At 41.2% G+C, this 137,331-nt stretch overlaps 14 protein-coding genes and 1 long non-coding RNA gene across 38 annotated transcripts in view; 9 read left to right on the forward strand and 6 right to left on the reverse strand.

Annotated features, from left to right (window-relative positions):
* Positions 1-4,291, reverse strand: part of unc79 (unc-79 homolog, NALCN channel complex subunit) — a 41,424-nt gene extending 37,133 nt beyond the window's left edge. For 2 of the 5 annotated variants that reach the window (XM_076977838.1, XM_076977835.1), the window contains exons 1-2: positions 3,573-4,290; positions 2,255-2,375 (exon numbers count right to left, since the gene is read on the reverse strand). In XM_076977838.1, coding sequence (XP_076833953.1) covers positions 2,255-2,375; positions 3,573-3,594 — 143 coding nt within the window. In that variant the 5' untranslated portion in view covers positions 3,595-4,290. Of the gene's footprint in view, positions 1-2,254; positions 2,376-3,572 lie in introns of all 5 variants that reach the window. The other 3 variants (XM_076977839.1, XM_076977837.1, XM_076977836.1) reach the window with 2 other exon arrangements.
* A 3,142-nt stretch (positions 4,292-7,433) lies between these two features.
* LOC143480255 (BTB/POZ domain-containing protein 7-like) lies at positions 7,434-30,253 on the forward strand. 2 transcript variants are annotated; one of them, XM_076977841.1, is made up of 12 exons: positions 7,434-7,766; positions 13,753-13,824; positions 15,716-15,965; positions 17,897-19,081; positions 23,442-23,650; positions 24,417-24,492; positions 24,700-24,860; positions 25,169-25,312; positions 25,456-25,645; positions 25,996-26,174; positions 26,354-26,725; positions 27,303-30,253. In XM_076977841.1, the coding sequence occupies exons 3-12, from the start codon at positions 15,884-15,886 to the stop codon at positions 28,041-28,043; spliced, it is 3,339 nt and encodes a 1,112-aa protein (XP_076833956.1). In that variant the 5' UTR covers positions 7,434-7,766; positions 13,753-13,824; positions 15,716-15,883; the 3' UTR covers positions 28,044-30,253. The 2 variants fall into 2 exon arrangements, with proteins under 2 accessions (XP_076833956.1, XP_076833955.1); XM_076977840.1 differs by lacking the exon at positions 13,753-13,824.
* Positions 30,254-30,505: 252 nt separating this feature from the next.
* Positions 30,506-34,299, reverse strand: LOC143480259 (putative E3 ubiquitin-protein ligase UBR7). 2 transcript variants are annotated; one of them, XM_076977848.1, is made up of 11 exons: positions 34,015-34,299; positions 33,613-33,746; positions 33,414-33,474; positions 32,797-32,892; positions 32,548-32,601; positions 32,353-32,458; positions 32,095-32,243; positions 31,637-31,837; positions 31,273-31,432; positions 31,051-31,112; positions 30,506-30,887 (listed from the first exon to the last, which is right to left on the reverse strand). In XM_076977848.1, the coding sequence occupies exons 1-11, from the start codon at positions 34,135-34,137 to the stop codon at positions 30,795-30,797; spliced, it is 1,239 nt and encodes a 412-aa protein (XP_076833963.1). In that variant the 5' UTR covers positions 34,138-34,299; the 3' UTR covers positions 30,506-30,794. The 2 variants fall into 2 exon arrangements, with proteins under 2 accessions (XP_076833963.1, XP_076833962.1); XM_076977847.1 differs by having other exon boundaries at positions 31,637-31,840; positions 34,015-34,297.
* A 565-nt stretch (positions 34,300-34,864) lies between these two features.
* On the forward strand, positions 34,865-40,747 carry ttc8 (tetratricopeptide repeat domain 8). 4 transcript variants are annotated; one of them, XM_076978499.1, is made up of 15 exons: positions 34,874-35,244; positions 35,638-35,667; positions 35,941-36,061; positions 36,179-36,242; positions 36,593-36,752; positions 36,934-37,023; positions 37,115-37,159; positions 37,250-37,335; positions 37,501-37,588; positions 37,681-37,791; positions 37,901-38,040; positions 38,139-38,313; positions 38,424-38,546; positions 38,969-39,052; positions 39,192-40,747. In XM_076978499.1, the coding sequence occupies exons 1-15, from the start codon at positions 35,125-35,127 to the stop codon at positions 39,306-39,308; spliced, it is 1,554 nt and encodes a 517-aa protein (XP_076834614.1). In that variant the 5' UTR covers positions 34,874-35,124; the 3' UTR covers positions 39,309-40,747. The 4 variants fall into 4 exon arrangements, with proteins under 4 accessions (XP_076834612.1, XP_076834613.1, XP_076834614.1 ...); XM_076978497.1 differs by lacking the exon at positions 35,638-35,667 and having other exon boundaries at positions 34,865-35,244; positions 37,901-38,095; positions 38,212-38,313; XM_076978498.1 differs by lacking the exon at positions 35,638-35,667 and having other exon boundaries at positions 34,865-35,244; positions 37,901-38,095; positions 38,215-38,313.
* LOC143480696 (uncharacterized) lies at positions 39,829-44,998 on the reverse strand. 3 transcript variants are annotated; one of them, XM_076978501.1, is made up of 7 exons: positions 44,642-44,998; positions 42,578-42,684; positions 41,734-41,850; positions 41,375-41,638; positions 41,012-41,175; positions 40,422-40,558; positions 39,829-40,243 (listed from the first exon to the last, which is right to left on the reverse strand). In XM_076978501.1, exons 2-7 carry the CDS (start codon positions 42,678-42,680, stop codon positions 40,078-40,080), a joined length of 951 nt encoding a protein of 316 aa, XP_076834616.1. In that variant the 5' UTR covers positions 42,681-42,684; positions 44,642-44,998; the 3' UTR covers positions 39,829-40,077. The 3 variants fall into 3 exon arrangements, with proteins under 3 accessions (XP_076834616.1, XP_076834615.1, XP_076834617.1); XM_076978500.1 differs by lacking the exon at positions 44,642-44,998 and adding an exon at positions 42,786-43,265; XM_076978502.1 differs by lacking the exons at positions 41,734-41,850; positions 44,642-44,998 and adding an exon at positions 42,786-43,265.
* ndc80 (NDC80 kinetochore complex component) lies at positions 41,532-51,548 on the forward strand. 3 transcript variants are annotated; one of them, XM_076978495.1, is made up of 17 exons: positions 41,532-41,653; positions 44,213-44,301; positions 44,456-44,536; positions 44,663-44,789; positions 45,001-45,173; positions 45,311-45,413; positions 45,630-45,719; positions 45,994-46,087; positions 46,352-46,452; positions 46,570-46,714; positions 46,880-47,085; positions 47,812-47,964; positions 48,071-48,160; positions 48,288-48,380; positions 49,890-50,020; positions 50,133-50,235; positions 51,249-51,548. In XM_076978495.1, the coding sequence occupies exons 2-17, from the start codon at positions 44,213-44,215 to the stop codon at positions 51,378-51,380; spliced, it is 1,911 nt and encodes a 636-aa protein (XP_076834610.1). In that variant the 5' UTR covers positions 41,532-41,653; the 3' UTR covers positions 51,381-51,548. The 3 variants fall into 3 exon arrangements, with proteins under 3 accessions (XP_076834610.1, XP_076834609.1, XP_076834608.1); XM_076978494.1 differs by lacking the exon at positions 41,532-41,653 and adding an exon at positions 43,295-43,435; XM_076978493.1 differs by lacking the exon at positions 41,532-41,653 and adding an exon at positions 43,464-43,654.
* Positions 51,549-51,882: 334 nt separating this feature from the next.
* On the forward strand, positions 51,883-62,515 carry nek9 (NIMA related kinase 9). 2 transcript variants are annotated; one of them, XM_076977761.1, is made up of 24 exons: positions 51,883-51,963; positions 53,084-53,273; positions 53,554-53,731; positions 53,825-53,880; positions 54,002-54,072; positions 54,205-54,310; positions 55,226-55,357; positions 55,665-55,775; positions 55,925-55,989; positions 56,197-56,247; positions 56,377-56,569; positions 56,690-56,834; positions 57,204-57,404; positions 57,514-57,560; positions 57,937-58,098; positions 58,193-58,301; positions 58,488-58,649; positions 58,761-58,928; positions 59,054-59,113; positions 59,916-60,100; positions 60,193-60,351; positions 60,546-60,668; positions 60,850-60,903; positions 61,809-62,515. In XM_076977761.1, exons 2-24 carry the CDS (start codon positions 53,094-53,096, stop codon positions 61,929-61,931), a joined length of 2,841 nt encoding a protein of 946 aa, XP_076833876.1. In that variant the 5' UTR covers positions 51,883-51,963; positions 53,084-53,093; the 3' UTR covers positions 61,932-62,515. The 2 variants fall into 2 exon arrangements, with proteins under 2 accessions (XP_076833876.1, XP_076833875.1); XM_076977760.1 differs by lacking the exon at positions 51,883-51,963 and adding an exon at positions 52,001-52,773.
* On the reverse strand, positions 62,123-67,696 carry zc2hc1c (zinc finger, C2HC-type containing 1C). 2 transcript variants are annotated; one of them, XM_076977762.1, is made up of 3 exons: positions 67,557-67,696; positions 65,689-67,298; positions 62,123-65,473 (listed from the first exon to the last, which is right to left on the reverse strand). In XM_076977762.1, exons 2-3 carry the CDS (start codon positions 67,240-67,242, stop codon positions 65,240-65,242), a joined length of 1,788 nt encoding a protein of 595 aa, XP_076833877.1. In that variant the 5' UTR covers positions 67,243-67,298; positions 67,557-67,696; the 3' UTR covers positions 62,123-65,239. The 2 variants fall into 2 exon arrangements, with proteins under 2 accessions (XP_076833877.1, XP_076833878.1); XM_076977763.1 differs by having other exon boundaries at positions 65,689-67,303; positions 67,557-67,685.
* Positions 67,697-68,117: 421 nt separating this feature from the next.
* Positions 68,118-68,711, forward strand: acyp1 (acylphosphatase 1, erythrocyte (common) type). The gene is made up of 2 exons (XM_076977764.1): positions 68,118-68,258; positions 68,357-68,711. Exons 1-2 carry the CDS (start codon positions 68,178-68,180, stop codon positions 68,570-68,572), a joined length of 297 nt encoding a protein of 98 aa, XP_076833879.1. The 5' UTR covers positions 68,118-68,177; the 3' UTR covers positions 68,573-68,711.
* A 3,276-nt stretch (positions 68,712-71,987) lies between these two features.
* Positions 71,988-75,098, forward strand: fosaa (v-fos FBJ murine osteosarcoma viral oncogene homolog Aa). Its single transcript, XM_076979023.1, has 4 exons — positions 71,988-72,272; positions 72,960-73,187; positions 73,576-73,683; positions 73,772-75,098. The coding sequence occupies exons 1-4, from the start codon at positions 72,105-72,107 to the stop codon at positions 74,441-74,443; spliced, it is 1,176 nt and encodes a 391-aa protein (XP_076835138.1). The 5' UTR covers positions 71,988-72,104; the 3' UTR covers positions 74,444-75,098.
* A 767-nt stretch (positions 75,099-75,865) lies between these two features.
* Positions 75,866-84,047, forward strand: jdp2a (Jun dimerization protein 2a). Of its 3 annotated transcripts, none has more exons than XM_076978024.1 (4): positions 75,866-76,055; positions 80,867-81,084; positions 81,833-81,937; positions 82,976-84,047. In XM_076978024.1, exons 1-4 carry the CDS (start codon positions 75,968-75,970, stop codon positions 83,159-83,161), a joined length of 597 nt encoding a protein of 198 aa, XP_076834139.1. In that variant the 5' UTR covers positions 75,866-75,967; the 3' UTR covers positions 83,162-84,047. The 3 variants fall into 3 exon arrangements, with proteins under 3 accessions (XP_076834139.1, XP_076834141.1, XP_076834140.1); XM_076978026.1 differs by lacking the exon at positions 75,866-76,055 and adding an exon at positions 76,080-76,442; XM_076978025.1 differs by lacking the exon at positions 75,866-76,055 and adding an exon at positions 76,485-77,762.
* Positions 84,048-84,572: 525 nt separating this feature from the next.
* flvcr2a (FLVCR choline and putative heme transporter 2a) lies at positions 84,573-101,947 on the forward strand. 4 transcript variants are annotated; one of them, XM_076978017.1, is made up of 10 exons: positions 84,575-85,856; positions 89,191-89,332; positions 91,794-91,934; positions 92,764-92,831; positions 93,555-93,658; positions 95,184-95,294; positions 96,001-96,106; positions 97,016-97,127; positions 98,133-98,197; positions 100,158-101,947. In XM_076978017.1, the coding sequence occupies exons 1-10, from the start codon at positions 85,275-85,277 to the stop codon at positions 100,215-100,217; spliced, it is 1,491 nt and encodes a 496-aa protein (XP_076834132.1). In that variant the 5' UTR covers positions 84,575-85,274; the 3' UTR covers positions 100,218-101,947. The 4 variants fall into 4 exon arrangements, with proteins under 4 accessions (XP_076834136.1, XP_076834132.1, XP_076834133.1 ...); XM_076978018.1 differs by having other exon boundaries at positions 84,577-85,856; positions 99,666-101,947; XM_076978019.1 differs by having other exon boundaries at positions 84,887-85,856; positions 99,632-101,947.
* Positions 85,802-90,659, reverse strand: LOC143480373 (uncharacterized). Of its 2 annotated transcripts, XR_013121822.1 has the most exons (4): positions 90,600-90,659; positions 88,930-89,402; positions 88,477-88,553; positions 85,802-85,988 (listed from the first exon to the last, which is right to left on the reverse strand). It is a non-coding gene; the product is annotated as an uncharacterized LOC143480373 (long non-coding RNA). The 2 variants fall into 2 exon arrangements; XR_013121821.1 differs by lacking the exon at positions 85,802-85,988 and having other exon boundaries at positions 87,183-88,553.
* Positions 101,948-103,665: 1,718 nt separating the features above from the next.
* Positions 103,666-125,759, reverse strand: erg28 (ergosterol biosynthesis 28 homolog). Of its 3 annotated transcripts, XM_076978028.1 has the most exons (6): positions 125,623-125,759; positions 115,866-115,996; positions 106,389-106,526; positions 106,177-106,267; positions 105,952-106,070; positions 103,666-104,496 (listed from the first exon to the last, which is right to left on the reverse strand). In XM_076978028.1, exons 3-6 carry the CDS (start codon positions 106,519-106,521, stop codon positions 104,408-104,410), a joined length of 432 nt encoding a protein of 143 aa, XP_076834143.1. In that variant the 5' UTR covers positions 106,522-106,526; positions 115,866-115,996; positions 125,623-125,759; the 3' UTR covers positions 103,666-104,407. The 3 variants fall into 3 exon arrangements, with proteins under 3 accessions (XP_076834143.1, XP_076834144.1, XP_076834142.1); XM_076978029.1 differs by lacking the exon at positions 125,623-125,759 and having other exon boundaries at positions 115,866-116,007; XM_076978027.1 differs by lacking the exons at positions 115,866-115,996; positions 125,623-125,759 and adding an exon at positions 106,792-106,972.
* ttll5 (tubulin tyrosine ligase-like family, member 5) overlaps positions 108,397-137,331 on the forward strand; it is a 61,740-nt gene continuing 32,805 nt past the window's right edge. Inside the window, exons 1-24 of the mRNA XM_076978030.1 lie at positions 108,397-108,588; positions 109,358-109,494; positions 109,742-109,848; positions 110,114-110,196; positions 111,064-111,170; positions 111,553-111,683; positions 111,825-111,907; positions 113,459-113,528; positions 113,614-113,698; positions 115,366-115,467; positions 115,986-116,077; positions 116,318-116,425; positions 125,122-125,203; positions 127,146-127,207; positions 129,110-129,201; positions 130,084-130,125; positions 132,963-133,058; positions 133,257-133,348; positions 133,609-133,671; positions 134,110-134,142; positions 134,425-134,570; positions 134,655-134,889; positions 136,751-136,868; positions 137,286-137,331. The exon at positions 137,286-137,331 is cut by the window's right edge and continues 101 nt beyond it. Coding sequence (XP_076834145.1) covers positions 108,499-108,588; positions 109,358-109,494; positions 109,742-109,848; positions 110,114-110,196; positions 111,064-111,170; positions 111,553-111,683; positions 111,825-111,907; positions 113,459-113,528; positions 113,614-113,698; positions 115,366-115,467; positions 115,986-116,077; positions 116,318-116,425; positions 125,122-125,203; positions 127,146-127,207; positions 129,110-129,201; positions 130,084-130,125; positions 132,963-133,058; positions 133,257-133,348; positions 133,609-133,671; positions 134,110-134,142; positions 134,425-134,570; positions 134,655-134,889; positions 136,751-136,868; positions 137,286-137,331 — 2,302 coding nt within the window. The 5' untranslated portion in view covers positions 108,397-108,498. The remainder of the gene's footprint in view (positions 108,589-109,357; positions 109,495-109,741; positions 109,849-110,113; positions 110,197-111,063; positions 111,171-111,552; positions 111,684-111,824; positions 111,908-113,458; positions 113,529-113,613; positions 113,699-115,365; positions 115,468-115,985; positions 116,078-116,317; positions 116,426-125,121; positions 125,204-127,145; positions 127,208-129,109; positions 129,202-130,083; positions 130,126-132,962; positions 133,059-133,256; positions 133,349-133,608; positions 133,672-134,109; positions 134,143-134,424; positions 134,571-134,654; positions 134,890-136,750; positions 136,869-137,285) is intronic.

Here is a 137,331-nt window from a genome sequence, read left to right on the forward strand (position 1 = left end):
TGACAAAAGGAAAAACTTGGTCCATTGATGTTCATTTGCATAAAACAGCGTGATCTCCCATTGGTCAATCTCTAAGATATAAACTAACTATAACTTACTATACATTTCTGCTACTTAATGAATCAACAGTGATGCTAGAATACATGCTACAGGGAAACATACAATTATACTCTAAGATTCAACCCTGGTGGACCACTGCTGTTTTAACACAAGTCTCTTTTTTAAACAAATATCTGATGACAGGACATATGTAAAATACAGTGGGCAATACTTGGCTAAATCTTAGAGCATAATTTCAAGTTACTTTGCTAACTTAGCTCATCCTCGTGTACATTATTAATCATAAGAGGCATATTTATTACACAAACACTAATACATAGATACACAAACTGGAATCACACACACACACAACTACATATCCCTTCCTCAATAGCCTAACACTATCCTACATTTCTAAACATTTGTAGTTTAACACTCTATGAATGAGTGAGCAATCTGGGCTCATTTTCATACACACAGTAAGTTATCTGGTGTATGCATGCTTGAATTGTGATGTTTTACCATAATGTTCATACTAAATATTGCCCATATACTGCAGATAAAATGGCAAATGTTACACATACTGCAGCAGGCTATCACAACTTCAAGGGTACAAGATTCCAATATATAACACACATATTTAACAGCACAGACTATACAATTACAAACATTTCACACATTGGATTGCTCTGAAAATAAGTACGTATTTGGCTCACTCATGCAGAGAGTTCAACAGCTGTTTACATTTGTCTCATCAAATGAGACACTGCACACTAATCTCTTTGCTCAAAGTACATAACTTTTACCACGACCCCTAACACTGATCCTGTATTCTTCCCATTGCTTGCACCATTAGCTTCTTTAGCAGTTTGTCTGAAACACTAGAGAACTGTGGCCGTGTATCAAATGTCCATTTGGCTGCTCCATCCTCTGTCTGGTCTTTCCTCTAAGATCCTGACATATGCTGTGTCCCTGTTGTCCTGCGTTCAAGCATCACTGCTCCCTCTCCCTACCCCGGGCTCTCTATAAAACAGGTGTCTCCACAAAGAACGCATGAGCAAAGAAGAGCGCTTTCAGTATTTGCAGGTTCAGAGCTGCACATTTCCAAAAATGTTTAAATGTGTTATCATGAGATCTTATCCTTTTTTAAGAAAAAGAGTGCATCTGAGATGTATGCCTGTTAGCACCATGTCAGATAAGTTGATATGTGATGTCTCCCTATAAACACCCTATTGGTTATCTTTAAGACTGTCCTTCTCATGTTTGGTCTGTGCTATTGCAGTGACTTGCTCTTACTGTCAAGGGAACATGAAAATCATCTGAAATACGCAATGCATTTTGGATATCAGAAATTAGCCAATCATCCAGACACGAATGCACACTATCTACAACTGTATGTATTCATTCTACATACATTTTAGTATACTAATAAATATGAATTATAACGGTTAAAAAGCTTTTGGTGGTTTACTGAGGTGCCAAAATGCTACTTTTATTCTGATTCTGCTACTCAAACCTTCAGTGTCATTTGATACCTACCTATACCAATTAAATATATTTTTCATTCATAACTACTAAATTATAATGAGATTTTTAATATATATTTAAGCACTTCACTTATGATTTCAATCTGTTACGTATTCTCAAGCTGCTCAAATAATGACATAACTTACAGAAAGCCTTTTTCTTTTTTATTAAAGAATTCAGAGAAAATTCTGGTTAGATGCGTTACAGAGTCATAATGGACTAACACTGCAATGACATTTGTCTTCAGGCACACCACCCACGCAGGGATTTTACTCCTTTACCCCTATGATATCTGAGTAAGCATTTTCAGTATTGGTACTGGATATCAATACTGGATATTGGATTAGAGCTATCTCTACTGATTTAGCTGCAGATTTATAAAAGTCTCACAATTCATGGATAAAACCTTTGCTCTTAAATAGCATTTGCAATATGTCCCAGTGTGGCTCACAGACAGAGTATGGAGCAGGTCAAATGTTGCAACAAACATGATTCAGATACAGTGCCACAGAATCCCAGGCATGAATCTTACATACTAACAACTTTAATATGCTGTAATCAATACTGCACTGCCTCTATTTCTCTACAAATAATATGATACTAAACTCTCCTTAAGAAAATGTAGGCCTATTACATATATCTGTGGTGCACTGTACTTCACCTGACTGTCCCAGTGTTGCACACTTACCTGAGGAGGGTTTGTGAAAAGTATTTCAGTGTATTTGCAATGTCTGTTCCGGATGGCACAGGGTAAATATTGTGTTGCACACGGTTGTGATACTCTTGCAAGTACCGAATCTTAGAGGCAACTAAACAAAGAGCAAAGCGATATATAATCAGCAGTGAGCGAGGCCTCGATGTTGTCACAAAAGACTACAAAACATACTTGGGCCTACAGGGCTAGTAGTTTGTAATGTGCTGTAGAAGAGTTTACAACATTTACCATGACTGGACTTTACATGTAAGTAAATTGTGTATGAATTCTACAACAGCACAGCTTTGGTTGAACCAACACAAACAACCATAACATTTCAATATTTCTGTGACATCCCGGGTTAGAAAACCTGTAGATGCTGCAAGCCTATAAAAAAGCTTGGTTATTCACTGAAAATATATATGCAGAAGTAGTGAATGTTGGATATTCATCAGGACAGGCTTTTGCAAGCAGGGCTACGCAGTCATGTACTGGAAGTGTTTCAGCTGCTCTCAGCATCCACCCTGTGATGTGTCACCTTTAGTATCAGGAAGGTCTGGTCAGCTGTGGCCCTGCAAACAGCCATAGCTTTCATCCCATGACTCATGTTGTTAGAAATATTAAGCCCCAACTTTCACTGTCTCTCTGTTCATAGTTCATGAATATACTAAACCCCCCAGAGTCAGTGAGTGAGAGAACGAATGAGAGAGAGAGAGAGAGAGAGAGAGAGAGAGAGAAAGAGAGAGAGAGACGTTGTGGTTATAGTAGTTGTATCGCTTACAATCGTTGCACCATACGCGCTGTTCGGCTGTGAAATGGGCGATTCTTTAGTTTTCATAGTACCCAGCAATGATACACCTGTTAATTGTAACATTTAAAAAAAGATAATATAGCCTACCCTACCATGAAACCCACATATTATTTACCTCAAGATTTAATAACTAGCCTATTAATTATCATAATCAGAGGTAATGACCATTGGCCAGCTCGACCTTGAGAAAAGCACATCTCGCCTGTTTTGCCACAGATCCTTCACGTTTTGGTCAAAGCGTGTCTGCGGGCTGATTGCTAACATCACCTGATCCTTAATGTCTATGGCAATTACATAGTTTTCACCTACGCAGAAAACCTCGCCGGCCCCCCATCGCGTCCCACGACTCATCTTTCGCAACACGGACGTGTTGCAAGCACCTTCGCCTTAGCAACGGCTCTCATCATCACCAAGGACAGCATCCCGCTCCCAACATTAGTGAGATCTCAGGATTCACCATCATAGCGTGAGGACACACACAACAGCAAACGTGCCACTTACATTGCTCTGCTTTCGTAGACATGATGAGAACTCCCCCACGAATAGCGGAGGAAAGACTGTAGAAAAAAAATGATGTTTAACCCTGCGGTTTCTACGGTGTTTCCCCTTCAGTCTTGGAAAAAGTGAGCAGAGCCCCTCGTACACCAGATCACTCAGGTTATACCACTGCTGTCACATCAGCCAAACGGCGCCTCAGCTCCATCCTCAAAGCCTGGAGCTCCATCCGTGTCTCGGTGCGGTTGGTCTTCTCACACGTCTCCCCGGTTCCGAGGTAACCTAAATCTTGATCACAGATTAGGCTACTTCCGCGGAAAAAACCCAAAAAAAGGTGGGCTTCTCACCTGTGGGGCGAATGGTCTCTTCCGCGTCGAACATTTGCGCTTCGCGTTATTAATTTCTAACATAACGTTATTGAAGTGGATGGATGTTGGAGGTATTCGGAGTCTTCACGGTAAATAAGTCAAAATGGTGCCGATTGCTTCTTTTAACGCAATAAAACCGTAGATCGTCCCCACTAAATGCGCAACAGTTGGTTTTAAATAAATTATTTTACCATGATTTTATGGTTCGAGGTGAATGTTGTTGTTCCATCTGCGTCTTCGGTTCATCCTTTGTGTGACACCTTGGGTAAAGGAGTCCAAGTAGCATGTCCAGTCACTTCATCTAGTATTGTTTAAAACTTTTGAAATCGAGTAATATAGGCTAATTCATAGTCATAATTGTGAAGAGTTTCATAGTGCCACCAAACAGGTATCACAGAAAAGCACGGATTATTTTAGCTTGGGTGGCTGTGATCCATTTTAATGATTGATATGAAAAATAACACATGAAACATGATCATTATAACAAAACGTTATTGTTTTTGGCAGATTAAACTTGTTATACTGACAGATCAGTAAAACATCGATTATATTCAAAATTATAGAAAAAATGGTTACATGAGGTCTGTATCGTTTCAAAGAAATAAAATTTCCCCATTTGACAACTAACAGCCTTGTCTTTATTTCAGCTCATAATAAATGTAGTTGTACTAAATGCTGAAGATCTGTCGGTCAGAGGGCCAGTTCCACAGGCCCTGGTGTCAGACTCGAGGAGGTGGTCTTTGCCGGTAAACCGAGATATGTTGCATGACCCAGCCAGCTGGGACCAGAAGACCTAATGCAAACAGGGACATGCTAAACACCGTTTGCTGTGGAGAAAATAATTGAGATGGGGGGGTAGGTTATTGTGTAATATATCATGCAGCATAGTACCTGTATAAAACCCTCTCTGCTCACTTAAATTAAAGATTCACTCATTCTCTTATTAACAGCAATATACATTTTCTGAGGTTAAAATTAAGATGTATACTTTGGAGATGCATTTTCTTACAATGACTATTCAATGTTTTGAACATCACAAAACTAGAAAGCCTTTACAGCTGAAAATGATGAGAGCCAATCAATTATCACTGACTTTAGAATAAAACTTGCAGAAAAGCCAATTATTGTGCTATTTTAGCATTGCCAAAAAGAAGCCAGCTGGCTAGCACATCTTCAGTTATATGTGCTTAGGGGAATTATCTTAAAATCCCAATTACTGCTGATCTCTGATAGTTTCTCCAGGATGGTAAGCCCAGAGATCTGTTACACTGGTCATTTGTAACTACCCAGAAAGATAACTATATGACTTCATAGAAGACATGTATACATGTATACGTTATATGAGAAATGAAACCAGAAGTTTAGCTGTTATGTATTTAATATCATTATGACAGGTAAAATCAGAAGCTTAAATGTTATGCATTTAATATTTTCATGAGAAGCATACATAGAAGTGTAGCCGTTACATGTTTATTATTTTTACACTGTTGTCAGCACTTGACTGGTCTTATAACATTTCCCATAAAATAAATGTTGCTAAGAGTTGTGGTGAATATCAGTCTTCAAAAGCATCATTTAGGTTGAGAGGCAAATAACGAGATATGTTCTTGCACCAAATGACTTACATATTAAGTAAATTAACCATATAAATCATGATAGGATTTATACTACTATATCCATACAGAAAGAGGAATATGGTAAAAGCATAGTTTAATATCATGAACACAAAGACATTCAGTGTAATCTATAAAAAGTTTGACAACAGTATTTATTTTCTGATGCCACATGTAACCTTAACAAAGAAAGATTTCCTAAAGTACAGGAAGTCATTTCCAGCTGCACTCTACAGCATATCTATGGTATCAACTACAGCTCTGTTTCCCATTATCTCCGTTTGTATTGTCATGGTGTAACACTGAATGTTAAAGATAACTGAAAAGAAATTTGGTTCCTTTAACCATACTGAAATTCCCAGAAGTAGATATCTGCTAGACTGTCATCATGTTACAGTTATATTAATATATATATGATAAATACGTACCACAGGTCCAACCTCGTCCTTAGGTGGTTTGGAGTGGATGTTTGACCCTTGAACCTTTTGGGCCAGCTTGGCTCGAACCAGAACCCTGACCTGTTTCTTTAGGCCTAGAAACATTTTAGATCAAAATTCTGTAGATTGTTCATCCAGTCAAAATTAAATTAAGAACCCTGTTTGTGTGTATGTGTGTATCCACCATGCACTTGAGATAGCATATCCTGTTGTTACTCAACAACAAAATGTATCCTTCTTGGACAGGGAGGAGTCTTCACCCCATGGACCATAGTAATGACCCAAAACTAGCCACTGTATTCTCAGTCTCTAGAAAAGTGCCTGGGGAAAAGCAATTAGATTATCTCACATTCACATGTTCTACATAGTTTTCCATGTTTAACTGTTTAACATAGGAAGTAATCTGGTTACCAACATGCCTGTTTCTAAAAAAAACAAAACTGAATTTAAAAAATATAATTTTAATATTATTGTTAGTTTAAGCTTAGTAGACTAGAAATACTTTTCAACTGTTTGCTGAGAATTTGAATTGATGGTGTAATTTTGATTGCAAAGCCTACATTAGATTTTGAGGCTGGAAAACTACCACAAATTAGTCCAGCTACTAGCACTGGACAGCTGTGTTTGTGTCCTTGAATAGAAAACCAGAGGTCAGGAGAGTCACCAAACAGATGTGTCCTTTTAAAGAGTATACACACTGACTATACACAGCAGACATCTAATAACAGCACAGTTAGTCACATTGTAGATCCGCTTTCGTGCAAGAATTAAACATAATATGGAATATACCTTGAGTTATGACCATATAGGCCTATTACAATTTAGAATTAATAAGAATTAAACCAACCTTATTCACGACACTTAGTCATCTAGAGATACTTCTTCATTTACTACAAGAGGATATTCTGGGTTAAGTAATAAAAGGTTCTGCTTATGTGTCTTTCGTCGTCTGATGATTCATGTTTCTGTATCCACTGTCTCATTCCAAGCATTCTGGATTTTAAACGAAGACGAATACAGCCTGAAGTCGCCCTCATCTGGACATTATTGTGAGTGAAAATCAAGGAATACTTTTTTTCTCTTCCTACATTTAAAGCGTCTTAATCTACAGACACAAAATGAAAATAAAAAATATTACAAATACATTTGATAAGTATAGTAATAATGAAAATACCTACAATTCGATTCATTGCACTTAATATATTGGTTCATCTTTGTTTAAAAGCGGTAGACTATTTAGTAGGAAAGATTTTTAGTAGGAAAAATATATCGAAGGATACAACATTTGGTGTCATCGGTCATTTTCAGGTAAAAACGAAAAATACGTCTGTGGAGTGTAGAATATTTTCTTACTTTTGTCAACGAGACGCGAAGTGTAATACATAAACCTACCGCTGGGTGGAGCCAAAGGACACATGAAGTCTAAATCCCGGCAGAGTCGCTCCTGAAACGGACCCAGCAACGTCATTCGCGATAGGCCACAACACCGACCAAAGCAGACTGTGGACGCTTTGCTCCATAAACCCCAACTTCGACAAAAAAACGTCTTTGCTTTTAAAGGCAAACAAGTAGAAAAAGTCAGCTCTTTAAGCGGTCGTAAGATTGTTTGATCGCTATCACGTTTGCCAAAGGTACCCGAACTGTTCGGCTAGATGCTTTGTGTTTCTTGACAGGATCTCTAAACTTCACAGCTGCAGGCAAGGAAGACTCGGGGTTGCAGCTCAGGACGATCAGTGCTGGATCAGCGCGAAGGGGGGAAAAATATGATTTCTAGTTGAAAAGGTAGGTTCTCATTTGAGTAATACTGAACTTTTGCAGCTTATTTAGCTATCTGATCCTTTGCTGAACCGTGGACTCTCGAACCGAACGAGCACATCAGGTTTTTTTTGTTTCCCGATGCTGCCTCTTTGTATCGCCGGGTTATGGGGGTTCGGCGTTTGTTGCTGGATCTTGTGATTCGTTTGCACGGTCTCCTCACTTCCATGTGACGATCAGCCAGCCAGCTAGGCGGAGAGAATAGGAATAGCAGATTGCCGGGCATGCAGCGGGGACGTGTCGGTGCAGAAGGACCGTGCCCGTGCAAACAAAGCGATCCTGTGTGTACAGTTCTCATGAGATCGGGCATGCTGTATCTGTGCTGATCCTGCAACGGGAAATATGGGAAGCATGTCGTCATTATATATTGCGGCGATGTAGCCCCCCCCCCCCCCTTTTTTTATAATATTTGACAGAAGTGTCCAGATTGCATGCCGAAAGCATTGCACCGTGGACAATTGCACCGTGCATCCTGTTTGCACTCGCATGCAAGCTGATCCAGTCATTGTGTGCAGATACTGGGACCTGTTGTTTTACGACAGTGGCCCCCGTGTCCTTATTTATTATCCGCTTTTCCCTCCACAGTCGTCTTAACGCAACGAAAATCACTCACACGGCACACGCTAGATTTCCGTGGGAATTTTTTTCCTTTTGGTTTTGCTTTGTATGACAGTGCACGCGCGCATGGATGGTGCACGCGAACTTCAGAAGATCCTGCCACGTAATTATCTTACTAATGATGGCATGCGACTAAAGGTGAACAAAGTTGTCATTATTATCATTTCTTTAGCATATCGTGCTTCATCGCGTAATGTAAAGTAATCTCACCACTGTCACATGTAGAGGTCAAGTGAGTAAAAAAAAGAGACAGAGACCTCCAATAATATGGTCCAACATGGGGCAAAATCCTCTAACATTTACACTAATAACTATTAATTTGTGCTGAAGGAGTGTGACCCCCCACCCTCACACACCATAGTGTTCTTTTATTTGGCCCAATGTCCCCTTCGAGCCCCCCTCTTGTCTTGTGATGCTCCGTTTGGGCTACCTCATGCCACATAGATGCTAGTTTTGAGAATGGGAGTGACCTTGAGGGAGGCTCCCCCACGCAGTCTCTGTGTCACACCGGCTGCACGGGGCTTTTTGCATCAGAATGAATTATCCTCTGTAGATAGGGAGTGTTTTTGCTGGTAAACTCACCATTCAGTTACAGTTTGTAGCACAGTGTTTCCCTTTAATGTCTCAGTAGGAAAGGACTGGTACTGAAAGGATGAAAGCTGTGTAAATTCCAGTCTAGCTGGTGAGGTGCTGAATTTCTGTCCCATTAACTAGCTTCTCTTTAAGCACCGTATCCCCGGAGGGCAATTTTTTTCTTCCTTAAGAGGTGGTTAGCGATTTTAAAAGTCCAGTGTGACCAATACATGAACAGTGCATGCCTGCAATCAAGAATCAGCATCTAAACGGCTGTATTCCTTTTCTTTTGTCAACAAAAACATTTATTAAGGCTAGGTGGTTTTAAAACGGCAAAAGAAAAGCTTCTTTGTTGCATGTTAAATTGCATGAGCATTTACACGTGTCCACTTATGTACCCAGAATGCAGTTGGGAGTGCATTTATACACCAGAGATACAAGTCCTCTAAAGTGTCTTACTTTGCTTCCCACCTCTGGCCCCTCCCGCTTATATGACATCATTCAGACTCTGCTCAGGCAGGAGCTCAGTGAAGTGGTAGTCAGTGTGCAGACATGCCCCTTGTGCCCCTTGTGCCACCCATGTGTTTGAGGCACATGCGTGGTTGTTTGTTTATCTGAAATTCCTCTGAATTCTAAGCAGATGGTCTTATTTGGCGATTGTGCATGTGATAAACTCGGAGCGGTTTGCTGTTTTGCATCAGATAGAGAGCTGTTGGTGCAGAACAACTCGTGACCAGAAACATCCTGGAGAAAGTTAAATGTCCAATCCAAGTTTAGCTATTCAAACAGCATGACGCAATATCACGACAGAAGGAGTATCACTTGTTAACAGCAGTAACTGTGGTTCATTCATTTAGCAGATTCTCTGTTTCTTGCCTGTTGAATACTGCATCTCATTTATTTGTGGCGTCTAATTCAACGCTTAGCCTAGTAATTTCTTCAAGGTTTTCTCATGCCACCTTGCAATCCATGTCTTTATCTCTGTGGTTTTTTGCACCGAACGAGGGTGACATTCCGCCCACCGCGATGTGTTTTTGCACTGGGTGTTCTCTGGAACTCTTGGTGTGGGTCACAGTGTGGACCGGACCCCCCTGAACCCCGTGCAGGCTTGTGTCTGCACGCAGAGGCTGGTATTTATTCTCACCTCAAGGAAACGTTTGGCTGTTTTCCATTTTCTGGCTTGTGGTGAAGTAACATGACGTCCCTGTTGAAAAAAAAACAGCACAGCGGCAACAATAGGCTGAATTGGACACGTTATATGGTGCCATTGTCATATTGTTTAATATCTAATAGTAGAAAGCGAAGGTGACTGAACTGGAAATATTATTTTGAAGACCTTTTGTGGCTATCAGTTTGAACAGAGTGACAAAAGGTCTTCAAGATTGCAATTTTACTATCGTATTAGAAAGTTCAGACACTATGATTTACTACTACAATAAATGTAATGACCTGGATGACTGAAACCTGAAAACGGCAGGTAATGAAAGCACAATCACTGCAGGGCTTAATTGCGTCCACTAGCTCATGTTTAATGCCATGGAGCGGCCTGCTTGTGCCCTCGTGTCATTTGTCAGAGGGCGAGACAACAGCACCGTCTGAGCACAAGGATAAGAACTCTCTATTCACCTCTGCACTAGGACTGGGTGTGGGTGTGGGACTGGGTGTGGGTGTGGGTGTGGGACTGGGTGTGGGTGTGGGACTGGGTGTGGGTGTGGGACTGGTACTGGGTGTGGGACTGGGTGTACTGGGACTGTGTGTGGGTGTGGGACTGGGACTGGGTGTGGGACTGGGTGTGGGTGTGGGTGTGGGACTGGGTGTGGGTGTGGGACTGGGTGTGGGACTGGGTGTGGGACTGGGTGTGGGTGTGGGACTGGGTGTGGGTGTGGGACTGGGACTGGGTGTGGGACTGGGTGTGGGACTGGGTGTGGGTGTGGGACTGGGTGTGGGTGTGGGTGCGGTACTGGGTGTGGGACTGGGACTGGGTGTGGGACTGGGTGTGGGACTGGGTGTGGGTGTGGGACTGGGTGTGGGTGCGGGACTGGTACTGGGTGTGGGACTGGGACTGGGTGTGGGACTGGGTGTGGGTGCGGGACTGGGACTGGGACTGGGTGCGGGACTGGGACTGGGTGTGGGTGCGGGACTGGTACTGGGTGTGGGTGCGGGACTGGGTGTGGGTGCGGGACTGGGTGTGGGTGCGGGACTGGGACTGGGTGTGGGTGCGGGACTGGGACTGGGTGTGGGTGCGGGACTGGTACTGGGTATGTGTGCGGGACTGGTACTGGGTGTGGGTGCGGGACTGGTACTGGGTATGTGTGCGGGACTGGTACTGGGTATGTGTGCGGGACTGGTACTGGGTATGTGTGCGGGACTGGTACTGGGTGTGTGCTGCAGAGCCCTCCCCAACTGCCCCGTCTCCGCCTGGCATGCCGATCACAGATGCTGGCGGCGTCCTGATCAGCAGCCAGCTGTTGGGGTGCGTGCCCCGCCGCTTACACGGCCACTCCCGGGGATTTGGCCCACGGCTCTGCGTCCTGGCCCGACCTTGGGCCTCTGGAGCACGCCGCCATGGCTGCAGTGTTCTGAAACGTACTCCCACAGCAGAGGTTACAGAGAGAGAATGAGAGAAACTCCAGCTCAACCTTTTCACACAGATCCATCTGCTGTGGCATACAGATTTATGTGTGAGCTAACTGGCATGGTGAACCTCCTCACTGTGTTCCTACTGGCTGTTAAACGCGCTCGGTGCCGTTATCTCTGAGATATACTGGTTTCTATTACTTTATTAGTCAAGCATATTGCAGGCCAATCAGAGTTGTGCAAAGTTAAGATTTTCCAGGTGCGTGCATAACTCGTCTGGTGCAGTGGGAGATTCCCTTTGAAAACCTCATCTTGTGTTTCACTGAAGTGTCTGGCCTCATATAACTGATCAATAGATAAGTGCAAGTCATCACTGCTCCTTTTCGTCATGTGTTGAAGAACCACAAAGCTGTGGGTACAGCATTGTTAAAGAATGTAAAGTGCACATATTCTTTATATGTTTATTTTTTTCATTCCATGCTTCTTTAAAATAATTGTCTGTCTTTACATGTTCTGCTGGGGTGTGAGTGACACACACAAGACCAGTTTTATTGATTTCATTTGTACAGAAAAATAGTTATAGCTGTATAGTTAACAGTATAGTGATGTTAAAGCCTGCTGTTGTTTGATACACAGTCTGGGTAAAGCTACAATACCTGAAGCATTCCCACCAGTATGGTGAGTGCACCGCCATTTTTATAGAGTTCAAAAAGGAGATTTATCAGGGTTTTGGGGGGCTTAGGTGATCGCACCATTGGACTGTGTTTAAGCCCATGAGAAGCTACTGAGGGAGGTTCTGAGTGCTGTCATCAGGGGTGCCGTGTACACAATTGTAAATTGGTGGGAAGCAAAAATGTAACACAAGGAATCAAGTCCTTTTAAAATATCAGTGCGACATTTGACTGTCATTAATGAGTCATTAGTTTGGAGTGCTGTTTGTGTCCCTATGTTCAGTTCGTTATGTTTTAGGAGGTGCTGAATACCGTAATACTCCCATAGTTGAGTCAGTGATGAGTCCCAGTCCTTGTATGTGCCCTGTGTAGATAAGGCAACCCTGTTTTGCATGTTTTGAATATGATATATAACTAAGTGTGGTGTGATTTTAAGCCTCATGTCATTCATGTAAATTATGCTTGCCAGTTACTCTACTGTCGCTAGTGTATGCGTCATGCTCTCTGTCAGACTAAGAAAAAAAATTAGCATTTGGGTTGTTTATTTTATTGAGAAAACATGTTCCAGTGACCTTCGCTCTTTGATGCTTAGCCATTTTCAAACGTCTGATGAGTTCATGCATGAAGGAAGCTGTGGATGCATGTGGAGAGTAGGGTGGGGGTGTGTGGGGGTGTGTGGGGGTGTGGCGGGCACGTGTCACACCCAGGCCAGGCTCAGACCTTCGGCTGTGGCCTCACCCTGTCTGTTCTCATCACTCAGCCGGTATCCAGCCTCCGCAGGCCCCTCCCCCTCACCCATTCGCCCTTCCTCTAACCTGACTGCCCCTCCCCCCACACCCACTCGCCCTTCCTCTAACCTGACTGCCCCTCCCCCCACACCCACTCGCCCTTCTGACTGCTGCCACCCAAAACCAGTTACAGTAGCTGCATTCACTGCGGTTCCCTCTTAACAATAACTGATCCTTTCAATTCTGCGCCCCTGCTTTGTTGAAGTATACAGGCCTTGGTGTGTGAGGGGAGAGTAGATGTGATTTAGACGTGATTAAGTGTGTGTGTGTGTGTGTGTGTGTGTGTGTGGGGAGGGGGTGTCTGAGCAGTTATGGAGAGCTGAAGAAAAGCCTTGAAGGGGTTGTGAGATTGAGCAGGACTGTCACGGCACCCCATACATACACACCCAGACACACTCGTGTACACATGAGAAGCAGGAACCAACGCGAATGCACGCCTGAACTAAACCAGACCTTCCTGTGTGTGTGTGTGTGTGTGTGTGTGTGTGTGTGTGTGTGTGTGTGTGTGTGTGATTTCACACCACCTGAAACAGACAAACCTTTGTGCTTGTAATAGACATAACAGGATAAGTTATGGAAGTAGCAGAAATCAATTTATGAATCTAGAAGTCAAAAATGTAAGTGATAAGTGATATAATTATTAATAGTTGACAAGTCAATGGAGCACTGGATGGTGACACTGAACCTCATGGCATTTATGTGCTCTGCTGGTTGTTTCTCCTACAGTGTGACCGAGGACGGAGTGTATTTGGACTTAATTACTATTTGCATGGCAGAGACATAAACATTTACACCCACGTAAGTGTTTTGACAAACACTAGCTGCGTTTGCATCGTTTGTGACGCAATATCTTATTTATAATTTCTCGACTAAATTTCCTTTCATTATACTCATATACTTCCTTTCATAATTTCTCAGTTTGTCCCACTTTGTAATGGTTTAATCTCACTGAACCAACTTGTCCACTGCCAAACAAACCACTCATCACTGGTTAAAAACTAAGAGTTGTTGAATGAAGTATTAGGCTATATGGAAGTTTATTAGGCTATATGGACTACAGACTTGTCACTATGTGGAAATCAATCTTTAAAATACACCTTTAGTCTTCCTAAACACATTTTAGTCCAAGTTAGTAATGGCCAACTTGTGGAGTTCTGATCTGACCCAGCGGAGGCAGGCTGGGAGTGGAGAGACCCACACCTGTGAAGCTTGGGAGGTCTGCCAGTGGGAGGAACCTGGCTGTCCTCCTCAGTGAGAACTCTCACACACACACACACACACACACACACACACACACACACACACACACACACACACACACACACACACACACCCCGCTGGGACCTGAGCCCAGAAATGGAGCTCGCCTCTGAACTGCAGACAGCACCATGGCTGGAAGCTCCAGGACCATTTGATTGAGTGCAGATTCAATTAGCAGCGTGCGAAGTGACCGTGGATCAGATCCGCTGGTCCTGTTTCAGGGACTCAGACAAACCGCCACAGAGGGAAGATGATGGGCTTCAGAAGCACCATCAGATGTTCAGTCAGCGGTGACAAACACTGTTAAGTGGTTAAGATATCAGAGAAGAAAGTGGCACAGACATTTTATTTTATAGGACCATCATTAATATCATTCAGGTTTTGAAGGTTATTAATTATTTATGAATATATAGTTTAAATTCATATTATATACGTTTGTCCTTCAGGAAAAGAAATTTCGTGTTCATGTGGTCAGACAGCAAATAGAGTTTAGAATTCGTCGTTGAATCGCATGTGTGACGGTGGCGCCGGAGAGACGGACGAGACACGAGTCCGGTGGTTCACTCACAGTCACTTTTATTCTGGACGCATATATTGCGCAATAGCGCACGAGCAACATAAAAGACGTTCAGCACACAACGTGCAGACATAGACAACGACGAGCACAAGACACTGCGCGAACGCACATTAAATAGACAGACCACATCAACCCCACGTGACGAGATGAGCCACAGGTGAGACGGATAATGACAAGACGCACCCACACCCACGGAGCTACACTGACGCAGACGAATAGACGCAGACAATGTTAACACACGCCCCAAAGGAAGGGTTCGGGGACCGTAACGTGACAGACGCCCCCACCAAGGGCACTACCCGTCCCGGGGTGCCAACAGGACAGAGTACCCTGAACCCACGTCGATGGGCGGATCCGAAGCGCCCAGTCCTGCGTCTGGGAGATGACCGCCCTCGGTGGAGAGTCCGCCACGAACAGCCTAGAACACCCTCCCTGGGAAGACCGGGGAAAACATGTTAGACACATTTAACGGGACGGACACAAACACACAAACAGGAACACTTACACACAGAGGAACAAACGGGAAAAAGGGGTTCGGTACACATACGGGCAGACTCACGAACACTGGGACAGACACACACGACACAGGCGCCAGGCCTTCATAATGATAACAGAATAGGGTTTTTCCCTGAAATATCATTTGGCCAATTACTTATTGATTCCTAGTAATTAAATCAGCTCCCATTAATTGAGACTCACAGTTCCATTGATGCCTGGCTGTTTTTCTCGGTAACCACCCTTTACCGTAATGTTTGTTATTGAACTAATCAAAAGCCTGATTTAGTTTCACACGGCAGCCTGTTAATATCTAATATCTATTAGTATCTAATAACACCTTCTCTCCTGCTGTAGGCATGGCTGTTTGGGCCTTGGCTTTCGGAGCGAGTCCCACTCGGACAAAAGTCGGCGGATTCGGCAGCTGAGGAAGGGGGGCGTGCCTCGCTGGGCCGTCATGACGACGGGACAAGGGCGGTCGTGCGGGCGGAAGTGAAGAAGTGAGGAGGAGGAAGGAGGAGGAAGATGGGAGCCAGCGCCTCCGGTTACCCCCACTCATGCTCCCCACGCTTTGGTGGAAATGTACCCACACAGCAGACCTTCATTGGTGAGAACTTGAACAATGCAGCTGCTACAACTGCCAACACGACGAAGGAAATCGGCTTTATCCGTTAAGGTGTCTTTTACAATCGGAGACGCTGCTTGTGAGCAGTGTGAGAATGTACTGGAAGTAAATTCCATATTTCTCCCTACGGTTTCTACATAGTTTCTCTGTCAGTGTATTCTGATGCTTAATAGGGGCAGAGTCATATGACTCTTCAGGATAACATTGAGTGAGTAAACATTGAAGATCTAGATGATTTGGTTCAAGGGTTTGCTACTGCAATCCAGAAAGCAGGAATGCACTAGTTAGAACTGAGGTATCTACATTCTAGAATATCCTCCTGCATCTGGACAAGCTCTGTGTCTTGTTATTGTGCAATGCAATATTACCATGTAAAAAATGCTGTGCAGCCACTAACGTACTGATCTGGAAAAACTACACTTTGAATTCCGTGGTTTAATTCATCAAGATATACTTTAAAACCCAGCTGGTCCTCAGCAGGTCTTAAAATGGATAATCCATGTGTGAAAAACTAAGTGCACATCAATGAGTCAACAGCTGTAGCAGTAATAACCCGAACTAATCGTTTGACCCTGTGCGACCCGCGTCGTTCTGGAGGGGTTTCGGCCCACTCTCGACAACACTGCTTCACTTCCGCTTCGTGGACACTCGTTCATCCACAGCGTTTCAATTGTGTGGAGACTTTGACTGGACCACCTCGGTCCATTTGTTTCGCAGCCATTCTGTTATAGATTTGCGGGTGTGCTTGGCTTCATGGTCCTGTCGCAGTACTCTTCTGATATTCTGTTCTTGGTTTGAGGCACTGTGAATTATGGCTCCACATCTCTACTGGTCTCATTTTTCCAGACGTCTTGTGGTTTTTTTCCGATGTTTTTTGGCAAATGTAATCCATGCACGATCTTTTTAGAAAGAAGAGGCTTTGTCCTGGCAACCCGTTCCAAACGAGATGTACTGGTCCAGTCTTTATAATTGTACAGTCATGAACGTGAACATTTAACATGCAAACCGAGGACTGTAGAGTGAACTGTTTTGAATGTTTGCCATTGTGTTGAACGCTCCATACCACTTCCTCCAGACCAGTTGCCAAAACCTCTCCTTTTATAGAGGTGGTCACACTTACTAACAAGTAATTAATCAAGGGTGTTTGATTAGCAGCCTCTGGCTGCTGCTGACCCTTTTAATCCCTCTAAATTAAGAGTGTACTTAATTTTCCCACACTGCTTTTGCATTTTGGCCTGGTTTTTTAAAATAAATAATGACACAGTGTAATTTGTCATGTGGTGGTATTCATCTGAGGGTGTATTTTCCTAATTTTAAGACCTGCTAAGACCATATGATTTGAAAATATGTCATGATGCAAAAATTTAAAAAGAAGGTATTAAAAGAAGGTTTTGTTTCTAAGATGTCTGTGGTATCATCAGTGGCCTCCACAAAACTCAAACCATCTTATCTGTGGATTGTTCTCAAAAGGAACACCCAAATCAAGGTGTCTGACTTCAGAACATGGAGCACTCAGATGATTAACCCTGGCCTGTGACATTCACTGGCACTTCTGTAATGCTTTTTAATTCCCCACTGTGGAAAACACAGTTCAATTACCAGTGAAATGAGGCCTGCAGACTGTGATTAACAGAGTGTCACTGGAGCCATTAGGAAAAGGAGCTGGCTAATGTAGCGCTGAAGCCTGCAGGAGCTGCTTGCTTTTTTTGGAAGCACCTCATTATCAGGTCTGCTCAGTCCAGGAGAATGTACTCCCGCTGCCTAAATGGCATGGCTGGAGATTTTTAGAGAACTTCTGACTTTCGAAGCAAAAATTCTTATAAACTCACAGAGAAGATAAAAAATAAAATAAAAATGCTAGCCTTGCAGGTTTCTCACTGAAGCTGTTGTTGTCCTTCATGTCTGTCTGTCAGGCACGTCGCTGTATTCCCAGCAGGGCTACGCCTGGGAGCCCAAGCTGCACAGCCTGGAGCGGCCGCCGGACCGTAAGAAGAGGACCTCGGGCCTGGCCACGCTGAAACGTCGCCTCATTCGCCGGAGGCGGGCGGGCCGCTCGGCCGACCACGCGCGCCACACGCGTGAGCTGCTGTCGGGCTGGGACGTGCGCGACGCCAACGCCCTCGTGGAGGAGTACGAGGGCACGGCTGCCCTCAAAGAGCTGAGCCTGGCGGCGGGCCTGGCCCGGCCCGAGGCGGCCACGCTGCGTGCCGACATGGCCGCCCTGTTCCGGCACAAGCACTGCACCGACGTGGACCTGGTGTTCCGCGGCGCTTGCTTCGCAGCCCACCGGGCCATCCTGGCCGCCCGCTGTCCCTTCTTCAAGAACCTGCTGTCGTCCTCGGTGGGCACGGCGCCGGGATACGGCGGGGCGGAGGTGCTGCTCGATGTGGGCACAGCGGGCATGGACGTGGCGCTGTTCTCCGCCCTGCTGCACTTCCTGTACACGGGTGAACTGGGAGGAGGGAGGGGCCTGGGCGACGGCGAGCCAGAAACGCGTCTGAGGAACATGGATGTCCTCCGGCAGCTGAGCGAGGAGTTTGGCACGCCCAACCCCCTGGAGGACGACATGCGCACCCTGTTCAACTACATGTGCTACTACGACTCCGTGCTCAGCTTCAGATCCGAGCCTGAAATGGCGGAAGTGTACGATGGGGCGGGGCTTATCAGCGGCGGGGGCGTGGCCGGGGGCACCATGGTGAACAGCACCGCCACGTGCTCGCCGTCCAACGAGGAGGACCTGAGGGCGCACAAAGCCGTCCTGTCGGCGCGCTCACCTTTCTTCCGGAACCTTCTCCAGCGGCGAATCCGGACCGGGGAGGAGATAACCGAGAGGGCCTTGCAGACACCCACTCGCATCGTGCTGGACGAGTCCATCATCCCGCGCAAGTACGCCCGCGTCATCCTGCATTGCATGTACACGGACGCCGTAGACCTGGCCCTGGTGCTGCACAACAGCGCCTCCGCTGGCAGCCTGAGTGAAGTGCAAGGCCCGCCGGCCGCCAGTAGCAACACGAAGCCCGCCGTGTCCGTGCGCACCGAAGAAGCCATGGAGCTCTACCATATCGCTCTCTTCCTGGAGTTCAGCATGTTGGCTCAAGGTAAAGTTGCTCCTCAATATTCACACACACACACACACACACACACACACACACACACACACACACACACAGACACACACACAATTATACTATAAAGGAAAGCCTGGCAAGGATTATGTCAGCACATAAATGTTGCTGATGATACACCAGCATTTTCTTTTCCATTTAGAACAGTCCTTCGGTTTTTCCTGTGTAGTCGGGGAGCTTAGAGAAGTTTTGTGTCTGGTTTTGAAGAGTTATATCCCGGGGGGGCGGGGGGGGGGGGGGGGATATATTTGTGCAGAACACAAACTCAGTGTCTCTTAAAGGAGAGTGAAGGACTACTCACTGGACCCTACCGGACCGTGTGCTGTTCCAGTGCTGTGTGTTCTGCGGTTCCATGCAGGGAATAGTTTTTGCAGACTGACGTGAGATAATGAGGATTTGAAAGCCTGTGGTTGGAGCCCTGTTGGGTCTTACAAAGTGGGAAAAGCTCCTTTTACTCCTTAATATTTACATAATTCCTTCTTTGATCTGTTATGACATTATAATGTTTTATTGGGCAGTATTTGTGATGGACATTTCCAAGGACTTGTTCATAACTAAAGGTGTTCTTGTCCTCTCTTGTCTTCACCTTGTCCTCCTTTCTTCCCACTGCTCAGTCATTTCCCTGTTCTGGTTTCTGTTGACTCTTGTCTCAAGCTCGACCCGTAGAAGCAGATATCATAGAGCACAATCAGTAACTTGGATCATTTGTTCTTGAGGAACAAGAAACAAATGCAACGACACGAAAGAACGTGTAGCTCTCTGAACCTGCGACAACAAAACCACAACAAGACCTGGACTGTACGCCCGATCTCTCTCTCTCTCTCTCTCTCTCTCTCTCTCTCTCTCTCTCTCTCTCTCTCTCTCTCTCTCACGACACGGCCGTTTCTTTTATCTCTGTGTGTAGTGTGAACACGCACATCCGATTTAAAGGCCAAATTTCTCTGCCGGTTATGTACGCTCTGAATTGGTTTCACGTTCCACCGGTGGCCGTTACGCGTGCGGATGGTGGATGTGTATTACGTTGTGCTGTGTGCTCCGGTACCGCGTCCTGCACCCACACTTCTTCGTGACGGACACGCCAGCTCTAGCTGCTAAAACTAACAGACCAAAACACGGGAGGCTCTACTTCTCCATTTTTTAAACATCTTGCCCTAATTCCCAACATCCTCCGCAGCGGATGGTTTTTGTAATTATCGGTTGGAGCGCTGCCTCATTTATTTTTGATCTGTTTTGATTGGCTGCCTGCAGTTTCCTTTGTGTCAAACTGATCGATACAAGAATTTATTGGTTCAGGGTGGAGGTGCTGCCCCATGTGGGTGCAGTCAATCACAGGCAATTAATTGCGTAAATAAGAACAGGAGATGCTTAGGGTGGGAAAGGCAACATGGGAATAAACTGGTTAAGATGTCTGTATTGATTGTGTGTGTGTGTGTGTGTGTGTGTGTGTGTGTGTGTGTGTGTGTGTGTGTGTGTGTGTGTGTGTGTGTGTGTGTGCGCGCGCGCTTGTCTGTAGCTGTGGAACTGTATGTTCAAGGCAGGTTCCTTATAGAAACAACAAAATTATGTAATCTTTTGTTGCTGTTCAAGCACGTGATGTTATTGTTTTTGTAAATACAGGCATGCAAGTTCTTTTTTAAGTCTCACAAAGCAGGATTGATTTCCAGCTAGCTTGCTTGATATAACCCTGGTTTTTCTGTCCCTATGGATACTGTGCTGGGTTTTTTTAATTCAATTTTTTTTTTAGCAAAGCTTCATTGCCATAGCAACATACCTTACAAACAGCTTTCAGAAGAGGGATTTAAAAGATCATCAGGATGTCTTGGTATTCCCTGTTATTACATAATGGAGAGATGGATTTCCTGAGGAGCGAGTGTTGTATCTCTCAGCTACCCATGTCTCACATTGCAACAGTGAACCGATGTTAAAGATGCACCCATTACATTTCAAGTATATAAATTTAAATTATAGATTGCTCAGCTAAATCCTTCCCCTGTTACACAGACGGTCAGTCATTTTGTGGCGGTCTAATTTAGTTTCCACCACTTGCTCCCAAAGGATGCAGCTGAAAGCCTGTGCCAGTAGGTATGTCTGCATCTTTTTGTTTTTTTCTTTTTACACCTGCCCTCTCTGCCCCTCCATTCCTTGCACACCTGTGAACTTTGATCTAGAAGATGATGAGCAGAAATGTGGCTTTGGGACACAGGCAGGGGTTTCCCCAGGAGATGCTATCTGTGGTTTGCTTTTTTTCAGTGATGGACAAAGACAAATGCACATGCAGCAGGTTAAATAAAACCCCAACCACCCCCCACAGGCAGGAGTCCATAAACCCCCGAGGTGCCACCATCACCCACATCGGTGCACAGTGGCCTTCTGGCACGCGCAAACGCGGCTGGTCGGTGTCTGTCGTCACTTCAGTCTGTGTGAAGAATCCTTCATTAATTCATTAATTGATTACTTATTTTAGTGTAATGTGTCTTCTGGTGTCCATTGTGCAACGGCAAACGGGTCAGTGAATTCTCAGATGTCTGTTGACCGCTAGCAAAGGTTTTGGAGCCGCAGTGCACTTCTCTTCAAGAAGCCTTACTTTGGTGTCCTTAGCGGAGAGGAGCAAAGCTGATAAATTAGCAGTTGGATGTGTGTGTGTGTGTGTGTGTGTGTGTGTGTGTGTGTGTGTGTGTGTGTGTGTGTGTGTGTGTGTGTGTGTGTGTGTGTGTGTGTGTGTGTGTGTGTGTGTGTGTGTGGAGAAGGGGGAGCTGATGGAGGAAGAGATGAGACACCACTTCCCCATCACATGTTCAGTTTCCATAATGCCAAGTCTTAATTTACCTTCCTCAGCTAGAGCACCCTCCGGAGAACACTGCAGCCCTGTCTGGTTAGCACTGCGCTGAAAAGCCTGTGTACAAACGGGAACTAAAAATGAGTCTTATTTGTTTTATTTGCAGAAGGTTGCTCATGAAAAGGCCGTTCTGTGGTACGCTGCCGCGCTTAAGACTTGATGCTGAAATGTGCGGCTCGCTTGGTTGTTTAGAAATGCATCGTGCGTTAGGCACCGTGGAATGTACGTTCGGTTGCACATCAGTCTCCTCACAGACATTGCCATCGAAATCACGTCTTCTGTTTCTTGGGGGGGGGGGGGTGTTTCCACTTTACTTTTTCTGTGAGGAGTGGGACGCTCTGTATCTTGCAGCAGAAACCTCTGCTATTAAAAGTGGAATCGGAGAAGAGGTGTGATGATTAACTGCGAGAAGTCTGTGGTGAAGCTGAAAATCCCCTGAAGGGCGGTGATACTGCCACTCTCTCCGGCCCATGCCGTGTTTCCAGGGGGGAACCGGGCAGCTTAAAGCAGAACTTCACTCCTAACGAACGTGTACCTCCCACATCACTTTTATCATACCAGAAAGTTTCCTCTTTGTGCTTCTGTGTATTAAGCAAGACTTTCTTGACTTGGTTCTTTTGTTCCTGCAGCTGCCTTTCGAACTTTTCTACATCCTCTGATGGTTTATGTTGTTCCCCAACCACCAGTATCTGTAGTAGATCTCAGCGCCAAACCGCGAGCTCTTCTCGCCGTCACCTCAGTGTCGGCGTAGGGGCGGGGGATGGGGCCCTGGCTTGGTAAAGGGAAGTGCAGTCCGAAGGTGTGAAGGTGATCACGGGCTCTGGGAGGAGACGGCCGCAGAGGAACTGAAGCAGAACGCGTTACTGTGTATGTTTGACCTGGAAGACGAGGTGTTGGGGCAGCGTCTCCTCTCCGAATCTGCACTTCTGGTGCTCCTGCTTGGGCTCGGCTCCGTTCCGCGTGTTTGGCGGGGTTCGGTGTAGCCACAGTTCAGATTTACACGTTCCCCGTTTGCGCGGCCGTCGACAGGACTGCCTTGCGGGTGGTGATTTTGGCGGGAGGGGCGGGGCGGGGTGTCGAGAGCTTCAGGCTTTTGAAAAAAAGACCCAGATTCCTCTGGAGTCGGCGGTGGCCGCATTCCACGCCCACAGCCTCTCGATGGGATTGGTCGGTGCCGAGCTGTGGGCGTGCACTGCTGAGCGTCTGCAGCTGAACAGGGCAGAGCTGTTCCTGCTGCCCCACCAGCCTCGTGCAGTTCATGTGTGCAGGAGGCGAACCTCAGAACACCGCAGACAGGGGAAATGCAGCCTTTTAAGAAGGGAGAAAAAAACACCACAGGCAGAGAGTATAGGCAGTACTTTCCATAGCTGCTGACACCAGTGCTTTTTGGAGTCTCATTCACTTGTGCTCTCTCTCTCTCTCTCTCTCTCTCTCTCTCTCTCTCTCTCTCTCTCTCTCTCTCTCTCTCTCTCTCTCTCTCTCTCTTGCTCTCTCTAGGCTGTGAAGACATAATTGTGGACAGCATCTCTCTAGAGTCCCTAGTCTCCATTCTGAAGTGGAGCTCCCAGCCATATGGCTCGAAGTGGGTCCACAGGCAGGCCATGCACTTCCTGTGTGAGGAGTTCAGCCAGGTCATGACCTCTGAAGTACTGTATGAGCTAACCAAGGATCAACTTGTCGCAGCCATCCAGTCTGACTACCTACAGGTGTGGTGGCTTAAATGCTGAAGTCTCTCCCCATAACAGTTTACACGCTGACCACTCTCCCCATAACCATTTACATGCTGACCACTCTTCCCATAACAGCTTAGACGCTGAACACACTTTCCTTAACAGCTTACTCACTGAACACTCTTCCTTAACAGCTTACTCACTGAACACTCCCCTTAGCAGTTTACAGGCTGAACACTATCCCCTTAACACCATCCCTGTGGGCACGTTGTACCTGCCTTCGTTAGTCACTCTTATTATCTTATTAGCTATTCATGGCATCTGTTGTCTATCTCTGTGTCTTGTGCGTAGCTGAATTTACTAGCACTAGCCGTTGTGCTCACGTTTCAGATTGACCCTATGATTCACTCTCCTCTGGGTTTTGTAATTAATCTGAGTTATACCAAGAGACGCTGATTATATCTGATTATATCACCTGTGGGCCTATGCAAAATGTTGTTGCACATTAAACTTGACCTCAAGAACGATGAGCGCAGGTGTGCGTATGCACCCGCTCGCACGCACTCGTGCAGGCGCGCGCACACACACACACACACACACACACACACGTGTCCAGCCACACCATTGAAAGGGGTTTAGGTACACGCTAACCCAGGAAAGGAGGCAGATTCTCCAAGCAGACGGACAGACAGCCTCCCCGCTGACCCGTGTTCCTCACACGTCTCTGTGCGTGATGTCACTGTGCGTGATGTCACTGTGCGTCTCGCTGGCTCCTCCCCTCATCCCAGCCTCTCTTTCACAGGCCAGCGAGCAGGACATCCTGAAGTATGTGATAAAGTGGGGCGAGCATCAGCTCATTAGGAGGATGGCCGACCGAGGTGAGTTTGCTGTTCCCAGCGACCCTGCGAGGTCTCCCTCCCCCACCTCTGTGCATATTTCTCCCTCAGATAAAAGGCGTCTTAGACTCTGTAACACAGCCCGATAGATTACAGAACATCATATCGGGCTAATGCTCTGTGTGTGTGTGTGTGTGTGTGTGTGTGTGTGTGTGTGTGTGTGTGTGTGTGTGTGTGTGTGTGTGTCAGAGCCCAACCTGCTGAGTGGCACAGCCCACAGTGTGAATAAGCGCGGGGTGAAGAGGAGAGATTTGGACCTGGAGGAGCTGAAGGAGATTCTGTCTCCTCTGCTGCTTTATGTGCGTATGGAGCACATTCTCCCGGCCAACAGCGACGTCCTGAATGACGCAGTGAGTGTCTGCACGAATGGGTTTGCATATACACTGAATTGCGATTTGTTATAAGATCTTCCTGCCTAAGCTTATCGCACTTGTGATACCAATCGTGGCCCTAAATGGCTTTAATCACTTCATCTCTCCCACTTGTCTCTCTCTCCGTGTCTGATACACACACACACACACACACACACACACACACACACACACACACACACACACACACACACACACACAGCCCGTGAGTGATGGCTGAAATAAGCATGCGTTCCTGAGTGAGGTGATGTTTGCTGGCTTGGCTGAGATGTCTGTGTCCGTCTCAGATGAAGCGTGGTCTGATCAGCACTCCCCCGTCCGACATGCTGCCCACGTCAGAGGGCGGGAAGGCCAACGCCTGGCTGAGACAGAAGAACACCGGCATCTACGTACGCCCGAGACTCTTCACGCCCTACGTAGAGGAAGCAAAGGTGTTTACCACCACCACCTAATACACGCCTGACATGCCTAATAACAGCCTGGGATGTATATTACCTGCACAGCGTGTTTGAAATGAATACGCTGCATCCGTGTCTGCAAGTATGATCTGCACTGTGTGTGTGTGTGTTTGTAGTCAGTGCTGGAGGAGATGATGGTGGAACAGACCGATCTGGTGCGACTGAGAATGGTGCGCATGTCAAACGTGCCTGACACCCTGTACATGGTTAATAATGCAGTCCCCCAGTGCTGCCATGTCATAAACCATCAGCAAATCACAGGCAGCCAGACTGCTGCCCCCTCTGTCGTGGCCAATGAGATACCAGGTGAGAGGCGGACCCAGGTCATCACACAAGCATTTGATTTGGACAGAGTGGTTTCTCCAGGGAATGTTTGCCAAAGACATTTCTGGGGCATAACTCAGGATCTGATGCTTTATCTGGGGCAGATAAGGGATAGTAGAGATATGAGAAGCATGGAGTCATTTAGCAGATGAGTGAGACACAGAGAATGTGAAGAGTCCTATTGACAGTTGTGAACGTTCTATCTTTACGAACTTCGGCAAGGATATGTTTTTGTACAGTAATGCAACAATTGAAGTCCCTTAATGTCCTTCCCTCTCACCGTGTGTGTGTGTGTGTGTGTGTGTGTGTGTGTGTGTGTGTGTGTGTGCCAGTGCCGCGGCTAGCGGTGGTGAAGGAGATGATTTGCCGTCTGCAGGAGCTGAGGCACACTGAGCAGGTTCAGAGGGCGTACGCCCTGAACTGCGGTGAAGGGGCCACGGTCAGCTACGTGCTGCAGTTACGTGTCCTCCGAGAGTTCGGCCTGCCCGACGGGGCCGCTGAGCTGTTGCAGGTCTGAGCCCCGGGACACTGACACAACCTCACTGTCACACTTCATTCAAAAAAAGCTAATCTAATGTGAATATCTCCAATCATTTAGGCAGCATGTGACAAATGACACTAAAGATGTCGAACAGGGTTATTCGTCTGCGTATGTAACCTGACGCCTCCTTACGCTACCTGTCCTGACAGAACCCGCACAAGTTCTTCCCGGAGGAGCGGTTCGGGGACGAGAGTCCACTCCTCGGTCTGAGAGCAGCCGGACGCTGCCGAGTGAATAGCTCCCCCGCCATGGACAGCATGTTCGCAGACCTGGAGACACTCGGAGGGTTTAACCCCCCTCTGCCTCCGCCACCCCCACCGTACCACCCGCCCGGTCAGGCCCAGGTCAGGGGCAGCTGGCGGCCCAGGGTACCCATGCCACCCCCCTCCCGCTCCTTCTCCTACCCCTGTAACCACGCTCCACTCCGGCCGGGCGCCTCCTCCGGGCCCCGGCCCGGTCAGGTCCAGGACTACGGCACCGCGCAGGGCATGGGCCAAGCCCTGGCTACAGAGTCATGTGGGGTGAGTACCACATGGGTGTGCGTCTGCAGCGGTATCGCTTCGCTTAGGACTTCACATATCCAGGCTTTTTCAGACCTACTGCTGAATTGTTTAATTAAACAGTGTCATCTAAAAAAGGCTAGTGTTTATTAAAGAAATCCTACTCTATATACATGCATACATACGAACTGCGAATATCTAAAATGAATATGCCAAAAAACACATTTAACTGCAGTAAAAAAAAGTCATTTATAATTTTTTTTAATTCATGTTTAAAATCTGACAAATTTAAGTGCTTCTTCTTTTTTTGGCATTGTATCAAATACATTTATAGGTGTGAAGTTTGGTACTAATGACCAAATTAGTCATTATGAATAAATATAAGAGAAGGTTATTTTAAAATAAATACTTGATTTTGAAAAGAGATCAAAAGTTCAACTACTTCGGAACTTCTTTGCCAACAGGACAAAGAGGCAGCCAAACATAAAACTTTGATGGAATTTTGTCTTCCGCTGATGTTTTGTGGACATACACAATTTATCTGTAGAAGTCATGACTGTTCATGACTGGGTGTAAATGTCTGGGTCTGTTTTTGCAGAGTTTGGAGCCTGTGATGAGTGATTACATGCCGGACATCGCCCTCGGGGTGTCGGCCATGACCCTGTCGGAGCACGGTGAAGCTCAGGACCTCCCTCTTCATCCTCGTCCTCTTCCCTGCATGGCCTCCTCGGTCCCCCACTACCCGAGCGGGCCCTGCCCCAGCGGGAGGCGCTCACATGCTCACCTGCCCTGTAAGAGACACGCTGCCAAGCCAAAAGCAGAAACTCAGTGTGAGTATCCAGACCTTTATGACTTCTCCAGTCATCCTGACATGCCTACAGTCAGCCATGCCCCACCGGCCCCCTACGCGGGCCCGGACTTGTACAACCACCGCAGAGGCACGTTCAACAGCTTGCCTGTCTCCTGCCTCCATGACACTCCCTTGTCAGGACACTCCCAGGACAGGCTGGGGCAGCCATCTGACTCCTTTCATCTGGACGTTTTGGGCCAAAGGCCGGATTTGGCCCAGACGTCCTCCGGCGGACCCTCGGTAGGGGGCACTCTTGTGCCCGTCGGGCGCTTGGTGGCAGACTCGGACCTGACGTGTGGTCTTGTGCCTTCGAGGGCAGGTGCTGACCCGTTTGAGGATTATAGTCCTGTCTCAGATGGGACAGGAGGCATGAGGGATCCCTCTGGCGGACTTGGGAACCACAGAAACAGTAGTGAAGAAACGGGGGTAAGCCGGGATCACAGATCGCCCAGCAAGCCAGAGTACCAGTATAAGAAATCTGCACTTTAAATGAGCTAATGAAAAGGGAATTACAACAAGGTCCAAGGTCATTACGCAGGTTGCCAAATCTCCCTTCAGTGATGGCTGGTTATGGACACTAGATATGAGGGTGTCCAAAAATGAACCTTGTCCTTTGAGAACGTTGTGAATTTGCAGCATGAACTAGTGAAAGATGAATGAGTTTTTATGCACATCAAATTAGCTCTTAGATTAACATATCAAACATGACATTCACTGTATATGTGTATTCTGTGATTTATCTGATATATAAAACCTAAAAAATAATACCCACAGCAATTTGAACAATGAAGAACATGGTATTGTTGCAGTCAGTACATCAGAAATGGATCAGATCTGCTTTGCTTGCTAGGGACTGTTTCCCATAGATGGTTGGCTAATTAATGTACCACAAAGTTAGGACCTGTTTTTTATTCAAGAGCTTTTTGGTCTTGGTCTTTTTCAATGTAAAATCGAGAAATTTGACACAGCTTGTGTAACATTTAGTTTTTTTTATTCAGCCGATTGCAACTTCAGTGTGATTGAACTCTAAACCCATACAAAAAGATCCTTACCTGTGAGATGTTTTACATGGTGAAACATTCCTATGATGGGCTTGACGACCATGTATTGAGGGCAGTCCAGGTAGTCCTAGTTTTCTTAAGTCTTTCTGTAATCATCATTTTTTCATTTCTTGTAAGCTTCCCATAGTAATTACATGTATGGAGGGGAAATGTCTGCTGTTTTACAGTACTTGATTGGGATTGAAAGGTTGTCACCCACACTTAGTGTATCATGTGAACTTGTAATTTTGAATGACTACATGAGGAATAACTTAATACGTTAAGACGTTAGGTGCACATTTACATTCTTGAAAGCAACTCATCGTATCTACAATCAGTCAGGACTGTTCGATATTTACATTAGCACCAGCCTTGAGAAGAATTATTGCAGTACTGTAAAGACCATGCTGCATGTTCGAATTCACCACCTCCTGATAGCCAGTGGCCTTACCTCTGGGGTTCAACTCAGAAACCATGGACTGATTGCAAGCCATTACTCATTTTCCGATGACTTAATGATGGTTGTTTGTTTGTTTTAATCCAGCATAATTGAACTCCTAGTTAGTAGAATGTATATGTGTAGAGGGCATGGACTGAACACTGCAGTGAGCCCAAGCTGCTAATGTCAGTCCTCACAGTGCCACCTAGTGTAGAACAAGTGTACAGCTCCTCTGTGGTTTTATTTCCCATATCCTTACAAGGACATCGTCATATTTTTAGGTCACTTGAAATCCAAATGGGGAGAGGGAAGCTTCCCCCATTCATGTTTCACCAGCATTGTAATTAAGTAAAACATTGTGTATTTTTCATTAGACTGCATGTTGATTACTGATGTTTGCAATATGAAAGTAGAGGTATAGGTGTTTTTGATGCTTGAACATGAAATGTGTGTGTGTGGTAAATTTAAATTGTGACAAGTTTTCATACACAAAGTTAAAATGATACATTCCCTAGCACATTATTGCTTTAGACGGATGACTTCAACAGAGTTTGGCTGTGGGACGATCACTGAACGCTAGCTTGAGTGAACCAGTGCGAATGGGTTACAATATGCCGTGCATTGAAAATGCCAGTACTTAATTGGAAACGTAATTACTAGCCTTTATTCATTTGTACTGTGGAAAAGCCCTTTAACCAGGCAAATGCTGCTCGTCAATGACTTACTTCAGTAGCACAAGAGCACAGGTGAATATACATGAATAACCAGTAAAAAAACACTTGTATCCACTTGATAACACATTGCAGTTGGCTGAACATTTGGGGAAAAAAAAACTCCTGAGATCTGAGCGCTTCAGGGATTATTCTTGCATCCATCCAAAGGTCTGTGCCTTACCTGGCAGAGGCTATGTCTTTCCTAAACTGATTTAGCCTATGCAAGCCTTCTTAGGAGCCTGTGTCCATCGGTCAGTTGCAAAACTGTCTACATTGCCTCATGTATGCAGGGGGAGGAGGGGGGGGGGGGGTGTAAAATACTTGGACATGTGGTTTGATACAGTTGATTGAGTATGTTGATTGTACTTGTACTTTAATATATTATTGCATTTCTTGTAATGAATTTTCCACTTGTTCTATTTTTCTACTGTTACCTCAGAGAGGGTAAAGAACAGTGACCAATGTTGCAGCTAGAGAGCAATTTCAAAATAAACCGCTTCAGTAGTACTGTTACTTTCTTTTTATTTCCCTCATAAATGTTGTATTTGTCATTTGGAACCCATTGAAAAGACATACCAAAATCTTACTTACACATTTTCTAATCATGTTTTAAACTGAACACAAAACAAAGCCGTTTCGTAGCCTGTATTTTAACCAGCGCATTTGGGGGAAACATGTCAGATGCCAAGTCATTTCAAACACACCGTCCCCATTAAAGCATGTAGAACCTTCAACACATTTAGTCAGATAAAGAGTGCATCCTCTCTCCTGGCTTAAATAGTCTCTCCTAGAAGAGCTCTAAAATAGACATCGACTAGTCAGCTCAACATCTGTGTCAAGTAAGATGAGAGGGCATGCAGTCAATAACACATGCAGCTTATTAGTTACAAAAGAGCAGTTCTGACTCTGGCAAAGGCCTCTTTGGAGCAGCAGGCTTTGAGAACGGGCTTTTATTTTTTTATTCAAGTGAGTGGCTGCTAGAATGCTTTGGAAGAGAGGAATTGTTGCTCGCCCATAACTGGAATGAGAGGGATTGATCCAGACCGTCTCAGCTGCAGTAGTACTGCCCCGTACTGGGGCGTCTCTTCCTACCAGTCCGCAACTCTTCAAAAAAGGTGCAGATGGCTTCTGCCGTCACCACCTACAGTCACATAGAAGGACAGGTTATTCTAAGTGGTTATATCAATACCTCAGCAACTCTATAAGGGGTACGAACATTGCAAATCCTCTCCAGATTAAGTTAATCATCATCATGGAATCAATTCAAAAATAAACTTAAGTGTAAAAGATCTCTGTGTGTGTACCTTCCCCTGATCAGCGTACTTCTGAAGAAACTCGTGCAGTTCAGCCTTCATGTCGTTAAACCCTGAGGAGGGGGGCAAATGAACACATTTTGTTCTGAACATGTACCAACCATGGTCCACATTTGATTCTGAAGATTTGGTTCGAAACTACAATATGGTTTTTTGAAACAGCAAAAAACTTCATTTAGGACATCCGTTATTTCACAATGTCTCTCTCCTTACGGTAAATAATCTCCAGCTGCTGGACACGGTCCAGGGAGCTGAGGCAGTTCAGGAGCAGGTCTTTCCCCATCAGCACCTGTGTCCTGCCTTTATTCTCGTACGCCAGAACGGTGTCCGACTCATCCAGCAGGAACTGAACATCTGCCTGCACATACACTCTCTGCACAAGAGGAACCATTTCAGATCACAGGGAGAGTATGACAAAACCACGCGTTTACTAGATTGAATCAAAAGATGCTTTTCATAACACTGAGCTGAAAGACTTAAAAAACTTCAATCTAAAAAGAGAGATTATTTTGTTTCCATGCCGAGAATGTCTGAAATGGTTTTCTGTATTCCATTTTAAACGGGTAAGAGAACCTACCTTGCAGCTTGTGCAATTGCAAAGCTCGGTCCGCCAAGTGTAGGGCCAGAACACCGCCCCCACCCTGGGTCTCCCCACACCTTTCTCCTTGAGCAGCTTTAATTTACACTGTACAGTTTCAGACGGGCACTTAGCAGGGTGCCTCTCCATCTCCTCGTGTGTCCTCTTATGACTTACACCCCCAACTCCATTAGTAACAGGCTGCTGAAACAGGAATACATTTTAATGTCAACTTATGACTAGGTCTCACATTAAAGATTATGGGGAGGTTTCAACATTTTCTACCCCCTCACCACATTCTATATATGTGCCCAAGCCTGTGTTTGTATAATAATTTCTGAATTAGAAAAAAAAATGTAATTTAAACATTTTGCGCCATCTGCTGGTGAAAGTTTAGAAATGCAGCAGACGCTGCTGCTCCATCGTCCCACACCCCTACACGCTGATACGCTTCTCACCCTCGCTTCCCTTTGGCAGCCTTGGCTCGTAGAAGCCTCGTCTAGCTCAGACCTGCATGGACGCAACGCCGCCATCTTTCCTTCTTCGTCCTTCACCACAGTCGTGTCCGCGTCCTCTTTACACAGGCTCACGTTGCTCACGGGGGGAACTACGAGAAACAAAACGTACACGTTCACAAAGCCTCCAAAAAACAAACAAAACCCCGCCACCCGGACTCAACGTGTGCACGAGTGCGTGCGAGCGCCCATGTTACGCACACGCAGAGGTAGCAGCGTAAGTCCACAGGAAGGGTGCTCTGTTCATACAGGTCTCGCACACCATTTCGAGTAACTCCTCCGACTCAACTACTGCACAGCCTAAGTGCTGAGAGAACCAGAAACACTCCGTTATATCACGTACGTTGAGAGTGAATTAATACAAGGGGAAATCACACTGGTTGTGCGGCTGCCTACCTTTGAGTGATACCAGTCTTCACACACAATGCACTGAATCATTTCTTCCCCGACCTTCCACCGCAAATAGAGACAACATTGGGAAGGAACAAAAACAGATCGATTCACTTACTGGACCACCTTCATTTAAACAACATTAAACAACTCTGTAAAAGTGACTGAGAAATATATACTAGTCATAAGACAGCAGGTCAGTAGTTCACCAAGCACTTAACTATGACTGTGGAGTGTTACTGTCATTTTCCTTACCTGATCATCATCATCTGGGTACGGTCTGTCACAGGAACAGTAGCGACCAAAGTAATTGTGATTATAAAGGTTCTTGATGTTCTGAGCATCTTTTTCCTATAAATATTTAATAAGAGACAGGCACAACACAACCAATATTAGATTTTGCCATTATTTTAGGTAAGACAAGTTCTATCAAGCACTTTTAAAACTAAAGTGCATGCTTTATATAAAGTGCATCTATACATATGAGAGAGAGAAAGCGAGAGAGAGCATAAGTAAGTGAAATGTGCCATATTTGTCAATTGTGATTTTTCACCCCAATCGAAATTTGTCCTCTGCATTTACCAATCTGTGTAATTAGAACGCAAACACACACTAGTGATTACTAGGGGGGGGATCACACGTGCCCAGATCAGTGGGCAGCCCTAGCCCTAGCCCGGTGCCCGGGGAGCAGTTGGGGGTAGGTGCCTTGCTCAAGGGCACCTCAGTCATGGCCTCAGGTCTGGGAATCAAACCCACGACCCTCCGGTCACAAGACCAGTTCCCTACCACAGGACCATGACTGCCCTTAGACAGTCCAATTAGACATTACACATATGCATTTTAAGAGACTGTAAAAGCCACAATAAACTTACAGGATTCAGTGTGCATTTAAATGAGCCAAATTTAGAATTTCCACAATCACATCGAAAGTTCCTGCAAAAAATAAAAAAGGCAATAATCATATTTTAATACTTGTAATAGTAACTAACATGCTTTAGGTGCACATACATGAAATATCATAGCTCATAAAGGTATTGATTAAGCTGTAGTTTACTACCAGTCTATCTATACCTTTTGGTATACAGTTCATAGACATCATGGTCATCGTGACAGTTGTTGGCGCAGGCGAGACAGACTCCTGCAGGCGGCATTCCTTCAGATGTGCAAGTGTTGCATGCAAAAACAGCCTGTCGTTTAACATAACCCTGCAATACAAGGCAAACACTGCAATACATAAACTGACCAAAATAAACGTGTCTCTAAATGACTAATGTAGCTGAGATTACATTTCAGATGTCATCCTGTAACGCTACAATTATGTCTGCATGTGCATCTCTCCTGGTTTATATGGGCCAAGAAATATAACCCATTATCAAGCACCCATTTCCTATAACATTTCAGCCGTTTAGTGATTAAAGGAATCACACTGACAGTAGGTAGAAATCTTCCTGCGGTTATTCATCCGTTTCTCACCTGGGGATATGAGCAGTTGTCGGGGTCGCTGCCGGCCAGCACTACCAGCGCCTCCCGTATCTCCTCTTCCCCTGCTCTCTCCACCGAGGACAAGGTCTCCTCCCGTCCCTCGTTAACAGCCATCCGTTTGAGCAGTCGAAACAAGCTAAATCACTGACGATTGTCGTGAGCGCTGGTGAGAAAACCGCATTAACGCAGCAGTGTTACCACGTTGCGTGATAACTGCAAGACCGCGGCACACGACGGGGATCTAAACAACTCGTACCACGTGACTTCCGGTTTGTGTCGACACAAACTTTTGGCGGGAAGCGCATTACTGTAGAATGCAGATTTGTTGGTGTCGTCTTAACCTTTTCTATTCAGGGTCGACAGCAAAATATAGTACAGTGTTTCCTAATCATAGTACAGTAGTGAGTTAAACCAGTAGAATTACATTAATTAGATACAAAAGAATGTATTGTTGTTGTTGTTGTTGTTTCCTCAGCTTCACGAAGACAGGCAAATACACGTTGTACCGTTGTTGTAATAAGCTCAAATCATTAAAACTTACTCGTTTCATATTGTGGATTAAAAAACGTAAAGACCACTAACAGTGACACAATAGCAACCAGTTACTATTAGGTCATTATGACATGACAGCAAAATACAAGGAATAACAAACTTCCTTTACATAGATTATACAACAAAGTAGATACGTTTTGTTTTCGATAGCCACACACCCCCTATGAATTAGTAAGAAAGTTGGATAATAAAGCGTCTATTGTTTCAGGTGCTTATGGCCCACATTCGGTCTCCATCACACGTAAACACTTTCACTACAGAATAAAAGCATGAGAGCTATGACTCTGTATTGTTCTAATACACAAGATCTGCAGTGAGCATATTTGCTTCGATAAATACGAACATTAACATTATGATTCTGTAGATGCGACAACAAAATCTGCTTTACTAGCATTTACTGACAGGCACACGCACAGGGGACCTATCTTCAGTCGCCAGGGGTAACGGGACGCCTGGGGCTTAGCTACCCTAGCTGTATTAGCTAACTAGCTAGCTAGCTAACGCTACCCGCCTATTTGTCCACAAGAAGCTGTCGCCAGGTAGTGAGGGATGGAGGTTACGTTAACCATGGACCCTCTTTTTCTCGCATGGAGCTATTTCAGAAGAAGGAAGTTCCAGAAATGCTCGGATATTTGTACAAAGGTGTTAGAAGACAATCCGTACGACCAGGTTGGTTTGATATGCAAACGAGTCAGCTAGCCATGTCCACTGTGTTTAGCTAGCTCAGCCCTTAAGCCGGATTACAGATGGCCTTCCCTCGCCATGTAAACTAACAATAATAGCTCATGTAGTTACTCATTTGGCTAGACACAGACAGAACAGTGGTGGTAGTTTCCAGTTAGGATAGCTAAGCTATATAGCCTGTAATTTGCTATGTTTCTATTCTGTTAATGCAACAATATTCTCACCTTCAACATAAATAACATTAAGCTTTTTATTTATGGCATGGGGTTGTCAACCACCCTGCAAACTTAAGTGTTACAGAGTAAATAAACTTTATTGAATCTGTTAGCTACCTATATTTCATTTATCACTCCTCTCCCCTTGACAATTTTTGCAAAGGAACCTGACACTTCACTTCATATGTCTGAGGTAACAACCTGTGCTTTGTCCAGATTTTTTTGTCTCATGTTTCTTTGCGCCTAGTTACCCCCAGTCCTTATGTATATAATTGACTTTTCATGAGGTGTATTAGAGGAAGCATAATATAAACATAACACTCACTTCCACAGTTCCCTAGTTTAGAGTTGAACAACATGTATTGTAAAATCTAAGAGCAGTTGAACGGTGACACTGATGATGTTGCTAGTCTAGATGAGCGATACATCGGTGTAGTATCAAACCAGTTCTTCTGATCATCTTAAGGCAGCGTGGAGCCTGAAGACAAGGGCTGTGACAGAGATGGTCTACATTGATGAAGTGGATGTAGATCAGGAGGGTATTGCAGAAATGATGTTGGATGAAAGCTCAATTGCACAAGTTGCCCGTAAGTGCTACCACAAATCTGCCTTCTTTTCAACAATTTATGCCACCAACATGCCTTAAAAGAATGTTATTATGGTATCCCATGCCAAAAATACCCAGATTTGTTGTTTTGTGTCAGGCCCTGGAACGTCACTGAGGCTCCCGGGAACAGCTCAGGCTGGAGGACCTTCACCAGCAGTCAGGTGATCACGTGTTAAAGACAAACTTGTTTTGTTTTAGTTTGGTTGCACCTTATAATCAGCATCACAAAATTATAAAAGTGTTTGTAATCATAGCTGCTATTCAATTGTTATTGATTATGAACCCTGCCAGTATTGTGCGAAGAACAAAAATGGTAACATCTGGCTAGTCACTGTTTATTTCCTATCACCTTATATGCATAAAAAAATTAGAAATAATTTGAATGTTAGAGGTTTTAGGCTAAAGCAGAGTAAAAACACATCTTTCAAGGAATCAAGTTAAATTGAAGCTGTAATATGTTTGGCTATGTAAGTGTTTTTATTGTGTTATGTGTATGTTTAATGTGTTTAAGGCCCATGACCCAGGCAGGGCGGCCCATCACAGGATTTGTAAGACCCAGCACCCAGTCTGGTAGACCAGGCACTATGGAACAAGCCATCAAGACACCTCGAACTGCACACACTGCCCGTCCAGTCACGAGTTCTTCTGGAAGATTTGTTAGATTAGGCACAGTAAGCCTTTACAAATTGTAGTTTGAACAATGTTCAGAAATGGTCATGTTTTGATGTACAGTATTGCAATATTTATTTGTGCAGTCTTCCTAAAGTCATACATGAACAGTTTTTGAACATAGTTGTAGCTCTTTTGTTATTTTATTCAAGGTTCAAATCCCCTTTTCTGTCATTCTTTCAGGCTTCTATGTTAACAAATCCAGATGGACCATTTATAAATTTATCCAGGTTAAATTTGGCAAAGTATGCTCAGAAGCCAAATTTATCTAAGGTATAATTTTTTTCCCAAAGCTGAGAAAATTTTATATTTACTACATTCAAAGTCTGTCAATTTCTTCATGATAATACCCTTCTTTCTCCAGACTTTATTTGAATATATTTTCCACCATGAAAATGATGTAAAAACTGTAAGTATTTTACTGCCACTCTTTTAGCTGTTAGCTCGTTCTTGCTTGCAGTCCAAGTGTGCTATCATTTCCTATTGTGAAATGTTTTAGGCATTGGACTTGGCTGCTCTTGCCACTGAGCATGCCCAGTTCAAGGACTGGTGGTGGAAAGTCCAACTTGGAAAATGTTATTACAGGTGACAGAGCATACTGTTGGAACAATTTAAAAGTTGACACATTCATGTACATACTGCCCACCATTATGAAGAATACAAAGTATTATCTACATCTTGAAGAACTCTGTAGTAGTATGAACTCTGTAGTTTGTTATAATATTTCTATGCTTCGTATTATTATTTCAGACTTGGTTTGCACCGTGAGGCTGAGAAACAGTTCAAATCAGCCATTAATCACCAAGAGTTTGTAGATACCTACCTCTACCTTGCAAAGGTACAAATCACCACTCTTTACTTTTATTGTGCTATAGCCCACAATGACCGGCCAAATAATAAAACTTTGTTGTCTCATTGTCTGGATTACAGGTATATCGACGATTAGATCAGCCCGTAACTGCATTGAACGTCTTTAAACAAGGCCTGGACCGTTTTCCAGCAGAGGTGACTTTGCTGACTGGAATTGCTCGTATTCATGAGGCATGTACAGTATTCTTGTCTATAAATGAATGCATAAAAAATCTGATTTGTACTGTAATATGCCTTTCTTTCCCAAGGATAAGTATCTCAACATTTTGGTCACTTACAGGAGATGAATAATATCACTTCAGCCACCGAATACTACAAAGACGTCTTAAAGCAGGACAATACACATGTAGAGGCTATTGCTTGCATTGGAAGCAACCACTTCTACACAGACCAGCCAGAGATCGCCTTGCGCTTCTTCAGGTTACCTTTTCCTTTTGATGTGAAAGGAAGAATGCTGATGTGGGGAAACTGTACTGTCAGTGTTCTTGCTTTAATCCCTCTCTCTCTCACACACACAGACGGTTGCTGCAGATGGGTGTATATAACTGCCAGCTTTATAATAACTTGGGCCTGTGCTGCTTTTATGCTCAGCAGTATGACATGACTCTGTCCTCCTTTGAGAGGGCATTAGCCCTCGTTTCAAGCGATGAGGAGCAGGCAGATGTCTGGTATAATCTCGGACACGTCGCAGTGGTGCGTAATATCTCGAGCCATGTCTGAGAAAATTGGTTTCCTAAAAGAAGAAAAACTCTTGCTAATATGAACAGTTTTGCTTCTAACTATCCATTCTCTCTTACCCACAGGGTATCGGTGACTTAACCCTAGCTTATCAGTGCTTTAAACTAGCTTTGGCTTTCAATAACGACCACGCTGAGGCGTACAACAATTTAGCTGTGCTGGAACTGCGCAAAGGCCGCGTTGAGCAGGTGAGACATAACTGTTATCCCCTTTACATCACATCTGCTCACATTAGCACTGGGATTGTACTAGGTAGTTTGATATTCAATGCAAGCTACTCCAAGAGAATCCTGTCATCCCGTTCATTTCATCCTGTACAACGGCACTCATTCACCAGCACCTTCCTAAGTTTTTTCTTAAATCTCTTTTAAACAAAGAACTGTTCACATCTTTGTGCTTATAATGATGAATCATATTGTACTTGAAAGCGCATACAAATTGCTCCTAATTAGCATAAGGAATCACCCTGCCAAATCCCAAAACTTGACATGAGACTACATGCGACATGCGACTGCGACATTCTTTATACCGACAGTGGTGATCATAATGCAGGTTTGATGTTGTTTAAATTATAGTTATGCTGCCCCAGTCATCATTTCTTTTCTTACAGGCAAAAGCTTTTCTGCAGACATCTGCTTCCCTGGCCCCACACATGTATGAACCACATTTTAACTTTGCTGTATTGTCAGATAAGGTATGGATTATTGAACTCCTTTTCCTCTTATTGCTAGGCTTTTTCCCCGTCAGAAACATGTAGCTCTTCAAATGTCTACTGGTTATGTTAGTTAATACATGTCCTCTACGCCTCCTCCTTTTCTGTGTGTTTATTAAAGGTGGGTGATCTTCAGAGTAGCTACATGGCTGCCCAGAATTCAGAGGATGCCTTCCCTGAGCACGTGGACACTCAGCACATCCTGAAGAACCTCAGGCAGCACTTTGCTGTGCTCTGAATTACACAGATTAATATTATCCACTCAAGTACATTAAAGGACAGATCATGTTAACAGGTGCTGTCATGTTTAGAGATATTAAGAATAAAACTTTAAACGCTTACACTTTTTTAGGATTTGTTTTTAAAGAGATTTTAATAATATATTACAAATTATGCATTGAAAGGTAATAATAATAGGACTGACTTGTCTATACAGTTATTTACTACAGTTACTCCACATAGACGTTCACATAGACGTTATTTCACATAGACATTTTTCAGTTCAAACACCTTAATATTTAGCCCAATTCCACATGCTATGTACAGAAACACGGTCATCAATACAATGCACCAAGGGCGCTGTGTAAGAGTGCAGCTTAGCAACAGTGATATTGTTTGTTCTAATTTCCTTGCTGAAATATTTTGCTTTGCAAAATATTTTACACCCTGCATTAACATTTCATATTTGGAATTACTTTGGGTAAATTTTGGGTTTTTTTTATTACTATTTTATTTTATTTTATTTTTAAGAAAAACCAGTGTTTTTGTTGTTGCTCCATAGGGGGGTTGTTGTTAGCCTACGTATACATGCATATCCTACATGTTTGTAGAGTGTAATTAACATGGTTAATTAACAAAAAGTAATCAGTAATTACATAACTAATGTTATGATCATTTTTGAATGTCCTGAATTATATATTTAATTTATTTTTTTCAAATTGTCTTAGATGACAATTACTTGCTGATGTTAACTTGCTGATGTTAACAGATGAATATATGGTGATGGTTTATTGTGGATTGTGAGGTGTTATATCTACTTCCTTTTCACAAATCCATTTTAGTGGATATGAACATGGTGCATCATTCCAGGCTCTCAGTGGATGTGCGGCAGGATACACAGCGGCACAGTCCTCTGCTGCATTGTCATCGTTTGGTTCTCCAGGCATCCAGTATCTACAAGAAAGGCATTGACTTTTACCCTCTGACCTCAATATAACAACATTTAAAATGAGCCGGAGATGTAAACCGTAAAGGCAATAAAGAAATTACAGTTTGTCGTAAAGGAGATTTAATTTATATAATTACTGTAATTCTGTATTTGCATTAGAGCGTCACAAAATAAATTGACTACCCAGCAGTCATATTGGTCCCATTGAGCCATTTCCAGGTCCCCTCTGTGTGGTCATCTTTCAGTCCCATCCAAAATCCATTTGTATAATGAAATCGTAAATTGTATCGAAGTGTCTTTAAGGTATCTACTATGAACTCCTATTTTTAAGAACAAGCATATTAAAATGTTCGCATGGTTAGTGGTCTGTAATGTACAACCTTATCTCTTATTACTAACAACTAGTCACAGATTTGTTGGTAGACTTCACACTTGTTTGGAGAAAAGACTAATTTTGCATCACACATAGGAACATATGAAAATTCATCAAAATAACTTATATACAAATATATATTTGCTTATACAAATATCTGTTGCAGGTGCATGTTCACAGGCACAGGAGTGTCATTTTTTCTTCCAAAAGTGAAATAGAAAATTAAACTGGCATTTGGCAGACAAAATTACTCTAAACAACTTTCATATTTATCACTATGACAGTACCTGTGTTCTTGGGTATTAAGCCCACTACCTTAGTGTTATGGGCACTGAGCACTACACAACAGGTGAGCAACAGGTTCACATTCAGAACCTGAAACAACAAAAGTCTATATTACCTGTTCCTCCTTTGTGTTTATGACAAGTAAGTCTGCTCCATTTTTTTTGCACTCCTGTCTGCCAGCAGCCCAGGATTTACGCAGAACAGCATCCGACACAGCAAAGTAGTAGCAGGTGTTGTTCATCAACACCCAATTGGGTAAGCACCGCCCACAGTTGTCTTCTGTTTATGTTAGTGATAGTACAGCTATACAACTTCATTCTATTTAAATATACTCATGTAAAATCTTTGCGTTTGTGTGTGTGGGTATGTCTAACTTTGGAAAATGACTAATTTAATAACAGTAGTGACTGAAGATCAACAAGTTGAAGACATCGCTACAAGTTCTTTGTTAAAATTAAAACATTAAAACAGAACTCACCAAGATTACTGATTTGAGACTGCAGTTTTCTTTTCTCTTGTTGTAAGTTCTGATTTTGTGAAGATAAATCATTCTTTAGCTTTGTCATGGTGTTCAGGTTCTGCTGCAGAGATGTTATCTTTTTTGTGTCTTCATCAAGCTTGTTCTGAAGTGTCTTTCTGGACTCGGTAAGGCTGCTGTGTTCTGATTGGAGATGGGCAAGTTGGGAACTGATTCTTGATGAGTTGAGAGTCAAGGTGTTGTGGGTCTCACTCACCCTGTCAACTGTGGGAATAACAGGTCAGTCCTCAGCCCTGCTGCATTATGTAGGCTACCTCTTGTGTGATGGACTTAATATTTAGCATGTTATATATACTCACTGTGAACACTCAATCCTGTTATAACAAGAATAAATACAACATTCAGGAGCCCCAGAATTATAGCTGCCAGTCGATTAGGTCTAGATCTAAGTTCCTCTCTGACAGTGAACCTGGACACTGGACAAAAGAGTGGCTAGTCAACAATCAGCATTTTGTCCAAAATAAAAATCTGCATTTGTCCATTTGCAGGTATAATGGGTACAACTGTTACACTTTTGATCATTACTGCTTTAACAACTGCCCTTTCCTTAACACTTAGTCAGTTGACCATATTAAGCAGAAACACAAGTTTTTTTGCAGTATATGCAAAAAATATTTCCTTGATAACCACTACTCACTATATACTGTTGCATCTGTTGTCTGCACATTGTTTAGATAACAATCTATAGGCTTCCAAATATGCCACCGTATGCATTTGGTTACTATCATTTAATATCTAATCTAGTATGAGGTTTTTTTATAATTAAATAAGTGAATACATTTAAATGCTTAATATAAGTATTATAGGATTAAGCACATTTTAATTTACAAAATTAGGGAGTACAATATAGCAGAACATGGTCTGATAAGTCAAGAAACTACACAATGAATAAAAAAAGAAGGTGAAACAGACGAATTACAAGAACTTTGTTGAGAACTGTGTTTGTGTTAAATGAATTTAGATTTGTAAGTGGTAGCATTATTATTCCTTGAGTTCTTCCTAGATGTCTTTTTTCCCTGAGACAAACCATTTCTTAACTTAAATGAGTTACATTGTTCAATCTTTTCTAAAAAAAATTTCTAAATAAGTAGTCACATTTATATGAACAGCTTGTAATCATTTGTTGGTCAAACATATACTTACTTCTTGAGTACAGAGGATGAATGTCTGTGGTGAAGTCTTCTTGAATTTCTAACTCATTGCATGTCTGTTTTGCTTTGTTTTCCGAGGTCTCTGAAGTTGCCATATTCCTAATGATTGCAGCCAAAGTAAATGATATGTTAGTACACTTTACTCAGGGCCAATGTGAAGAGCTTTCTTCTGGTTGTGCAAATAGTGTCGTTGAACTTACTGGATGTTGATTGTGGTTGGGCTTAGGACAGCTCAACCTCAGCTCAGGGCAGACAAGGCTCTCATAACACATGCATGTCATTCCAATAAATATAATTCACGGGTAATGGATATTAATGCAAACAATGTGAATGTTGTAAAAGAAGCACACAGAAATTTGGAGGCATGAGATGGCATTACACACTCTTGTAGGAAGCATTCTCCAATCATGTGCCTCACTGAGCAGACATGGACAGTCCAGAAAACACTTCTCAAGTCCACTAGTCATAGCTAGTTCTCTGAATTCCATTCAGAGACCGTTAGGCCTACTTACAATTTACATTAAATTCAATGTTCCCCAATTATCAGCCCTAATATTTAGTTTCTTATGCCGGCATACAGATATATAATATGAAAACATCGTTAAATACAAAACTACAAGGCTTATGTTGGAACACCTGAAGCCCCGGCACGACGAATTCATTACATTACATTAATTCGTCCGCACCTCTTTATGAACACCAACAGTAATCGGTAAAAACGCGGCATCTCCGCGCATGCGTAGACGGAGCCTATGACGTCACGGCTGCCGTCCGTTGACGCGGATTGGCGGAAATATTTGAAAACGGCAAGTTTAGTAACGACGGAACTGGATAACGTTACATATCTAAGGTATTATTGTGGGTCTTCTAAAAAAATTTAATACATATCTGCGTGCGTAAACGCTTTTCATTTCATGCTAACTTTTGTCCAGTTTTAGCAGTAATGTTAATCGACTAGCTAGCTCGTTAGCCTTTTCATTTTGTCAGGTTAGCCTAGCATGTTTAGCTAAAGGTAGTTCGTATGTTTCTGTTGAACGTTATAAGATTATATTGTACCTGCACATTTAAGGTGAGCTAGTTAGCTAATTATCTAGGTTATTTACTAGATAGTTAACATTTTTTATCTGTTTAAGTGACCATAACATATTAGTAAGCGAGGTGACTTAGTAAGAGGTTATATATCCTGATGACCGCAATGGGTAAGATGTGAGCTTCAAGATATTATGTCAATTTAAGCTAAAGTAGTGTGGAGACTTTTGGCCGCTAAGGAAAGGATTGTAAAGCCTGCCAGTATGTGTTGATGGCCTTTCACTCTCAGTAGAGCGAAATTAGGCTTCAGTCATACTATGTAAAGTTACATAATACAAGTAAATAAAAGTTCCAAGTAAAGATCAGAATTTGCCTAATATTAACATACAGCTTCTAACAGAATGTGTCAGTGAATACATTGTTTTCATGGGGCTAAAACTGAAATGGTTATTGATTCTTGACAGACGCTGTCAGTGTCCTCAGGTTCTAATTGTACTGGTCCATGGGTTTTGACATCAGCCAGATTAAGGTCCGACACAGTCTTGTTAACTTAAAAGATTTGATAACTTCTGTCACGAAACTTTCTCTTTCCCTAAAGATGAGCCGAAGACCTAGCAGCAGATACTCGGAGATGCCTCTGCGTGTCACTGACAGCAGAATGAGTTTGGTGAATGCGACACCACAGAGGTATTTGTTGTAATGTGTTGGGATTTCACTGTGTTGCATAATATTTATGGTTGCAAACATATGTGGAGTTTTTGTTTACAATGCTACAAACATCTACTAGATTCTAATTGTTTAATATATATTTTAAGCCTTATCTTGTACTCTTTGTACACAGCAAAGACAGTGTCTTTGGCAAGCTGAACATCCCAAAACCTCAATCAAGTACTTCAGAAAGAAGGACCAGCTTTTTTGGAAAGTGAGTCTGTCTCTGAATTGTGCAGAGTGTGCAGTAGGAGTGCAGATTTTTACTGTGTCTGCTTTAACTAATTTGTGAAAACACAAAAAGTTCCAGTGACAGTACCTTACTTTTGTTCATCCACAGAGGTGCTGGTACTGGTGGCCAAAGAAACAGCATGTTTGGTTCTTATGGAGGCCCAGAGAAGATGAAGGACCCCAGACCACTTCATGACAAAGCCTTTGTCCAGCAGTGTATCAAGCAGCTTTGTGAGGTGTGTTTAGTGTTAATTCAGAGGTTTCTTTGATGTATGAATGAAGAAACACTGGGCTATCTTATGAATTCAGGGTGTGCTCCCTATTTTATAAAACACTGTCTTGGCAGCATTTAAATGCTAGAATTCAGCCAGATGTATCTCATGGATCTTTTGAATGAAGCTATTCTGTTTTGCTGAAATGTCTTCTTTTTTTTTTTTTGCTTGCCAGTTCCTTGGAGATCATGGTTTCCCCGGAACCGTCTCCGTAAAAGCCCTCCAGTCACCTTCTACTAAAGAGTTCCTGAAGATCTTTGAGTTTATCTACAGCTTGTTAGACCCAACTTTTCAGATGCCTACTTCCAAAATTGAAGAGGAGATCCCTAGGATGTTAAAAGATTTAGGGTAAAGTGAGGTTCTGTAAATTCACAATGTGCAATGCAGTCCTCTTACAAAATGTTTCCAGCAGTGCCGGCATTATCATCACTGCTAGTTCATCTGCAGTTGATCTGTACATTTAAATAATCACCCTGTTATTTCAGGTACCTCTTTCCACTGTCCAAAAGCTCCATGTACTCCATTGGGGCTCCACACACCTGGCCCCAGGCTCTGGGAGCACTCGTCTGGCTCATTGACGCAGTTCGGGTATGTGCAGTGTATAGATGAAACATCTATTTGGGGTGAACAATTGGGGTGTAGAGAACACCAGAACATTTTCATAATATCAAAGCAATATTCTCACACACAACACAAAATTAACGGTAATCGTTTACTTTTAAGTTCTTCTTTTATATGAACTAGAGCGTGGCCATGTGCAGCAGTGCTGTAGCAAGCGGAAATTAACTTGAATGGGTCTTGCAGATCTTCAGCACTTTGAGGGGACAGGATCTGCTGTTTGCGGACTTTTCCGATGACTTCTCTGAGCTGGAGGAGGGAGTGGAGTACAATAAGGTACAGCAGATGTAATGCATTACATATGCAGTCCATGACTTCTTACATTATAGCAAACTGAGCAATTTAGCCAGCAATGAAGGAGTAACACACAATCATCCTACACAACCCCATGCAGCATTCATTCATATACATGCACACACATATCGGTCAAAAGAAGAATATTTAAGTGCTGTTCTATGAAGAACACAATATAGTCTGTTGGAGTACACATACATTTGTGCTTCTTAATAGCTAAAATGTATATTTTTTATACTCTGAACTGGGTCTACAGCTCTTTCTAGATTACTGTTCTAAGACGTACAACAAGTTCATGCAGGGAGCTGACACCTTTGAGGATGAAGATGCAAATTACCTTAGCCATCTGAGTGAGTCTGATTTGGCCAACTCATGAGGGCCAGTCATTTTGAACAATGACAATTCAGGGCGCTTGCCTAAATCTTTATTTATAATGAAGTAAGACATTTGGGATAAGATTGGGAGGCCTTTTAAATATTAATATTGGTCTAAATTTAAGCATCAGTAGCAGTATGTTTGAAGCGTAATATGGTAATATTGAGGCAAAATGTATGAAATAGAATATTATGTCTAAAGTATTATTGGTGCGATTTATTATATTTGATAATACACAGAGAGGCTGTACAATGTGGATGAAGCACTTCTGGAGTCTCAGAAAGAAAAACACAAAGTGCTGATGGACGAGCTTGAGAGACTGGAGAAGGAAAGCCACACTGTAAGCCTGTGCCTTACTTTAACTGGACACGTGAAGCTTGAGTAGTGCTGAGACCCTTTCACACCCACAAATGTGCCCTTCAGTAATACCAGTGTTGCCCTGTGTCTCTTTGTGTAGGATCGTTTAATGGGACAGAGAACTGAGAAGCTGAAGCTGCAGACTGACCTGCAGAAGCTCCAGAGCTACCGTACTCACATGGAGTCGTTTAAAGGCCACCTGGAGAAGAAGGCTGCAGGCCTGTCTGAGGAGCTGGAGGCCACTGGTACGAGCTTCTCGACTGTATCTAGTGTGCAGCAGACGGGCAAGACCGTTCTTCTGCAGTGTCAAACCTGTGCTCAGTGTTGGAGTGCTTGGAAAGGTCAAAACATACTGTAGTGTGTCCCTGAATAATGTGTGTGTGTGTGTGTGTGTGTGTGTGTGTGTGTAGACATTCAATTAGAGGGTCTGAAACAGGAACAGGCCAGACTACAGCACATACTGTTGAATCAGAAATTCACTCCCGCCGACATCGAGCGCATCAACAGGGAGAGGAACGAGTTGCGGCAAACCGTCAACAGTCTGAGCCACAGTCTGGAGGAGGCGCAGCAGCTGGTGTGGAATGAGGAGATAGACATGTTGAAGACCATAGAGAGGGTGAGTAGCCTCTTCTCCCTGCACTGCTGTAACCTAGCCTGATGTGTGCTGCCTTATAAAAATGCCCCGCGACTTTTGTCATGACCAGTTGAGGATGGGTTTACACGCGTCAGTCACTGCACCAGGAATCTGAATAACAATAACACCTGTGTGCTGGTACTTTTATCCCTGTAAATATTCTAAATGACAAATCTTTCTTCCCTTAAACTTTTTGCTGTTAATCATGGCTTCTGCACTCAGCCGTTATCTTCTGTTTAAGTACAGCTACTCTTGTTTAATGTGTTGTCAGTGAGTACCTGAAGTTAAAGGTTTTGCGCAAAATAGTTCTTGATAGGAGAGTTGGCAGGATACTAATTTCACACACACTCCCTCTCCACGCTACACATCCCACACACATTGGGCACTAAGTGAACAGAAAGTTCCTTCTGTTCTATGAGTCTTTCTTCATTCAATCTCTGCTTAAAACCAGTAGAAATGTGATCTGATAATACTGATATCAACCTGATTCTGATGTGTGGTATCTGATTGGAGCCATCTCCACTCTATAGCCCATTGCTTCAGAAAAGTAAACAGAATAAAGTAGTATTTCATTATCTTTCACTAATTGGATCAGAGGCTGCTCAGTTTAAATAGTTTAAACTGATTTAACATTAGGCTTTAATTTAGTTTTAGTTTAGGTTCTCTTTGTAAACCAATGAAATAATTCTCCCTGAATATTGTCCATAGGCCGAGGTGAAACTTGCAGAGTATCACAAGCTGGCACGCATGCTCAAACTCATCCCGCAGTCGGCTGAGAACGCCTGTGGTCATGACTTTGAGATCAGAACTGTAGGTGACTACGGCCTAACCACTGCCACTCAGATCCGAGCACAGATACAGGTATGACCGAGCTGGCCACCACAACAAACCCACATACAAAAAAATTCAGGTTGGCACTTTGCTCTTGGTATGAATTTGTTGTTTAAGATCCAGTGTTTGTCTGTAGAATCCTCTCAAGAACATGCTCTTGGATGTAGAGGAGGAGTTCAGCAGTCTGGCCAATATGAAGCTAAGCCTGGAGGAGACGGTAGAGCAGGTATAACAGATTTCTTACTCTCACTGATATTGTAGGTGTCATCTATTCATCCCCTGCTCCCCTACTAATAACTTGCTAATCACTCTGAGAAACGTGTAGAGATACAACCTCTTGTGACTTTCTGCAGGTTAAGTCCAACATTTCAGAGAAGGTGAATGACATAAAACAGCTGAAGGAGCAGATCCGCAGGCTAGACCTGCAGCTGGAACACGACATGCAGGTGTGTCACTCCGGTCTGGGCCTTTAATGAACCAGCTCTGTATACATATAACATAAACAAAACAAACGTCCATTAAATATTCTGATCTATACACTAGAGCTGGGCGATATGGCCCTCCAAAAAAATCTTCGATTAATTTTTTTTTTAATCCGATTTTCGATTTTAATAGATTTATTTTCCTCTACTAAAAAACTACAGATGATAAAGGAATGGTAAAAAAAAGTTTTAATTTATTTTTCACTTAAATTTCCCCTTTGGGGTTAAAGTGCAAGCAGAAACAAATTGTAAACAAGTGAGAACATTCAGTAACTTTTAGAAGGTTTTCTCCAACATACTTTAAGCATTGACACAATGCAACCTCAAACTTAAAATAAATAAATAAAACACACCCTCAAAAAATAAATAGATATAAATAATTTGGTGCCCTTTAATAAAATGGAAAACAAATACAATTGAACAATTCTTGCATGTTGTACTGACAGTCACGCTGTCTACATTCTGATTAAGAACAGGGCTCCCCTCACTTTAGCCTAAATTCCAGCACTTTTCAAACCTGAAACACAATGTAACATTAAAATTCGTCAGGTAAATGTTCCTTCCACTGTTTCTTTATACTACCACAGTTTATACTTTATACTACAATAGTTGCCAGGTTCGCGTTTTCACGCCAAATTGGGCTTGTTTGGAAAATCCAGCCGCGGGTAAAAATTATGGGGTCGCGGGGTGCGGTTTTTTGGTCTACTTTTGAGTTGGGCTACCGCAGGAGTTACAAGTCAACACTAATAATGGATCGCGATATAATACTTAATTTGTCTCCATTTTACACACTCGCGAGGTGCCCGGAGCCGCGCGCTACGGTCACTCGCGAAAGTATAATCCATTGAAGCGGGTTCGGTGACCGAGGCAGAAACTGCTTAATCCAAAATATCCCGCGGAGGGAAACTTTATTGACAGCGCAACTGAATAGCACTCTTCGCTCTCTCCCTCTATCGGTTTCAAACACCTTACAGCGAGGACTTGTTTGGTCTACATCTGACGCCGCAAAACCGAACCAACTCCAGATCACGGAGCTAGTTGCTCTTTTCTTGGACACAAGTTCCGCCGTCATGTTTGTGTGTGTGTGTTTTGAGGGTGGATGGGTGGGAGGTGCTAAACTCACTGAACTACGGGAGCCCACAGTGCAGCGTCGGTGGTGAAAATTAAATCTCAGAAAATCGATTTTCTTAAAAACACATCGTCCTTAACTGTAAATTCGAATTAATAGATAATATCGATTAATCGCCCAGCTCTACTATACACATTGGTCTGTATGCGCTTGCTGTTTAAGTTCAGCAGTTCCACTAACGTCTATGTTTGTGGTGACGGAGATCCAAGTAAAACCTCATAATATGGATATTATATACACACACATAATTATGTATTGCGCATGCATACACACACGCGCACACACACACACACACACACTCGTAAACATGAAGTAGTTTAAGCACTGAATTATGGTTTGAGTAGGAGATGGCACATGAGGAAGAAAAGTGGGCTGCAGATGTGGATGCTGCAGAGAGCCACAAGAAGCTCCTAGAGAAGAAGGTCATGGACGGTTATGAAGAGGCTGAAGAACAACTGAAAGCAGCCCAGCAAAAGTGAGAGCCCAGCAAACGCCCTCCTCCTACTGGCCTCTCAGCTACTGTAGTACCACTTTCTCACCAGTGAGAAAAACGGAGAAATTGAGTCATCCATGTTTCTCTCCGCCAGGTATCACCTTGTTCTTCAAGAAACGAAAGAGGAGAGTAGGATGGTGGCAAACAGCCTGACAAACATCTACAGCGCTGCAGCTAACCACCTTGTTATAGTTGAGGTAAGACAGAACTTTGCGTTCATGATCATCAGGTGTGTTTACCTCAGCCTGGCACTGAACCTTGTGTGAAGGTCAGGATAATCACAGCAAAGCCAAAAAAATCAATGTTGAGTTACCAACGGTGGTGGACGAGGTACACAAACCACGTATTTGAGTTAAAGTACAGATACCCAATGTAAAACATTACTCCAGTACAAGTCCTAATGTCAGGCTTATGTTAACATACACAAAGAAACTTTTTGCTGCAAGATACTGTTAGATTTTTCATCAAAGAGAATGACCAGTTGGCCTATAAAAACAAACCTCTACGTGTTTCCTTCGTTTGGATTGGGAATTCTTATAACAACACATCTTATGTGACTGAGGCAGACAGAGAAGGCACTTGGAAACGAAGGAGTCATCTTTCTTTTCGCCTAATTCAAATATTTCTCTCAGATAAGACCATGGGTTTTGTGACGACTTACAATTTCTTCAATTTTTATGTAGAGATATTTATGTATAGACATGTGTAGAGAGAAAATTACGTTGCTTTGTTTTCGTTGAACCAAACCCTGATTGGTGTGCACACTTCGTGCTTCTTTTGTTCTGGTGTTACATGTTTTTTTTTTTTTTTTTTTACCTAACACACACCAGAAGAATTGACAGATTTCGCATAATGTACTGGAGTAAAAAGTTAAATATTTGACTTTGAAATATAGTGGAGTTAAAGTAGAAAGTTTCAAACATGGAATTACTTGAATTATTTGTTGAACTTTTTACTCCAGTACATAATGCGAAATCTGTCAATTCTTCTGATGTGTGTTAGTTAAAAAAAACACACACAAACAATTTGCTTAAGTGCAGTAATGAATTACATTTACTTAGTTACTGTCCACCACTGGTTACCAAAATGTTGCATGAGTAAGTATTTGTAAGGCGCTGCTGGTTTGTGAATTTTCTACATTTCTACTTTTGTGTGTATATTTATTTCCAGGTTCACAAAATGTTTTACAAAATGTTTATGTAACTTTCAGAAACTTTGCAGCGACCAAGTTAAAAAGATGGACAAGATGAGTGAAATTATTCACGAAGACCAAACAGTTCTCCAACAACTGAAGGAAATGATAGACAACTTTGTTGCTAGAGCAAATAACATTTGTTTTTAAACCTTGAACGACCTAGTTGAGCCCCATTTTTTGTAAATAGTTTTGTATTGCATTACTAATTACCTGTGTCAGCCTTAGAAGTATTAAATAAGCAATGTACTTGTACTGTTTTTTTATATAAATATATGCCCTTTGTTTGATAGGAATAAAAAGCTTTGTTCTTTCTGATTTCTAACTTGTTACTGTTTTTATACGTTCATTCAAACACTGCTAACTGTCAGTTATGCATGCATTACTGAAAGGGATACATTTGACAGAAAATTACTTTCCAGAAACTGATAAATTAACACTAAAGGTGGAAATGTGTATGCCAACCATGCACAGTTATGTTCCAGTGTACCCAAATATGCCTTTAGAAACGGCAAAGCTTAACAAGCACAAGTTTATGGCTGAACATAAACGTAATATAGCAGCAACATTGCCCCATAGCAAGTTTTTTGGGCTACTTGTGAATTGCCTTTAATGAATTGCTATACCTCTTTTGGCCTCTGATGTGGACCAACTCCCCGCCTACATTGCATTTCAGTCCGTCTCTCCGCCCTAGCGGTTTCGCTCGGTCATGTAAGGACTATAGTTGGTTACAGTAAGTACTAAAGTACAAAATAAGGGTCATCATTACATTTCAATCTATTTTTATTGCCGCTTCGTTAGACGTGGATATCTATCAAATGAACAACGGGTGACTTGAATATCCATGAATTAGCAAATTTTGCATTTTTAACTACGTGTTAAAACGCCCATTATTTAAGTACTATTTTGAAGAATTCATTTCTGAATTCAGCGATTCGGTTCTTTTAGGCGTACTTTTCTTTGAAGGCAAATAAAATGATAATATTGCATGCAAAACAACGGAGTACGGTAGGATTCGTATACGAAGAGTAAACACATGTATTAAGAATTTGTAGTCCGGGCAAAAATCAGACGAGGCGTACACATTACAGTGGCGAATATAACACGGAGTTCGTGTGTTCAGTCAGAGTCGGTTCGGTCAATACGTTCATATACGAGTCGATTAAGAGTCACGACACGAACCGACTCCCAACGTCGGCTGCTCCGTGTAGGGAGATATCCTCTCGCTATTAGTTTTACTCGGAAACAGGACAAAATAACAGCGGTTATTTTAGTAGTGATGAACACATATCGCTTGCCATAAGTGATTTTTACACAGTAATATTAACGTCGCACACCGGTTCTAATGGGGGAGTAAGAGCGCACTCGAGCAGCTAGCTAGCGTTAGCCGAGTAAGTTAGCCAGGCAGCGTAGTCAAGTTCGCTAACGTGCGCGAGCTGGTTAGCTTAGCAACGCAAACTTTTGGCCGTTGACGTGAGGACGAGCGAGTCATGGAGTTGTGTGTATGGCAGCTAGACGGCTAAGTTCTTATGAAGCAGAACAGGCAAACAACTTTTATACTTTAGTGCTTATATGTAGTTTAACTTCATTTAATGACAAACGCGTGTATATACGTATATTTTTTGTGGCGAGAACAGAATGAACCCTTTAACCGTCTGATGCATAGCCTAGCTAGCTAGTTAGTTAACTAGCAAGAATCTATTACTGATCCCTAGCTGGCGCGTTGACAAGTGGATTGTTGTGTTAGATTGCGTTTTTACCTTTTAGCTAGATAGTATGCAATCATACTGTTATCTTCAGTAAGGACAGATTGCTAGCTAATTTTATCATTGCTCCTCGTTACTGATAACTAGACAACAGAAAATGTCATTGGAGGATTATGAGAGGCACTACGCCTCGCTGTCGGACTCGGGGTGCGAGTCTGTGGGTGTCCCATCATCGGGGGTGTCGTACGGAGGAGAAGAGGAGAAGCTACATTACATCCCCATTCGGGTCTTGGGTAAAGGAGCTTTTGGGGAAGCCACCTTGTACAGGCGCACCGAGGTAGGCTGTGTGTGGACCTGCCGTAACACGCCTCCGTCCTGGTTTGTTCAGTACACACAGACACGTCCGTTTCATTCGGGTTTAGTGTGGAATGGGGTGATATTTTGTGTAATATTACATGTTTCGGTGGAGTGGTATGAATGTTGAATACGTTATTTCACACCGTGGCTAATCTACGCGGAGGCCACGCCCCTCTCCTGCTTTCACACTTGAGTCTGAGATGCCAAAGTTTTGCTATAAGTCAAGCCAGGTGCGTTCTGAGGGTTTCTGTCGTTTTCAGGATAATTCTTTGGTGGTGTGGAAGGAGATCGATTTGAACTGTCTGTCGGATAAAAAGCGCAGAGATGTCATGAATGAAATCAGCATACTGTCCATTCTCCAGCATAACAACATCATAGCTTATTTCAATCATTTTATGGACAAGAACACCCTGCTGATTGAGCTGGAATACTGCAATGGTTAGAAATCTTATATATATTTGCATGTTGATGCTTAGTTAAAATACAACAATAAAGACATCATGCAAGAATATCTATTTATTTATTTTCTAGGTGGAAATCTTTATGACAAAATTAACCAACAGAAAGGACAGCTCTTCACACAGGAGGTACTTTTTAAAAACTTTTGGCAAAACAGTTTACTTAAATTGCAGTGTTTAATTCTCTATAACTTATGTTATATATGCAGGAAAATGTACAATACTCTCATCTCTCAATACCCTCCACCAGGTTGTTATATGGTATTTGTACCAGATTGCTTCAGCTGTGGCTCACATTCATAAAGCTGGTGTCCTCCACAGGTAAGAAGACACATTTCTGAAATTTGTTAATACTCCATAATAAGGCATGTTAACATACCCTTTCATCATAAGTCAAACTAATTTAAAAACAAAACCTGATACTTAAATCTCTTGTTTATTCTTGCTCTAAAGGGACATCAAAACATTGAATATCTTCCTTACTAAAACAAACTTGATAAAGTTAGGAGACTATGGTTTGGCCAAGAAACTGGGCTCTGAGTATTCGATGGCTGAAACGGTAGGTGAATTCTGCTGCTGTGTATTTCACAGTGAAATGCTTTATGAAAATTATGTTCTGTTTGAAACAGGTTGCCTAGATATGATATAGACTAGGATGTCTATACCTAAGTGTTAGCCTAATAAGCTTTTTTTCCCCCTTTTTCATGAGAATGGAACATTAGCACTCAAATCAATCTAAAGCATGCACGGCTTATCCTCACAATGTGACATAGTTTTCACCCAACCTATAAAATTATACTAATTATTATTGTAATTATTATTAGATCTGTTCTTTCTAATTGTTAAATTATTTTTGTCAATATGTTTATTTTTGATCAATGAAGAAAACATTGCTTGTACTGCTTTTTAAAACTGTATTACATTTAGTCATTGTTAGGGTTTCTATCAGTGGCCGTGTAAATTTTTTATGGTTTCAAACATGAGTCATGCGGCTGGATTAGTTCTAAATTGAAATTTCAGTGCACTCAGAGTGCATGATACAGTGTTGGCACAGAGTAGCTGCTGGCACTTCTAGTTGCCTGAAATCACAGAGTCGATTTACAACTGATTAAAGAAATGTTTCAGTGAAAAATCAAATGTACCACATGGCTGTAATATAGTCAAGATGCGATGATTGTAGCATGGAGTGTACAAGATGGCCCTAAACTTGGTGGGCATAATCTTTCTTTACATTCTTAGCTATGAATGAAACAGGCGTTGACTGAATACATTGGGGATAAGTGGCAAATTGTGTAGTTTTGTTAGTTTTCTTTCTTTTTTGTCTGGTTACTCCTTTAACCTTTTTTGAACTATTTAATATTAGTTTCTTGGTACACATGGTGTAGTTTGGTAGTTAGCTTAGTCTGGTTTCCTGGTATGTATGTATGTATGTATGCATGTATATATAATTCTTTTTTGTTTTGTTGCATTGCAGTGTGTAGGTACCCCATACTACATGTCCCCTGAGCTTTGTCAAGGGGAGAAGTACAACTTTAAATCAGACATCTGGGCCATGGGTTGTGTGTTGTTTGAGCTGCTGACCCTCACCAGAACGTTTGATGCAACGGTATTCATCTGAGATCTTCTTATGTTTACAATGCAAAAATCTCTATAAAGATTAATACATTGTCCTCTTCTTCTTTCTGGTCAGTTTAAGCGCTTTTTCTGCAGTAGGACGTTCTCAGAAACATTTTCTTTATGAAAAATTCCTGTTCTCAGAAAGTTGCTTCCTAGATTTTAATTCTCATTACTGTATAGTTAAGGCATTGTTCTTTCTTCCTTTAAACGTTTAGCCAACAGGTTATTAGTTCAAGACTTTTTGATATTGTTAATAATAAAAGAGGCATCCCTCATTGTACATTTGAACTCTCCAGAATCCTCTGAACTTGTGTGTGAAGATTGTCCAGGGCAACTGGACCATGGAGGTGAACTCAGATGTTTATTCACCTGAGCTCATCAAAATTGTCTATTCATGCTTATATCAAGTGAGTACACGCACACATCTAAGCAGGTCTTTTATTCACCTCATTTCTAATATTTGATTATTTTGTATTATTATCTTAATGCATCGTCCTAAATAAGCAAATAACCCAGTCGATATATCAGCTTTAGAACATGTGTGCTTCTGTTACAGGATCCAGAGAAGAGGCCTACTGCTGACCAGATTCTCGATCAGCCAATCATCTCTTGTGTTAGACAGTCAGTATTAAAAGGGAGGGGTTGCCAATGATGTACAGTCTTAAAAAGTGAACATAATAGTTGGTTAGATAAGAAATTAATTATGTTTGTGTTTCTCCATAAATTATGTATTTTTTAAACGATTGTGTGGGCTAATCTGATGTACTTGCAACAGTAATGTAAAATCACAATGCTTGCAGTAGCTGAAAAAACTTTCATGCTTTGCAGGGATTTGGAAGAACGTGTGGCTGCACTGAATTCATCCATCAAGAAACCAAAGTATGGGGACAGATTTACCTTTGATCAGCAACACCGTTGCTAGTGTCACGTGCCTTTAACAAATTTCATCTTACATCTTTAACTGGTTAATACTGGCTGGTTTTTCCTGTGTGCCTTGCTGCTCTTTAGGTTGAGTACAGTGTCGGAGAGTTCGGTTGCTGTAGTCACCACTCGCTCAAGGGAGGTGTATTTTTGGGGAGGAGGGAAGTTCACCCCTCAGAAGCTAGATATGTTTAAGTGTGGTACCAGCGCTCAGCAGGTGTATGCAGGGGAGAACCATTTCGCTGTGGTTACTGTGGAGAAGGAGCTCTACACATGGGCTGTAAGTGCTTTAAATTTTCCCTCAGTCTGAAAATCAAACGGTAATCACACAAACGTGTTTTTTTTGTCACTGCAAGAGAATTTGACTGAATCATGCTGTTTATGTGTGTTTCCACTCCAGAGTGTTCAAGGCGGTGCCAAGATGGTGGGTCAGCTGGGCCACGGTGATCAGGCCTCATACAGACAACCTCGCAAGGTGGAGCGTCTGCAGGGGAAAGCCATCCGGCAGGTGGCCTGCGGGGCGGACTTCACCGCTTGCGTGACTGGTAAGTGCTGATTGACTTGAGTTTGGTTTTAAAAGTGTCTGCTGCAGAGATTCTCAGTCAAGTCCCTGGGGACCCCATACACATGGTACAGATGTACTCTGTCTAGTTCCACAGATATTTTGGCCCAATAATCAAGTGTTCTGCAGCTTTTGATGATGAGATGGGGAAAAAAAAAAACAAAAGACATGTCAGTCATCTCCCCAAGGACTGGACTGTTATTGTATGCTTCATGTTTGGGGGCGGTAAAACCTGGCAAAAGTAAACATGCTTGTAAATGACCACAGTTCAGCTTCATTGTTAAACTATTAAAGATTCTGGGATGCTTATATGTATGTATGTGTAATGTGTACTTTTAATGTTTTCTCCCAGATGAAGACCAAATGTATATGTTTGGCTCAGACTATTACGGCTGTATTGGTGTGGAGAATGAGAAGGGCATGGAGGTTCTAGAGCCCGTTCTGCTGGAGTTCTTTGAGGAGCGGCCAGTGCAACAGGTGTCCTGCGGAGACAATCACGTTGTAGTGCTGACTCACAAAGGAGACATCTATTCCTGGGGCTGTGGAGAGCATGGTGGGCCCCACAGATCTTCACAGTACCACAAAGCCGGGGATCAGGGATTGTAGTAGTGTGTTAAAGAGAACATGAGTTTATTGACTGGAGGCAATGTGCCTTTGTGCAGGTAGACTTGGCTTAGACTGTGAGGATGACTTCTCCTCTCCTATGCTAGTAAGTATAGAATACTGGATTGACCCTTCAATTAGCGCACTTTTATGGGCTTGCCTGTTTGTTAATCACTAGTGTTATCTTTATTCATTAATATTGTCATTTTACTAATAACTGTAGTAAACGTTTGAGCATAATGTTTTTCATGTTATAAGTGATTCACTGGACAACCTTGACCTTAACTGCTTGTCAAGATGATGTTTGTAATTTGTAGAGATTCAGAAGCTAATGTGATGACTCATTGCTTATTTCTCTTATTTCATATAGTTTATTTCTCAAAATAAAATTGTGTTATAGGAGTGTCCTGATTGGAGTTGTTTTAGTTTGCCTGTCTTTTGTGATCTATATTATCTGTGTCCATCGTATTTGGGTTCTCTAGGTGGAAGTGCCCAAGGGCGCCAGCATTGATTCTGTGTACTGTGGCAGCGATGGAACATTCTTCCTTACAGAGTCTGGGAGAGTTTTGGCCTGTGGAAACAATGAACAGAACAAGCTAGGTCTCAATCAGAGCTTCAGCGGTATCAAAAATCACCCAGGGGAGGTATGGAACATGCTACAAACTACAAACCCTATGTATGTAGTGTCTGTTCCCATGCTAATGTGACATGTTGCAAATAAAAATGTCTGTGGATTAGGGTTATCAGGAGATCCCATACACCACAACCCTGACTTTAGTAAAACAGCTCGCCCGCTTTAAGATTCAAGTCATTGCTCCTGGGAAGACCCATACAGCAGCCATTGATGGTACAGTATTTGTTCTATTTACTTGTATCTCTTATAACATGAATAAATAAAAGAAAGTTAATATAAAGCCTTTATTTGATTTATAAATTATTTATTGTTACACATTTATTGATTCATCTTTACTATTTGTTCTGTTTTTTTTCTGTGTGGTTTTTCTTTTAATTTCCTGGCTGTGTGTACAAACAGAAAGGGGACGTTTGATGACCTTCGGCTGTAATAAGTATGGCCAGCTGGGTGTGAAGGATTTTAAGAAACACCTGGGGGTTCAGCTTCTTCTGGGCCCCTTTGGAGGGAAAGCTGTGTCCAAAGTGTCTTGCGGGGATGGCTTCACCATTGCTGCCACAGAGGGTCAGTGCAATTGGGGAATATCTGTGCTGCTGGAGACATGCAGATCTGTTTGTTTATCGGTTTGTTTATTCTTTTAATGTGTTTTTGACATGGCTTCTGTCTTCCCATCAGATAATCAAATCTTTGCATGGGGAAATGCAGGAAACGGGCGATTGGGCATGCCTGCTGATCGGGGGTTTGGCTCTGAGGTTTGTCCTGCTCTGCCTCGGCCCATATTTGGCTCTCTACACCACGTGCCTGACCTGTCCTGTAGGGGCTGGCACACCATCCTCATCATGGGTAATCCACCCAGCAGCATCTCTTACATCCCTTTATTTGGAACTTTTGCTTTCTAGTAACGTGGTTGGTATAGAGCTACAGCTGGCAGGTACGCTGCTTAACAGATTTGCTTCTGTTTTTCACAGAAAAGGTGCTTGATTGCAAAACTATTCGCTCAAACAGTAGTGGACTGTCAATTGGAAGTGGTGAGAGAAATTTGCTTTGATACTATTATTACACTGCTTAAAAAAATATTGTCACACTCACAATGAACGAAAGATACATTTTCAAAATCTTCAAGTACTTCATTGAGAACAAAATTACATAACGAAGGTGAGGGGAGACCAAAACCATCAACCCACTGAGGGATGGATTCAAAACCACAGTTTTAAAAAGCATCTGGGGGTCTGGGGGATGTGAGGACCAGTCAGAGGCATGTCATCCAGAACCTGTCTCCTGAGTCTAGCCACCAAGGTCCACTGCACCAGCCTGAAACATGGAGCTCTAGCAGTGTTCCTCCTGTTCCTCTTCACACACGTCCTTCTCCAGTCCTTCCAGCTCTCCATGTGTAATAGCCCATGTCCTGGTATCTCCTTCATGCTCTCGAGATGGAGACCTTATGACGGCACTTATAGATGTGTCCTTCTGGAGGACCTGGACTGTCCGTGAATGGGCTGCATCTACTGCTTCATGCTTGCAGCAGTGACAAGGACACTAGCAAAACCCAAAAATACAGTACTGTAGAGAAGAATCAGTCAGGGAGGATGAGGAGAGAGTCAATGTGCCCACCGCCTGTAAGCCCTTGCTGTGGTGAAGCTGATTCCCAATCACTTATGCTTCCTAACTGGAGATATAGATACCCCTGAAATTTAACTGATTTGTGATGATTAAGTATTCCCTTAATTTCTTTGAGCAGTGTACATTCCATTTATAAATTGTTAATTCATTTCATATGCTGGTTCTGCATGTGGTTTATATTGTGTTTGTCAAACATGTGTTCTCCATAAGGCATAGGTCATACCTCCAGCTCCTCTGTGGAACTGGACATTGAGCCTGGCACAGACTCAGAATTACGAGATGGTATTATGGGAGGCACCGTTGAGGCCGACATGGAGGAAGGTTGTCCAGAGACTCCCTTGTTCATGATGGAGAGCAAAACCAGTGAGAGCTCTTGCCCGTCCTGGCTTCGTAAGGTGTGCCACTTGCACGATAAAACATTTCCCCACAAAACAGGCAGGATGCCCATAGGCCAATCATGGTTTCACCTTCTCCCATCCCTCCTCAGGAGCTGCTGGATGCAGAATTCATCCCCATGCCTGAGGGCTCCAGAGATTCTATGTCTAGCCCTCTGGCTGCCTCCTTCCCAGACAGTGCCACACTCCCGTACGAAGAGCTCCAGGAGCTGAAGGCAGCTGCAGCCGCCGCCAATGAAAATGGTCTCATGGTAAGGAATACAGGAACTTCTGCTGAATCCTGGGAAGCTTAGATTTAGCCGTTTGTCCTGCTCAGTTCCAGCATCGTGTATTAAATAAAACTTTGAGTACCCAAGGATGCCTGAACGGGCTCGGGTAGATGAATATCTTCTGTTTAATGTTTGTTCATATGTTTCCAACAAGTATATACTGCATTTCTTGTAAGTTAACAGCATGTGTCGACTGTGAGAGGGTCAACGGATTGGAGTCTGAAGCTTGTAAGAAGAGTAGTCTCTTGGAGCAGGACCCTGAGCACTCACAATGCCACAACAGTAATGAGCTTGCCCAGGTACACGGCACTGACATAGACAATACATAAATAAATAAAATTGCTTTTCTTAAAAAGTATATTTTTTTAACTGCCAAAATCCAAGAAAAGGATGCATGTTGTGCCCAAATAATTTCATTAGTGTTTAATATAACTGGAACAGTTCACCATTAAGTTTTACTTGTCTTTACTTTTTTCTCAGCTCTGGGAATTGGTGAAAAGGCAAGATACGACAATCCAACTGTTACAGAAGCAAGTAAGTAGTAACTAACTAGAATTTCTGTATGAATTTAAAATTCTGTAATTTCTTAAAATGTGACCTGATTTATGTCACAATAATAAATAGTACACTGCACAAAACATCGCGATATCTTTATTAAACCAATAGCTTGGGTGTAGTCATTGGGGGTGTGGGTGGTATTTTAAACTTTACACCGATGATTTCTTGAAAATTGCTGTTAACATGCTGTTTTATGTAATTCTCTAAAGAAGATTTTAAAGGATCTTAAAGGAAAAAAACATAAAACAAATACTTAAAATTAAAAGAGCTTTTGCCTCCATTACCCTACAGTCATACAGATGATTGCAAAAAAAAAAAATAAAAATAAAAAAACTACGATGACCACTGAAGACACCTCTTGCACGAAACATGACAGTGGGGTGAATCGTGGTTTTCTCCTAATTGCATGTGAATATGATGAGCCAAGTTCTTTTTTGTTGTGTGTGTCTACAGTTTACTGTGAAAAATCACATTAAATGGTGTAATTCAATTAGTTGCTCAGATGAAGTCCTACAGTGTAGAATTATAACAATGCCTTATCAATAATGTAAGCTAGGTAATGGTTAAATACAGCAGTCATCGTTCTTGCCCACAGAAAAGATGGAGATATTCGGAGGTAGATTTCTTCCATTTGTGTATTTGATTTTTGTTGAAGGGTTGTCGTGGAGAAAGGTTTTTCAGTTAGACATGCCACATTGTCTGTGTGTAGTCACCATTCAAAGTTAGCTGGTTAAGGTAGCATGTGTATAGACAGTGACATTGTACTAATAAATACTATGTCTATACGGTGTCTGTCTATCAAGCCCATTATTTGTCTGCTTGAGTGTTTGGCTTAAGTTATCGAACAACTTATTGAGAATTTGTATTTCTTTTATTTTCAGTACAATGATCAGCTCAAAGAGAATGAGAGGCTGTGGAAAGCCATTCATGAACTCAGAACAGGAGTTGATCATTTTGGAAACAAGAGTAACAACCACCAAAAACGTCTGCCCGATGAACAGTAATCAGGGAGAGTCTGTGCACATACATTTAAAAACTGAATTACAGTGGTTATATTGAGTAACCCAGCGCTGGTCAAGAGATTGTTAGGGGTGAGTATGTTGCTGAAACGTTAGACGTTGGCTCTTCCAACATCACAGGATGAAGGAGAGACTGTTGGTCTTGTTTACTACAAAATACTTTTTTCTGCCTCAAGGAAAACTAGATTATACTCGCTAATGTTGACAATACAAGGTCGTATTAGATGGCAATGCCATTACATTCCTTCTGTTGTTAGTGTTTGTATGTGTGCCATACAACAATGTATACAATTTGTTCTTGAATTACAACAATAGTAGTTATTGTTCAGGAATGCTCGAAATGGCTGCAGTCATGGCTGCATTACATATTTTACCATGTTTATTTGTGTTGCGGTAATTTAAAGTCCAGTATAAACTACTGGCCAAAACACTCCTAACAGACTTTAAGCTGTTTCACATGTTGTAACACTGCCAACATTATCCTCAGTATTTGTTTCTGTACCAAAAAAAAAAAACCCAAGCTTCTTTTGCTCACAATTGGAGGGAAAAAAGATTCATTTCTTTCAATTGTGGATCATGTGGTCTTTGAACACGTCCACTTAAAAAGATACACCAAACAATGGGTTGTAATAAGTACATACCTTCTATGCACGTTGCCTCATATATAAATATAAACGTTGTAACCCTTCATTTTGAAAAGTCAGTGAGAAATGCATCAAATGGGGAACTCACCAAAAACTGCAAATGTATATAAAATGGTTTTGCATATCATCCATAATCTATGATGATAAATAATGTACTACTGATTTTTAGTTTATAACCTAGCCTGGGATTTTTTTTTTCATTTTCATTTTATGTTCTAATTATTTTTTACTGAATGGTTATCGGGTATCATAATTATTGATTATGATGCAAACCCACAGTGTACTGAATGGTACAAAAGTACAGTGCTCTTCATTTTAAAAAAGGGCTTTACACATTTTTTATAGAGTTTGACCCTTCTTTCTTTGACCCAAAGATTTACATTTTAAAAGTACAGTAAGTGAAACTAAATGCATTTTTGTGTTTTGGCATGTAAATTGTTTACTTCATTTTTATTTTCTTTATATAAGTTTTTTTTCTATTCACTCATACCAAACAGGATTTACTTTAAAGCTATATTTGTAAACTCCCTTTCTTAATTATGGACAGTAGATGTCACACCTGTTCAGTGCAAAATAAATGCTTACACAAGCCTGTAAAACAAAAAATGCTAATAATGTGATTAAGTTCCTTTTTACATGCCAAATTAAGCTATGTAGACTTGGAAACCTTTTGCATTTTCATCTACTTTTTAAATTATTTTCAGTATTTGTCAGACTGTTTCATTGGTTTTCTAAATTGCTACGTTTGCACTGCAATTGAATGGATGTATCGATGTGAATTCTATGTATACCTGCTTACACTTCAAGAGCATTGCATGCGTTATATAAATAAAAGCACACCATAGTTAAAGGTGTCCTTAGTTGTATATACACGTAGAATAGTTCGCGTGCAAAAAATGCAAAGTAAGAAAGCTTTCAAAAACAGAAGTGTAGACAGTTTGTTTTTGTCAATTCCTTAAATCAATATTTGGTGTGACTACCTTTTGCCTTCAAAAAGCATCAGTTCTAGGTACACTTGCATAAGGTACACACAGGTGTTCTAGGTACACTTGTCATGAATTTTGCAGGATTATAGTTTAGATTATGTGTGTGAGTAATCATCCATCCATTATCTGTACCGCTTAATCCCTCCAGTCTGGGTCACGAGGGGTCTGGAGCCAATCCCAGCATCATCGGGCAAAGGCAGGGTACACCATGGCCAGGTCGCCAGTCCACCACAGTATGAGTAACCAGTTATACCATTTTCATATGCAAAATATACAATTTTATTAACTGAAACAGAAACAGCTGTGTAGGAGGCTTAAAACTAAGAAACAGCCAAAATCTGCTACAAAGGAGGTTGTGGAAGACAAGTTTCATGTCATAGGCAACACCATGGTAAGAGCACAGCAACAAGACATCTGGGGTTTCCAGATGTGCTGTATAAGCGCTTTCATAGAAGCACAAAAAAACAGGCAATGTTGAGGACAGTAGTCACAGTGTTCAACCGATGCAACAGATGAAAAAGACGCTTGCTTCAATACCATCGGCTCAAAACTGACATAAATTGTTGGGTCCAAGGTACACCCACATATTGTTCGAGCATGTCTGTCCAGAAGTGGCCTACATGGAAGAATTGTTGCCAAAAGGCTGTAACCTTTGAGGAAAAAAGGTGCAGAAAAAAGGCAGCAGGTGAGTCAAAAATTGAAATATTTTGTTGTAATAGAAGGCAGTTTGTTTGCTAAAGGGCTGGAGAGCAGTGACAATAATTAGTGTCTGTAGGCAACAGTGAAGCATGGTCAAGGTTCCTTGCAAGTTTGCTGTTTCAGCAAATGGAGTTTGGGATTTGGTCAGGATTAGTGGTGTCCTCAGTGCTGAGAAAAACAGACAGATACATATCCATCATGCAGTGCCATCAGGGAGGAGTCTGATTGGCTCCACATTTATCCTGTAGCAGAACAACAACCCCGAACATGTCATGAAGAACTATCTTCAACATAATAGAGTACTGGAAGTGATATGGCCTCCATGTTAAATGAAAAAAGGATTTGAGCAAGCCTACATCCACAGATCTGTGGTTAGTTCTCCAAGGTGTTGGTAACATCCTACCTGCCAAGTTACTTCAAAACTGCACCTAGAAGAATTGATGCTGTTTTGAAAGCAAAGGGTGGTCACACCAATTATTGATTTTGAGCTTTCTTTTTTATCCATTTACTTTGCAATTTCTTAGATAAAACAATCTATTACCACTTCTATTTTTGAAAGCACTTACTTTGCAGCATTTTCCCACACCTGCCTAAAACATTTGCAAAGTACTGTACTTGTGTTGTAATAGTAAACCTGTTGAATTGTACATGGTGATGTCATGTAAGTGTTCAGTATGCAGTTGATACACAGGTATGGAGTAAGATATTTTATGTGCATGGCTCACATTTTGACAAATATTACCTGCAAATTACATGTTTATTAACTAATTCCATCAAATAAGCAGTCATAGATTTACAAATGAGCAAGCAAACCTTTTCTTGTCTTTCTTGATGTATACACCAACTTTATTTAGCATATTTTCTATTTTTTCTGCCACTGACATGTTTCATTCATTCAAATAATATTATCCTAAAAGATAAAAAGGCGTTGCAGGAAGTCATTATTTCATCTATGACATCAGGATTAACGGCGATGCCTGGGAGGTGGGGGGGGTTTACTCTTAATGTTCTGACACTTCGGAATGTGTCTTTCTGCTGGACCAGGAGCAAAGCGCCTGCCACAGTGGGGGCAGCTTATATAATCTGGGTTGGGATCTGCACTTAACTGAGGCTGAAAGTCTCTTGTTACAGGATCACGAGTCTGGCGAAGACTACAGATGAAGGCCTCGTGTTTTTGACGCCAGTTGTTCTTCTTGAGCTGAGGATGTGAAAACAAAATGGTCTTGGGTGATTATATGCAAAAATTGTAAAGTTAACTTGACAAATTTTATAGACTTTAAACTGTAATTACAATGTAAAGAAATGAAATGCAAGGCTTATCAAGAAACTATACCAATATATTAATGTTGCAAAAAACAAGTAACTCAATGGTTGTATGCAACAGTCTTTTCTATTGAAACAATATAAAGTTACCTCTGGTGCCTCACACCGGTTATTTGTCTTCATGAATTTTTCCAATTCAGTACCTTTGGCCCTGTACTTTGAGGAGTCAAAGACTTTACGTTTGGAATGCTGTAATTTCTCACAAACCATGCTGTGCTTGTCAAGACGATCTTCTGTAAACTGTCTGTGGCATATGTTACAGGGTATGAGATGTGTATTAGCATTGGAACTGTTTTCTGGACTGAGTTCCACTTGCTGGAGCCTGTTACCCTTTTGGTTGAAATAAGGAGAGCCCAGAGCAACTTCAGTGGATGGCTCTGCAGGTAAAGCCTTTCTGATGGTTTTTGTTGTCATCTCCTCTGCAGTCCTTTGATTGTGTTCATAAAGCCTCTCTTGGCTGGGCCACTGATGTGATTCAAGCCCATTTATTTGTTTGGAGAAAGCTTTCCCTTTTGCATGCGAGTTTAGCTTAAGCCTGTCAATTATGTCCCACTGCTCTTCATCCTCTTCCTCCTCTATGTCTCTCTTAACCTTTGGTCTTTCAGCCCTCCTCTTTTCTCCACTATTCACTCCTCCCTTCCCTTGCCAATCTGTTCTTTCCAATTCTTTTATCTCATTCCAGTCCCATTCCACTTCTGTTTCTCTCCTTGTCTTGTTTTTCCTTCCTACTTCCCATTTCTGGTTTATTTCCTTTCCCCAAAGTTTGTCTTGAATATAACAGTCTGTGGTTTTGTTCTCCCACTGTAGGCTCACCTCTCTCTTTCCATCTCTCCTTCTCTCTCTTTGATTCATTATTGTCTCCCTCTCACACTTCTCCAATTGTTCCATAATGTCTTTATTGCCCGTCCCCCAGTCTCTTTCTCTGACTCTCTCCTTCTGTCCATCTCTTCTGCCTCCTAAGGTCCTTTCTCTGCCAATTTCCCAATCCCAGTTTCCTTTGTCGTTACAGTATAATCTGTTTTCTTCCCTTTTCACACTCTTACTGCTCTCCTCTCTTTTGACCTTGTCCACAAGTGCACTCTTCAATTGAACCTTCCTCAACTCTTGCTCTGTCTTTAACAGCTTTTCTTGTAGCATAATTTCCTTTTTGCGGATTTCCTTTGTCATACTGTCAATCTGATTTTCAGAAAGTCTGCTCTGATTTTCATGTAGTGTCTCATACCCAGTGGTTGGCTTGCCATTGGTTTCACCTCTTTTCTGTAATGGCTGATGCAATTCTATATCAGTAGGCTCAAATTTACTCAGATCATTTTCCTCCTGTCTCTTGTTCTTGGTCTGTTTACTTTGGGATGAACAGGGGGGATGGTTATAAAGTCTCCTTTGGTCTGTTTGTGTAATATAATTGCTGCCTGCCTGGCAGTTTTTCAGGATAAATGGTCTCTTGTGGCAAACAGGCTTTAGAGGGAAAACACTGTCCATCCCAGATTTATCCATCAAAATGCCATCTTCCTTCTCCTTTGAATGCATCTTCTGCCTGGATGTGGCAGGGCTGTACTTCCGCTGCACAGGACTTGGGTTTTGCCATTCTTTCCCAGTGTCTTGAGGCCAGTCTTTAACAGTCTTTCTCTTACAGTCTTCTGGCATGTTTGAATGAGTTTTTGAACCGTAACTTGGTGGAAGGTGTTGTGTATCTAAACCCTCTTTCCTCGAAGATGGCAGTTTGTCCAATCAACAACAAAAAATCATGGAGTCAGGTGAAATAATTTGCAAAAACGACATAGTGACTATATAGTGAATATAACAAATAACATAAGAATAAACTTTAGTTAAAATATAACAATCTAATTGTTAACTAATTGCTGACCAGTTAATCTAACGTTGTTAGCTAGATAGATTTACTTGTATATATGGCACTTTGCACTCATTGCTGATAATAAACTGGCTATCTTACAACTTACCAGCTAATAGCGTTTTTTAGATAGCTGCTCTTCTCTCATATCGCCATCACATCATATCCACTTCTATCGAGGATAAACAAGCGAGTACATTTCTTGCTTACCAGCTACTTTGCACTTATTTGTTGACACGAGTTGCTTAGAAACAAGAAAACCAACGTGAATCTCTTGCCTTTGATTGGCTTGTGACAACCACGTACGTGTGACCCGGATGTGGCAGGACGTCATCGAACGTGAGATAATGTCGGGGCTGCGTGAGAATCCTGAGGTTGTCTACCCCCCAAAACGGACTTATAGGGTCTCTCTCTCTCTCTCTCTCTCTCTCTCTCTCTCACACACACACACACACTCTCACTGTAGCTAAGCAACCAGCGCTAGCCAGCGAGTTCCTGAATTAGCTGGTTGCGAATGTAGCAGCGTTAGTTATTCCAAATAGTGGCTGTTAACCGCATTTCAGCCGCTTGGAATCGGCGCGGCCTGCAGCTCAACCCTCCAGGAGCGTGTTGTAGCCACCCAGCTAGCCGTGCTGCTGCAGCTAGTGAAGTAGCCAGGCTTATGAGGCCCTGTGAGGCGAGGAGGCGCTGAACTAGCTGTAACCGTCCCCCTCCACCCAGACCCTGAACCATGTCGACGGAGCAACTCCTGTCAGTAGACTACGAGGTGTTCGGGAAGGTCCAGGGTGTGTTCTTTAGGAAACACACACAGGTGAGACCAGGGAGTTCCTCGTGGTGGACCGACGATGCGTTATTTGGCGTCTCTAGAAAACACGACCTCTTTAATGTGCTCGCCTTATCTGTTTACAGTCAGAGGGGAAGAAGCTCGGCTTGGTGGGCTGGGTGCAGAACACTGGAGCCGGAACCGTGCAGGGGCAGCTCCAAGGGCCCGCGTCCAACGTCGCACAGATGCAGCAGTGGCTCAGAACCACGGGGAGTCCGCAGTCCCGAGTCATAAAAGCAGAGTTCAAGAATGAGAGATCAATTGAAAAAACGGATTTCAAAGACTTCAAAGTTGTCCGTTAAAGGTATCACTGAAACCCTCCTAATGTGTTATTGTATGTGCTTTTTGTTTTTTGTTTTTTTGTAAAATAAATTATTTATAACACTGAATATATTATATATATGTATGTCCAGTAATAAATATATCTGGCAATAAGATTAATGGTTTTTGTGTATGTGTATTATTTATCAAGTTAATGTTTACATGCTATTGTAAATATTTCTTAAGATAAATGTATATAGACCTTGAAAGGTTTTGTGCATTTAGTGAAATTTTGCTCATCTAGACGTTTTCCCTGATCTAAAATATATCAATGGTCATAACCTGGTTTGATATATAAGTATAAAATCTATAAATCTTTTTCTTGACCATATATTCAAAAACATAGCACTTAATATCTAGGTTTGATATGTTGCCTAAGACATTAAATATACTATTAGAAACTGCTAGATTCCTCATCCAATTCATGTATTATATACAAACTATAACACGACTAAAATAAAATGCTTTCATTTTAAACTAGGTCATCACACTGCACGTGAAAGTCCTCCAAAAATGAGGCCTACACCTCCCACAGGATGAAGCATTGAGACATGTTCACATAATCTTATTTTTGGCCTTGACAAAGCAATGCAAGTAAAACACATGTGATGTTGCAACCCTGATTAAGCAACATGCTGGAAATATGCAGAAATACAATTCTTGGACTTTTAAATTATGAAAAGATTACAAATGATTATAACTAGGGAGGAATTTCCTAATCATTTAAAATGATTACCTAAAGCTTGCATCGGACTATATTAAAGGTTAGCAGTTGATTTTTATTTTTGGAGGGATTTAAATGTACATGAAAAAACCATTTACCACCTCGGTAGGTCCGTTTCCTTGCAGGAAAGACATTTAGTTGATTTTAGCAGAAGGTAATATTGGTGTGCTGGCAGCCAATACTTACCTCTTCATAATGCTTTGCTTCCATGCCATATTTCATGTCTAAATTGACCAGCTGGCCTGGGACACTCCCAGTACCTAGACCCCAGAATGAAAAGACTTATTGTGAGAGAGCCAAACATTCCAGGAAATGACTGTTCCCCCCTCCACCTCTCTTCTTCCAAACCCAATCCTGGCTGCACGTTTTGTACATGTTTTTTTCAAACAGTTCAAGCCACCCATATGGAACCTTGCAGTGCTTGGCTCCTCTGATTTACAGTAACTACTGTTGCTGCAAGACAATGCATGGGTCATGGGATATTTGCTCCCAAATCATACCTGGCACATGTTAGAGTTGTCTAGAAGTTTCTCTTTAGTTGCATCCTCTTTGTAATGTAATATGCAACCAAAGGATGCTGTTCTTCTGTTCTTCAAACATAAGAATTTACTTAAGTCATTAAATTATTAAAAGTTGTTTGGTAAATCACCCCAAACAATATGTATATTTGTTTAAATTAACCTGGGATCATGTATTAATTTTGGCAAGCAATAGGCATGAAAGCTGATATCATTGAATGCTATAATTTCAGTCAGGCCAGGATTGTGCAGGTTTAGACCAACCTCTAGGCTGGGTTTTAGCAGTGCAGAACAACACCAACACTTTGGTAGTACTTCATGCTGAGAGAAGCCTACTGTACTCACTGACACTCAGGTTGCTGGCTTAGAATGATACTTTCTTCCTACTTTTTAAAATATTCTTTGCTTTCTCATTTCTAACCTGTTTTGCTGTAGTAATGTTTCCCAATCCTGTTCTTTAATAACCTTGCTCTGCACATTTAAATGTTTCTGGTTTCCAAAAGAGTACATGAGCTGATTACCCAGATTTCCCTTAGTTTAAATTGAACTAAATTGGATGTTTTAGAGTAGGGAAAAGTTCTATAGCATAAAGATCTTCTGGAGAAGAGCAATGCTAACCTGAAATAAAATTTTGTCTGCTGTCGTAGTTTGAGCTTAATATTCAGAGCTATGTAAGTAAAATAATAATAATTAACTTAATTTACTTCAACAATAAATTATGTTAAATGTAAAAATACAGTATGAAAATAGATGCAGATAATGCATAGCAAGTGCATTATGAATCACAATAAGGAAGACAAGCAATGTTTAACATTTAATTAATACCTTCCTAATGCTATCAACTTTGACTATGGAAACTCTGAAGACAATGCTTATCTTATTAAACACTCTTTACATCTTGGTTGAACCTGAATTTTGGGAATGGGATGAAATAATAAAATCTAAATAAATGCAAGTAATAAGGATATTATCATAAACGGAATCAGTTTTATGAACCTCTCCACATTATTATCAATTATTATTATAATCATCATCATCATTACCACTATTAACAAAATTAATTAGTACAGAAATTCTGACTTGAGCCATAGCCACAAGAGTAGATATCTTGTGAGTTATTAAAAAAATGTTAGTGTAGAACTCACAAGCATGTAAAGAATAAAACATTTTCAATGGATGCAAATCACATAAGGTTTAAATTGTACATTTTTCAGATAGATAGATTTTTCATCCCACCCCCGTGAACGAGATTGTATTCATTTGCATTCTCATATATTTCTCTAAGGTATGTTCAAAAATGGAATCCCTGTACGTCAGTGTCCATATATGGACAACTTCCTGTTAGACGCTGTTTCGTCACTGCAGGGACGTGAGAGCGTCTGCAAAGACTCGCGAACTAAGGGCCTCTCAACCCGGAGAACTACGCAGTACAGAGGCTGGTACTTAGGCTTTGTGCAGTTGCACTGAGTTAATATAGAGAGAACGGTATATTTTTGATTGTATTAAGCATGGACTGACTGAACATCTGTTCAAATAAACTAGTTTTTTCTACTCTTGCCTTGATGTCCAGTGTTGGTCAAAACTACTCCTTTTGATAATAGTCCTAATGCACTATCAAAGCAAAAACGCGCTTGAAAGAGGTACATATCCATCCACTTCACTGATATTTACTACTAGAAAGCTGCTAAGATCATTTATGCCGGTGAATATAACAACATCCACCGTTTTGCATGGATAGGATAAGCTGTCACGAAGACTGTTACCAAGTATCTGATAGCAATAAAAATATGACATGCTCACATCAGCAAAATAAATATGCAAATATTAAAAATACAGACTTGAGCCATATTTACGCTTTCATATTTTTATTGTTTAGCTTTTCAGATGGGTGCATCAGTATTTCATGAATGAACATGCACGTGCTACATTATTTTCTCATGGGGGGTTCCAATATGACCTGTTCGTTCATGACACAGTATTATGAATATAACGTCTGAATGAAACCATTATCAAATAGTGCTTGATACTGACATATTCTACATGATTTGTGTATCAGTTTGTCGAGTTAGATGCCTTATTTGTTGTGCATTGTTGAAGATGCTCCCCACGGCCAAATGGTACATCCTCGGTTCATTCATAAAATTCTGAGGGAATATAAGGAGGAGCTTGCCTGGCAGTCTATCAGTGACCAGGTTTATAAACCTGGAAAGAGCGCCTCGATTATCAGGAAACAAGAGTCCGGCTGACAAAGCAGACCGCCGTTTTATTTTTATGAACGTGCATAGTAGGGAAATGATCCAGAGCAAAGTGAGCGCCGACGCGGAGTGTGTGTCCGGCTGCGGTTCTGTATCTCCACCCGGGGACACCCTCGCGTACTACCAGCCACCGCCAGCTGACGTGCAGCCCAGCGTTAGCGCCTCTCCAATGGAGACCACACAGGTAGGGCAATATCAAATAACCACGGTACAGCCTGCTTCATTTATGTCAGAGAGCAATAGCTAATACAGAAATGCATGCAGTTCTGTACCACGCCTGTTTTTTTTTTCTTGTTTTTTGTTTTGTTTTTGTTTTTTTGCTTAAATTGCCTACATAATTAAATACCAGGCGTTGAAAATAAGATGCAAATGCTGTACATGACAGCACATTTTACACTTTTAAATTCAATTGAATCGTTTTCAGTAAACGAGCTAAGACATTGTCTTCTAGATGCATGTTGCTATTCTATAACGATTTCCTCAGTATAGATAGAGTAAAATAATAAGAGCACTCAGTCTCAGATATGTTTTGTTGGGCATCGTCATCATCCTTCTGCTTTGCAAACATTTTAAGTGTCTATGCAGCGGTTGAGTGAGGAAAATAAACCCATTGAGGAGACTCCTTACAGCTCTGCGTAAGCCTTGACGTCAGCCACAATAAAAAAGTCAAATATTGATCAGGAGACTATTTTTGGCGCCTAATTGTATATAAAGAAAGAATGATCTGTGTTGATGACAAATGAGAATTTAATGCATTAAACTCTTTAACGCACGTGTCATCAGCAGAATATAATTTTACAACGCCTACAATGTAAAGTTATAAATTTGGTCTACTGCATAATTTTAATATTAACAGCTGTATTTAACACAGGGACCGGTCGCCGATCGCGAGGCAGCTGTCACTCCGTTTGTGCCCACGGTGACAGCAATCTCAACAACCCCGGATTTGCAGTGGATGGTACAACCGACCATCATCACGTCTGTCTCGCCGTCTCTAGGCAGAGCCGAGACCAGTGAGGCGCAGAGCTCCCTCCCGGCAACCACCAAAACAAACGGGGGAAAGGGGAAAGGGACTATCAGAAAGGGGAAAGTCGAGCAGGTAGCCCTCCATCACTGATACGCCCCTCACGCAGTAGCTGGCTGCAAACGCGGTTCGCCATCTTAATTATTTATTGATCTATCTGTTTATTTATTTTTTTGTATTACAGCATGCTTTATGTTACGTTATCTGGAATCAGGTAGCATCGTTTGTGGGCATGCATGCACTTCAAGAGGTTGGCAGGATGCCTACAGCGGGCATCCACTTTGTATTCAGATCACAGTTTGCCTGCAACAATAGGCTATTTTTAGACGCATTGCAGAGAGCGTTGCATTTGCCATTTCCACTGGGTGAATTGTGAAAAACAAAAATGTGCAGAACTCAGAAATGAAACGTGGATGTAGATCCTTCTCGATAATTACTTTGGTCCATCTTTCCCACCGAGCAGCTCACGCCGGAAGAGGAAGAAAAAAAGAGAATACGGAGGGAGAGGAATAAGATGGCTGCAGCTAAGTGTCGCAACAGAAGGAGAGAGCTTACTGACACCTTGCAGGCTGTGAGTAGAAAAGCCGGTGCGATCCACATTTTCAAATGTCACCGTGCTGCGGTAATTCTCATGCTGAACGACTTCGATATTCTTTAAGGAAACCGACAAGCTGGAGGAAGACAAGGCAGCGTTGCAGGCTGAAATATCAAATCTGCTGAAAGAGAAAGAAAGACTCGAGTACGTCCTCGCCACGCATAAGCCCATGTGCCAGCTGCCCGAAGAACTGGACAGCATTTTTCCAGAGTCCCCACAGCCGCTGCCTCCTTCGGATTCACCCAGCAAACTCCCAGAGGACCCGACGCAGGACAGCCCTTCTCTGCAAGACTTAGAGACCCCTTCTGTTCCACCCACGGCCATCTCAGGGAACTCCAACATCCTGCTGTGTTCTAGTGCAGAGGTCAGCCTGTGCGACCTTGAGCCATCGCTAGATGTCAAAGAGGAGCTCCTGGAGAATATCCTTGGCACGGTGGAGGAGGACAGGATCTCTGCCGAAACCGCCCGCTCCGTCCCTGACATTGACCTCTCTGGCTCCCTGGGCTTCACAGACTGGGAGACCCTGTACAAATCTGTGGCCAGTGATCTGGAACCACTGAGCACACCTGTGGTGAGCACCTCCACCCCCACGTGCAGCAACTACCTGTCCGTGTTCACTTTTGCCTGCCCAGACCTGGACTCTCTTGCTGAGGAACTGGACGCCTGCAAAGGCGGGGTCTCCAGATCTGACTCCACCGTTGATATTCTCAACTCGCCCACACTCCTGGCTTTATAAACACAAATGTAATGAAAAGAAAGTTGTTGGCATCATGATGACAGTTTTCCGATTACGAGATTATCAGATATCGCTGTGTTGTGATATCTGAGATGAGTGCAGTGAAGTGAAGCCAGTTGAGTGGCTGTACTGAAATATGTGATGTGACCAAGATAACGTTTATCCTCTTCCAGATACTTTTGATGTAGCCCAGAGCATGGAAAAATTATCCTTTGGACAGTAATGAACTGCAGTATGTTCTGGTTTGAAAAGCATGCACAAAGATTTCAAATAAAGAAATAAATACTTAAATGAATACATAAATAAATAAACAAACAAACATAGGCTATATATATGTACCAATTTATATTTGTTTGATCTTGTGCAGGGTCTTCTGTAAGCTGTATTGTGCACTGTTCTCTGTGCAGTTTTGTGTTTTTGGATGGCAATAGTTTATCAATGTTGTGCTTTAGTAGACATTCTTGACAGCTCTTGCATACCTCAGTGTCATCCTTCAGACTGTGTTTTGACGCCATTAAAAATGTTTAGAGTTTTCCATGAAAACATCCAGTGCTATATCGATTGAGATGTATTTTATGATAATTTATTTTTCTACCTTTTCAATTTTGACTTGTTTGTCAAATGAAAATACTTAAATGAGCATTGATTGCTTATGAATTAGTATTCACATTAAATATTCATGCAATGTGATCTTTTTGCCTGGCCCCTTTCTTCTGGAATTTTAATTAATGTCGGTATCAAACTTCCTCTGCAGTATTCATTTACGAATATAACGAATAAGATTATATTATATATGCAATGGCGCTGAGGATTGTGCTGAGGATCCTCCTGGATTGGGTTTGGGCCCTGGAGGACACTGGGCTCTCATGCCACCCTTACGGAGTCTGACAGCCTGGCACACCAGCAGCGTGCAGGAGGTCATTCTGGCTCTGGCAGTGCTCCTCCTTTTCCTTCTCACACAAACAAGCAGATACTGGTCTGTCTGTCCATCCATCCATCCACGCACCCACCCAACCCCCACCTACCTATTTAATCCCTCTGAAAATTATTTTAATTACACTGTCATTCCATCACATTTATTTTAATGAAATTATTCAAAATAATTTATTCCATAAGAATTTTAATTCCATAGCATATAGTCTATATATGAATCTAAATTTGCCCTGTGTATCCAATATACAGTAATACTTCAATGTCAAACACATATAAATACATAGGACTTCATGTCTTATAAGTATGAAGATTACAATAAACAAGACAATGTTTCCTGCCGAGGATATATGAGCGCTACTTAAGATGACATATTTTGCCGGGGGTCTTCTGAAACGGCCGAGGGTCAACGAGTTGTTTGTTTTCTGGTATCTAAGGGGTGGAGCACGTTGGACTTCCCTCACTCCTCCACCTCTCAGCCCCCATCTCTTCGTGCAGGGCTTTCTGCATCCCTGCTTACGTCTGGCTGGCGGAGCGAGGCGAGTTCCGCATTCCCAAATCCTCCCAGATAGGGATCGGTACATAAACGTGCTGATGCAACGATTCCCCCTGTTTAAAATCTACTCGCGACCCCCGGCTGACCTGAAGAAGGGACATCAAGTGATCGCGGGATCCAAGTCAGGTAAGCAGTAAAGTTTCTGAACTTGAAGGAAAATCGGGTTTGCAAAAGCGCCACGCTCGCAGTGGGCTTCATGGACAAGGCGGTTCTGCATTACCCCGAGATTCTGCATTACCCCGAGCCCGGTTTGTATCTAAACCGGATAGTACAAAAATCAAAGTGTGCAGACTTAACACATGCACGGGGTTTTTTTTTCCACCCGCATACATTATGCCATGTCCTGGATTCTGGTGTTGTAACTTCAGATCTTCTCAGCCCTGTAGGCTGTCTCCACTTTGGAACAAATCGCACACGGCCATGTCACAGGACGTTTTTGTGTTGTAAAGGATCCCTAGCAGAGCCCAAGAGGCTGCAGTATTCAACAGTGATCATGTGCAGATGATGGTCCTGGTAGGTTTGTGTTTTTCGACGAGGCTCCTGTAGGCTCCTCTTGAAGTTCATGTTACGTAAGATGTGCTACACGCGTTTACTGAACGACTTCCGCTCTGAGATTGAGTCACAGGGCGTGTTACTTTTGAATTTCGCTTTGCATCTGTACGCTGTACTTATTTGTTCTTGCCTTAATACGATCTTCTAAACTCAAACCATTCATAATAACCGACCTTTTCTACTTTCCGCATTCCTTTGTTTGTGGGTAGACACACCTTTTAAATTTTACTTACAACCGCACAAACTTTTATCTGTATATTCATGCAAGACATCATGTTCATCGATAGGTTTCGGAAATCTAATATTTGAAAGGATAACTGTCTTTGGCTATATAAAAATGTTTAAAAATGTATGCATCATTTAAGCCGTCAAGTTATTTGACCTTTAGTTCTATCGATTAATTAAACCATGGGTCATTTGATACCATTGTATTAGGCTGAGGCTTTAAGACGTGTGGTAGCTATTATAGTACGTTTTTTTTCAGTTTGAGTATACACAATCTGAACGACTGATCTGTTACATGCAGCCATCACTAACAGTCAAAATCATGTAAGCTGACAATGACTCAGAATCATGTTTTGTATGTTTTTATCACCACTGTATCTGATGAGACACAACAAGGAAAGATCTTGCAATTTATCCAGTAATTTGTAGTCTGTAGTTTGCTACCAGGACAAGAAATCTCTAAATTATGTGTGTAATGTAGTGTGTTGTGGATTTGTATTATATATTGTTATTGTGTGTTGTGTAGTATTTAATCCATAACGTGTGTTAAGCATGTCCACATTTTCTCACATCTTCTATATGCTTTATTAGGGTGTCAAAAATGATGATGCAAATATCCACCAGTCTGACAGATTCACTTACATCATAAGCCTGTGCTGTGATGTATTAGATGTGACCTTTTTTGCTAAATCGAGTTAGAATGGTATGCTATTAGCATTTCGTTTTGTCCACAGCCCATGCATTTGTTGTGCAGTGTGTGCTGTGACAGGGAAAGTTGTCAGCATACAAAGAGTGTTGAAGCTATAAAGGTCAGTGTCATCATGTAGCACTAACAACGTCATAATAACACTGTTATGCAACGAAGAAACAGTAGGAAGGCCTTGCTTCTAGAAATCCTTGCCCTCTTGTTGTGTTCAGGTTTTCGGAACTGAAACTGATTTTGTGGTTCGACTGACTATGTGTGCTATGTAGTTTGGTATAAAAGAGAATGATATTGCTGTTTTTGACTTTCTGGTTTTCACTTTAACGTAACAAGAAGATACTTTGGGAGCCAAGGTTTGTTTCTTTCTTTCTTCCTTTCTTTCTCATGTAACGGGCTTCTCTGAGGAGGGGTTATGTAGCTGGAAGGAATAATTTGCTGATCTGCTAAATTTTTCCATGAGATAGCACTAATATTTAAGCCACACAATGGTCTTATGTACCGCACTTAGACTGTGAACATAATGTGGAACAGTGGTCAGATCTTGTCATGGTAGTTTTTTTTTACTCATGTTGCAATAGATATTTCCCTACTTAAGTGATTAACACAGACCTACAGGTTTGTAATTTATTCCTCAGAGTGAAAATAGCACAGGACTAATTTAAGCCAGCTGTGTTATACAGTGCAGCTGAGCTGAGTTTGCCTCCTTTTTATGTAGATGGGATCTTTAAGGCATATATAGTACATTGAAATAATGCTTACTGAGACATTTTTGAGAATCCTGCTTACAATTCACTGTCTACTAATACGCAGACCAAGATTATTGGCTGAATTCACTTTCTTCTAAGACTTGCGCTAAGATGTCTGTATCTTACACTCGTATTTCTTTGCATTTTGAAAATGCTGTCAATAATAGATCAAGAGGTGAGTGCAGCTGTAGTCATGTTTGGGTTGCTCAGATATAATGCAGTACTCAGTATAGGCAGAGTAAATGCAATTCTGTATTACAGTGCTCTGTAGAGCTTTGTTGGTAAAAATCTAAACAAAGGGAACACTGTTGTATTCCGTTTATTTTTCCAAATTACTCATGCTGTCATCGCTTGAATACTTGCTTGTCCTGACTGGCCTGCATGGAGTTTTATTTGGATATCTGCTACAAATTTCAAGGATGGAGATTTGGGTATATTTTACTCAGGAAGCAGCCTTCTTTAAAGGTATTCAGTAGGATGGTGATGTGTAGACACCAATGTTTTGCTGTGTTAAATTGACTCTTGTGGTTTTGGGACTGCAGTTTTGATTGTTGATCATATTAATAGCTTATCATTTGAACCGTGTAGGGGAAATTTGTAAATTTGACGGCCAAACAAACCACCTGATTGCTGAGGATGCAGAGAACGAAAGCATGTTGTAAAGAGAAAGTCAGACTTCATAGTGTGTCTGCTTAACATTAGCCAGTAGCATCAAGGTTAATTACCTGATTTTAACTCTGGAGACACTGGCTTGGTCCCAGAATAATGACCGGAGTGTCAGAGGCGAAGTGCCATAACTGCTTATCACCTCAGCAGTTGTTTCAGACACCTGGTCGTTAGGTGCTTATTACTCATTGGATGATTACAGATCCCTTCATGAGCTGGGCTTGTTTCAGCAGAGCATGTTGGACTCTTACTCTTTAGTGTTTTGGCCCTTCAGGACACTGTGCACTTCAGGTCATGGTTTATTCATGTCTAAATGGCATTACTTCAAACATGTCTGGCACTGAAAATAACACCCTTTTTTAATTTATAAATGGAACAGCAAGAAATCCAAAATGGGTGTAGCAACATACCAAGAAGGTGAGAAAGTGCTGACCGTCACTGCTGCTTAGGGATCTGTTGTCATTTGGTTTCTGTTGTTTTCCTGCCCTCAGTTAATCTATGATTTGCCATTATGCATAACATAAGGCTTGGAATTTTAAAAAGCCATCATCTATTTTGCATACTTCAGATGACAAACCAGAAACCATTGTGTCCTGAGCGGACAGAAAACAGGCCTGCAAAATTCTTGTTTGCGCTTCATTTGTGTCCTTGGGTCTTGGTAAAAGTGGGAGTGTTTTAAAGGGAGTGTAGGGGCAGGCCAGCGGTGGAGGCTCACGACATTGTCCTGTTGCTCTATGGCTACATTCCACTTGGCGGACAGAGAGAGTGCAGGGAGCAGCGTGCGTGCGTGGGGGGGTCATGGGGAGCAGCGTATGTGTGTGTGTGTGTGTGTGTGGGGGGGGGGGGGGGGGGGGAGCAGCGTGCGTGTGTGGGGGGGCACGGGCAGCAGGCGGGTCTTGGCTGGCTCCCACACTTCGCCTCTCCGCGGGATAAAGGGGAATGTGTCTGGGTCTACTTTTGTGCAGGCACTGCTGTGTGTGCCTCTCCCCCTGGCCTCTGCACAGTGTGGGGTGTGTGTGTGTGTGTGTGTGTGTGTGTGTGTGTGTGTGTGTGTGTGTGTGTGTGTGTGTGTGTGTGTGTGTGTGTGTGTGTGTGTGTGTGTTTTGGGGAGGGGGGGGTAGTCATACCAATGTGTCTTGTAAATGGGTCTATGCTATACATGCAGAAAAAGGCTGGAGAGGGAGCCAGTGAGAAATATCTTTTTCAGAACTAAGGAGTGGAGTAAGCCTGAACTGACAGAATGATAAATGAGGAGAGAGAGTAGTTGTGTGTGATAAGCATAAGTTTGTATGTGTTTACTTATTGCATAGGTGAAAATGTGTTAGAAAGCCACACCAAGGGCAGAAGAGGACTGTTGATTGGTGGCCTTTCATCGTAGGTTTTTGTGAGATGTCACCCATTTAGCATTATACATAATTGCTCTAATTCATATATTCATGTAGCACTGTGTAAAATTTTGCAGGATTTTATTCTGGTATGGGGGTAGAAGGTTAATTCAAGGAGAGGTTTTCAGGTCCTTTGGTTCAAATACCAACATTTACCAATGTAAGACATTTTTTCTTTTAGTTGGTATAAAAGTTATTATTCTTTCTCTTTAAAAAGTGGTTTATTGATGTGTAATGAATAGATATTGTGTCAAATAGTAAGAGAGATTCAGGTTTCAGTATGCTATTGCTTGACTGTTCTATGATATTTTATTAAAAACTCAATGAAAAGCTTCAGCCCATTGCTAGAAAGTGGTACCATACAGAAAAAACAGAATGGTTGCCCTTGGCAGAAAAAACACAGTGACTCGTCTTTGTTAGACTCACACTAAAGCCTTTGAGAATATGTTTTTATATATTCGTGATTGATTAACGGTCTACTCAAACCTAAACGCAAGTCTTTTTCATGAATTACAGTTGCATCATATTTTTCATTTATTACAAACATGTATAGGCCCACACCTTGGAGAGAGGCAGGTTCATTGTTGCTATGCTGCCTCTATAAAGACGGTACTTATGTGAAAATGAGCTCAGACACTCCCCTCCCCTTCGTGCTTCCAGCTGTGGTCAAGGGCGAGTGTGACATGATGCCCGGACAGATCCCTGACCCTTCGGTTACGGCGGGGTCTTTGCCCAGCCTGGGCCCCCTGGCGGGCATCTCCACCACCACGCTTACGGAGCAGCTGAAATACGCCGACCTGTGCAGCCTGGGGGCCATGCTCTCGCCCCTGCATCTTCTGGGCAAACTGGGCAAGCGCCATCTACCCATTAAAACAGAGGTGAGGTGGTTGAGCTTTTGGCAGCTTGATTTGGTAACATTAATATAAATTGCACTTTTATAAGCAGGGGTCTTACAGTGTTTCTCCTGAAGAGCCGTCTTTCTGCAGAGGTCAGCTTCACCCCACACGAATACTCCTCCTTAAGCTAATGAAAGTCTTCAAAGCTCTCCAGGAGGATGCTAGCATGCCTGCTTTAAACTATTTAAATCACACCACTGCTTGGTATCACTAATGCTCAGGGAACTTATTAAATGATTGGGAAGCCAAAGCATGATACATAATTTACCTTAACTTGCCTGCTTTTGTTTACTAGTTTTACTTAGAATATTATGTAAAATATGAGATTTTAGGTAAAACCCAAGAACATTTTAAATGCCTTGGTCAGTTCTCATTATGGTAGGCTTTTCAAGTTATTCTTGGGTTCATCTGTGTTACTCAGAATACATTAGAGATAAAAATACATAGAAATGAATTTCATATGAATAATTAAATTTCTTCACAAGCAAAACACTCCATCTAGTGGACATTCAGTGTTCAATCCAACTCTGTCATATGAAGAAGAGCTTAAGTATATTGAAAGCCCTGTTGAGAATATTACTTTTCAGTTTTCATGGAAATGATAGGTCAGTTGTTTGGAATACAGCCCAGTGCCAACAGCTTGGTAGTGCTTCTGTGTGCATATCCATTCATCTGTGTAATGGAGAGAGGTAGAGTTACATGTAAGGTAGATGTTCTTCTAAACCCTTAGAAGGATGAGGAGGAGGAGAGGAGGAAAAGACGACGAGAGAAAAACAAAGTGGCAGCTGCACGATGTCGAAACAAAAAGAAGGAGCGAACAGAGTATCTACAACGGGTGGGTCTCCTTAAACCTCTCCATGGATTAGAACAGGACTCCACCACTGACTCTATTACTGACTCCACCACTGACTCTACCGCTGACTCCACCACTGACTCAATTACAGACTCCAACACTGACTTCACCACTGACTCTATTACCGACTCCACCGTTGACTTCACCACTGACTTCACCACTGACTCTATTACCGACTCCACCGTGGACTTCACCACTGACTTCACCACTGACTCTATTACCGACTCCACAGTTGACTTCACCACTGACTTCACCACTGACTCTATTACCGACTCCACAGTTGACTTCACCACTGACTTCACCACTGACTCTATTACCGACTCCACCGCTGGCTTCACCACTGACTATTACCGACTCTACCACTGACTCTACCACTGACTCTATTACAGACTCCAACACTGACTCTATTACCGACTCCACAGTTGACTTCACCACTGACTTCACCACTGACTCTATTACCGACTCCACAGTTGACTCCACCACTGGCTTCACCACTGACTCTATTACCGACTCCACCGCTGGCTTCACCACTGACTATTACCGACTCTACCACCGTCTCTACCACTGACTCTACCACTGACTCTATTACAGACTCCACCACCGACTCCATTGCTGACTTCACCACTGACTCTATTACCGACTCCACCGCTGACTTCACCATTGACTCCACCACTGACTCTATTACCGATTCCACCACTGACTATTACTGACTCCACCGCTGACTCCACTTCTGACCACAACTGACTCTATTACAGACTCCATTACCGACTCCACTCTTGATTCTGTGCTATTGACAGCAGCATATTTCAGTAAGCAGTACTTCACTGAGGTAAACAAAGACTCCTTCAGAGCTCAGAATTCAACACATAAGATTAAATGTGTATCTGTGTAGTAATAACAAAAATCAAAAGTGATGCACATATTCCATTAAAGCAATAACAGTAATGCAAAAATCCATTAAAGCGCACAAAAGTGTGACAAAAATGACAAAGTGTGTCATCCTCACACCCTGGCCTGCAGGAATCGGAGCGTCTGGAGATGATGAACTCAGAGCTCAAAGCTCAGATCGAGGAGCTGAAGCAGGAGAGGCAACAACTCATCCACATGCTGAACCGGCACCGGCCCACCTGCATCGTGCGGACAGACAGCGTGAAGACCCCCGAGGGGGAGACAAACCCCCTGCTGGAGCAACTGGAGGCCAAATGAGGCCGGCGGGACGGGCGGCACGGCGCCCTTCTGTGACTGTTTACACGTTAGCTTCTGTACAGCTAGCTAGAAGCACTTAGCTCGAAGCTCTTGGATGTTTCGGGAGGAATGAGTGAAGCCCTCCAACCCTCCAACATGAAACCTTCGAGCTTAAGAACCTTTGTTGGATCTGTGTGTGTGTGTGTGTGTGTGTGTGTGTGTGTGTGTGTGTGTGTGTGTGTGTGTGTGTATGTCCCCGACGTCCACCCACAAAGATATGGCCCAATCAGATTGAGCCATGTGCTGAAAGTTATGAGTTTATATTACAGTTACCTTTGCCCTATGCCTTACAGGTTCACGTTAATCCAACAAGTCAAATAAGAATGAGGTAGGAGGGGTGGGAGAAGCTCGGGAGCAGCACTCAAGGCATCATGTAAAAATCTGTGTGGCTTAAAAGACACAAGATTACTGTTTATGTTTGTGGCGTTTGCCGATGTAACTGGATCTATAACACACTCCTTGTGTCTTCATGATACTGAACCATGATTTGCCCTCAATAGCATTTTTTTTTTGACGCAGGCGTCATGTATGCACATATATATGAACTGTTTACATCTTGCTGTTTTAATAGTTACCTACAATTTATATATATTTTCTGATTTTTTTATACTTCTTGTACATTACATTATATGGACTGTTATCACTAGATGTGATACATTTTATATTTCTGCAACAAATAGTTATATAACCTTTTTTCTGTGACTTAATCATTTTGTTTAATGGCTGTGAAGAGATGCAAACAAATATTAAACAGGAGTTACTCCTAAATATTATTTTTGCTATTATACACCATGTATTTGGGTAGTATATTCCATAGTCCTTAATGATTAAACCCATTCTTCCTTAACTGTTTGACACCTCCAGTGCATTTTAAACTTCTAAATGAGGAGTGTTCCTTCCTGCCAACAAAGGGGGTAAGTCCAGACTCACCATATTTTAAAAATAAGACACACAATGCAAAAACAGACATGTAAACAGCCTTGGTTAAGTGCCTTTACAAAGGTTTCAGACTGGAATGGACCCCAAACCATCTATGATATCAAAGACAAACCGTCTTGAGTTCCTTCAAGACTCAATGACCTCAAAACTGAACTCAAGGCTGAGCTCCTTTACATGAGACATCCAAGGATAACTCATATATCAACATTTACTATTTATACAACCAATATATAATGTCACATTTGGAAGGGATATCAATGAATGGTTTTGATTTGAGTTTCTTATTTCTTTTTCGTATCATGCACATGGTGCTATACTGTTGCCACACTTTATACCATTTTCTGCTTTTAAACCTGGTATACACACACACACACACACACACACACACACACACACACACACACACACACACACACACACACACATACATAATAGATTCCAAATAATATAGCCTATATGGAAAAAAAACATGGAAGGAAAACTGATCCCTTGGTGACATCTAGTGGTTGACGTATGCAATAGCCTAGAAGGTTAATTAAGTGCGGAAATTTTACATTTAGACAATAAACGGGCAAAAACCACCAGGAAACAAAATCATCTCCGTAATTGTTTGACTTGTCAAAATAAAATTATTGTCTTCTATCTGAAACACAAACTCGGACTTGACAGACAAATCCAGTCTGACTGCTTCTAACTTTAGCAAATATGTAAATATGCATAAACACAAGTGTTATCTTTTAATCCTTTAATAATTTAAAATGATTTAAACCTACAACCTTTTGAAACGCGTCACGTTACAGAGTCATTGCAGTTTAGTACTAATGTTTCTTTAGGATGCAAACAACATAGGTAATTCCTCTTGACGCCTTAAGAAGTTCGTATTTAAATGGTTGTAACCGGAGACCTGAATATTATAGTATTAAGCCCGACTTAAATGTTTTACTTTCCACAATAACACTTGATCAAGGTTTACAAAAACATGATTCAGAACTATCACGTGTGTGGTTTATCTGGAGGTGGAGTGAGTCCACGGGTGATTTTACCATAGACACACCACAGCTCTAGACTTACAGGCTCAGTTTACAAGTCGTTACCTACGTTTGCTCAGCTATATTATTTCTCCACGACACCAAAAATGTGCGACTGCGAGAACTCTGAGGATGTCAGTGCAGGAAAACCCGAAAAAGTTAACGTGGAAACAAATATCTCGAAAAATGAGAACAGAGAAAGCAAAATAGAAAGTGGCGACATTTCTTTGGAGAATGCCACAGAATGTAAAACCCGTGTGTATAAGAGAAGATGGGTGATAGTTTCCCTGTTCGGCTCCTACTCGTTGTGTAACGCATTTCAATGGATCCAGTATGGAATAATCAACAATATATTTATGGAATTCTATAACGTTAGTTCGTTTGCGATAGACTGGATGTCGATGATATATATGTTGACTTATATACCCTTTATATTTCCAGTATCATGGCTTTTGGACAAGAAAGGGCTGCGTGTCATTGCGCTCGTGGCGACCGCCCTAAATTGCGCGGGAAGTTGGATCAAGGTGGCAGGTGTTGAGCCTCACCTGTTCTGGGTCACGGTGCTGGGACAGTTCACCTGTTCGCTCGCCCAGGTCTTCATCCTCGGGATGCCGTCTCGGATAGCGTCTGTGTGGTTCGGGCCGGGAGAGGTGTCCACCGCCTGCTCCATTGGCGTTTTTGGCAATCAGGTGAGTAGGTGGATGTGTGATTTACTGGTCATTGGTTTATTGGGGGAAACGTAGAAAATAATGGGGTGTTATGGGTTAAATCTGCAACACTGCTCTTCTTATGGTCTGTTAAGTGAAGGGAAGGTGCAGAAACTGAAAAAAAATGATTTATAATGCAGCTTTTAATTTACTGTTGGTATTCTTAATATCCTATCAATGTCCTGTATAGTTGATTACAATTCTGGAATTTACTTTGGGTGATATAGAATAATTTGTTGTTTGAGGAAGAGAATTACAGAGTGTTTCGATGACACTCATATAAGGGATAAAATCTTTTACTATTAAAACCTAAGCAAGTGACAGCTTTAACTTGGATGTTAACAAAAACCGAACCCATAACCACTACTACAGTTATGCTTCTGATTGAATTAGGTTGTGTGGTTTCAATTAGTGCACGTCTCTTTTATAGTCTACTTCTGTTTGGCAACAAGTCAAGTAAATTTCAAATCATGTGAAAACACATTTAACCAGGCATTACATTTATCTGTGACAGTTGTCTCAGCTAAGCTGAAGTCAAGCATATTAACAGTGCATCAAAGTTCACTCTCCACTCACTAGCATGTTTGGACCTGCACTCTTTATTATCGGCTTTGCTCATATTTGTCCAGTTTAACTTATGATGGCTTTGGTAACCATGTGTCTGCTCTGTGGGCCTGAATCGTGTCCATTTGTAACTCCCTAAACTGCACAGTGCTGTGATCCTCCACTGCAGATGAAGTGTGTGTCTTGGAAATACTTTTGTTATGTTGGTTTCATGATACTGATCCGTACTGATTAGTACTTTTTTTCAGAGTTTTCAAATACATATTATAATGCTCAAAAACTTGAAGAACTAAGCCAATATATGACACAACATGTATTCCTTGTTACAACACCCAGCATCAGATCTACGGAATGCACATTGTCCAGTGTGTTAGAGAAGGGCTTGAGCCCAATGTGTCATAGAGGAGTTTGAAAGCCCTTTTTAAATCCAGTGTGAATGCAGACAGAAAGTAATCGGTGACAGACAAGCACTCTGATGATGCGATATGAAGCAAGAGAACTCAGGTCAAGAGGTTTCCTCTGTGCTGTCTTGCCTTCTGCGTAGAAGCAGTGGAAGGTCTTTTAGCTGGACCTGACCTTTTAGCCTGTTAGCAGTAGAGAGTAAGCGGACACCTCCACTGCTCATGTTCTCTCAAGACTTTACATGGAGCACAGTCACATTTAGGTACACTTGAAACCTAGAACATCCTTTAATTAGACACCAAGACATGTTGGTTTTAAAGGACAACATTTAATGTAGGATTTAATGCAGATACAGAATAAAACTCTCAGATCAACAGCTTGCATGATAAAATGGAGCATTCTTTGGTTTTATTTACATCATTATTGGGGAGCTGTCCTTGCTCTGCAACACCACATGCTCAAAGCCATTAGGCACTTCTAGAGACAAGAACATGGGACCAAGGTGAGTGAGCGTAGGTACCGGGCTCATGGAGCAACACAGCTGCCACTTACACCAATCCAAGATACGAGTGCTGATGTTTGTTCCATGGCTCAAAGCTCTAGAGGGATTATGGGAAAAAAACCACTGTTGGAGTGTGGGTGTACTGGGCAAATGAGCTGAGGGTGTAGCCAGGCCATTGCAAGAGTGGCTGTGGATGGGCCTATATGTTCTGGTGGTAGCAGCATTAACGATGGGTGCTTAACAGGGTAGACAGTTGGGTGCAGGTGACTGTTGCATTGGTGACCTTTGACAGTCAGAATGATAGTTAAGAGTCACTATAATAATCACATGATGATCCTCCATGTGGCTACAGTACACCACTGACGCTGGTTTGGTAAGCGTGCAATTTCTACTCCACTGGAGGTCTTAGAAGCCATGTGTTCATGTTTATGGTTTCTGTGCTTATTTGATGTTCTGTTGCCCTGTGTCGTTGTTTCTTTTTATTGGAGTATTATTGGGGCTGCACACTGTGGGGAGAGTACAATGAAAGCACTTCATCTTTGTCATATTATTTGGTAAATCGTGATGGGAGGGCAGTGATGTTTTGAAAATAACGCTATCAAAAATAAAGCCACTAAAAATAAAGCAAGGGTCCCCTCAGTTGGTTCCACAGGAACTCTGACCTGATGTTACTTTCTCAAGGACCAACTTGTGGTCAAAACAGCTATCTTGCCTCTTGCTCCAGCTTCACCACCAGCATTACAAATGTGTGCTTTCAGTGTCTGTGATTGAATGATATTTTACCTTGGAATATCTGAAAGGTTCACATTATTACTAATTATAACCATAACTTACCTGTTCTCAAATGCTATTGAAGCAGTTAATTTCCAAAACATTAGAACATTTTTTTCCACTGGCCAATTAAAGGTATTGTACATTTGTGAGATAATGATTTCTTAGTTTTTGTGAGTGATTGTAGGACACAGGCTGTTTAATATTTGACAAGCAACAATTGGAACTTTGGTAACGTCTTTGAGTGAGTGCTAGTAAAGCTACTAGGAAAGGAGCGGTTAATAATGTTATGTCCTAGATAGCCAAAGGGTGTCCTTGTCAATAAACATCACAAATACACACTCCCACTTTTTCTTCACTCACCGAGGAGCATGCCTGGTCTGCACTTGTGCCTCTTCCACATCTCTGCCCGAGCAATGGCTCATGGGAACTGGCTGTGCCTAATGATGAGAGAAAATGGTGGAAATAAAGACATTGCACATGTATTCAGACGTTTCACACTGATTCATTAGTAGCAGTTATGTGAACACCGAAACTAGCATGGACACTTGTGGATAAGATTAGACAATATTGGTTTACTGAAGTAAGGGTAACTCCACGATGTAAACAACAGGCAAAAGTCAAAACTAGTACAGGATGAGCAAAAACACAGGAGAATTTCCAAAGTGTAAAAAAGGACAGGCGGCGTCCATCACAAGGTATGCAGATAACACTGAGCAGTGTACAGGGGCCAATCCAAAAAGACCAAAACTAGAGGACAGACTGCATCCACACGCACAGAGGGAATCATTCACAGAAAATATTCAGTATTCTTACATCAGCAATACAATGCAATGTGGGAGTGAACTGAACAGGCGTAATACTCTGGAGACGCTGATATTTGCTGGTGTCCTGAATAAGAGGGTTCAGGTGGAGATCACCTGACTAGCTGGGCCAGTGTGGTGGAGATGAGGACACCACTTTACTGTTTTGTTTTCTTTGTGCCAGTCCCACTGCTGACCTATAGTTGCATTATTTTAATTGAACTGGAGAGGTGTGAACTGTACTAGTGGTCAACTGCATTCCTTTGTCCCACAGCTTGGCATTGCCATTGGGTTCTTGGTGCCACCAGTTCTTGTGCCAAACGTTGGCGGGATGGATGAACTGGCCCATCACATCAGCATCATGTTCTACATCACAGCCGGAGCAGCCACCCTGATCTTCATTCTGGTTCTCATCAGTAAGACCGTCTTTTCTCCTTTAGAACTCCCATTTGATTTTCACTTCATGTTCAGTTGCAGAACAAAGTACTGTGTAAAGAATATTACAACACAGAATTAGCAATACTATGAATGTACTTGTGAATGCTGTGTGTGCAAACATACAAATACAACTAAACTAGGGCTAAACATTTATATTCAGTTTACTATTTGTCACATCTGGCTCTAACAACCCCCTCCCCCCCCTTCCAGGTGTTTAGTTCACCTGTTAGCTGTGTGTTTGTTATCTGTGATTGTTTGTTTGTTTATTGTTATATCTCCCATCATCAGTGTTATTTCTGTTTTATTTATGATGGCTATTAAATCATTAGTTTCCTGCACCTGCATCCAGTCTGGCCTCTTTATTATACTCTCTTTATTATAATGAGTGTCATGATACAGCCCGTAACCCTTCCGTTGGGGTGTGTTTGTGTGTTCATCCGTTACACCTGTTGTGTTGCACTTGTTCCCTGTTTATGTTGTAGGTATTTAATGTGTGTCGATGTTGTGCCTGTCACTCATCTTTGTTTGAGTCAGATCCCTGCTGTGCTTATTTGTGTTGTATGTTGTTAAGCCTCATTAAAACGTTAAAACAACGCCTCCGTTTTGGGATTCTCCAAACCCCCTCTTTACAGAGAGGTTCACAAACAATACTGCAAACTATAATTTATATTTATTTCATAGATTTTTTTCTGTTTTATGGAAGTGTCACCAAAGACAATATCAAAAACTTCAGAATATCACAAATGGACTTAGTTTAGATAGAGCTGCATTTGGTGTGCTACATATAGTTTGTGTGCACTTTTGCTGCTCTCCAAAGATCTTTGTAAGCTTTAATAAATATTTCAAGGTTAAAAGACTGAACTCTGGTGTGTTTCTCTTTTGCATCAAACGATCGCGCTGCACTACACACATATTATATAGCATACATGTAACAAGCCCCGAATGTGACACATTATGATAACGAGGTGAATGAACCAGCCTACACAAGTAACCACCCCTACAGATAATACGTATATGTTCACGGATAGACGCAGACTACACATACACATGCCCGAGTGGAGGGGCCCGGGGCTGCAACGTGACACAGAAGTTATTTGTTAGCACACAGATAGTTTTGTAGTATAGTAGAAAGTCATTTATGTAGCAGCATATGTATAATGTATGGTACATTGGAGATGTGTGTAATGGTGCAAATGTACAATGACACAGAAAAGCAGATACAATATAATGTGTAATGTAACACACCTTTCCTTCTTCCACTGTTCCGAAGTGACGGAATTCAGGCCCCAGATCCTTTTTAACTGCTACCACATCATACTGCTTACTGGAGATAAAAATTCAGAAAAGCTGACGCCATAAACTATAGGCCGTGGAGGACATGTGACTTCTGGTTATTTTGCAGTTGTAGGCTGTGTAGTTGCAGAAGGTCTGTCAGTATGACATGTCGTGGTGTGACACTAATTACAGTACTGCACATGTGTATATTGGCTGGGTTTGTCACTGACCGAAACACAACACGTGTATTATGTCTCAGTTTGAAACACAACACGTGTGTATTATGTTTCAGTTTGAAACACAACACATGTATTATTTCTGTTTGAAATACAGCACACGTGTGTGTTGTCTCAGTTTGAAACACAACACGTGTTTTATGTCTCAGTTTGAAACACAACACACGTGTGTATTATGTCTCAGTTTAAACACAGCACGTGTGTATTATGTCTCAGTTTGAAACGCAGCACGTGTGTATTATGTCTCAGTTTGAAACACAGCACGTGTGTATTATGTCTCAGTGTGAAAAACAGCACACGTGTGTATTATGTCTCAGTTTGAAAAACAGCACATGTGTGTATTATGTCTCAGTTTGAAAAACAGCACACGTGTGTATTATGTCTCAGTTTGAAACACCATGATTCACATTTTCAGTATTTCCATGTCATTTAAGTATTACAGTTATTATGACTGCTTTATAGAAATTTCATTCTGGATGGTTTATGTAGGACTAAACATTGTACTAAATGTTTTTTCTCTATTTCTACCATAGTGATATGATCTCTGTGTCTGGTCTGTGGGCTGAGCCCTCTTCTCCTGGGCCTCTGCTTATCTTGTCTGTTCAGAATGGGAAGTGCTCGAGTGTGCCCTGCCTTTTTTCACATCTTATTTCTGTACTCAAATGACCAATAATAGCAGTGACGGTGTTAATGTCGAGGACATGTACTCTTACCATTTTTACAGTTTTGATTTTCATGCTTTTCTCAAAGCCTTGCTGTTATCTTTACTCAGAATATTTCCGATTATACACTTTGCCTCGACCTGGGTCAGACTTTACACACAGGGTTCTTATATTTCTGACAGCACATATGTTTGTGTGCCACACCATGCTGTGTGCATGGTACTTTACTGTCGATAACTGTGCGTGTGTGTGTGTGTGTGTTACAGTGTTTCAGGAGAAGCCAGACGTTCCCCCCTCCCAGGCCCAGGTAGCAATGCGAACCATGGTTCCCCAAGAGAGCTCTTACCGGGCCTCTGTTGGCCGTCTCCTCCACAACACCTCTTTTATCCTACTCTTCATCACCTACGGTGGGCCTCACATACTCACTAGAAGATATGAACACACATCCATGCATGGACCTAAAACCATAATAAGGGATCTGGGCTCATATTGCATGGAGAACAAAACTGTTGGATTCTTTTAAAATACTAGCCCAATTGTTTTTACTTTTATGTTTTTTCTGTTATGAAAATACTTTTAATGTAATTGATTTGAGGTGATGGTTTCAGTATCTTTTACTTCATAGTTAAGTGTTTAATCAATAGATTCACCAGGTTCTTCAGACCATGGTAGCCCTTCAGTTTCAGATTCAGTAACAACAATCGGAATCTTTATCTAGAAAGAGATGTTTAAACCTCTCAAGATGGCCTGAGATTTTAATATGACTAAAGTCATTATGCAGAAGTAGCTGTGTGTACTGATGTGTGTGTGTGAAAATAACATAAAAATATGTGGCATAATATGGCATGGAATCAATCATATGAGAAGTGACTTTAACCTTTTAAACATGCTACTAATTTATTACATTAAGTAAATATTTATCTACAGAAAGTGAATCAAGACAATGTTAAATCTGAGGGTTTGGTACCATGGGTCATAGATTATCTGAAGTTAATTTATTCACACAGATTCAATCAGATTAGAGTGTGACATGTTATTAAGATATAAGCATGAATTTGAACATATGAACTAATAGCATGACAGGTTTTCCTTGTAAGGAACGCTATAGTTCTATAGACTACTCTTTTGAGAAGTACAAAATACAGATATGTTGAGAACTAATATGTTGAGAATGTGTATTCAGATTGGAATTGGAATGAGAAACATGAATCTCCAACTTTTTTTTTGTTCTTGCAGGATTAAATGTTGGTTGTTTCTATGCTGTGTCCACCCTACTTAACCGGATGATCATTAACCACTTCCCTGTGAGTCTCATCGTCCTTAGTTCCACATCCATGTAGGTTGAACACTGTTCTAGGCTCAGTGAGGCGCTCAAGCATCTGTTTCATTATTATATTACTACATAAAATCCTACATTCTAATGTACATGGACGTAGTTTTGATTTCATAAGTGGGGGGGACACAACCTGGGGTGGCGAACTGTTGAGCGGGGGGGGGGGGGGGGGGGGGGGGGGGTTGAATGAAAATTGTTGAGCGCTGTGAACAAAAATTGTTGAGCGGGGGGGGGGGGGGGGGGGAGCTCGGAGCTGCATGATCCTAGTGCTAGATTTGTCGCTATTTGGATATTGTTTTTTTAACCGTTAAAAAGTGGGGGGGACATGACTTCGTCGCTACTTAAATATTTGGTTTTAACTGTAAAAACTGGGGGGGACCAAAACCGGCTTTTGAAAAAGTGGGGGGGACATGTCCCCCCCGTCCCCCCCCAAAACTACGTCCGTGCTAATGTAGCAGTTTGTGGTATGACCATGGTGTCTGAAAAACATGTGTGGTGCTGCATTCTATTACATTCAGCTATTGTGTTATGTCTTTCTTCATGAAACGTGTATCTTCATACTTCATACAGCTCAGATGCTGCTCTGGCAAAATGCCATTGTTCATTAGGTTCACGTGTTCAACAAAGAATATGAAGAAATTGTGATACTAAACCATATACTAGAACATCTGCTGTGACTTTCTTCCACACACAGGGGGAAGAGGTGAATGCTGGAAGAATTGGTCTAACTATTGTAATCGCTGGTATGGTGGGATCCCTCATCTGTGGAATCTGGTTGGACAAAACTAAGACATACAAGTATGCCTTATATTACCATAGGCCTAAACTACAGACTTCTGTCAGACCAAGGACAACCCAAACCAGCCTTGGGCTTAACCTTGGGCTTAGTCCTCTCGCTAAGGTGCTGTTGCACCTCCTAATCCATCTGACCTGGCAGAGATTCAAACAAAATACCCTGTGCTCCTTTTTTTTTGAGCTGTAAAATAAAATCCAAGGCTGCTGACTACTGCTGACTGGGTACTGACCCATCTTAGAGAGTTTGTTACGGCGTGGTCTGTGGTTCACATTGCAGTTTGTTGAAATGGTGACCTGTGCCACTACCTTTACTGCTGTGCTGTATATCTAGTGAACATCTAATTGGTTTTACTTAAAAATTTGTTTTCGTCCCATGTGCATGTTGCTTCTCCACACCTCACAGTAAGCCAAAATCTAAAACGTGTTGTTCCTCAAGTTTGATAGGATTTAGCTAAACAATAACTAGGTGCTAGAAAGTTCCATCACACAAAACTCACAAATTCAAACTTTGTGGGGGATATCAAGATATCTTGGTTGTAAACACATTTGACCATGCCATATTTTTTCTTAATGTTTCCAGTATCTTTCATATTTCAAATTATCAGGTTCACTCTGTGATATCTGTGATGAAAGATGATTTAGATTACATCATTTAGATGTAAAATTATCATTTGACCAGTATCATTTATTATCCTCATCTTTTTTTGTCCCTTATTATCAGTTTCATGTACCTGTGGGAGAATATTAGCAGTGTTGTTAAAATGGAAACACCCAATTACCATATTGTAAGCTCTCTTCCAGTAATAGGCAGCATAAGGGATTACCTCTTTGTGGGAAGAAGATATTTTACTTAGAACAAAATATCATCCCAGAATCAAATCTACTTTTCCAGCCTTAAAAGCTTGAACTTCATCAGCGTCCATTGTAGTAAATCATCTGCAATAGCCCTTTGAAGGAGACCTCCAATTGAACTAATAACATTGATACTATAAATAATAGTAATTTTTGCTTGGCTACACTGTGTCTCTAAGCATAGTTCATTTTTTGTCTCCATGTAGAGGTCTCAGTCATGGTTTCTGAGCCAGTGGTTAAAACAACCTGCCTTTTCAATGAGCACATATCATTCAAGCATCCATAATCAGGATTACATCCTTGTCTTACGAGTCTGATGTGAGCCCGGGGCTATTTCCAACAGCAGCAGTAAAATGGACATTTTTACGCGTGGCTGTTCACACAGTGCTACTTCATAATACGCCATTTGTTTAAAGGAAATCTTAGCCATGAAAGGAATTGTTCAGGAATCCTGTTTTTCCTTTGAGAATGACTGTGGTTTTGATGTAGGAGTGAGAAAAACATGAAGGTGTCAGTACAAGGCTTGAATACCAATGTCTTCCTCCCTGTTAACATAATTTAGTTATGTTTGAAAGTTCATCTGTGGTAAATGCACTAAATCATACATAAAATAACATGTCACATTACATTCTTATTTAGCCTACGAGCATTTTGTATGTCCCCTTTTGTTCTCTAGGCAGACCACAATTGCTGTATATCTCTTGTCCTTTGTGGGAATGGGGGTCTACACTTTCAGCCTTACCACAGGCCATCTCTGGGTGGTCTTTGTCACCTCAGCAGCACTAGGGTAGGAGTCTGATTGTTATCTCTAACAACACCGGTTGGGTGAGTATGGAGTACAAACGGGAGCTTTCAAGGAGGTGCTGTCAATACACATTCTGACTAGTGCAGGCAGTGTTGACTGTTCCGTTGGTTAATGTGAGAAGGCTCAACTGTGTGAGAGGATATTTGTATTTGGCACTGTACTGTTTTGTTCAGCATATCCCAGTCAACATCATTCAGGTCTACAGACCACGGTGGTCTTGCACAGGCAGACCGTGTTGTGATGCTGAGGTTAGCCTTGATTTTGGTTACACACTTTAGTCTGCCTTTTCTAGGCTAGGGTTCAAAATTTTACATTTGTAGGAATTTACATCAGCCAAAAAAAAGCTAAGAACTAGTAGAATGTTATTTGCTTATGTAATTTGAACAAATATAGTGGTTTTGGCTTCACTTTCATCACATCAGTACAGTCTCACTGTGGACACATTTTTCTAAAGAACAAGTTAATTTGCCAGTGACCGGCAGAATAAATTTCAGATTTATTAAAGGATTTAACAATGAAAGGATTTATAAAAGGATTTAAAAATGAAAGGATTTATGAAAGGGTTTAAAAATCACATGATCCTGTCGCTCATTTATTCTCTGGCTATTTCTCCAGAAATCTGTCTTACACTTATGCAATTATACGTTCGTGTTTGTGTGCTTACACATTTCTTGTATTTTGCTAACAGATTATTCATGACAGGCTACCTGCCACTGGGCTTTGAGTTTGCTGTAGAGCTCACACACCCAGAGTCAGAGGGGACTTCCTCAGGACTGCTCAACTGCTCAGCACAGGTAGGCCAAGTGAACCAGCTCTCGGAAAAAAGAATAATTTTTGTAGGTTTCTCATTCAACATTTTTATGAAGCTGTTTAAAAAGAAAAATATCTTTGTTCTGGGAAAGGTCAATTTGGATTCTTTGAATTTTTAAAAACCGTGTCAACAATGTTAGCAGTTATTGCGGTTTAAAGTTCTGCACTCTGGATCCTGTGGTATGTGCACAGTGGTGACAAATAGAAATTCCTTTGCTGTAGTCCAAATACTAAATGTCAGCATGCTGTGAGTTCTCATATCCCAGTGCTTTGGGCCACTGTGCAATAATATGAGGTTTGTTGGTAAAACTGAAAAAAAAAACCACATGGCATGAAAGTCTCGGATTTAGGGTTAGTATTCAGAAAAACTTTTGGTGGCATTTGAAATCCTTAATTAATTTTCCCCACTTCTCCACCCCTCATATCTAAAATCTGAAACAAGGAACAGGCAGATTTGACCTATTGCTTTCCTGTATCCTTGCAAAAAGTTTTTTAGAAAAAATATCTATGATTTTGTTTATCCATTCCATTGCCACACTTCATAGTGTGAGCTTTTTAATGGCTAATGAGGGAATGTGCCCTACACGCATGATTTGATTAATTTGGATGGATTATGTGGACCCTGAATGAGGGAAGGAGAGTACAAAAGAGAGACAGAGAGTAGTGGATGATGGGATGTGAATAGGTGTACAGAGCAATGTGTGCTTTGGAGTGGAAGAGAGGAAGAAAGGATTAGAGAGATCGACATAAAGATGACAGCACGGTTAAACGGTCTGTGCATGTAAGCGAGTCACTCAGACAGATGAAGATGTAGGTTCACAGTAACACCTAGAGGTTCCTAATAGGTGCCTAATTCTGAACTAAACCTCAGCTAAATCTTTTCTTTTATTCAGGTGTTTGGAATCATATTCACAATCTGTCAGGGTAAAATCATTGACTACTATGGCACGCTGGCTGGAAACATCTTCCTCTGTGTTTTTCTCCTCCTGGGGACCATCATAACAGGTAGGTTTGTCTTTGTGAAAATCAACCTTCATCGGTCCTCATGCGAGTGTAACACGGTTATTGTGAAACATAAGCATAGACCATTTATATGGCATAATGGGTGGTGTATAATGTCCTCTAGTGCCTGTCTGAAAGCATAAAAAGAGATGATTTGTGCTTTTCTGCATAGCACGGTGTTTCTTAACTGTAGTTAAGCTAATCATTTATTGGGTTCTGTAGCTGTAGCCATTTCTGTCATATTGCACATATTGCACATAATATAAAATATGTTGAATTCAGAGAATATATATACACATACACACACATCTGACTGTCACAAGTGTTTAAGGTCCTTACTTTGTTAACAAAGGCACAGTCATGCTGTGACGGTTAAGCACTTTCCCACAAAGTTGGAAGCATATAAGTGTCTAAGATGTATTTGTATGTAGTATTAAACATCTCTGAAACTAAGTAGCCTATAGCCCAAATACTGATAAATACTGCTTAGGGGCAATTTATCCCAAGCAGGGGTTCATGTCCAGAAGATATTAAAAATACTGATAGGGCAAAAACAGAATAAAAAAACACGGAGTAGAAAACCAATCCACAGTCAAAAGCCAACATAGGCAAAGCATACACAATATATAGAGAGGGGAGAATGTTGTAAGTGATAGAAAGTGATAGAAACATTAAGAACAAGGAACATGATAAGCTTGTGAAATATCAAGGGCTGATGGAAGGGCTGGAGAAGGTGTAGAAGGTGAAGGCAACAGTGGTTCCCATGGTAATGGAGTCACTAGGGGCTGTGTACCCCAAACTGGAGATCCAGGGTCCAGTAGGTCTCAGGAGCAACATCTGTGACTTTTGTCCAGAAGAATGCTGTCTACAATTCAAAATTGTAGTGAAGTACACAATGTTTCCACATATTCATATGCACTGTGCAATAATTAGTGGATACTAACAATACCAACAGTTCCCCTAGTTGCCCTTTAGTATGTGTAAAACACCTCGCCATCTTCTTCACAGCCTTCATAAAGGCAGACCTGCGACGACAGAGGTCTAACCAGTTGGCAGACACAAAGGCAGGAACTGTAAGTATCTGTTGTGTCATCTCAATGTGAGAACTTTCCACTCATAACTACAAACATTTCAGGCTTTTTTTGCTCCAATGGACATGCATTAATGTTCAGGTATGAACAGATACACTATATTGCCAAAAGTATTCGCTCACCCATCCAAATGATCAGAATCAGGTGTTCCAATCACTTACATGGCCACAGGTGTATAGAAACTATTCACCTAGGCATGCAGACTGTTTTTACAAACATTTGTGAAAGAATGGGTGACTCTCAGGAGCTCAGTGAATTCCAGCGTGCAACAAATCCAGTCATGAAATTTCCTTGCTCCTAAATATTCCACAGTCAACTGTCAGTTGTATTATAACAAAATGGAAGTGTTTTGGAATGACAGCAACTCAGCAATGAAGTGGTAGGCCATGTAAACTGACGGAGCGGGGTCAGTGGATGGATGCTGAAGCGCATAGTGCGAAGAGGTCGCCAACTTTCTGCAGAGTCAATCACTACAGACATCCAAACTTCATGTGGCCTTCAGATTAGCTCAAGACCTTCATGGAATGGGTTTCCATGGTCAAGCAGCAGCAACCAAGCCATACATCACCAAGTGTAACGCCAAAGCGTCGGATGCGGTGGTGTAAAGCACACCGCCACTGGACTCTAGAGCAGTGGAGGCGCATTCTCTGGAGTGACGAATCGCGCTTCTCCATCTGGCAATCTGATAGATGAGTCTGGGTTTGGCGGTTGCCAGGAGAATGGTACTTGTCTGACTGCATTGTGCCAAGTGTAAAGTTTGGTGGAGGGGGGATTATGGTGTGGGGTTGTTTTTCAGGAGCTGGGCTTAGGCCCTTAGTTCCAGTGAAAGGAACTCTGAATGCTTCAGCATACCAAGACATTTAGGACAATTGCATGCTCCCAACTTTGTGGGAACAGTTTGGAGCTGGCCCTTCCTCTTCTAACATGCACCAGTGCACAAAGCAAGATCCATAAATACATGGATGGCAGAGTCTGGTGTGGATGAACTTGACTGGCCTGCACAGTCCTGACCTCAACCTGATCTTTTGGATGAATTAGAGCGGAGAATGAGAGCCAGGCCTTCTCATCCAACATCAGTATGTGACCTCACAAATGCGCTTCTGGAAGAATGGTCAAAAATCCCCATAAACACACTCCTAAACCTTATGGACAGCCTTCCCAGAAGATTTGAAGCTGTTCTAGCTGCAAAGGGTGGACAAACGTCATATTGAACCCTATGCTTTAGGAATGGGCTGTCACTTAAGCTCATATGTGAGTCAATGAAGGTGAGCGAATACTTTTGGCAATATAGTGTATCTGAGGCTCTCTGACCTTCTTATATGTGACTAGCAAACACCAGTTACATTGAACTACATGCAATTTCACTGTGGAGAACAATGTTTTATGGTATGGTCTTGCTTTAAAATTGTATTGCAGTTGTAGACCAGGACGTCTTGTTCCAATGTTTCAGCCAGAGAGAGTGTGCAGGGAACAAGGCTGTGGATCCTGAACTTATGTCAAGATGATATAGCTGTTGAATAACAGCAGGCATCTCCATTTCAGGCATAAAGGCCCAATAAAAATAAATCAGCACTTAATTTTATGAAATTATCATTGTGTATTAAAGTTTTAAAAGAGGTATTAGGAATGTAGCACTTTAAGATCAACAGCCATCATTCACAATCACTAAGCTTGTCAAAGCTTTGCTCCCTATTTATTATGTTGAAGCTTACTTACTATGTAACACTTTCATAGCAAAACACGTTAGGTTATTGGTATAAGTACACAGATACAGATTTACAAATTTAGTAACCTTGAAAAATGTTCAAAATGGCTAATATTTGTTTCACTCTGTAACTAAAGCTATTTTAAAGTGAAATCATTCCTGGGAATGGCATGAAGAGATTTTGGTGATTGTTGAGACCCTTTAGATTGAATTGATCAGGTGCGGGTGTTTGTTTAGAAGCAGTCAGGACAAAAAGAAGAAGGAATATCTTCACTACCCCAAGAGGCCAAAACCTAGGAGTAATAAGCTTCTGAACACCTCTGTCTCACATGCTCAGACCTATTTGTCTACACATAGAGAGAAGGGAGATTCACCATGATGACACATATACATTGTACACATCCACATTACTCTGTGAGGATATCAGAACACAGACCACCACTGAGGCTAATGCTGTTGAGACACTGAAGAGACAATATGGTGGGCCAAATTATATTATTCATTAAAGAAGATGCTTCAGACACGGCCTAAAGGACAGCCAGAAAACTAGTGTTCATGATTTTATTTAATAAAATGCAAGCATGCAACTTTCCTGGAGCCTGTAATAATAAATGGCAGGACCACTCCATGTTGTAAATAACCAATGACTTGTAATTTGTAGGTTTGGTAGGATATTATTATATATTCATTTGCATGATAAATTAAGTGCCAGCTATATAGACCATGTACTTTACCTTTGGGCATTGGGTCACTAAATTGAGCTTTATTTTTGTTCCACTGGATGTCAACAATCTCCAAGCTAATGGTTGTTAAACTGGAGCATGTGCTTTCTTTAACCCGCATCCTATCAGAGCAGGATCAATATATTTATACTGATAAAGGTTTTAAAATGTACAGTGTGTACTATGTTGTGCAAGATAAAAATATGGGTAGATTCAGAGATGATGGCGTTCTTTAGTCACCCAACAGAAGTGGACAAAATGAGTTGATTTGACCGGTTGTTTCTGCCAGAGGTACCTGTGAGCAGTACAGATGTGATGGTCCAGCTGATACGATACATCAGAGTCATTTCTATGAACCAAGAAAAGATTATGCTTTTACTGCATTTTAAAAAATGACTACAAAGACTACTTTTCTATGTCAGGACTGCAGGCATTAATAAATTGCATAGCAGTATTTAAAAGTAAACCAGCAGTTACTCTAACTGTCCTTAGGTGGGATACACTAATTTACTCAAAATGTTTATAACACTTTATCTCAGAGCCAATTTCTCAGTTTCTTTGTGCATTATACAAGTATTTAACCTATGCTAATATTTAAAAGCAATTTTAAGGCTATATTGTAAAGCCTGCGACATATAAACATTTACAAAAAAACACACATTAGACCACTAAAACAAAGGCATTGTGACGGGCGGGGTGAGCAACTAAAAAGGAAGTGATCACGCCAAGTTTCAGGGAAAAAGGATGGTTTAATAGAAAGTGTGCAAACCAAAAACCCGTGCAATATCTCCAAATTAGGGATATAATGACCAGCAGTCAACTGGTACAAAGACAAGACATATATAGGCAAACAAACGACCCTCAGGTGAGACAGATCACGGGCTCCGCCCACCTGAGGGACGCACACGACGTCACAAAACAACAACAACAACAGCTGCTGTGGACGGAGGCGACCGGTAGGGGGCCGCTTCACCGTGACAGGCATTAGCTAGGGGTTAGACTTGGCCCCATTAACTCTGAGTGTTTTTGTCCCGACAGTTCAACAGACTGTGCTCTCACAAAATATGTTCCCTAGCACTCTAAACCCACTACGTGTTGACACACTATATACACTAGTGTCAAGGAAAATATAGTTATGTTTTTTAATTATTCTACTAAATGCTTATAATATTGTAAATCTTAAACATGCATTGCTGTCATTGTTATTCAAGTAAACATTTCTTTCTTTAACAATCTGTGGTGTATTCATACGTGTTACAAAACATTCTAATACTGTTCACAGAATAAAATTATTATAAAAATGTTTATGTTGAATTGTTAGTGGGTTTTTTTTATCTTAATATCCATTTTCTTATACTTCATGTAGATTACATGAAATTTCATTATAATGCATGTTTGCCCATGCAAGCTGTGTGAATGTTAACTGATAATCTGTTAAATATCTTTTAATTCACAGACATTTTTTATTTGAAATTTCTGTCCTTTATGTTTGTTTTCCAAAACAACCCACAAAAAACATTTTAAGCAATTTTAGCATTAACTTTTAGGACTTTTATATGCATAAACAACTTATATCGACATACTAATTATGATCACGTCATGATGGTTAAAGAACTGTAAAGACAAATACAATTTAGAGATTAGGTGTGTGTGTGTAAACATTTGTTTTTACGCTATGCTAATTTAATATAAAATACTTAGGAACTGAAGGACACAGAAAGCATGCCACCCAAAATAAACATACATGTTACAAATACTACAACTAGTACTACAACAAATGATTTGGGATCTGGGTATTTATATGGGCAGTCATGGCCTGGTGGTTAGGGAACTGGTCTTGTGACCAGAGGGTCCCAGGTTCGATTCCCAGACCTGAGGCCATGACTGATGTGCCCCTGGGCAAGGCCCTTAACCCTCAATTGCTCACTTGTATAAAAAAAAAGAGATAAAAATGTAAGTCGCTCTGGATAACGGCGTCTGCCAAATGCCATAAATGTATATGCATTATTATTGCTTTCACTGAGAGGAATAAAGTGTTGCTGTAACTCTCAACTCTTAAGAAGGCTTCAGATGATAATGTTTCCATTGCAGCATGGTGTTACATTATATTATATTACATTGTATTAAAATGTATTGCTTCTTCACCTCATGGTGGTCAGCAAGAACCTGGAATAGCCTGAGCATCTAAGGCTTGTGTATTTCTGTCTTTGGCTGGAGGCATTGCCCATCAGGTATTCTCCTCTGAGCATAGGTGGCACTATAGAACTCCGAGTCACTAAGGCAGGGGTGTCAAACTCTGGCCCGCGGGCCAAATTTGGCCCACGTTGTAATTATATTTGGCCCGCGAGACAATACCAAATGACTACTAGAGCTGGCCCCTGGTATTATACTGTACAGTGCATTCACCGCTAATACTACAAATCCCATAATGCCCTGCTGTTGTTTTGGCGCGTCAATCAGTAGGACAGTAGGCATAGTAACTTCACACTACAACTGTCACTGTGCTACCCATTGACTGTCAATGGTGCTACCCCTTCCCAAAAATGGTGAAAAGAAAGGCAGAAAACATGCGCAGTTTGTTGAAAAACTCAGCGTACTCAGCGCTGACTTTAGCCGGCGATTTGCCGACTTTGACGTCCAGAAATGGAGGTTTGAACTGCTTAGTAATCCCTTCGCAGTTGATGTCGAAAATGCAGCAACCAACATGCAAATGGAGCTGATTGAACTCCAGTGCAAGGACACGCTGAAAGCAAAGTATGATGCTGTAGGCGCCGCACAGTTTCCACAGTTCATCCCTGACACAATGCCTCAGCTCCGCACCCAAGTTGCTCAGATGCTCTCTATGTTCGGCAGCACTTATCTATGTGAGCAACTTTTCTCCTCTATGAAGATGACCAAAACATCTCTCAGGAGACGTCTGACTGATGAACACCTTTGCTCGATACTGAGGATTTCTTCAACTCAGAGCTTGAGCCCAGACATTGATGAAATAGCATCCAAGAAGAGATGCCAGGCATCTGGCTTGGGCACATCATAGTAGATCAGCGTGTAGCAACTGAGCAATAATTAACATTTTTTAATGCACTTTTTCTTGCTATTCCAAGGCATTGGCTTGAATGGTTGATTGATTTATTTTATTTTTTTTAATATTAGCCAGTGGAAAATTTTTATTTTGATATTTAATTCAGAAGGCTGCAAATAGAAAAGAAAAATTTTATTTAATAAATGAATGCCATTGATGTGTTTTTTTTTTTTTGAAATTTGTATATATAATGTACGGTAATAAGCGTTGCTTGTTCCATATTCAATGTTGAAGCAAAATTTGTTTTTGGTCCATATTAAAAGGTTCATTTGTTCAATGTTGGCCCGCGACTTTGTTCAGGTTTTAAATTTTGGCCCACTGTGTTTTTGAGTTTGACACCCCTGCACTAAGGTATAGATATGGGCTGTGTTCGAAATAGCCTACTACATACTGCATACTGCACTCAGTATATACTGGATATTGCATACTGGTCCTCATAGTAGTATGCAGTACAGTTTCCAGTATGCGACAAAAGCAAAGCATACTATGGGGTCACGTGAATGTAGCATTGCATGATGGGATGCAGTAAACCACGAAGATAGCTCTGTTCGCATACTGGAATATTTTGCGGAAGTAGTATGTCATCCAGGGATGTTTCGCATACTGAAAAAATTCTTTTTATTCGCATACTGCATACTGGATATTGATTTGGGGCCCAAGCAGTACACCAGTAGTATGTAGCCTTAGTTTCTCTTAATCTTCTTTGCTACAGTTACTTCCGTTGTCTCTGCAACACACCGGAACCCGATTAACATGCCCACAATGGAAGATCCTGGAAAAGAAAGGCGAGAAACATTAAATTATAAAACTAGTAAAATAATATAAGCTCGTCGTGATCAGGTTAGTGCTAGTGATTTAATTTTGACAATGTTAAAATCTATTACTTATCCTTACTATTCACTAGGGTTGCAGCGGTAACCGGTTTCACGGTATACCACGGTATTAAAATGCACGGTTATCATACCGTGTGCGTTTGCTTATTACCGGTAAAAAGCAAGCCAGCGGAGAAACTGACCCGCGCATGCGCAACTCCACTCCGGTTCAGCTACTCAGTACACAGCAGTGAGAATGGCAGAAAGTGCATCAGACTTAACACATTTTTTAACAAAAAAAAAAGCTAAACTAAAATCAGTGGCGAAAATGACGTAATCGCGGTGGCTCCGCCCGTGCGCGAGGGTCTCGCGCGCTGTCGATTCGCGAGGTCGTGCACCTCTCGAATTTTGTAACTTTGCGCGCGCTGCGCCTCAGCGCAATGAACAGATTCATACACGTTTAAAAGGTGGAATTAAAACACTTGTACGTCACTTTAAAGGTCCGTTTCAATATTTCCCAGCACCTTAAACTTAATTAAGTTAAATATTTATACATATACTCGAAATAATTTGCTTTTTCATCACATTATTTAATGGTTGTTTATTTCCAAAACGCCCAATCTTAACGTCTTCACGTTCTCTCATGTTTCGTCCTGGAATTAAAAGAGGCTCGTATTTGTTAACGTAAGACAAAAGAACTGTGCGGAGTCGCGTGCTACGGTCACTAGTGAAAGTATAAACCTAGCTTTTTATGGTCCTTGCTTTCACTGGATGTGAAAGACGCTATTAATTTACATGCGTTCAAATTCTAACGTACCTGTTTTTGATATGTTAAAACCAGACTCGGTGTGAAAACCTTAAAATAGAAATCTCTATTGTGATGATGTCAGAAATAAATCCTCTCTTCCTGCAGTATCTGGTTATATTCTAACTTGGCAGTACAACGGACGTTTACAACAGTTGTTGATCAGACACTGACCCAGGCTGAGTTTATCAGATATTAAATAATTTAAACTTAAATAATTGTACTGAAATCCATGATTTAGGTTTCTCTAATTTTGCAGTATTTATATAAACATGTGTACAGCTTATTTTTTTAAAGGACACATTTTGTATACAATAGTTCCAGGTTTCTACAATAAATAGTTAATTGAACAAAAATAACTTGTTGTAATTTCTTTAAGGGTCGGTGTATCTTTTAATAATATACAAACTAACTGTGATACCGTGATAACCGTGATACCGCGGTATTTTCTGAGACGGTTATCATACCGTGAAAATCTCATACCGTTGCAACCCTACTATTCACTAACCACCAATATCTCAGTATACAATATTGTCACTCTTAGTGAATCACAAAGATGAAGTATTTTACTACTCACTATATGTGTTGCCGGTACACATCTTCTACTCACCTGCTACAATCAAAGGGGCCATGACTCCAATGGTAAGTGGGGCTGTTTTATAGATAAAGGCTTCAGACAGGAAATGGCCAAGAGCCAGAACAAATGTCCACAAGGTGATATGATAAAGCCTAGGATGGACAAGAGAGAAAATTTAAACGCTAGTACAGCTATTAACCTAGTGTTTGTCCGTACAAAATAATCCTTTAATCCTGTGTAAGACTAAGAAGACCGTACGTTCTGTTATGTATATCCATGGCGCATGCACAGCGTATGATCGAAGACAGTAACGTCCATATCCCAAATGTTCTTGCTTGAAGACCATTTACTACGAGTGAGAAAAGCTGTCATGAATTGTTAAGTAGGTTTTACAATGTTGGTACTTTGAACAGATTATTTGTTGACTATTTCTGTACAAACGAAGAGTGGAGACCTTAACGTATACGCACCAAAACCCGGTGTTCCCGTGTAAAGTTTCTCAGACAGAAAGCTGTGGTCCCGGAAGCTTTGCACGGTGTTGCCCATGGCGACGAGGGAGACCATCACAAGCCAGCTCCGCAACAGATTCAGAAAACGACCCATGTTTTCTGAATCAGACCACAAATACGTGTCATTAACACTTAAAGTGCACCAAAACTCACGTTAGACGGGTTCTAATAAATAAGAATTGTATTTCTCATCAGATTTCAACAATGCCATAGTCTACTATGTCTACAAACAAGTCACAAACTATACTTTGTTATTATATATACTATATAACTATAATTATTCGTCACTGGTCTAGCTATAATTTCTCACATGCCTACAATGTCACACCAACACTGGTAATAAACAGACACACACGCTTCTCACCTCGATTAAGCGTTTATCATTACTGTCAGCATTACGGCAACAGGTAACCCGCTTGTTTTTTAATCTACAGTAACAGTAACCCCATTACTTTGGACCCTGCCTCCTACAAAAACACACTCCAATGAACAACTGGACCAATTGGACGGTTCTGCTGACTGTGGCGCCACTACCACAAAGCACAAGTTTGAAACACGTAACTCAAAGCACCGCCCAATTTCCTCCATTCCACCAATCACCGCAGACTGTAATCACCTGACCGCTAGAACAAACCTCGTTCAGGTGGGGTTGCCAGTTCAACAAAATACCTGTAGCAAGCAGTTTTCTCCTAATTACCCATTATAATTACGTAGTTGTAAAAACTACTCACATTCAAGAATATTGTTTACTAACAATAACTTTGTTTTTTCCTTCTGTTTCTCTCAACATCAGTTTGTTTTGGTGAAGAGTTATTATTCACATTTGATCATGTCAGTAGGCGATGCAGCAAAACGTTTCGAGTAAATAGCAACAAAACAACTTATGTTTTAGCAAAGGAAACAGTAATTGGGGCATGTAAGATTTCTATGAGGACTTTTACCAATTCTTGAGACACGCATAACAAACTAGTTAGCTTTGCTAACTTGCATAAGTGTTTCAAAGGATTTTCGAGGGTCCAGTGTAGATCTGGAACCACAGATGTAAGTAAGTCTTCCTGACATCAGCCAAGACAAACTTAGTAACTTACTGTACACAAATGGAAGCAGCCGTTATTTATAAGTGGAGTTGTACAAATCTTTGTATGTTTATGAATAGTCAGGTCAGCAGTTCCAAATAAAATTCAGCGTATAGGACGCTCATGTAATGTTTTAGCGTTTTATTTAGTAGGTAAAGCTTTATCAGTGATATCAGTTGCCAATTAGCATTGGCCATGATACTTGGTAATTGCATAGAGTTGGGTATTAAGTTTAGACATTAATTTAACTATTTCCTTTCATACTTCTAACACTGCATTCAACATGGTGAGTGATAAGTAAAGTGTAAGTCGTGCTGGTCTGTGTTCTTCAGATGTTGGGCACTTGGTGTTCCAGTGTTCCTAGGTTTATTATTTTGCCAGATCTACCACAGAAGCAGGGCAGTACACAGAGGATCCTGTAATAGAAATGCCAGTCATAAAGGCATGTGACAGCACTGCACATCACTGCACTGGGTAACGCACACCTGGTTTCATTACCGAAACTCCCATCACTGAACGTCTTGCTTCTTAGTCCTTACTGAGTTTCAAAATGGAGAATTACTCTGTGTAATAGTTGACATCTAAACCTCACCTCTTCCAACACTTGGTCTTTCTTCCATGTTTTTTCTCCTCAACCTCACTCTGCCTTTTCTCCTCTCCAACTGAATGTTCAGTTGTGTCCTCTGTTTTGCTCACGTCACCACTTTCCACAATGTCATCAGCCTCGTTTGCCACATCAGTGATGGGTGTCTGATATATATTTGACCTGATATGTATAACCCGAAACCAACCTCAACATGAAACCAATACACTACTTACTATTTAACTAATACCGTGTCTTGCTTATATGGAACTATGTAATTCCGACGATCTAAGGACTGCATGAACGAGTATATATTGCTGCCGCTGGAAAATAATTCGCAGCGCTATGAACGCTTATGCGAGCAACTTCAGATAGTTCCTAACAGTTCACAGAAAACATCAACGCTGTACGCATGGTAGCTTGCGCGCGAGCCCCGGCAACTTCCAAACACCTCGCATGCGCAGTAAACAGGTCGCAGTGGGTTGCTGTGGTTACAGCTCAGGTAAGAAGAGCTAGCCGGGCTACACCTGCGCTCTCTCATTATTATAAATTCTTTTCTTCCACACCAACGGGTGCGTTCAGAAGGACTAAGATACTCAACGACGAGTCTTTGTTTGCTTATCCAAGTGTATTTTGTTCCTCAAAACAATTTTAGATAGCCAGTTAGCTAACCTACGTTAATGAGAAACTCAGCTTTACATCTCAGCTAGCTAACGTTAAAACTAGCCTGGCTGCTAACCGAGCCTTTCTAACGGCTGTCAGGAAGTTTCACATTCATAAACTGTAAATTGTAGACTTTAAAATGTGGGTTTTTATTGCTTGTATGATGGTTTTCGGACTGTTTAAACTAGCTAGGTTAGCGAGCCTCCTGACTAATGCTCACTAGGTTATCTGGGTTAGCTGTTTCATGTAGATACACATGAGGCATCGCTGTATTACTCGTTTAGCCAGCTGTAGTGATGGACTATTTTAAGTAGCTAGCTAGATCACTTGTCTTCAATGTCTTACAAGTGAACCTGTGAAATAGTAGAAACATTAACTAGCTACCTGTCTGTAGTGACATAACTGTGGCTTGACTAGATGGCTATTTCTCTAGCCACTATGACTGTTTCTAGCAAGCTTACTCTAGTTTTCATGTGTATAATAAAAACAGGTCTGTATAATGCTTTGAAGATAATAGCTGATACTCTTACTGAGGTTGTGATAGAATAGAAATGTATTGATTAACGTTACAACAGTTAATTTTAACTTCAGCTGATTTGTTGTGATAGATCTCTGCAGGTTGGAGATGTGTGCTGTCTCATCCACGTTTAGCTGACATAGAGGACATCCTCTCCATCTCTGTGGTGGAAATGCCCACTGTGATTCGGGATAAAGAGGATTCTGAGTCGCCATCAGATGATTTAGAGTAAGTGGCTGTGCTCACCATGTGTTCTCCCTGTCTAGCAACAAGGACATTGTACAAGTCACTTAAGCACTAGGCATTGTTTTATTTTAAAAATTCATTAAAGCAGTAGCTGACTCATTAATAGCTTATCAAAACAGTAACTACTTGCAGTTTTTTTAAATAGATTGTATTTTTTGCAGGTGATGATCAGTGAAACACACATTACATCTGTTGTCTTTGTTCTCATCCCAACCCCCACCCCTCTTAGGGAGCGTCCGTGTATTGCCTGGAGTGGCATTAGTAGGAAGATTCCTGTTCTGCTGTTCCATGCTGAAGCTGCTGTTTCAAAAGATAGAAATATATGCTCCGTGGGAGGTACTGACCATATATAGGCTGCTGTCGTCAGTTTCAAAACTAATAGAGACGTGTGGCTGGAATATGAATTTCATTTGAACTGGAAATCACTTTTCAGTAGTTGCGTTGTGCTTTCTGCTCTTTTATAGTTTTGGACACATTTATTAGCTTTTGTGAGCTATACATCAGTGTTTTTATGCTGCTTTTGTTGTTCATTGCTGTTTAATTACTGTAGTTTTAATGATTGAATCTGTGAATCTATAACCAAGTTTGTTTTTCTTGGTAGAAAAATATAACTTGGCTTTCAAGATCGTGCGCACAGAGAGCCGACTTGTGCGGGGCATCCTTGTGAATCATGGATTCAGTGAGGTAGGGCATCATACACTCAGTGTACACTGACAGCAGTTTTAGTTATATTGTCCTAACCTTCACATTTTTTATGCAACATAGAATTTTCACTAATTTTTACTAATTGAAAAAGTTGTAAGTGATTTTGTTATACTGTAGCATCCATACATTGTTTTGGATATAGATAATTACATTTATCTCTATTCATAGTTATAGGAATCCTGATTCAAGATGGGTAAATCAGCCACCATGCTGAAAGGTTCTCCTATTCCTGAAACATAATACAGTAGTGCAGTCTCTGTTTCCTCCCCAACTGACAGTGTCTATGTCAAAGCTCAGGAATGCACCCTTGGAAACGGGCAAAGTGACTGGCATCCAAAATGGCTAATCCTGATTCATGAGGGAGTGCTTGCTCCATTATCACACTATCTGAGCACTTACTATTAACGCCCATTTTATTTGACTTATTTTACAGCTGGACTTCCCCTAAAATCATCATCAAAGGCAAGGCTAGTGTCTACCACTGCAACAGTTTAGCCAAGGTTTAATAAACCTCTATTGCTAACATCTGGATTTTTCATAGCGAGTGCAGACAACTATGCCAAATCTGCCTCCACAAAAATCAGAGGGAGAGAGGAAGGGCAAGGGGAGGGGCATCAGTGTGGAAGAGTTGCTCCATGCTATAGTTTCAGTTGGGGAAAATATATTTATGATGGATATTAACTGATTATAGGGTGTTTATTTTGATTAAAATGTTGGTTGTGAAAGTTTTCATGAAAACGTAATATATTCATGCTTAAGAATATATTAACGATTTCAGCCGAAGCTTGATGCAGCGCTTTGTAAATGCTATATAATTGTGTAACACAGTCACTTTCCTTCGTTTAGGTTCACCCAAACAGCAATGACTTCAACCTGATGTGGACTGGCACTCACCTTAAGACTTACCTACTTCGCACTCTTCAGGACTTTCAGAAAGTCAACCACTTCCCTAGGTACATGGATCTTGGGTGAATCTTGATTGTTGTGTATTTACTCTGCTAAGTCTACCTGGTAAATCCAATGTTTTTTTATGTTTTTAGTACATTTATATGTTCATATATACATGTATTCATTACTGTAACCATAGCCACATTTTCGTTGCTAACAGTATGAGTTTGTACAGAATTGGCCTTTCACTCCATTGTGTGTTCATTGGCAGTTTCAGATGATTTTGTTTGGAAGGCTGCCTTTTTAAAATAGTGTAATAGATCAAACTTGCCATGCTGGTTGAGTTGAACGGCTTTATTATTATTACAAGGGTTTATATTCCCCAGCCAGTCTAGCCATTGATCTCACAGCTCCACTCTTATGGTCAACACATTCATTTGCTTCCAGGTCGTACGAGCTTACACGGAAAGACAGGCTTTACAAAAACATCCAGCGGATGCAGCAGGCACATGGATTTCAAAACTTCCACATCGTACCCCAGACCTTTGTGCTTCCTGCAGAATACCAGGAGTTCTGCAGTGAGTGCTCCTGACCTGTGAGCCCTGCTCGCGTGTTTAGCTTTGCTCTCATGCCGAACGTAAACATAATGAGGTGTGAGGGCTCTGTGCTCATCTGTTCTGGTGTTGCACTCTCTCTTCCTCTCCTCATTTGAACTGTAGACTCCTTTGGCAAGGACAAGGGTCCATGGATCATCAAACCTGTAGCATCCTCCAGAGGCCGCGGTATCTACCTGGTCAGCAGTGTAAGTGGAATTTCAGCGCTGATGTCTTTGTTGACTGTTGTTTTTTTATTTTTTTATTTTTTTATTTTTTTTTATAGCTGTGTTTGTCAATCTTTTATGTAGCTGTGATCCATAATACACAGGCATATAAAAAAGCATCAATGCCTTCAGATATTGCATGTTATTAACAGTTATACTAATATTGTCATTCTAATTAATTGCACACAGTATAAAAGTAAAGCATGCCTTTATTTTGGGTGAAATTTTTTTTTTCTCATTTTTAAGTGTATAATTGGACTCTGGAGCATAAAGCTTGACCTACACTAACATGCCATAAGTCATGGGACAGGAACCAGTGTTGGGCCCCTCTAGCCCAGTGAAGTGCTTGACGTGGCATCCATTCCATAAGTGGACTGAAGATGTCTGAAGGGATGTTGAACTATGCTGTCTGGATAGCCACACACAGCTCTGTCATATTTGTAGGTGCAGGATTTCGGGTTTGGAAATGGAATGTCCCATCGGTCTGCCGTCCTGTATCTCGTTCAAGCTCAGCAATTAGCATGCTGGCCAGTGTTCACCCTCATTCTCAAGATCAAACCTCACAACTTTGCTGTACAGGTGTTTGCATTCCCTAGATGTGGGCATTCCCTAGCCATTCCCTGAGGTAACACCTCAATAATCAGATAACATACTGCTATCCCATGACTTTTGGCACATCAGTGTATTTTATTACCTGTGTCAACGTATGACATGAATTGTTGTTGAATTCTTCTGATAACATTTTTGGGACTGAATTTGGTACTGAATGTTTTGTTGCACTGGATTATTGTCAAAAAAATCTAAATTGAATCATAGTGAAGTTAAGAATTTATACCCCTAATAATTCAACAGATCCATTAATTAAAGGCAGATCTGTCTGATTATCACTTGCGAGACTGCTAGCCAAGATGTTAGCTGAATTGGGCAGATAGTTTATTTATTTATTTTATTAATTGTTTTCTGCCTAATGAATATGGTATATATGTCATTTGTGAGTTTTATTTGGATCAGGGTAACTACTGCTGCACATGGCCATGTTTTCCTTTCACAGATCCAATGTATCACTAACTACCTCCTGTTTGGACGCCTTCACAAAACAAGTGAAGATGTATTCAGTGGTGCCAGGAACAAATGTGTTTCATAGACATTAATGCACCTTGGAATAAATCAAACACATCAAGGCATTCCCTCTTGGCTGAGCTTGTCATGGTTTTCAGCACTGGCCGTAGCATGTAGCACATGCCCTCTTCGCACAAAGGTGGAAAGAATGTTGGTGATATTTGAAAAGAGGAATGGCTGACCTCTGTTTTCTGTGATCCAGTGCCAGACCTGAAGCTGGTAGCATCACCTACTCAGCCTTTTTTTTATAACATCCCTCACCTGAAACAAATTTCAGGCACAGGAATGGCTTGCATTGCTTTTACAGATATACAGAGTTATAAGATAATGAGGGGGTGTTTAAGCCAATTGCACCTTTGTGATACCAAAGTGACAAATGATCTCTCTAACTCTTGCCTTTTTTGTCTCTTCCAGCCAAGCCAGATCTCGCTGGATGAAAACATCCTTGTGTCAAGATACGTTAGCAATCCATTACTGATTGATGGTGAGCATGCGGATGTAGGAGAAAAATGACTAACAGCAACTTTTCAACTATGTAGGTTTTTTGTAATCTACTTTGCTTTCTGCAGATTTTAAGTTTGATGTGCGTTTGTATGTGCTGGTGACCTCCTACGACCCAATCGTCATCTATGTTTACGAAGAGGGACTTGCCAGGTGAGCTTTGTGTTGTCTTTTTTCTCCTCACAAAAATGAAATAAAAATTGATTTCTAAAAAACGAGAATGTTACTTTACATTTTAGATGCAACTTACTGAATTAATGCAATATTGCTTTCAATATGCAGTTGGTCAGGTACACGTTCCACATGTGTATAGCATGCTTTCATGTCCCTCATGCTAATGCATTACATACTGTTAGCCAGTATATCAGAGCCATATCTTAGCAGGTACCACAGTTAGTTGAGCCTGACTTCCTCTGCATTTCACAGAGTAGCTTATGTTTGTAGAGCTATGAGATTCATAAGCATAACATGTACCTGCAACATTAAACACTGTGACAGTCATTTGGCATAGGTACAGCCAGCGTCAAAAACTGTTCATCTCATCAGAACAACCACTAGATGGCAGCAGGAATGTTTCAGGTTAATTTGGACCTCTCTCCAATGGTTTATTTTCCTAAGCTCACTAAAAAAGTTTGCAGTGTGCTGTGATAAAATTGTAAGTAAAAGGTCGGTATTGTCCTTCTGATTTATAATGATTTAAAATGTCTTTTCACATAATACAGTAATATTAAGCATACGACATGGATATTTAGGAACCGTAGTAGTATATTTAAATTTCACAAACACTTTTATGGTCCCTTGATATTAGTTAAGAGCACTCAGTTATCAGTTTTGTTCTGTCATTATTCCCAACATATACAGTAAGGGATGCAGTATATATACAGTAAGTACAGATGTCATGTCACCATTTGTCCAACTCACTTTGGAAAATGAACTGTGGTTACTGGATATATATATTGGCTAGGTGAGGCTGAGGGAGTCTGAGAGGTCAGATGAACTGGGGTGCAAGTATAAAGTATAAAATGGTTGGCCTGTCACTGTTAGCCTTGGCCCAAGCTTGGTCTTCACAGAGTGACGCTCTAGTTTATTTTCACCGTGCTCTATTATTAACTGTCTGTAATAAATCCTGGCAGAATTCCGAATCCAACTTTTATCTTGGACATTCCAGTGGCTTTGCAGGCATTCAGGTGCTCACTATGCCAAAGAATTCTCTATTATTTCACATGTGGTGACCACCCTGTGAAATACGGCAGTGTTATACCCTCAGAAGACTGTTGGAGAAATAAAACAATGCTACAAATATAGATTTACAAGCTGTGATTTGTGGACTCTGATTCACAAGCTCTGATTGAGAGCTATTTTGAAAATTAAATTATAAAGATAATCATGTATTGTAATACCACATGCCTGACCACTAAAAATATTTTAAATTCGTACCTCACCTTTTTACAAATTGTCAGAATGCTTTTTGTCATTTCTAGTTCAGTTCCACAGATGTCTTGTCTCTGTATTCTCAAAGTGATATTCACCATTTCCTGTTATTTTATTAGAGCACACAGTGCATGTGAACAAATCATTCTCTTAGAGATAATTTTCTTGGCTTCCTATGCGTTTTGCTTGGACTACACACTTGAATCAAATTGTTTTGACAGAATTTCTATATTCAGCTTTAAAGCAAGGTAACGGAAGATAGTCATACATTTACATACTCTAAAGTTTGTTTTATTATACTCTGTGTATTTGCTCTTTATCTTGAGGAAAATCTAGCTATTGGGTCCTGGTGAATCATGGTGTTGGAACATCTCTTGTTCTCACTACAGATTTGCCACTGTGAAGTATGATCGTGCTATGAAGAACATCAAGAACCAGTTCATGCACCTCACCAACTACAGTGTAAACAAGAAGAGTGGGGACTATGTCAGGTGAGGCTGAGGGTCCTGTCTCAGGAACTTCTCCTCTTCTGAAGAATAGCTATTCAGAAGCTTATTTGTTGCTGCAGTTACATTTAAGCTTGGCAAATTATCATAACATAATAAGGATGATTCTAAATCAGTGCATGACATACCAAGTGCTTCTTCATCTATATAAAACAAAGCAAAAGCTAATGGTCATGCTCTATACATATGATCTGTTTTTATCATTAACAGTAGTTTTCACTTTAAAATGTCATTCGAACTATAAATCTTATCATCATAAAACTCCCAGTTGCTGTATGAAGCCTGCTTATCTTTACGGGTGGCTGTGGAGGAGAGTTAGATGAATGCGACACTAATTGGAAAAGATTTTAGCTGTCTTGAAAAACGGTTAAATCATCACTCACGATTGTTCCATGTTCCAAATGGAGAAGGAATGCATCCTCAGATGTGAGATAATCCCGTTGCTTTCTAATCATATCAACATTGTTGCGCTCGGTGCTGAGGGCCTTTTTCTTCCTTTTCAGCTGCGATGACCCTGAAGTAGAGGATTATGGGAACAAATGGAGCATGAGCGCAATGCTGAGGTATTTGAGACAGGAAGGAAAGGACACCACATGTGAGTAGATGCATTACATTACAATATCACATTCACCTGTTCTAGTAAAACAAATCACATTCATGTTTTTTGTGCATTGTGAGACATGTTTGTTCGTGCTCTGCAGAATTGTACTGTTCACACTGCATTGAGAATCAGACTAGAATGAATCTATAATTATTCAGTGAGTCTGAGTGCAGAATGAATTGATTCTTTTCCATGCTGTGTGACTGATTAGTGCTGTTCCCTGTTGTGTGTCAGTGCTGATGGGTCAGATAGAGGACCTCATCATTAAAGCTGTGCTGAGTGCAGAGATGCAGATTGCGACAGCCTGCAAGATGTTTGTCCCTCACAGAAACAACTGCTTTGGTAAGTTCTCAATATTAATGACATTATATGTTGGGGCCATAAAAATATCATATAATTTTTTATGAATTTGAATATACAGTATATATATATATATATATATATATATATATATATATATATATATATACTGTCAAAACTGAGGTTTCAGTTTAGTGCATCTTATTGTCTTGCAAAATTAGTTACTTGACCTAACTAATACATATGCCCGTGTAGTGGACCTAGCAGAGTGCTAAAACAACATGGTCATGGGTTTGATTTCCATGGCACACAGAGGTTGTACTGGGTAACTCTGCCAAAAGATGGAAATGCAAATGTAAAGAAACAGTGGACATTTGGGTTTATCGCTGTCACAGGAGAACAGGTGTGAGAACCTCGCAACCTCATGTCTGGTACCTCAGCGCTGTTTGTCTGCTATAGGCAGACCAACTAGTTTTCATTCTGTGCTGTTTGGAGTAGGTTGGAACACATTTTAGTTTTAATTTTTTTGAAAATTACTTCGTAATTAAATGAGATCTGTAGCACCTTGTTAGAAGTGTATTGTATTATTTCCAGTAGGATATAATGTGTATATGTGTGTGTATTATGCACAGGGTTGATGGAAGTATTCTCTGCCTTTTAGTTTCATTTGGTAAGAAACCATCTAACCTAAGCAAAACATTTAATCTCGTGAATTAGTTTGTGTCTTGTATTTCTTTGCTTTATGATTCTGTCTCATGAGTAAGCATATCTGTCTTGCAAGGTAAATTTATTTGTCATTTTCTCTGGGGCAAATATGTCTGTGGCAGATTCTAAATCAAAGTTAGTAACTTTTAATTAAGCAACAGTTAACTTTTAAAGGCTCCAGAACTTTCTTTCGTGTCGAAGCGTGTATTGGAGCATGCTCGTGTGAACTGGATTTTGGAGTCATTGCCTCTGTTGGTGTTGGCATTAATTGCTGCCTCCTTCACTCTCCCTTTCCTTGGCTCACTGTCTGTCTTAGTCCCTCCCTTTCTCCTTGGCATTTTCTTCACCCTCCTTTAGCGCTGGCAATCCCTCCGAGAGCCCAAAAGAATGGAATGGGAATCGGCTGAAAGAACGTTGACTGAGCCTCCAACGGTCCCCCCCTTCTGTTTCTTCCTACTCGTTTAGTTCTCTCTCTCTCTCTCTCTCTGTCACCTCCCTCTATCCATCTATCATCCCACTGTAACTTGTTTGTAGACATAACAGTCGCCTCGGAGGTGTTGGTTGTTTACACGGTCGATGCTATATGCCAACTCAAACTATAGTATCTGAACATAACCTGCATGAAGGTGTCTTTCTATCTCTCTCTGTCTTTGTCTCCTTTCTCTGTCATGTCTGGGCTGTCAGCGGGTCCACAGAGCAAAGGTTACGGTGATGTGTGTGAAAGCAGGCAGGCAACGAGGCAAGTCGTGTTCAGTATAGTGCATGACCGAAGATGAGCAGCTCATGCAGGTGCAGACGTCATGTGGAATGTGATGGATCTAGCTAGATACAGTGGTGCCAATAAACATCCATATGCATACTAAAACAACCGGGCCCCTTTAACACTGTAAACTAGTGAATGATTGCATCAGCACAGGTATGTGAGTTTGTGATTTCTATGATGGGGAACATGCCCAACAATAATATGATAATTTGATAAGTGTTATGTGCAGTTCCACTTGCACAGCACTTAAAGTGGACCTACTGTGCTTTTCTGTTTTTTCTTTGAGTGTGTTATATAGCTTTTTGTACACGTAAACAGTTTGTAGTTACAAAGCCCAGCAAACAAGTCAGAGGGAGCGAGTCTCCAAAAGAGACATTGGACTTTCAGACATTTTCTTTGTTGCAAGATGATGCAATGTAACAATGATGATGTAACAATATCCATTTTGCCCGTCTGTCAGAAAACTTGGCAGGCCCTCCCACACTGGGTGGGTACTGGAGGCAGAGAGGAGTTTGTTCAGGAGACACTGTGTTCTGCGTTGTGAAGGGAAATCCATTGTATGCTCTCCCAATGGTAGAACCACAAAGCAAGCACTGTTTGAAATAAAGTTTTTCCAATGTTCCTTCTGTTGTTTTAATTACTTTACTGTATGTCCTGCACTTCACGGAGAAGTACTTCAAAAATCATTTGCAATTTGAAGGAGTGGTAACGGATGCACTTTGTGTGGCACAGTGAAAGATTCAGATATACAACCTGTAAATATACATTATTATTTAGGGCTTTTAAACAAACAACATACCTGCTACGAGTGATCAAATGTGGAATTGTCGGCTATATTTAAGCCTTAGACCCAGTGCTTAGGTGGAGGCTTCTTGGCTAGCAAGGCTAACTTGAAAACTAACCTTAATAAGTTGTAATCAGCTGCAGGCTTCTCATAAGTTTCTAAAGCCCCTTGTATTTTTACGCATGTAGTGGAACTGCTCAGGGGATTGACCAATCAGTACAGAGTGGGTGAGCTGATCAGTTGGAGCATACTGGAATCATCAGGACAGGAAGCTTAAAGACACTGGAGGAATCAGGAATCCAAGGAATAGTGTTTCTGATAAAGCTTGGAAAGAGATTTACAGTTTTAAACAAAAGTAATAAAGAAGTATGAAAATTCATTCTACTGGAAATAAAATAGTTAATGTTGAAAATAATCTTAATGTGTGCCCTTTAATAATTACTATTAGTTTTCTATTTTGTCTGCTTGATGGTGCCTTGAACACTATATAGTCTGGTTCCAGGTCATATATTGGGCCCCGTCCTGGACTGAAGCCTTTATAGGAAATTGCTGTATGACAGAATGGTGAAAAAAAGCTGTTGTATTTCCCAATAAGTAATGCTGATTTGTCCAACGGGTATCTCATGCCAGTTCACACGTTGTTTCAGTTCCATCACTAAACGTATCTGATTCAGGTAGCAAGGTGCTGGCTGACAACACCAGGGTCATGGGTTTGATTTCCAAAGAGAGCATCTGCCAGTTGCTGAAAATGAAAATGCTAGTGAATGCTAGTTTCCTGGACCAGATGTTTCAGGAACTGCATCAGAGCTGAAATGTGAACTCTGAGTTTTGCTGTCTTTTGAGCTGTGTGTCACTGGTTCAACTTTTGTTTCTTCACATAACTACTGTCATTGTGACTAGCGTCTTGAATATGCGCTTTTGCATAGCAATAGAATGAAAAGCAGCAGGAGAAGAGAGATGTGGAAAGATCTTTGACCAGATGTACAGATACTAAGCTGTGCTTTTCATCCAATGAAAACACACTGCTTTGGTCAAGCAGGACGGGGTCATTTTACAGAGTTCGACTCGCAATTCATCTTCCCTGCTGTTCCTCCCTCTGTTTTTATACTCCCAGAGCCATTTTCTGACACTCGGGTTATGCTGTTCAGTTACAGTAGCTGAAAAGAGCTATATTATTCCTATAAAGTCCTATTTAAGCGTGCAATAAAATGGATTCAGCCATCCAGTAGGCCGTAATGTCACAGTAACTTTTCGAGTAAAGAAAATAGATGATTGTTTACAAACAGGCTGAAATACTCAAAGGCCTCTAGTGATTTAATGAGCCAGTACACATTATATATGTATAAACGTATAACTTCTCCCTACTTCCCTGCATCATGTCTTTTTTTATTCCAGTCCCCTCTCTTCCTCCACATAGATTACAGTTCTTTATTCACCTCCTCTTCATCTCAAACATTCCTTCATCTATTCTGTATGAAGCCAAAGAAAATCCGGAGGTGTTAGCGCTAAGACCTTAAGATTCATCGGTCCTGTGAAACGAATGTCTGTTAGCTTAATCCTTAAGAAAGCCCTTCAGCTTACAGTGCAACTTGATCTTGCATTTCAGTTCCTTCTTCTCTACAGTTGCCCCGTTCGCACCGTTTCAACTCCATCGTACGCAGGAAGATGGTGAGAGTCCGGGTTCTTCATCCTCCCGGAGGCTCCTCGTCTCTGTCGTCTGACATTCACATATGAAGTGGCAAACGGTAGTTTGCAGCGATGCAGAGGGCAATAAATAAGAGTACTAAAAAACTTCAGCAGCTGAAAGCATTAAGTAGGGTACGTGAGAACAGGCCCCGTTTGGCTTTCTCCAGTTTACGCACCATCTCGCCTGCATTTGGACAAAAGCCACATGGGGCTGTTATGCACGTTGTAGTTTTGATACCCGGCAAATGATTCCCTCAACCGTTTAGGGTCCCTAATATATTCTTTATTATGCTGAAGCAAGGTTTGTAGCGGGTTACCCTTTTATGGCCCAAATTGCAGCTCCTATCTGAATGAGCCACTGCTGTAACGTAATCCTTTATGGCTCCCTCTCCTCCTCTGATGTGGGAAGGAGAAGGAGAGAGTCAGCTTCTTCATGCTTTGTGTGAAGAAATGTGTCTGTGTGTATGTTGGACCAAATCTAGGTGTGTGTGTGTGAGTGCAGAGTGTGTGTGTTTGAGAGAGAGAGACTGTGTATGTTCAACACACACTCCATTTCATCTATATATAATAAATTGTGTGACTGTCTCTTAAACGCCCATGTCTATTTGGCTGTGAGTCTGTGGTATATTTTAAAGGAGAACTACATGGGTGTCTGTGTGTTTGGTTGTCTCCATATCTTAATTAGTTGCTGTATGTCTGTCTGCGAATGGGTGTGGACCACACTGAACGCCACCCATGCAGGTCTTCAGCACTCCTGTTCAAGATTAATTGACAGGCTGTAGAGCGTGTCATGCTGATTAAGAGATCTGATTACTTAGATGTTATTAGCCAAGCCAAAAGCTTACTTTATTACACACCACTCACTTCCCCGTAGCCCTTAGTGTATTACAAACCTCTCTTTTCCCGTACTGTCATTTCATTCCATTTTGTTCATGTAAGCAACTTCTCGAAACTAGAATAAATTTTTTTAACTGTATTTCTACTGTCTCTTCTAATAATTATATTCTCATGGATTGATTCTAAGCCATTTAGATCTACTTGAATCACACAACTGCTTCATTATTTTACTCATCTCATGAGTATGACATTTGGAGAATAATTACCGCTGAAAAGTATCTTTGCTAGAACGAGATCTTCAGTTGGTAACAGGTGATGGAGTAATTGCCTAGATGCTTTAAAGGATAAAGTATTTAAAGGATTGGATCTGTTTCATCCAGTATTATTGATGAATAGGAAGGCAATAGGGAGGGTTGTGCTTTCTGCCGATATTTCATGCCATGGTCCACTTTGTGGAAAGCAGAATTTCTTTGTGTTTGGTTTACCTCATCATGTTTTAATAATAACGTGCTTTGGTTATAATGTGGCAGTTCTGATGTTTATGTAATGGCTCCTTAGTTCCTTTGATATTAGCCTGTTTCATGTGGAGACCATACAGTTAAGCTTCGTGTACCAGGTCATTATAAGCCATGAGAAAACTGAATGAGCTAACCGTCTATTAATACAGACAAACATTTCAGTCTGTCTCCATGGACTTAAAAGACTGGAAAACAACGCATTTAAAACGCCTTGCAGAGCAAATCTTTAGTGCCATAAATGAACCATTAAAAAACATAAATATGAAATCCATATTCCCTAAAACACTGACATTTTTTTTCCTGTAAAATTTCTTATTGGTAAATAATCAAGTGTAATTTTTTGTATGGAAATAATTCTTCTGGAGGATGAATTGGTTATTTTACATATCCAGTGTGGCAATTGTAGCCAGAACCTTTACTTTTTTATCTTGGGTTTCGGGGTGGAAAAACTTCATTGTAAAACCTTGGGTTTTTATAAAAGAGATTTATTCATGGCAATCTCATGTTATCACATAGACTATTTACCGGTATATGTAATGGTTGTAACGTTGATGCAAGAATCTATAGTCACATCACTGTAATGAGAGAGAGGGAGAGAGAGAGAGATGAGTCTCAGAAAGAGAATTTTTGGTGGCCTGTTTTAAGAACATGGAGACACATTGATATATTTGGTAACAATAGCAGAAGATGCAGATTAAATTACTGTTAGCCTAGATTATTTCTTTGTGTTGTTATAAGATAGCCTTGACTGAAAGGAGAACATAATCTGCAAATAACAACAGTATGTGCGTTGCACCTGCATTGTACCCAGAAATGGTTTCGCCACAGTGTGATGGATTCTTATTCTCCTCACAGCACCAAGATGCAGATTTCTGAATAGGAACAGGGAATGACCCAGGGTTGCCAATTCAAATGTCAAATACTATGGTGAGGTCACCCTGAACTACTATGTTTGCAGTGAGGGAAGCTGAAAACTGTTTTTAAGATGTACTTGATTCCTTGCTTCACCTCTTAACATCATTTTTTAGTTCTAGGTAACTCTTTGTATATATCTCAACAGACATTGCCAAGATGTACTCTGTGCAACTAACAGCGATCGCAGAGTTTATGTTGTTAAGCTGATGTAAGTCTTTCACTGCAGTGTTTACATTTCATCTCTGACCTCGGGCAGCTACCTCTACCCATTACTAAATTGTTCATAAAAAAGTTAAAAAATCATATTTTTCGTGGAGTGATGGAACAACAATGTTAGATGTCACAACAGCAATATTGACACCCAGTGAACTGATATGTAACACCATTGTAGTTGTTGTTGTGGCGTGCTGTGCGGTGCAGCCATGGTGGCGGGTTTGGGTTGGGGCTGAATTTTAGGGTGCACTCCTCTTTCCTTCTCCACCCTTGCCCAGGCTCATAATAGCACTTTGCTCTTGATCTTCCCTTGTTGATATTTATTTATTTTCCTAACCGTGAATATTTTGCGGTCACATTAATCAGGCCTCCTGCTATAAGAGACGGAGCCAGGGAGTGAAGGCCTGCTTGTAAGGGCTGCGGCGCTGGGGAAGACCGACGTCTGCTCCTAATTGGGGGAAAATGCTTAGCACATGGAGTTTGGTTGGCAGAGTTTGGCGCGGGTTTGTGAGTGTGTGCGTGAGTGTATGTGTTGGGGGGCGGGGGGGGGGGGGGGGGGGGGGGCGGCGGTGCAATGGGGGTATATGAGATTGGAGGGGCATTCGGGGAGGATAAAAGCTTGCCTGTTAATTTTTCTTGCCAGCCTATTTTTTGTGGGTTTTCAGTTGCTGTGTTTTCTTCTTTGTAGATGCATTGTATAAGAATATGTTGATCTCTTCATTTCTGCCTTTGTAGTATTTTAAGAAAAGTAAGGGGAAATCTTTACAGAAAGTAATAAAAAAAAATTTTGTCCACTTTGCCTGGGAGCTACGGAAGGATCTAGCTCTCCTCTAATGTTTCTAGCCTTGGCAGTTTTGCATGCAATCTGGCGATCCATCTGACCTCAGCACCCCTTTCTGAATAGCTCTACTGTTCACAAAATAAATAGGGATGGAACTCAATATCTGCCAAGAATCAGTGCCTAATGAAAGATCAAGTAATTACAGTATTCATGTTAGCTTTGTTTAGTTGAGCACAGTGATGACTGTTGTAGTTTGAAATTTTTGCCTAACATTGCTATTTTTTTTAAGTGGGAATTTGATACTCCTCCAATCAGTATGCAGGACTGGGAGCAACTGAATCTGAACCGAATCTAACTGTTCTGCTACCGCACTCTGAGTGAACGGTGACCCACCCTCTTTAACTTCATCTAATAGAGTGAGGCTATGGCAGTGAAATCAGATCACTCACTCAGAACCATGTGCACATGCTCTTGCCATAGTAACAAACCGTTTAAGAGCTTGGAGTAGAGAGAGCAGAATGGGCTCATTTGAGCACATGGAACACCTTCTTTTCTAAGAGAGCGTTATTGTGCAGTTCTGTGCCTGCAAGGCTTAAGATGCAGATAAATACTTAAGGGGCTGTGGCGTTTCACTTGGTCTCCCTGAGACCACTTGGACCACTGCGTATTGAAGTTGTACATGATATTTAAATATGTGAGTTTCATCAGTCATTTTATTCCTTATTTCTATCACTGCATTTATTGATGTGTAGTGGTAACTACAAGCTTTCTGCAATCAAACCAATGGTTTTCATTATTAATTATTAACAGTTTTTGTTCAGTATTTGACTATAAGCTTTCTGCAGTCAAATACAGAAAAAACTGTTAATAATTAATAATGAAAACCACTGGTGATGATTCTTAAACTGTGATGAAAACGGCCATAAGTTTTACACATTGTACGTCATGTAATACATGGTTTTTACCAAGTGTTAACATATCAAAAACCTATTTGTGCCTCTTTATTCATACTACTATTATTATGAACAATTTATGACATGCCTCAGTTTAACATTAAAAATCCATTTACATAAATCTCAGAACAGTTGCTTCTTTCACTAAGCCTATGAAGGCCACTCTCCTACTTTATTTGAGATTCATCCTTGTCATCAGTATCACACTCTTGAAATATTGGCCAAGATTTGGCTTTGAGAATATTTCTAATATTGTTTTTTGACTTTGAGTCTGTCTGTAATATGTTTATCTTGGTCTGGTTTTATTCTCAATCATTACATTAAAATGTTGAGTGTATTAAGTTTAACCAATGCTAGATTTAGTAGCTGTCTTTTGAAGAAAATGTTCTTCAGATGATTGGATATTTAATATGCACCTAATCAGTACCAGACAGCAAGCGTGCTGTCAACAAACAGTTTTAGGTCAAGATTAGGCCCCCGCTGTAGTCTTTGCAGTCTTTGTGTGGGGAGTATAATACTGACATGATTACTCATCCTATATCGTGTGCTGATTTGGTGTGTTTGTGTGTGTTTCGGTCTGCAGAATTGTATGGTTTTGATGTTCTCGTTGACTCCAACCTCAAGCCATGGCTCCTGGAAGTGAATCTTTCTCCATCCTTGGCATGGTGAGTGAATTCCTGGATTTGATGTTCTATGCTAAAACTTCCATACTGTTTTTTCCATATCCGTGTGTTTACGATTGTATTTTAACATTTAATTCCTACTCGGTAATAAAATATACTTCAGAGTTCCCCTGTAACCTGCGTGCCATGCATTGCTTATTTAGAAGGTCTGACATTTTTGAAGTTTTTACATTTTTATCTGTTTGAGAATGTTATATTTTATTATTCCAACACAGTCAGATAAGCTTCCCATACTCAGATCTGACTAATAAACGTATTTTTTCTGTCAGAAGATCAGTACGTGCCCAAAAATGTCCTCAGAAATTCAGAAAGCAGCTTACCTCAAGAAAGACTTGGCAAGGACATGCTCTTTACACAAATCACCACGGCTTCACAAGCAATGAATCATCACGGTCATTTACCTGTATTTTTAAACGAGAGCTTGCAGCTTTAAGGCCCATTGAATTCCAGATGGCTGGCAACGTCACACATAAAATAAGAGCACCTTTATAAGACCTTTGTTTAATTCTTTCCTCGAGGCTGAAATGTGTTCTGCTGCCTAGTGCAGGAAGAATTGTGTATGTGTATCTTAAAAAAACGGTGCACATGTAGAAGTGGGTTAGGTCCACCCATGTGTTTCTTGCAGTTTGTTAAAAAGCATGAGTCAAAGACAGCCTTCATGCTGGTTTGGCAAATGGAAAAAGAAATTCCTAATGAAGTCTCAAACAAGTCAAGGGTTTTACCCCAAACACTACTCTGCCTGTAAGCGTACTGTAAACATGCCTATAAACATTTTGTACAGTGATTCTTAAAATAGACCAAGGTTGTATGACACATAAATTTAAATAGTAAAGTTTACAGCATTTTCATATTTGGTGTCAATAAATTTTTATTTTGCAGGATTTTAAGTTTTTATGTCACCCTCCTCTAAAAAAAAAAAAACATTGTCCTCCTTTTCCAGTGTAATAAAATTCCACTAAAATGTGAAATTTCTGCTGCCTTTTAGCCTTTACCATTGAAGTGTTTCAACTAGTTTAGGTTTAACAACTTTCTATGTTGCTTTTCTTTAATGTTGTTATTGTTTTGTGCTCAGCCTATAAGCCAACTGTTTTTTGGCAGAAGAGACCATTAGGAATGAGTACTCTGCAGTTTTTCATTAACACTAAGGAAGGTGATGAACTTTGACCAGTGTTTTGAGGGTAGAGCCAAACATCCGAATAGATCAATTCTTAAACTCTTAAACTATTAGCATTCATACAGAATGGTAGTGGTATTAGACCTTTTAACTCTACATTTGACATAACAATTTTCAGACATCACGCCATGCCAACCTAACAACCAGTTAGAGGCCTCTATAATCTTCCAGGCCTTTACACACTATGCATTGATGTTGCGCATAGCTACACTGCATGTTGACTTCATATGTGGTGATATTGGAATAAAACACTAACTGAAATGTACTCATTAAAAGGCTGTGATGCTGATATTGACGGTTGCCATCCAGGGATGACAGATATACAGTGCAATGTTTGTTTGTCTATTCCTTGATTCCTTGAACACTTGGCAGACAGTGATTATACCACATGTCTCGTACCATTTATGTAACTTTTTAATATGCTGTTATCAGTTTTGGACATTTTGCCAAAACTTGCCAAATAATACGTTGACCCCCTCCTTCCAAGGTTGATCCAAACCTTTTCCCAAAGCTCCTCTCTCCAAAGACATGTATGCTTATTGCTTAGCGCACTTTCCTGTTTGTTGCAAGCACATGCAAATTAATAGACGGGTAGGATGGACCGGTTTCCTGTAGAAAAATCTTATGATTGGTCAATATAGCTGATATAGTGCTGGTCACAGTGATCGTGGAAAAATACCAGTTTGGCCAAAATCATCTTTAGTTTCAGATTAAATGATCAAAATGTGTCTTGTGTTTGAATGTTTCTAGTGACGCTCCTCTTGATCTGAAGATAAAGGCCAGCATGATCTCAGATATGTTTTCTCTTGTGGGTAAGTTATTTAGTTCTCACTTTACTCACTCTTAAAGAGTGACAATTTTACATTATTTGCATGTGCTTCATTTATGGAGTGTATTGAGTAGTATCATCAAAAGTGTAAATCATGGCAAACACATCAGCAGGCTTACATTCTTAGTAAACTTGGATTTCCTCTGTCTTCTGACATGGTGATCAGAAAGAGTACCCGTGTGCTGTGGAAACTGCTGCTTCTCTATCGACATGGTTGAGCCTAAGGCAGACGACAGCTATGTTTTCTTTTATTAAACTGGGTGTTTCTTGTTTACTGAGTTTTCCCTCTTTACTCAGTTCATACTGCAAAAGTGCATTAAGCCACATTCTGTTGCCTGGTGGTGGGTTTGAGTTTGAGCCAGGCAAGTATTGTTTCAGTCTTACAAACTCTGCCCTATTTATTTAATATTTTATATGTGGTTGATAAAGACCTTATAAATTATCTAGGGGTTCAAGAATAAACAACTGCTGTTATCATTAGTGTTAGACTATTAACATAGTATGTTCAGCAGAAGATAATAGGTTCTTATCACTAAGCTGTTGTGGCTCTGTTGAAGAATTACTGGATCCTTCTTTATTTATTCTGTGTAATCTAAGGCATGTGGTTAGCAATATTTAATTCTTAAGGAGTTGCTTATTGTCGTATCACATCCCACAGAGTGCTAAATATTACCAAACTTTCTCTGGAGTGTCAACGTATCTTTAAACATCAAGGTTTGCTTAGGATAAAATGTATATTGTTTTTTGCCTTGCCTCCACTGGAAAAGTCTCATATTTAGCAGTGGTGTGCAGGTACCCTTCTGCATACCCTGTATTGGGTAATATTATGTATGACTTTAAAATTAGTCTTTGGGTTGCAGAATACAGTTCAGAATACCAAACGGACCAAACGAAGGGTGTGTGTATGCTAGCACAGGCTAACTTAGCCATGCATACCTCTCATAGTTCATGTTACAGGAACTATATACACAAGTTTTGTTTGGCTAAGATCTATAGATGGAGTTGGTTGGCCTTGTTGAATTATTGTGAGATTTTCATTGAAGGGTAGCCTTGGAAAAAAGCTTCTCAATTAGATATGCCACACTGTCTGCCTCGCTTGCATTCAACGTTCATTGGTATAATCAAAGTTGGCTTACTTTATTTTTCAAATATTTGTCGACATTTGTTACCCCTTCTCTAACTACACTAGGAAGATACTTAGGCTTATATAGTAAACATGATGGGCATGCCTGCAGCTGAGGTTGTTTCCTTTACTAAGCTTCTGGTTATATAACATAATAAACGTCCTGGGTTGTCTTTGTGGCTGATCGCTTTAATGCAGTGGGATTGATGCATAGTAAGATTGATGCAGGTCATGGTTCCAGTTTATTGCTGCAGGACACATTATGGGAGAAGAGGTAGTCATAAATAAAGTTTTTGTTGAATGGATGCATTAATGGCACCAGAGGTGGGATGTTGAAGAAAGTGTGCAGACTATATTAAACACAACCCATGTATTTTGGTGTAAACAAACCTTGATCATGCTGGGCTGCCTCCCAGTCCTGTACACGGTGACAGCATGTCAACAACATCAGCGCTGGCGTTCCCTCCTGTAGGACTGTCAGGATTGTGATGGACCGCCACGTGTTGAATAATTGCTACATGTAGACATGTATATATCACTGACTGACATGTTGGATATAGAGGTGCAAACATCTCAAGGGAATTACATGTCAGTTAAGCAGAATAATTATACTTGTGTGAAGGATTTTGAAAAAAATTCAAATGATGTATTTTTTTTTAGGGACACTTAGCATTTAATACCAATGTGTATAGAGCAATATTGTGTCAAGGAATGGCGAGGCTAAATATGTTGTTGTTAAACTAAATAATTTTCTTGCTCCAGGCTTTGTATGTCAAGACCCTCTACTAAAACAAATGCGGTCAGATAGAGCTGGACCTGAAGCCGGTGTGAAGAGCCAGACCCAGAAAACCCAGGTATGTACAGTGGTTGACCTGTACACTCTCCAGCTTCTCAGTCAAACCCTTTTCCAGCAGGTCACTTCTCTCACAAGCTCACAAAAGTTGACAGCTTACAATGATTGATGTCAAGTACTGTGCAAAGCTGTATTTTGCTGTTAAATCTGGAAAAATGTAGTTTAGTCTGTCTGAAGTGAGGCTTTCTTTCAAAAGAGCATCGCGCTTAATGGCACAGTTCGTGTCTTATATATTTTAAACATGCTTCGTTTTTGCATACTTTATTTTGAGCTTTTTTTTTCCCCTTCTCTCAAGGTTGGTATTCTCTTTTCAAAGAGTATTAGTGCTTTGAAAGATGTACATTTAGGTGATGCTGTGGAGAGGGGTGACGCTGTGAGGTCATGTGTATTATGATGGTGACGTTTGTAACCTTATGACTGACAGCCCGGTGCCTATTGGCTTCATAATGCTGCGGTGGCTTGTGCAGTTGGTGGTCTACTGTCAGCTACTTCTCTCAAGCCCAGGCATGTCTGTGCTACTAGACCAGCGTCAAGGCATGCATTTTACTGCTCCACCTCAGAACCGTGCAAAAAAACCCCCAAAAAACAGATAGGGTTACTGAAGGAGTCACAAAGAAAGCATGCGTGCGAGTGCGTGTGCTTGTGTGCACGTGTTTGCGTCCACATGTGCACATTGAGATCACTGTAGATGAATATAGCCTTGAAAATGCAGCATTATTCCTTTAGAGTACAATATAACACAATTTCCTATAAGTTTCCGTCTCTGATTTTGAAACAGTTTTGTTGCATGTAAAAGAAATTAACAGCTGATTTTTTAGCTGTCGAGGGCCACAGGTGTGTATCTCTGCCCTGATGCTATTTCTCATTGCATGTTCCCTCGTAGCGCCCCTTTTCTGCACAGTCTGCTGCTGCCAGGTTCAGAGTGGTAAGTGCTCTTTCTTCAGTGTCAGATATAATACACTAATGGAATGTCGTTGTTCTTTGTCTTTTAATCTCTCTCCCTCACATTCATGCCCTTCCATGGGGCACAGGAGCACTTAAACAGCATAGATCAGTTGTTTTGACCTTTTACTTCTGTTAGTAGTGAAAATTCATTGTCCACCTTGTTTTTGATGTCCACATTTGTTTCAATTATATGTAATTAAAGTGTCCTCAAGAAAATGATCTTAATCCTTTTAAATCTTTTGATATTGAGAAACTCATTGGAAAGCAATGAAATTGTAAAATAAAGCATTTTTATGAGCGTAGTTTAAGCCCTACATAAAATATGCTCATAATAGTGATTGGATTGGCATAGACAATACATTATGAGTTTAATATGTTTAGGCTTGCTGTTCTTGCTAAATATTGTGGTATATTGCTGAATGCAAGGTATTACATATGGTGGAAGAGGTGTGATCTCTATATATCTGAATATATCTGTACTGTACAGAATATATCTGTACTGAACTGCACATTCTCTGCACTAATTTCAATATGCAAATCTGTATAATTTATTTATAATTCTGTTATTTGTGCTGTAGTCAGAACTGAATATATCATGGTATGAAAGTGCATATAAGAAACATGCAAAATGAAAAAGCAGGGTGGGCTGTATTTAAGAAGGACCGAGTGAATCCATGTTAAGCTGAATGATTTAGGAACATCACGAGTTCTGTAGTTCAACTTCATTCCCTTTGCATGTAGTAGTTCTCTCCAGTTTTTAGCTGCTTTTAGCACATTTCTTGTCATTAGGTTTTATAGCTGCATGGCGTGCTTTTTTTTGCCCACTATGCTACTGTCTGGTGATGTAGGGCGCTTACTGGATTCTGCCATGTTTTCTTAGCCAAACACATGGAGATGGGACTGGAATAATGGGGCGTTGAGGAGTGCCTCATAAAGTGACTGACAGGAGGTCAATGTAAACACAGACAAGCCTCCCCTCCATAAGGCACTTTTTTCCAAACAGGTTTCCTAAGGTGCCTAATGCACATGAACTGGTGCCATTGCTAAAATATTATTTTATTATGAAATTCCACAATTACTTTTAAATTGTTTTTTATAAAACACCAGGGAGATTGATTAATACATCTATATCATTGACTAGGAGGGAAGAAGAGGAGGAGAGAAGCATTTTAACGATTTGAATTGTGAATCTGGTCCTTGACCATAGAATACCATAAATACCACGATATACAAATATTGTTGTCAGTTAGGTACATTTCTTCATTACAGTCATATCCATGGTAAGGCCTCATGCAGCAAACACTTTCTCCCCCATGTGTCTCCATCAGCATCACTCCTTTGTTCCTATTCGTTGTCCCAACCTAAAGAGCAAATGGTACCTTGCCATTCCCAATTCTTGTCTTTTATGGTAGAGTGGATTTCTAAGGGTTGAGCCTAGGAGCTGAGCACTGGACATGCATGGACAGACTGATGGTTTAGACATTTTACCAGTTCAGGATACACTTCATTTTTTTTCTAAGGGAGCTAATGTTGTACATGGTGTCTTTAATATCTCCTGTTGCAGTGTTACCAGTACATTAATTGTTCAAGCATAGTATTGCATCCTCAATAAACGGTGAATGTGAATGGTGAAACCGGTGAACGGTGAATTTATGTAGCATGCGTAACAGATTATGAACTATATTATAAGCTGAAAAGTCTGTTCTTTTCAGTCATTCATAGTGCTTCTTACTAAGCATTTTCTCAATAGAAATAAGAGCTATTTGGGATGTTTTTCTTAAAGCTTTTCTCATCCTTGACCATTAGAAGCATGGTTAGACCATTAGAAACACCCAGAGTGAGGTGTTGATGTTGGAGTCTTCATGGCCCTCATGCGTGTTTCAAAGGATTCGGTGGAAAACACCTAGTCTTAGTGTAGACTTTGAATTGAAAACATCTCAATCAAATAAAAACAGTTTGGGATGTTTTCTTCATGCACCACTTGGAGGGAGGTGTAGACGGTACATTTTTTAAATGCTCTTATGCACTGATCAGGGCATATGGTGGAAGATGCCTTATCTTTGTACAGTTTGAATGTAGTAAAAACACCTGATAATTCTTTAGAGACTCAGAACACAAAGCTCCATTACTTTTTATCATGGTCTAACCATACATATAACTTTAGTCTCAGTCAGTTTTCAGCTTGCCTTTGCTTCCAAATCAGTTTGTAAGATTTTTTAAATCCTGAATAAAGATTACTGTTTGGTCATTGGCTGCCATGATGGTCTGGCTCCAGTCAGACAAATGAAATGTAATCCCCATGTTATTTAAGAAGACAAATACAGCCAGTGATCCTCAGGGGTCAGACGCTGGTTCCTGGCACTTGATCAGAAGTCCAGTGAAAGCCGTCAATCTTGTGTGGCGATGTTTACCATTAGCAGGGGAGGCAGGGAGAAATACCCACGGGGAATGCTAGAGGCACTGGAATGTAACATTTATCTTACCAACCAAGTGGGCCATTGCAGTGAGGACTTTTTGTTTAACACTTTCTGAATAGGTAAATCTTTAACATTAAATGTTAACTTAGTTTTCCAAAATATATAATTTTGTTCATCTTGAGTATTGAAAAATTATTAACTCGTTAAAAGCAGTTTATCACTCTCCTAAAGATATGAAAATATTAAGATTGATTATAGCTGACTTTGTATGATTTGTCCAGATTTCTGAGTTCACTGTACGGATTTTAGTGAGTGAATATTTATATTAAAGAAATGATTGGCTCCTGAAGCATAACTGGGCAATCAGAATGTGTGAATGTAGTGCACTGTCTTTTTCCAGTGCCAGCGACCTCTGTCTGCTACCACCACTGAAGCTGAGGACGAGAAGGAAAAACCGAGAGACAAGGTTGAGACATTGGGGCTGACTGCAGAAGAGGTGACCTTGTAGTGGTTTAAAAAACACTACATTTTTGTGATTCGAGGTTTAAAGAAAGTGAATTTGAACTTAAAGCCTGCACAAAGTACTTATCATTATATGCTAAAAATTTACAGTGCAGTAATTATATATTTTATGTGAAATTTCATGTTGTTGGGTTTGATCTGGAACATCATGTTCTTGTGTGTTTTTGGACAGATGAAGGTCCTGAGGAGGAGCCAGGAGGAGCACGAGCGGAGAGGTGGATTCATCCGCATCTTCCCTACACCACAAACCTGGGAGCTCTACAGGTTTGAGAAGCTTAAAGCAGAGAAAAGCCTGTGGATGAAATGGGTTGATCATTTTAGAGAAACATCTTGGAGCATCTTTTGTTTCATTTCACTTTTTTCAATATTTGAAAAGGATTACAGTATATTTGTATTTTTTGTTTTGTTTGTATTTGTTCATGTAAACAAAGAATCCTTTATGATATTCAGGTTTTCAGATGTGTTGTTTTGGTTGAAGGTGGTTGTGCAGTGATGTTCTGCTGCCTTTCTCTTTCCTGTCTCAGTGGTTATCTGGAATACAAGACATCTATGAACTCCATGTTGGCTAATAAACTTTTCCATGGAAGGTGAGCTTTTCCACTGCGGTTGGGAACATTTTTGAGGGCAGTATTTTAGGTTTTTAGAAGATATTTTGTCTACAGATGAATAGGTGCGGGTAACATTTTAACAATATATGCACACTAGTATTAGAGTGTCAGCTTTTCCACAATGAACAGACTGTCTATGTGGCAGTGTGGCTTGGGTCGTTTAGTGTTGAAATAGGGTAAAAAGGGGGGACAGTTTGACAATATATCATAAAAGGTTGATATGTGCTACTAAAAATTACTAATAAAATACCTCCCCAGAGGACTCTTAATGTAGCCCCAAGTGGTGTGGGTCATATGAGGCTTATAAGAATGTGCAGATATATATCCAGGTTTGTCTATCTTGTTTACACCTGTTTTAGAGTTATTTTTCAGACCTGTATTTATCTTCCTAAATGTCAGTTGCATTTTGTTCCTCAGGCTGGGAAAAACATCTGTGACCTCACAAACCAGGTTGGCACATTAAACATGAACACTAAGATTTATAACAGGTAGTGCTGGTTTGTTTAGAGTCTTTTCTTGACTTGTGACCCTTTTGAACAGGTAGTCCGTCAGGATATGAGAAGGTTTTCTATGTTTATTAATTTCAGTCATGGGGGATCTTACCACTAAGATATACCTGATATTGCATTTGGTATTATGTTGCACTTTTTTTCTTTCTGTTCTTCTGTGACGTGGACCTGTTTATTAATATGTTGCTCTTAATTACCTTTAATAAGTGTTTTCACTTCATAGGAAGAAGTTGAAGGGGAAAATGTCTTTGGAAATGGAGGCACTGAGTTCTTGTCACATAGTCCAATACGAGAGGAAACTGCTCTCTCTGGAGGCGCGACGACAAAGACAAATGACCGGCCATGCCACTATAGCAAGGACCAAAACAGGTAGAACCCTTCACTTCTGTATATACAAACTGTTGCAGCAGTAACCCAAGGAAAGCACTTAAAGCAGCTCTCCTCTGTTTTTAGGTCGAAGACCCTCGCCGTCCTCTGTGCACGACAACGAGAGCGAGGACGGTAACGAGGGGGAGCCGCAAGGGCTGCAGGAAAAACAAGAGCGGCAAACATCTCCGGCACGTCCGGCACACGCCACCGCTCAGCCCACCCCGATGGAAGAGCTCCAAACAGCTCAACGTCTTCCAGCAAGAGTCAGCAAACCCAGAGTGGATCTGCTGCATATTCTCCAGCAGGGGTGGGCGCTCAGGTGGGTGTGGACATTAGAATTGTGCACTCAAGCGTTAATCTTTTTGATTATATTTAATCTATATAAATCTTTGATTTATATTTAGTCTTTTCTTTTTGTTTAATATTTGCTATTATTGAGAATTTTAATGCATATAAATTTGCTGTGGAGCAACTTATGAAACTAAGCAGTATTTGATAAGAACCTTTACTCAGATGGCAATATACAGTATGTTAGTTTAATAAGGCATTTGTCTTCATGTGCCTCTCACATCCCGTGTATTGCAAGAATACATCCCCACAGAAGTTCTTGAAAATCCATTTGACATTTCAGTATCAATAAATAAATGACATTTACTTTAGATTATAACAATGCAAAGTTAGAAATAAAAAGTAAAACATAATAAAATGCATAGCAATATATAATGCTTAATGTCCTCTAAGTAAATCAAGTTGTTTACATAAAAAAAAATTCTGTGTGTTATTCCTGAGAAAAAAGCCATCACCGAATCTTAATGACATTTAAATGATGTAAAACCATGGTAACTGTTGAGGTTCGGTTAAGTACATAATGTAGCTGGTGAAGACCGGAGGCTCCAGACCTTAAATGGATACTCCTCCTTCTTGGCTGGCTACTTCAAATACTTGTGGAATATGCTAGTTTTTGTTGTCTGGTAATATAGAGTATGTATCCTATACAGGAGAGCATACTGGACTACACTGCCTGAATCTTTGTTCTCTTTTTATTGACTGGTGGTCTTGGTTTTTGCCTCTAGAAGTACGAGTGAAATGGATAAACCTATCTTGCTGCACTGCAGATAAACACACTGGACTTGTAAATAGACTCATTTTGATGTGAATGGTCAGTGAGAGCCTTTGAGTACTGTAGTGAGAGGTACTGTGTGGAAACTGTTGGCAGAGACGCCAAGAAAGTTTAGAACAAAAACTCTGGCAGTGGCATGGTGTCCTCTTCATCTACTGCTGTAGCTCGTTTTTTGCGTCTCCTTTTGCTTGACTCCTTAATGTCTGCCTCATTCACACAGGAAGTGGATCTTTTTCCAGCCAACCAATCCTGCAGGTCCACTCTCCATCTCCATGCAGAGGTTCTGGCTCTGATTGGATGCCCAATTGCTGGAGTCAGACTGTCTTTCCTTTTGTTTAACATTTCACTGGATTCTGGAAAGACTTGAAGCGCATTCACTCGCTCCTCATATTATGCAATAGCCCTACAAAAATATTTAGACCTGTTCTTTTTATACAGTGACAATAATGAATATTATAATCTCCTGTCTAAAGTGTAACAAAGACACCAGTCTGCCCTAGACTTTTAAAGCACGTCAGAAATGGTAATTTGAGTAGGGGATTATAATGACAAGTCTGAGTTTGTAGAAATTCCTAGGTGCTTGCCAGGACTGAAAAGGGACCTAGGCAATTAGAGTACAGTATATCATTGTTTGTGTTTGACAGCTTTTTCCAAAACATTTTTCCATTGCATTATAACCCCACTGCCCACCCCAAGTTGTTTCAGGACACCCAAGGAATTCATTGGTGTTGAAAGTGAACTTACGTCCGTGTTCCTTCTAAAAATGACATCAGCAACAACTTGCATTGGATCGACAGATGCCACTGTTTGTTATATCTGTGGTGCCAGACCTCTATAAGCAAGTTGTTGTAAAGATTTCTAGTTGCAAGAAACTTGTTTTCTTGACATTCATTGATGTACACGTGTGTGTTAGGATTCTCATAGTACCTATATTCTTTCCTCTTCTTTCACTGTGCTTGCCTTTAATGCTTCTCCTCTTATGTCCTAGTTATGTCATTTTGTGTCCTCTTCACAAGTGTTCTTGACCCCCTCTCTGTCCTTACACCTGTCACTTCTGCAGTAAGGTGCAGGCCCGGACGGCCTTCTCCACATATCTCCACCGGGTCCAAATGAGGCTGCTTGCAGAGAGCAGATCAAACATCACCTCTGCCTGGCCAGAGAAGGACAATGACCAAATGGTAGAGCATTTTGTTTTAACATTTGTTAAATTAATGTAAATTATTGTAATATGTTATGAAATATATAGATTATAGTCATTTATTAGTATTATCAGATATCTCTGGGAGCAGGAACTCTTCCAATGAGCAGTTATCTTTAATTCCACCTTTTTTCATGAACAGTAATAAAGTCATTATTTAAAATCTCTGCCCATGATGACTATTGTACAATGAGGTCTGTGATTCCAGCAGAACGGAACGTACTTTATGTCACTGAAAGCACTGAAAGGCCTTTCTGGAGGCCTTCCTTTGTCTCGGTGTGAGGATATAGAAGACTGGGATGTAGCGCCACTGGCACGGGCACACAGCCAATAGCTGGCTCCATTCACTGCGCTGAATTCCTTCATGCATGACCCACCTCTCCCTGTCATCCAGCAGGAGTTGGTAATGCGCTTTCTGAAGAGGGCTGCCAGTAACCTGCAGC

The sequence above is a fragment of the Brachyhypopomus gauderio genome, chromosome 17, assembly GCF_052324685.1.
Source record: "Brachyhypopomus gauderio isolate BG-103 chromosome 17, BGAUD_0.2, whole genome shotgun sequence".
NCBI classification, from domain to species: Eukaryota; Metazoa; Chordata; class Actinopteri; order Gymnotiformes; family Hypopomidae; genus Brachyhypopomus; species Brachyhypopomus gauderio.

What these genes read in the sequence shown, in the direction of transcription:
- LOC143480255 (XM_076977841.1), top strand. Translation starts at nt 15,884, where the DNA reads ATGGGAGCCAGCGCCTCCGGTTACCCCCACTCATGCTCCCCACGCTTT. An exon ending in CGTGGCCAATGAGATACCAG is followed by an intron (nt 25,646 to 25,995) that starts GTGAGAGGCGGA and finishes TGTGTGTGCCAG; the next exon opens with TGCCGCGGCTAGCGGTGGTG. An exon ending in GGGCCGCTGAGCTGTTGCAG is followed by an intron (nt 26,175 to 26,353) that starts GTCTGAGCCCCG and finishes CTGTCCTGACAG; the next exon opens with AACCCGCACAAGTTCTTCCC.
- LOC143480259 (XM_076977847.1), bottom strand. Translation starts at nt 34,137, where the DNA reads ATGGCTGTTAACGAGGGACGGGAGGAGACCTTGTCCTCGGTGGAGAGA. An exon ending in TATGAACTGTATACCAAAAG is followed by an intron (nt 33,475 to 33,612) that starts GTATAGATAGAC and finishes TATTTTTTGCAG; the next exon opens with GAACTTTCGATGTGATTGTG. An exon ending in GCTGCCAAAGGGAAGCGAGG is followed by an intron (nt 31,841 to 32,094) that starts GTGAGAAGCGTA and finishes TTCCTGTTTCAG; the next exon opens with CAGCCTGTTACTAATGGAGT.
- ttc8 (XM_076978499.1), top strand. Translation starts at nt 35,125, where the DNA reads ATGGAGGTTACGTTAACCATGGACCCTCTTTTTCTCGCATGGAGCTAT. An exon ending in AGAAGCCAAATTTATCTAAG is followed by an intron (nt 37,024 to 37,114) that starts GTATAATTTTTT and finishes TTCTTTCTCCAG; the next exon opens with ACTTTATTTGAATATATTTT. An exon ending in ATCTCGGACACGTCGCAGTG is followed by an intron (nt 38,314 to 38,423) that starts GTGCGTAATATC and finishes TCTTACCCACAG; the next exon opens with GGTATCGGTGACTTAACCCT.
- LOC143480696 (XM_076978501.1), bottom strand. Translation starts at nt 42,680, where the DNA reads ATGGCAACTTCAGAGACCTCGGAAAACAAAGCAAAACAGACATGCAAT. An exon ending in GTCTCAAATCAGTAATCTTG is followed by an intron (nt 41,176 to 41,374) that starts GTGAGTTCTGTT and finishes TAACATAAACAG; the next exon opens with AAGACAACTGTGGGCGGTGC. An exon ending in GGGACCAATATGACTGCTGG is followed by an intron (nt 40,244 to 40,421) that starts GTAGTCAATTTA and finishes CCTTTCTTGTAG; the next exon opens with ATACTGGATGCCTGGAGAAC.
- ndc80 (XM_076978493.1), top strand. Translation starts at nt 43,607, where the DNA reads ATGTTTCTGTTGAACGTTATAAGATTATATTGTACCTGCACATTTAAG. An exon ending in GTGAATGCGACACCACAGAG is followed by an intron (nt 44,302 to 44,455) that starts GTATTTGTTGTA and finishes CTTTGTACACAG; the next exon opens with CAAAGACAGTGTCTTTGGCA. An exon ending in AGGGAGTGGAGTACAATAAG is followed by an intron (nt 45,720 to 45,993) that starts GTACAGCAGATG and finishes CTGGGTCTACAG; the next exon opens with CTCTTTCTAGATTACTGTTC.
- nek9 (XM_076977760.1), top strand. An exon ending in GACAGCTCTTCACACAGGAG is followed by an intron (nt 53,881 to 54,001) that starts GTACTTTTTAAA and finishes ACCCTCCACCAG; the next exon opens with GTTGTTATATGGTATTTGTA. An exon ending in TCATCCATCAAGAAACCAAA is followed by an intron (nt 56,248 to 56,376) that starts GTATGGGGACAG and finishes GCTGCTCTTTAG; the next exon opens with GTTGAGTACAGTGTCGGAGA.
- zc2hc1c (XM_076977762.1), bottom strand. Translation starts at nt 67,242, where the DNA reads ATGCCAGAAGACTGTAAGAGAAAGACTGTTAAAGACTGGCCTCAAGAC. An exon ending in ACCGGTGTGAGGCACCAGAG is followed by an intron (nt 65,474 to 65,688) that starts GTAACTTTATAT and finishes TCACATCCTCAG; the next exon opens with CTCAAGAAGAACAACTGGCG.
- acyp1 (XM_076977764.1), top strand. Translation starts at nt 68,178, where the DNA reads ATGTCGACGGAGCAACTCCTGTCAGTAGACTACGAGGTGTTCGGGAAG. An exon ending in TCTTTAGGAAACACACACAG is followed by an intron (nt 68,259 to 68,356) that starts GTGAGACCAGGG and finishes ATCTGTTTACAG; the next exon opens with TCAGAGGGGAAGAAGCTCGG.
- fosaa (XM_076979023.1), top strand. Translation starts at nt 72,105, where the DNA reads ATGAACGTGCATAGTAGGGAAATGATCCAGAGCAAAGTGAGCGCCGAC. An exon ending in CTCCAATGGAGACCACACAG is followed by an intron (nt 72,273 to 72,959) that starts GTAGGGCAATAT and finishes TATTTAACACAG; the next exon opens with GGACCGGTCGCCGATCGCGA. An exon ending in TTACTGACACCTTGCAGGCT is followed by an intron (nt 73,684 to 73,771) that starts GTGAGTAGAAAA and finishes ATATTCTTTAAG; the next exon opens with GAAACCGACAAGCTGGAGGA.
- jdp2a (XM_076978024.1), top strand. Translation starts at nt 75,968, where the DNA reads ATGCAACGATTCCCCCTGTTTAAAATCTACTCGCGACCCCCGGCTGAC. An exon ending in ATCTACCCATTAAAACAGAG is followed by an intron (nt 81,085 to 81,832) that starts GTGAGGTGGTTG and finishes CTAAACCCTTAG; the next exon opens with AAGGATGAGGAGGAGGAGAG. An exon ending in GAACAGAGTATCTACAACGG is followed by an intron (nt 81,938 to 82,975) that starts GTGGGTCTCCTT and finishes CCTGGCCTGCAG; the next exon opens with GAATCGGAGCGTCTGGAGAT.
- flvcr2a (XM_076978017.1), top strand. Translation starts at nt 85,275, where the DNA reads ATGTGCGACTGCGAGAACTCTGAGGATGTCAGTGCAGGAAAACCCGAA. An exon ending in CTTCATTCTGGTTCTCATCA is followed by an intron (nt 89,333 to 91,793) that starts GTAAGACCGTCT and finishes TGTGTGTTACAG; the next exon opens with TGTTTCAGGAGAAGCCAGAC. An exon ending in GTCACCTCAGCAGCACTAGG is followed by an intron (nt 95,295 to 96,000) that starts GTAGGAGTCTGA and finishes TTTTGCTAACAG; the next exon opens with ATTATTCATGACAGGCTACC.
- erg28 (XM_076978028.1), bottom strand. Translation starts at nt 106,521, where the DNA reads ATGGGTCGTTTTCTGAATCTGTTGCGGAGCTGGCTTGTGATGGTCTCC. An exon ending in CACGGGAACACCGGGTTTTG is followed by an intron (nt 106,268 to 106,388) that starts GTGCGTATACGT and finishes TCTCACTCGTAG; the next exon opens with TAAATGGTCTTCAAGCAAGA. An exon ending in ATGGATATACATAACAGAAC is followed by an intron (nt 106,071 to 106,176) that starts GTACGGTCTTCT and finishes TGTCCATCCTAG; the next exon opens with GCTTTATCATATCACCTTGT.